Raw genomic sequence first — 132,263 nt, forward strand, 5'->3', positions numbered from 1 at the left:
ACGGTCCAAGAAAGCTGGCACACTACCTTTAAATAAAGGTTGCAGTTGAACGTCATGGATATAAAGATGATCAGGTAAAAAGAAATATTAAACGGTATCCCTCCACTTAAACAATAATGAGGCGCACCCAAATGAAGTACAGACACAATGTTTTGCGGCTCCCCACTCGGATGCCACCGCGGTCGTGTTATCTGTTTTGACATTAGCGGTCACGTGCGGCGCGGCTTATGTACGCGGCGGTGCGGCGCGCAGCGCAGCTGCCGCGCCACAATTTGTCATCCTTCATTATACGAGAGGTGGCGAGCTGCGTCGACGAATGTGACGCGGACATGTGTTATGCATTAGTGGGGGCACAGATCTGCGCCGAATTGGCCGCCAAGAGGGCGGTGGGGTGTAAGGGATGCGCCGCCGCGGGGAGCAATGTGGCACCGGACTGGAGACTGAAAATAGCTGCCAGGCTCAGAAGCAGTGCGAGATTACACGGTGCATTTTGAGTGCGAATCCTTGCGTGCTGGCTAAATTTACGGAATCCAATTTACCCTCATAGCAACAGCGAGGTCGCTGTTGGCTCAGAAATGTCAACGCCCCGCCCGGATGATAAGCTGCAAGTTGGGCCGCTTCCGTTAGGATGGGTCCGAATCGCCGTCGATATTTACGATCATTGGCCGACAAAGCAATGATGGGCTACACAAGGTCGGCCGATTTATTGCCATCCATGCAATACATTCTCAGTCTGTCGCTTAAGGCTTCGAACGATATTTTAAAGGATGATATCAATATGTGTGTCAAACAGACAAACGATATATCTGAAGGAAAACTTAATTCCAATGGGTTGTTGGAAGACCATGATTGAGATAGCTTATATAGAGTAAAGAGTGATCCAAATGCGAATATTTACCTCTGCAGTCTATTTTGCCTTCTAAGAATAACACATAAGGGATCGAACCAATGCAAGCTATACGACACGCACTGGGGAACGCATACATCATCAACACGCATCTCACATCCAGTCTGCACCGGCGGCCGATTTCCGTCCAAACATTCCGACTGCTTACAGAGCCAACATTCGTACGTCCACCCCTCCTCTCAGCGTCGTCCTCCCCTCCTCTGAGCACCGTCCACCCCTCTCCCTCCGTCGTGCTCGTGTTTGTGACCCACCCCATCTGTCCTCCGCAGACAACCCCGGCCATCTTGTCTGTTCAGTGTTCCTTGACCGCTGACGCGTGGTGACGTTCCAGTCCCCTGCGCGTCACACATCCGGCGCTGGTCGAAGAGCATACCTGACACTCAATCCCGGTACGTCAGCCCCCAGCTCAGCACCAGCAGCGGTCCCAGGTCCCGTTGGGTCGCCGATCCCCGTCTCACCCCGTCGTCGTCCCATCTGCAGCCGCCGCGCCGCCTCACGCATGCCGAGCACGCCTGGGCGGGCCCTCGGGGCTGGAGAGTCGAGCGTGGCCCTCCCGTCGGCTGCACGCACTCCTCCCTCCTCCCTCCTCCCTCCTCCCTCCTGCTGAATCACCGGTCATTAGCAGCCCGTACGGCTGACCTGCAGAGTCGCTGGTAGAGCCATTGTATGGACTGCAGAGTCGCTGGCCAAAGTCATGGGACGCCTCACTATGGGACACCAGCCAGCTGGTCAAGGCGCATTTCAGCTGCGGTTTGCAAGGGTAAATATGAGATGGGCGAATGATGACTTCATTTAAAAGGCATGTAGCCGTCGGTGATGTGCGATGATCAGCTGTTGTCTCAGGGTCCCTGTGGTTCCATGACCATGTCACTGCAGGACTGCGAGATATTCGATGAAACATGCTCTTGTCGGTTGTCTTACAACATTACATCCATAGGATGCCATTGTCATTCATCACCACCATTACCTATTTCTTTCACCGAGCCAGTTCTCAACAATGAGTCATTACCTGCAATCGTAATTCAGCGTTAGGTTCAGTAACTATATCTCAGCGATAGGTGCATGGTAGGTAGGTACATACGTTTTGCTGCGTGTCGACTTGAAAGCAGCCAGGCTGGTGTCACTTTGTAACTGCACTGACTCCGCATGCTGAGTCCTCCCACTATTCGTCCTACTCCAGTGGCGGCGGAAGCGGGGGGGCAGCGGGGGCACGGCGCCCCCCCATCTTCCAGGGTGGGGGTGCAAACATATCTTTTTGCCCCCCCAAATTGTTATCGACGAAGTACCACAATACTTCCATACTACGTCATGAACATATGCCAGTTTGGCTGAGTACCTTTTTAAGTTAATAGAGCGAGTGATTTGGAATGGATTGATATTGTTGTCAATGTCGTCGTACATATTTTGATCACATTGGCTAGCATTTTGCAGCGCGAGTGTTACCAACCAAAAAGGTTTGCAATAGCCAATAATTGGCTAACTTTAATGACGTCATTGGTTTAAAGGAAGCAAGTTGTTCAACGCGAACAACAGTCACGGTGACAGCCACAGCGTGCTACACGTATTTGAACTGGACTTGCCGCAGTGGCGCGGGAACCAGAGGGGCGGTTCCCGGGAACCGGCTGGAGGGGCTAGCGGGGGCTGAGCCCCTCCAACTTTTCGGCGGGGGGAGGGCTCGTAATGTAGGTATTTGAGACCCTCCAACCGGAGGAATCGAAATCGGAAATCTACCAACATAATTTCATAGATTTATTACCTTTTCGAAATGTTAACCAGAAACAACCTTCATTATGGAGCGTTCTAACGCAGAAGACTGTGACAACATGTAAGCACATATTCATTCTCTAAATATCATACATTTCCACCAAACGCCCTCCACACATAATGCTCAGAAATCAAGCAGCTATCTACGAGCTACCGGTAACCGGAAGAGTAGGACGGAACGCGAGTGGCCCGGCATGCGGACGTCACAGAAGCGCGTCTGAGCGTGCCACAGGCCTTTCCCCGCGACTCTGCCAGACGCCAGCCGGCATAGACTCGTGAGCCGGGGGGCAGCATGGGGGTAGCCTGCCCCCACAACTCTGGGGCCGTGGGGGGCGCAGGCGCTGCCCCCACAAAGTTTCATAGGGCCAGGAACCGTCGGGGCAGCTTGTCCTCCCTATATTAGCGGCCGTGGGCCTCAAAGAAAAGCTGAATGGAAGACAATACCTATTTAAGTAAAAAAATCCCCCTCTATACCTGATTTGACAGCTCATGTGTGAAAGCTTTAAACGTTTATTCCAAGTTACCAAAAAGGTAGTTCCTTGACTCAGATGAGACGGGATATCTCACTTTTTGCAAATGTTTTCGTTTCGATTTTTCGTTGTAAAGGCCAAGGGGTGAAAAATAAGTGGCCTAAAACCGGTGAGAAAACTAGATTTGGGGGTACCCTAGGTTCCGGGAAGGATCAGGTGTGCCCCCCATCCCAAAATACCTTCCGCCGCCTCTGTCCTACTCAGCTAACTCAGCCTCTATTAACTGCTGCTTTCAGCTCCAGCTGATATCGATAATGGTTTGTTAGTCGTTCCGCCCACAGCTGATATCAGGGAAGAACCCTGTATTACAGGGAAGAACTATCATCATTTTATCGCTGACCTCAAATCTTTGTCATTGAAAATAATTAGTTATACGAGTACGCCTATGGTGCTGTGGGAAGGCGTGGGTGATCAGTATCACCACTTACGAATATTATATATAGAACCTTCCACGGGGTTATTTCTCTCACATCAAGACCACATTCCACCTATCCTTTGTGGTGGAGTGTGGTCTTAGGACACTCCACCTATCCTTTGTGGAGTGAATTCTGGGATTCGAATTTTCTCTGGGATGAAATTTGTGGATTGGGAATAAGCTCAATTGTACCAAACAACCTAAATGTCTAACTTTTACTTTTTCGAGTATCGTCATCATGGATCGATCAATCCGAATAGGATGTGACAATGGGGTATAATGTATAGGCCCAAAAAGATTATTTAATGCTTGTTTCGCATCAGCTCAGCAGCGAAATCATATGAACTCCTTACTGAACTCAAATAAACTCAAATGGAATATGAGAATTCATTCATCAATGGTTCACACTTCTTACATATATAACGTTTATCGGAATTCAGACGCTTGATGAACAGTACGGGATAGATAAAAACGCAAAACCGCTAAGATCTATTTCCAAGTTATGATAATGACTAAACGAATATTTTACAATATTTTACAACGCATCGGCGCGTAAAGATTCGGGTATCGGCGTCTTCATAAGTAATTACAATATGCCTGCCTATTTATAAGGTAGCCGTGGACCATGGGGTCTCCGAGAAGCAAACAGATCGTGAAGCAGGCGACAGACAGACCGAGGCTAGTTTTTGCCGTATGTATGCGGAAATGTTCCCGTGCAGGTATTTCCTAAATCCTGTAGACAATGGGATCAGTTCTCTTACAAAAAGAAGACGAGCCTATAAAAACAGACATCGGTTCACTGAGGGGCACTCTGCCAGTAGGGACTCTGACAAGATTACGTCGTGAACAAAAACAGACCAGCAGTCGCATCACTGCGTGTAGGCTTTACGCTCCATCAGAAACGACAAATGTACCTGCCAAAAACTCCGCTTCCACTGAGTTGGTGTTAGACAACTTGGACAACCTGAGCTATATTGATTCCGCTCATACATAATTCCCTAACGCTGGTCTCCTTGGAGTTCCTAGACAATCGCGATGGCCTGGGCCCATCCCGCCGGCTGCGTCCCTACTGTCTCCGCGGCGAACGCACGCGGCACCGCTCCCACCGCGGCGCTGTGCCGCCGGCCGCGCCGCGCCGCCCGCCCCTAATTACCTACCAGGAGTGAGACCGGCCGAATTGGGGGCGACGCCGCCCGGCCCGCCACGCACGGCGCGTCCCTACACCGCTCAGCCAGCACGGCAGCGCGGGCGGGCCGGCAACAAAGGCTCGGTCAGCGATTTATGGTCGGGCAGGACGGCGGCGAGGACGCTGCGGCGGCGTACCGAGCGGCGCGCGGCGGTGTGCCGTGGTCCGGTATTGTATCCGACAGACGGTCTCGGGGGAGGCCCGGCGGCCGCCGGCGGGTCCGAGCTGATGGTGCCGTCAGATGAGGGCCGGCGAACGGAGCGAGAAGAGAGGGTTGAGGGGGAGCGACTGCAGAGAAATGCCAGCAGCACGCGGAACAATATCCAGCAGATGTGCACCACTCGCATCTGTGTGCACACCATATCAAACAAGCCACCACTGCACTCGGGCGTTGTTACACCCCATAGCACTTACTCCATCCCATCCCTCAGCGCCGCACACTAATGCGACGTGTTGCGACACCCGGGTACGCATGTTTGACTTTCCCTGCGCGTTGGCCCGCTCAGTGGCGCCCAAACGGCAGATTTACGCCGGTTTTCTAACGCCGGCAGCGGTAACAGCAACGGTCTCCTACCGAGAGAAACACCACGAGATGAGGCGACGCAAGAGGCCTCGGCAATGGTCTATCTACTCTCTCTCTCCCCCTCTCTCTCTCTCTCTCCCTCTCCCCCCCTCTCTCTCTCTCTCTCTCTCTCTCTCTCTCATTTGTTTTCCTTGTTTTCCTTGCGCCTTGCGTGCTATCATGTTGGCTTTAATTAAGACCCTGCACTCCCCCACTGTTTAATTCCGCGAATCTGTTCAACATCTACGATAAGTGCTCTCAAAGTCACGCATGTAACTCAATGTTTGCATGTATAGTCTTTGTAACACAGCTGATGTTTCGACATCTCTCTTTTGTGGTGTAGCCAAACGTTAAAGCTTAGCGTTATCTGCACCTGGTGGGGCGAGCGTCGTTTCCTGTTTTTGACCATATTACCGTTTCTCCGCGGCGCTAATCAGCCGCTATCAGCCCGGTATATCGGACGGCGTGCTGGGTCGACCAAATAGAGCCGGCTGACGCGCCTGCCGCGCCGGCCGGCCGTTCCCAGTCACGGGCAACCTCGCCGGCGGAGTCTGCAGGAGTCGCAGTCGGACAGTCTGAGGATAGACTGCAGTCAGAGAACAGTTTGCAGGCTAAAGACAGGCTGCAGCCTGATAAGTCTGTAGTTTGAGGCAGCCTACAGACTGAGGACAGTCTACAGTCAGAGATCAGTCTGCATTCTGAGGTGGCAGTCTGCAGTCTGACATTCTGAGGACAGTCTGTAGTGTGTCGGGATGCAGCGGACACACTTGTCGTGGACGACAGCAGACAGAGTTCCACCACGGAGCCGAAGAGGCGACAGGCTTTTCGGCGGAAAGCGGACATCAGACATGGACATTGGAAATTGCTGGCTAGTGTGACAATGCAATGCAGTTATACCTGCATACTTGTGCTGGCGCAGTAGGCACCATTATGCATGTATGGAGGCAGACAAGGAGCGTCACCACGCGGCTACCGCACTGCGGCAGCCGACATTACATAACAGCGTGTAATACCGTCTCTGCCTGGCTTTTGTCAGCCCCGGCGACTGTCAAGACAAGAGGCTGCAGCTCTCCTTTCCCCTTCTGGTCAGTGTCGACCGGATATGACCGATAATGGTTAGTCGATAGGACCAGCAGCTCTGGTCAGTGTCGACGGGATATGACCCGTGATGGCCAGTCGATGGGAGCAGCTGGTCGCTGCCGGTCGGCGCCGGGTGAAGTTTGGGCGATCCACCGAGAGGTGATCGAAGGAGTGGTGGTGTCTGGACGTTTCGTACCACAGGAGATGACCAAAACTTGCAGCACGTGGCCAGAAACTTGTCTGCGGTGCTCGGGCGCGGGGAGCGGCCGACTTATTAATTGGAAAAACGAGCCACTCTTCGGAGAACGGCGGCCTGCGAGGGAGAGCCGCGGAATGGATGTAACGCGCCGCGCCGTTCGGTCTTGTTAGTCAGAGCACGGGGAGCGAGCCTGCCACAGAAGATGATAGCAGTTTCGACTGCAAGGGCGGGCTGTCCTTTCATCTCTAGACGAGTGACCTTGACTGACGAGACCCAACTCCGTCTGACGTCTGACGTCTCACCACGTCACTGCATCAACTCAACACGCAACGTTACGTCTCTGCCCCTGGCCCGCAGAGCAGAGGTGGACCGTCTCGGCGCCCATGAGTCGCCTATGATACAGGCCACTGCCAGCCCTCGTGCCGCACTGCCAGCCCGTGCCAGCCACACAGAACCAGTTTAGATGACCGGGGTGACGGCTTTGCCCTCTCTATCCAGTTCTACCCGGTTCTACCATGACCGATTTTATCACGTCTCATGACCTCCCAGCTCGTGGAAAACGGCTGGACGAGCCATCCGTCATAGGTACTGAGTTGATGAGTGATGACAGACATCAGCCGTCAGTCTTTGCCTACTGAATATTCACTTTGCTTTGACAGATGAAAATAATGTATGTCATTAGACATTAGCAGCCCACTTGAAAATTTATTGAATGTGCAGTTACTGGATAGGATCAGGAGGCGCATTTCTGTCGCAAAAGTTACGAGTATAACAGCGAAATTTTCCTTTGCTGTTGGATGACATTCAACTAACTATGTAGATAAAAAGAGTACCGTACCTACTTAAAGAATCAAATAGATTTCCCAGAATCCAAACACAAAGGGAACATGCCGGGACAGCTCAACAAACCATTCGGATTCGTTGGCGCGCGACCTTGGTTGGGGTCGGACGCGCGGCGCGAGCTCCCGGCATGCGAGCCGAGTGAGCGCCAGCCAGTGTGCCCGGGTCGCCAGTAATCACAGACCAGTGACCACAGGTGAAATGCAGTGATTGCATGACGTGACTTTATAGTAAGAAGTGGCGTCAAGTGACGGACAGATTTTGATCGACGCGTATCGTGTTGACGAACCGGTGATGTCGTCGGACGAGAGTGGCGGCGAGTCGCCGTTCACTGACTGTGCGGCGTCCGGAGCAGAACTGCGCGTCGACACGCCGATCGGTCGCCAACGGCGACTATCGGTGCCTGAGATGGTGCGGCGAGCTGAGAACCGCAAATCGAAACGTCCGGCGCCGGACCGTGGTTCCAAATCGCCGCATGACCCCGCACTGCCCGCGGCTAAGCGTCCGCTCGCTGAGCCGGACGAGCCGCCGGGCGTGGAGCTCAGTGCGGGTGCACTCGCCGCGATCAGTAAACTGTTGGACGTCCGCACTGCAGCAGTGATCAATGCTTTTGAAGCCAAATTCGAGCGCATGGAAAGACGCCTGAGTGTGCTCGAATCCGAATCAATGGACAAAGAAATCGAGATTCAACGTCTCGGAGACGAGCTGGCGCACCAGATTCGTATCAACACTGATCTCCAAGCACAGGTGGAGAGCATAGATCTCAACAGGAGGCTGGCATCGCTCATCTTGACCTGTGTCGACTTCGGGAAGAGAGCGGTGAATGAGAATATCGAGCAGATAGTGGTGCGTATTCTCAACGAGAGGATTCCGGGTCTAGACCTTACCACCGCAGATATTCACGCCGCGCACAGACTTCAGCGAGACGACAAGGTAATCGTCAAGTTCGCGAAACGGAGCCTGAGAGACAAAATCTACGACGCGCGGTTCAGCCTGACGTCATATGGACTGAGGGCGGACGGATCCGGAGTCTGGCCCGGTGCTGGCGGCGGGCGCGGCGGCCGACGGAGGTCGCCGCTCTACATCTCCGAGTCACTTACAGCGTACAACCAGTCCCTCTACAATCAGCTGCTGCATGCTCGGAAGACGAGTGGCGGCTCCAAGATCGCATCGGTCTTCAGCCGGCGGGGACTGGTGTACTGCCGCACCGTCAGGGGCGGACCCAATATCCGCGTTCCGGACGAAGCCACTCTGCGTCGAATCATCGGTGGTGCCGGCGGGGGACCTCTTGAGGCGGGCGGCCCGTCGCCTGCCGGGCCCCGGGACCCACGGCGGCCCGGCGCCCCCCCGCCCCCGCCCGTCGGACCTGCGGGGTCTCGGGCGGCCGGCGGCGGCGGCGTGTCGGGCGCTCTGGATGATGGCCCCCGTGTTGCTGATTCGGCTGCGCCCCCGGAGGGCAGGACTTCAGACCCACCTGCTTCAACGACTGAGGGACTGCCGGATTCTGCCGAGACGTCGACAGCAGCCGAGACGGTGCTGCCCCCTCACCCGGCTGACCAACCTTCCGCGGCGGACGCTCGGCTGCCCGCGGTGGTGGCTGTTGGGGCGCCTTCTGCTGAGCCGCCACCCACGGCGGCCGCTGAGACGCCCCATGAGACTTCTGCTGGGCCGCTCCCTGTAGTGACCGCTGGAGCGCCCTCTGCCGCAGCGATCAAGCTGGCAGCTTTTGCGGCTCCCGGGTCACGGGGAAGCGCGGCCTAGCGCTGTCCCCGCGATCGTCGGAGGGGCGGCTCTCCTCACCCATGTGAGTGCCTTCGGATCGGTCGCGGCTTACGGCTCGCGTAAGTTATAAGCATCTCGTGAGAACAGTAGAACTGAACCTGCAAGTGTTTTCCTTTTTTTTTCTAGATATAAGGAAGGTGAAATTCGTTGATTGGCGACAGCACTTGATGTTAATGCACATGTCTAGTGAGATCCCATACAGTTATTTTACGAATATTGTTGAGATGTGTCTCAGTTTTTTTCGTTTGTCAAATGTCACGTGCCAGACCCGCGGTGGGGCCTGGGTTGCATGGCCGCCCATCGGCTTGGTGGTGGTGGACGGCTTGCCGTCGGCGCCTGACGGTATAGTGGGCGCGCCGGTGGACCCGGCCTACCTCGGCCGAGTGGCTCGTCCGGCGGCGGCGGCTCGGGCTCGGCGCAGGACAGTCCCACGATAGGTTTAGTCAGAGATAATGTTGTTGCTGAACTAGCAGTTAAGTTTCGCCTTGTACCTGCTGGCGACCCGGGTCAGTTCGCCCCCCAAATGGTCGCGAGTTCACTCTGGACAATAGCTGTGTATGCAAGTTGTGTAGCCAATCGGGATCGACACGAGCGACACAAACGCTCACTCGCACATGTACGCACACACGCACACGCACATATACACTTACGCACGCTTGCATATACACACAGTATCTGTCACGTCTCTCTGGAGCGGCGCGGGCCCTCCCTCTTGATCAGTCAGCTGTGTTTGACAACTATAGTGTTGAGTTCCCCCTTTCTGTTTAGAAGTACTCGGTACCTTTCATACTACTTAGCAAAATAGACACAATAACAATTATGTCCATGAACTGCCGAGGGCTTGGCGACACAAAAAAGCGAAGAGACGTGATGCACTACATTAGAAGTAAGCGTTTCAATATAGTATTTTTGCAAGATACACATTTAACAGCTAAGACAGCACCATACTTTGATACATTATGGCATGGAAAGGCGTACCATTCGTGGTCGTCCTCGCGAAGCCGAGGAACAAGTATTTTAATTAATAATAACATGTCATACACGTTAATATCAGAGCTTAAATCGGAGTGTGGAAACTTCCACATTTTAGAGTGCAAATTATATAATGAAACATATCTACTCGTCAATATCTATGGACCTAATCGAGATAACCCATCATTTTATAAGAACTTGGATAGTATCATTGAAACATTTGACGTAGAGCACACAATCATTGCCGGTGATTTGAATTTCGTCATGATACCAGATGCAGATTCACTGAATTACGTAGGAGAAAATAACGTTCGTGCAAAACAAACTTTTATAGAAATATCAAACAAATATAATTTAATAGACATCTGGCGACATTTACACCAGGAAGAACGGAAATATACGTGGTTACGGAAAACCCCGTTAAAAGCAGGACGCCTAGACATGTTTTTCGTCAGTGACGAACTTCTAAATTCCGTAATAAACGCTGAAATCGTATCAGGGTATCGCACTGACCACAACGCAATCACTTTGTCGATAAAAAGTAAGCAGCAAAGAGGTAACGGTTTGTGGAAATTTAACACCTCACATTTAAACGATGACGAATATGTAAACATAATCAAAACATGCATCATTGACACACTGAAACAATATGCCGTGCCCGTATATACTGATCGGGTGTACAATGAGATGAAGTACTACGAATATATACAGTTAACAATAAGTGACAGTCTATTTTACGAAACCTTGATAATGATGCTAAGAGGCGAAACAGTTAAATTTTCTAAGCGTAAGGCAAGAAACACACGGATGACTGAGTCTAATTTAGAAAAGGAAATTGCAAAAGCAGAAACGAAACTTGTAAGATCGGGCGAACAAAGTGATGCCAATCAATTAGATAGGTTAAAGAACGAGCTGGAAGAACTGAGACGGCCTATGATAGACGGGCTGATAGTTCGATCTCGAGTATCGTGGCACGAAAAAGGAGAACGAAACTCCAAATACTTTTTGTCCTTAGAAAAAAGGAACTCAGACAGGAAAAGTATCCAATACATTCAGGACGGCGACAACGTCGTTTTAAACAATAATGACATACTCCAAAACTTTTCAGCTTTATATCAGAACAAATATTGCGAAAACAGAAATATAGTGCCAGATCAACCATTCATATCAGCTTATATAACGAACAAACTCAGCGAACAAGAACGGCTTGAACTTGATGCGGACATTAATTTGCCTGAACTGACATGTGCGCTAAATTCCATGAAAAAAGGAAAAACCCCAGGATCCAATGGATTTTCTGTTGAATTTTTTCGTCGCTTTTGGCTAGACATAGGCCCTTTTCTTTACCGTGCAGCCAAAGAATCATTCCGGGAGGGCGATGGACTGCCCTCACATCGAGAAGGCATTATCACGCTAATTCCCAAGAAAGGGAAGTCCCCACATTCATATAAAGGTTGGAGGCCGATTACTTTACTAAACGCTGATTACAAGATTTTATCTACCGCTATTTCAAACAGATTAAAGAAAGTAATGAGTAAACTCATCGATCCCGCCCAGACTGCCTACACCTCTGGTCGCTACATCGGTGAAAATACTAGGCTTGTTTACGACCTTATACACTGGACTAAGAAAAACAAAAAAATGGGAATCATATTAGCAGCTGATTTTGAAGGAGCATTTGAATCAGTTGCCTGGAACTATTTAAGACTAGTCATTAAAGAATTCAAATTCGGTCCTAATATGAGGAATATGATCGACCATCTATATTTAAATAACAAAAACCACTCTCGGATTCTTTTAAATGGACATTTAGGCAAAAAAATTAATTTGGAGAGGGGAATCAGGCAAGGGGACCCGGCATCAGGGTATCTTTTCAATTTGGCAGTTTCAATTCTGACCGAACAAATCAACAAGTCAAGTAAACTGACTGGAATAAGAGTAAATAATGAAAACGAAATAAGAATAAGTCAGTATGCTGACGACACAATTATGTTTCTGGACGGCTCTAAAAGATCTGTTACAGGGGCGATCGAAGAACTTAGGAATTTTGGTATACGATCGGGTCTTAAAATAAACATTGAAAAAACATCCTGTATGGCAATAGGGAGTTCAATAGATGAGGAAATAAGAACAGAATTAAATATCAGTTTTGTAAGTCAACTTACTATTCTAGGAATTCAGATAGACCGGGATTTGACCAATATAACAGATAATAACATACAACTAAAAATACCCATGATAAAAAAGGAGCTCGCGCAATGGAACCGTCGCAGTCTTACACCCATCGGTAGAATAAGCGTCGTTAAAGCTCTGCTCCTTTCCAAACTTGTACATATATTTATGTCACTCCCAAACCCATCAGTTCCTTGCACGAAAGAGATCGAAAGACTCCTTTTCAGTTTCGTGTGGGGTAACAAAAATGATAAAGTTAAACGAACGAAACTTGTACAACGATACGGAAAAGACGGTTTAAATATGGTACAAGTAGACTCCTTCATTAAAAGTATGAAGCTGTCATGGTTAAAACGTATTTACACCTCTAACACAGTCTGGACTGAACTTACAGCACAAGAGCTTCCAGACACGTGGCGGATATTAACATACGGTGTGAAAAAGTTACGCATAGTAAAAAGCAAAACAACCAACGCATTTTATGTTGACGTCGTAGACGCTCTGACACAATTTAATCAAGAATACAAACCCTCCGATAGTGAAATACTCACAGAAAACATATGGTTTTCTGACTGGACTAAATACAGAACGACAATTGTTAAGAGTTGGGATGACAAGGGACTAAGGCATATATGCGACTTATACAATGCAGATACTGGGAAAATTTACACAAAGGAAGAACTGGAAACAGTCTACAGGATACAAATGACGTTTTTATGCTACGCAACCTTAGTACGCAGCATTCCGCAAAAACTGCAAAAACAGGTGGACAAGTCCCTCCTTAGTAAGCCAATTATCCCGTATAAGATTGAAATGGTACAAAGCCGTAAAAACTTTTCAAAAATCGCGTACAACACATTCGTTGAAAACAAAGCGGACACAAATAGTAGCTCAAATGCACGTCTTCAGACGAAATGGATAATCGATATTGGCGAATATACGAAGGGAACCGTTCAGAGAGTTAAAGAAGCAACAACATCCACGTTTCTTCTTTATCTCCATTTTCGGGTTATCAATAGAATTTATGCTACAAATAAATACTTGGCGAATATTCATGTACGTCAAAGCAGTACCTGTACCTTCTGTGAAAGTGCAACAGAAACGATCTTCCATCTGTTTTGGCAGTGTCCTACAACACAAATATTCATTAAGGAAATACTGTCACATATAAGAACACAATATCACATCATCATAAATATCAACTGTATAAATTGGTTCATGCTATCAGATCTCACTGACATAGAAGTGGTCATAGTAACGCTCAGTAAATCTTGTATACACAAAGCACGTCTTAAATCAGCTAAGCCCTCGGTGGAGGTAATGCTGCAAACACTTAAATTTGAAGCGATAAAAGAATACAATATTGCGAAGTCACATAGGAAAATTGATGCTTTTAAACGGAAATGGGGCGAGCTTGCAAAAATACTTGAGTAAATACTTGAAGACAATGGTGATATTTGTCACGGAGGGTGGTGGGTGGGCCTGCGCCGCTCCGGATGTCAGACCACGATACACACAGCCGCAAATAAGCCCTGCACATGGATGGAACTGCGCAATACATATATTCTTGGCAAGCAAGCACGCACACTCACACCCACACACCTACACACACACAGACACACACCCCACCCACACCCACATACACCCACATACACCTACACACACTCACACACACCCCCACACCTACTATCACACCCATACACATACTCTCACACGTTCACTCAATGAGAAACGCCTGTCTTGTATGGCGAGCCCGCCCGCCCCTAACCCAACCCGGCTAACCGGAGGCCGGCTCTATAAAGGGTCGGCCGGCCGGCCGGGCGCGCGGCTCGCCACCCTATCACGGTGACGGGTCGCGGGCCCGGCCGGCGGCCTGGGGCATCGCCCCATCGGCGTCGGATAGGCGTGTATTTCGCGGGGCGATGCGGGGCGGGACGGGATCCCTCGGTGCTCCCACCAGATGTTTGAACCTTTGTTGCGCTAGCACTGTACATGAGTGACAGGATGATACATGAATGAATTATGTGTGTGTAATGCGCAATGCCTACACTAGCACAGTACATGAGTGACAAGAAGACACATCTGTGAATTATGTGTATGTAATACGCATGCCTATTACATGAATGACAGGATGGTACATGAAAAAAAAAACCATTCGGATTCGTACTTTGTTTTTGTCGAGCACTCGTCTCGAGTTTCTCGTGTGCTTCGTCCCTTTCATTCGCCTTTCGTTTACAACGTGATGATCGATGACATGGCTATTGGCCAACTCTACTGTCTGTGGTGCTTCAATGGCCGGCGAGTCCGATGATGCGATGCTACAAATGGCTAATGCACGCCTCGTTTGGCAAATAGCGTCTATGGTCATTGGAAAAATCAATGGGCTTCCACGCTACGATAGGAGGCATTCGCTTAGTGCTCACGGTTTGAAATGCCAAGCTTCAGTGACTGCAATAAAATATTTGGCGTGTATCACATTGCGCCTTTTCAAATCCCAGCTAATCCGAATCAGGGGAAAGGTAAGCTATGTCAGATATGTGACAATCACTGTCTGTCATTGAGCAGAAGTAGTTTCTATAGCGGACGACCTCGTGCTCCCTCCCTCCCCTTCCCGAGCAAGGTCCCCGGGCTGCGGTTTATCGTCACACCTTCCTTCCGTTCATGACCGCCATTAGTTACCGTGTGTGACGGTTATTGGTCATTAGTCATCGGTCACGTCGCCCGTCTCCTCACGCGCTCCGTGACCCGCGGCTACGACCCGTAACGACGTCACCGCCCGCTGATTGGCCACCCGCCGGTGGGTGACGTCACTCCTAGTCTTTTCTAACCGCTGACTGGCTGTCGGCCGGTCGGTGACGTCAGCTGGCCAGCGCACGCGGCGGTCGTGGCGGCGGCGGCGGCGCGTCGGCCGCATTCGAGCGTGGTGCGTGTCCGGTGCCGGCAGCCGCAGCGCGAGGGCCGGCCGGACGAGCGAGCGGTGAGCGAGTGTAGTGATTGCGGCGATCGAACCACGACTGAGAGCGGTGACTGATTGTAAGGGAGGACCGAGATCGTTTCGTGTCGGGCGACGACGATTGCTAAGGAGCAGGATCCACTACCAACACAGAGGACCACTGGAAGCAGGTGGGTAACGGCTCGCACTGCCTCGGCGCGCGGTCGCTTCTCGCGTGCTCTCCCTCGCCGCTGCGGTGGGCCGGCCGGCGGTCACGACCGGCGTGACCTTGAGCGGTGACCTTGAGTAGCGCGCCCGGTAATCAACAGGGTCCGTCTGTTTTCGACTCCGCTGCTATCCCCGCCCGTTCGTCCGAGCGCACCGACCCGGCGATCAGATTTGGTCGGTCCGACGGCCGGTCCAGTCCCGTCACAGCCGACTGCCGTATCTCGCCCGTCTGTCGATGCTCTATTGTGGCTAGCCGGGGTCCGGCGGCACTACATTGGCCGACCGACCGGCAGGGCTAGGGCAGTGGGACCGTATCAGCCGCGATCGAGCTGACTCGTTAATTGGTGTTGTTCGCTTCATCGGCTCCTTTGAGCGCCCCTCAGCACCGACCGCCGGTCATCATTGGCCCTTTGTGCGCGGATTGGTGGGAGCAGCACCTCTCCAGCCATTGGCCATTATCCGCTCACCCCTTCACGCTCCACTCCCTCCCTCCCCTCCCCTGTTTCCCCTCCCGGTCCCATCTGCCGCTCACACTTCCCCGGTCCGGCCGCGGGGGACAGTGGAGGGACTGCGCTCCGGCCTGGATCCGGATCCGGACACACCGGACTCCGGGTACTGAGGGGACGCTCCGGGTCCGGGCGCTAATGACCCCTCGGCTGCTCCGGGACCCAAACCGGACCTGACGGGACGGAGGGACGGCTGGCAGCGCATGGAGAGGTAGCTTGTGATGTCTACTCAGTATCAGCAGACTCGCTGCTTCTATTCTGTGCCAGGTCTGAGCTGCATGAAGACCGCGCCAGTGTGAACTGCGCCGCTGGACGCCGCTCCTACTGCGAATAGTTCAGTAATGAGTGACGGCGCACGCCCGAGCCGTGAGCTCTATGCGGAGGGGGCTGCACGCCCGGCAGTGTGGCAGTGACCAGCAGAATCCCCCCCCCCGACCAGCAGTGTGGTCCTGCCTCCCGCCCCGCCCCGCCCCGCCGGTCCCGCCGGGTCATGTTCCGTTGCTGCAGCCCGGTGGGAGTGCCCCCTTCCCTCCCCTCCTTCCCCTCCCCTCAGGATCACATGCCAAGCGTCCTCGATCGTATCTGATACCGTGCAGCTGAAGCTCGTTAGATGTCCGATCGTGTCGAACCTGTCAGTCGGCCTGACATTGTCCTCCGGTAGACCTGTCGCAAGGCTGCGGTTTTACCGGAGCCCGACCTTCATTCCCCAGCTGCCGCCCGTCACGTCGCCACTCTTCCAGAAAAGGCGAATTCATGACGTCATTTTGATTTACGACGAATCGTTCGGTGAACCGAAGTGGTCCCTTGGCGACCATAAATCAGCCTATGCTACTGTCAGAATGTCGCTAAGTAGCAGCAACAGTAAAACTGAGCTCGGCAAAAGTGCCCAGTGAATGGCCGCTGCCCGCGTTTTGGGTGCCCCCTCCCTCTGATGGTCTAATTGTGCTAGCTCCGGGTCGGTGGCCTCATGTGTGAGGATGCCACGCCATTAATTTGAAAGTGGCGGCTGTCGTCCTTTCGCGGAATAATTGCGCTCGTTCTCGGCGTCACCGCAGGCGGTGTGCGCGTGATCGATGCTCATTGCTCAGTGACCGCGCCGGTTCTGCGGTGGCCACAATAGCTGGGTGGTCCTCGGCTGACTATAAGAGTGCTCGGAGTCTCCCCTGCTCTGGCGCTCACCTCTCTCACTCACCCTCTCACCGACAGAGAGCATCTGTCGGCGCTGTCGGCTCAGCGCCTCAAGTCACTGTCCACACACGGTCGGTGTACAGATTCAACATTGCCGGCCGGCCCGGCTCGGCCCCGGAGTAAACAGCCGTGACTCGAGTCCGAACCTGCGGAGTCACTGACTCAGCACTCCCTCCAGTCCATCGGGATGTCGCCGGGACTGGAAGTGGGTGTTTGGAGAAGGAGAGTCGAGAGTGACACGGCTGTTGTTGACGGTTCATCTCTCTTGCTGTCCTGTGTTCTGTTTAGAACTTTAGACATTTCTGTCCAAGGTCAAACTGTTCCGGTCCGAGGCTGTCCTGTCGATAGCTTGGCTCCGATTTTCCTTGTTCGTCTTGTTTGAGTTTTGCCTGATGTTCGGTTCATTGACCGCAGTGGTCGATATGCCGTGCGATCAGTGATCACCATGCTCGATCATCTGCCGGCTTTTCCAGTCGGTACCTACTACAGTACTGACTGCAGTACTGCAGTACCTATTGCACTACTGCAGTTTCCATCAGTAGGCAACACCGCTCTCCCATTTGCATCCCTATAGCACATCAGCACAACCACTTTTTCCTGTCCTCCTCGAGAAACATCCTACTTATCTCCTATCCCATCACTGCACATTTCTTCTGTTTCCCAGTGGCATATACCTTGCACACTGGTTTGACACTATTGCATGAAGCTTGCCTCTGACAAATCGGTTTGACTGAAGACATGCGGTGTTTCTGATTAATGGCAGCAGAACTACTAACATTGCTGATGACAGGCCGAGTAGTGACTGCTGAGGCTCTGGTCGCGCTGTGAGCTGATGCCTCCCTAAGCTTCGTTCCGCTCTATGGTTCATCCTGGTTCATCCTGGTACGCCCTGGTCCATCCTGGTCTAGCCCTGTCCAGTCCGGCCAGGTCGTCATGTGACGTGTCGTTAACTCGTGACTAGTCCCTCGGCCGCAGCACTCGGCCGGTATGTATGGTCACAGGACCGGTCCGGTCCGTACCGAACCGCTGTCGCCAGGGGGCGGCGACGAAAGGTGCGCCAGGTGTGTCCCTGCCGCGCCAGGTGTGCCACGGGACCGGGACGGACCAACGCCAGCGCCGAGCGAGCGGCGTGCACGGCCCGCGCTCAGCCTTCACAAGGGCAGCGTGACAGTGCTGGGCTTACAACTCAAAAGGCCGGTATGTGGGACGGAGAGGGGAGAGATATGTGACCAGCTGACCGCAGGATTCGCACGCTCGGATATTCTTTCAGATCGATGCTTTGCATTCAGAATTGTTAAGTTAGAATGTGCGAATTGACATATGTTAGGCTATAAGACCCAAATTGCGATTATTTTTATAACGGTGGGTTATTCTCGTAGGTCGTGAGGTCACTGTCCAGGCAGTGTCGTCGGCCCGGCCGGTGACCCAGTGATATCGCTCCCCAGCTGCTTGCAATGTCGTCCGGCATGCCTGCTGCCGCCTCCTCTCGGCTGTTTGTCACACACGGGCCACCTCACTGCCGCCATAAAACTGTCAAAACACGCCGCCGCGGCCTCTGCCGCCTGCCGACCGTTCCCGACCGCCGACCGTTCCCGACCGCTGCACGGCAGCCACCGACCGCCGACCGCGGACCCCAGCCGACCGGCTGACTGGGCCACCCGGCATACGGCAGACAGATGACAGCGTACCTACAACTGAGTGTCAGGTGACAGCGTACAACTGACGGGCAGATGATGGTAGACAGCTGTGAGTGTCCTCCGAACGGGGCAGGGCTCGCATGACGGACTGTGCGTCTGCTCGTCTGTTTTGATGCCCCCTTGTAAGTGTTTAGAGTCTGTCGACTGCTTGCTTGACGTTTATATTTGGGCAGTTATTTTGGAGTTTGGCGATTCATTTTACATTTTGAGATCAAATCGTCGGAATTGTCAGATGTTTGCCTGGTTACCTAATTGTTTGTGCAAGTCAGCTGTAATTTCCAATCTCTCTGTTCCTTTTTAAAGTTAGTGGTCCTAATAAACAATGGCAGAACCTTGGTCGTATACCTCTCGGTTTATAAACCCCCGTCTACGTGTGCTCTTTATCCGTCAATTTGTGTGCTTTGTTTGTCTGCATTGAAAGTAAATATAACCGCTCACTAAAATCCGTCACTTACCCCGTTTACATGAGTCAGCGAAAATGACGTTTAGAACGGATATTTCCGTTTAGCGAAAAGTGCGCAAGTTTCGACTCATGTAAACTGGTTTGGGCGCGCAAAAATGACGATTACGCGGAACGGAAATATCCGATGAATTAATGGGAAATATCCGTTTAGGACGTCAGGCCTAAACGGATTTTTTGCACATCTAGCAGAAAATGACATGAATATGCATGTTTTATAGATGATTTTTTTTTAGTTTACACATCAAAATACATATTTATCTTTAATGGTAGGTCTAATGACAATGAAATCCACTTTTTGCCCCTGATTTCGCGCCATTGTGGCAGATTCATAAAGCACCTACATAAGTGTTGAGAGGAACGTCCTATGCTTCAAAAGGGAAGCATTCTAGTTCAGGGGTAATTTCCTTATTTCTTAGATTCAACAATCAGGGTTCAATTCCAGGACAACCAACATAGCCTTCCCAGCCAGTCGCTCCCTATAGCCACTTGTAACAGCATGCTAGTGCCATTTAGTGCTTGGTACACTGGATATGATGCTTGATTTATTTTGCTTTAGTACCTACTCCTACATGCTCCCAAAAATTTTCTCTACCTTGGTACTTCAAACTTCCTAGCAGTGATTCAGATAACTTATGCTTCAGCGAACAGCCACCAGACGGCAGGGCACGCAGGCTGGTTGGGACAGTAACTTGGCTGCATGCCAAAATATACACAAGACACACAGCCAAATTTACTCAGTGACACTGCCATCTGCCCCCCCCCCCCCACCAATATTTAAATGTTCACCTTATTGTTCCAAAGAAGTAGATTCTTCAGTGGTGGGAAGGTCTCTGAAAGTTTGGTTAATTTCAGATGGTGGAAGCAGGCAACTGGCAGGTTTTGTGGAATTTGTAGAATCATACCTAACCTTACCTACCAACCTAACTTTCAACCTACCATCCTTCAAACACACCTACCTACATGCCTACAACCTATTATACCAAACTACTTCCTACCAATCTACAAGGTCAACCAACCTACCAAACCACATAGGTACCACTCGGATTTCATCTTCACATCTTACCTGGTGTGATTGAGAGTGGATTATTCTATGCATTTTGAAAATTGCACTGATAGTGTCTTAAAGTTTGGTGGTGAGTAGATGTAATTTATGTTATGACTAAAACACATGGAAATGATGGATACTGTGTTGCAACCGACAGTCAAGCAATGCACCCACAGGTCACATCTACTACACAATTCTCCTAGTACTGATCTGAACCCTGTCTTTGAAGAACTGAGCAGCTAAAAGCAAAAAATGAAAATAAAATGCTGGAATATTCAAGTGCTTCAAATCAAAATGTGTCAACCAAAAATGTATACACAATCCCGCACCACCCACTTTCATACCAATATTTTCTGAAGTGTGGCACCATCCTGCACATCCTGTCATGCATTTTTATTTTGTCAACTTACTGGAGGTCCATCATGATGAGCTATGACTATTATGAGCTGTCTTAGCCTTTTTCTGAAACCAAAAAGACTTTCAATATAGATGTGCTCTTCAATGTTGTCCAAGACCTCAATTGTTTTCTTGCTTTCTGACAGTTAATCACACTTCTTTTACAGCACACAAGTAAAATAATGGCTTGTGCCATGATTATTTCCAATTCTACATACAAAACTTTAAAGAATCAAGTAAATTAAGCCTAAAACAAGCACAAAAAATGCTTGATAGGAGCTGCGCCAGACATGTAAAAATGCGCAAAATATCCGTATTTTTCGGGCTGCCGGCGTAAAGGGAATTATCCGTTCCGGAACGGATTTTTCCGATAAGGCTCATGTAAACGGGGCCACCGAAACGCATTTTTCCGTTCCCTGGCTAATCGGATATTTCCGTTTAGGCTGAATGACTCATGTAAACGGGGTAACTGTTCAGTTCATGACCCTTCCGCCACTGAAACCAGCACACTCCAGCCACGATGAAACCCATCGCTGCTACCGCCACCCGTTCCCCTCACTGAAACCTACCGTAGCCCCCAGCCAGCCGACCCTTCCTTTACTGAAACCTGCTCCAACGGTCTCAGCTCGGCGTCGTGTTCGTAAAATACCCGCTGACATGCAATGGTCTCAGGGCTCAACTATCACTTCCACTGATCCATTTGGGCACGTTATTTTCCCCGAGCATGCAGCACTGGGAAACCGCAGGCTGAATATGTCGAGATGCAGGCTGAGGTTAATAAACCTGCACGGTGCACAATGCACATTGCACAGCTCAACTGCACACCCTCTAACTATAAGGTAACGCGTTGGCCTCGGGGCAGTGTTTCCGGAAATGGTGTGAGCAGCCCCAGTGATTTTGATGAGCACGGAGCACTGGACAGTGAACACTGCGCAGTGAGCAGCGCAGCCAGTGACTGTTCGAACCGAGCCGCAGCGTTGATTCTGCCTTGGTATCTGCTCAGCGCGGCAGGTCTGGGCCAATGCCGAGCTGCCGGGCGCCGCGCCTGTGAGGTCCGTGTCGTGCCGGGGCTCCATTACCGTCCATCGGACGAGCCGGGTGGCGGACGGCGGTGGACGGCGGTGGTGGGCAGCCTTCAGGTGCAGCTGGTCGGCTCGCCCAGGCTCGAAGGCACCTCACTGGGCACTCTTTCATGATCACTCGGCCTCAGAGACCTTGGCGCGCGCTGAATGTCGGCGTCTCTGATGTTTCTCTGATGGTGTGGTGGTCCGGTGAATGATGAATGAGCTCAATCCAGCCACCTGCAATGTTTGCCAACAGCGCAGTCCGCGCGACTCAACCCTTTGGGTTGATGATCAATTACGATGTGACCTTGTAATCTTATATCAACTTACTGATTCAAATTTACTGCATCAATGCCTCTTACTTAGTGTTCTCAGCAATCGTATGATACTCCTGGTTCTTCAAGCCCTGTTCCCAGACCTACCAGACGTCTTTCCCAGCTCAGCGATGCGGAAACCGTCTCGGCGGCGCTCTCTGCCAGTTTTTGTGCCGGTCTCGGGCCGCCGAGCGGGCCGGGTTACCTGACTGACAGACGATCGGCGGGCGGGGGCGGATCTTCGCTTCACCTGTTCCCCGCCCCGCGGGGCCGGGTAGCACCTGTCCCCGCCCCGTCAGGCGGGGTATAGCGCCGTCAGCGGTGATCTCATGGCGGTGTTGGCTCGCCTGCCAGACCGGCACGGTATGGACCGGGCGACCCTGCAGGAGGATCAACAAATCGACACCCGAGTCCAGTCAGCACTGCCTCCCGGCTACCGTCAGCACCCCTCGGCACCCAGCAGCACCCACGCCGCACCCACCGTTACCCATGGGCGGCACCCAGACCTGCCGAACGGGCACGTTCCAGTGGCCATCGGGGCGCGGCGCGTGCTGGAATGACGTCCACCGGCGCCGGCCGGAGCTGCCGGAACCTCCGCCACGCTCCGTTTGAGCTGTATGGACACGGCTGGAAAGCTGGCGAGGGCAGGCGCCACAGCGTGCACCACTCTACCCATGCCAAGATGGGCTATTGTTAGTTGTTGGAATCAGCGTCGCGGACGAGCGATCAGGCGGGTTCGGTGAAAAACATGTCGGCACGGATGCCGGTGCTGTAATTCCTGATCACGATTGTTACGATTGTATGTTTAACACTCAAAACTTTTTTACTACCTCCTGGAGGGTTCATTTTCATCAAACCAGCAAGATAAGAGTATATTGAAAGGGTAACTCTTTGCTACCATTATGTGCATAGTAACGGTACGTGGTTAATATGAACTTATTCGCCAGCGAAGAGTATTATTACCATGTAAATATCAATATTACTCTCGCGATCCAGAACATCACGAAAACTCTTTCCTTCTGGGTATCGTGACTCGTGTACAGATAGTCGTTTCATGCGTGGATCTTGTTTACCCTCGTGAAGATGATATTTGAAATGGAATCACTCAGCCAATCAGAAACGAGATCGGCCGTTTGCGGTTTGAAGGCCGCGCGCATCTGTCAGTTTTCGGCCGTTGGTCTCCGAGAGCGGATGTGAGCAGTGTCGGTGCCGCGCGGCGTGGCCGTTGGTGATTGTGCTTGCGTGTTGTTCATCGCCTATAGAGCCTCTGCATGGACATTTTATTGTAAGTACCGATGTGCTAGAGCATTGCATGCCGTTGAGTGGTGCTAATTTGACCTGGTTAACAGGACCCCGTGCACGGCCACGTGGCCTAGGTTGTGAGTACGTACATTAATTTTTGTTGTGATGCTACAAGCTTATGCATTTTGTTGGTGACTTCGAAAAAGCCTTGCACTGTAGTGATCCAGTCTCATTATCTCACGCAGACGGGCGACCACCCAGGAACGCCGTCGCTCTCTTCAAATATTGTGCGCTGTGCCTTATCCAATATGAGGGAGCTGAATGTCTTGTATTCACATTCAAAGTGCATTCAAGTTGTATCGTAGTGTTTATTTACCGCTTGTGCATTGCTGAACGCTTCGTATAAATTCGTATGCATAAGTGAAGAGTCTCACAATGTTCATGGCTGGTGTGCCCCTCGTATTGTTTTGTTTGTACGGAAGCCAAATATACATTGTTGCTCTTGAAGCATGTTTTTTTTTAGTTGGTGAGCTCCGGTTAACAGAAGCTTCGTGAAGCTTCTGAAGCAAGCGTCTGTGAGTCTGTTACCATCCTCTGGGGGGTTTACACTTAAGGAAAGAGTAAACATTACCATGTGACAAAGGGTAGGCCAGAAGATAATACTCTCTGTAGGAGGGTAAAGCACAGAGTAGATGATGCGTTACTCCCTAGAAAAGGGTCCCGTTTAAGATTTACCCTTTCAAAGAGTGTAACCCAAAAAATGTTACACTCTAGACAAGAGTAAATCAAAAGAGTTTACCATTCAGAAGATGGTAAAAAACGTCTGTGTGTCATGTTACCCCTCCCTGGCGAGTTTACTCTTCATGAAAGAGTAAAATTTACCATCTGGAAGGTGGTAAAAAACGTCTGTGTGTCAAGCTACCATGCTATGGCGGGTTTACCCTTCAGGAAATGGTAAAAAAGTTTTCAGTTGGTGGCTTCAACGTTCCGCGAAATTCGGTCATCGGTTGCGCCACTCAGACTGCTTGGGAGTGGCCGCGATTGGAATGTAGTGGGTAGGAGTGGCTGTCGGAATGACGTGGGTTGGAGTGGCCGATTGGGACTGAGTGGGTGGAAGTGGCTGCTGGGATTGAAATGAGGTGAGTGGGTGTCACCGTTTGGAATGGAGTGTGAGTGGCTGTTTATGATAATACAGTGGATAGTACCTAATGGTCGCTTGAAATGAGTGGGTAGGTATACGAGTGACGTTTGGTGAAGGATTACGTAGGGCTTGCCACTTGTAATAATGCAGGTTTAAAGGCTACTGATTTGATTAATCTCATGCCGACGCAACGACATTCTATTAAAAAAAAAAAAAATGCAGCACAAATAAACGGCTTTCAGGAACCGCTGCTGCCTGCTCATCATGAAACCTTTCATTGAATTAAATTTGTCAACATTTTAACTTGATTTGCCCGTGTTGGTTCGACCAGTCTCCTGTTCCTTCTCGTCCTTCGTTTGCAGTTGATGACGTCACTGGCGACCGATGCGTGTGTGTGCAGTGCGTCGCACACTGTTTGCTCGCGGCTGTGCCGGCCGCTGAGGGTGGGTGGGAACTAGGCAGGGTGATGGAGGTGCAAACAGAACCTCTGGACCGCTGCTCGGCCCCCTGGGAGCCACTGATCGCAGCGCGCCGTGGCGAGGGAAGGAGCGCCGTCACACCGCCGCGCCCCGTCAGCATATCGAGCTGACTCAGAACTACGCCGAAACCGCAGCACATGCCGCCGGATTGCGGATCTTTGCATTGCTTGCAACAATTAGATGCATGTAAAGGTTAATATGCATTCGTCATGCATATCTTCATGCAGCGACCTTGCTAGTTAGTCATTTTGTTTATTTAGTTTGACTACATTTATAAATCTGAGTTCCATTTTTATTCCCACTGGCTGGGCTGGCCGGAGGCCGGTCCCACTCGTGTCTTTGCGGGCTGTTCGGCGCCGGTCCCCGCCGGTAGACGCCCGTGTCGGCGGCGCGGCTGCAGCTGGGCCGCGGCACCAATCAGTACCGCCCCATTGAGCTCGTTGGGCGCTCGCCGCTCGGGCGGGCCGCTCCTCTCCCTTCCCGGCCCCGGTCCCGGCGACTCCCTGCAGAGACATAAAGGACAGCGATGAACGGAGCCGGTGACGCGTCCGCCGCCTCAATGGCACCACGCTGCGGCGCTGCCCGGCTGTGATTGTGCCCGCCCGACCCGCCCGACCCGCCCGCTGCGGGCGCCGCTTCCGACGGCCGCTGCTCGCTGTCGCTGCACTGCCCGCCCGCCCCGCCCGCCCGCTGCACTGCCCGCCCGCCCCGCCCGCCCGCTGCACTGCCCGCCCGCCCCGCCCGCCCGCTGCACTGCCCCCCCCCCCCCCCCCCCCCACTGACTGCCTGCTTCCCACGCCCGGAAGGGTCAGTATCCTGTCAACGGGACCTCCCCAATCCCCATCTGGTTTAAGACATCCGCCATGCTATCAATTCTTGCCAAGTTTAAACCACTGTTGATAGAGACTTTGAAGGGTTTTATAAAAACACACACGATGCTTTTATTGAAAGTTGCCACTTGGAATTCACTGGAGACTCAACCACCGGTAACTTTTCATTCCGCTTCTATGAATGAACTAAATGCACATTCGCTGAACCCATTTGCGTTCGGTAACTTTACGCTGCATTCATGCCAAAATAATCCGACCGCCGAATCAGATATGTTGCTGTTGAGGCATGACATTCGGGTCTCGCAAGTCATTTCGGTTTTACATTGTGCCCACCCATTGCTATGATTTACCGAGCCGAGATGCATTCGATTTTAATTGAAGCTCTTCGATGCCACATCCAGTTGGAAAATTGTATTTTCCATTAGATAAATATCGTGAACACGACCCTGGCGGCCTTGGAGCTCTTCTCATGCACATTCCTTTGTCATGACACGAAACCCGTCTTGATAATCCATAAACATTTAGTTTTCCGGCGAAGGATCATGGAACTCCTGAGCCAGGATTCATGCAATCTCCCAGGTAAACCCGATTTCCGCCACGTATGTGCATGCATTGTGAATCTTATCTACATGTATTCATATTCCAAAAACCCGTCTCTCTCTCTCTGTTCTCCGGTCCTCCCTGACCGGGCTGGTGGCACCGGCTGGGCCCGGCACCATCTGCTGGCGGCGCGCGGCTGGTCTCTGCTCCCGTTTTCCACGCCCCGGCGATCGGCGGCGGTCGGACGGCGTTCCTCCCGGCGCTGCGCGTCTCTCTCTCCTCTCACAGCGCCCGTGACAGGCCGACCATTGTTACCGCCCCTGCCTGCGGCGGTCGGCAGCAGCCGTCACAAAGGCACCGCCTCTGCCGCGACGTCAGGGCCTCGTCAGCGCGGTCTCGGGCAGCGCCGGGGGCGGCCGACCGACTCCGACCGGCGACCGTCCGCCCGACCGACCGACCCGCGTCCGGCATCCCGCTCCGCCTCCGGTCATGATATCCGAGCTATTCGAGTCGGCTGAGCCGCCCGATATCCGAGCTGGCCGACCGGCTGATATCCGAGCGATCCGGTGCATTTGACGCCGGTACGCGGCTGAGGCGGCCGGCAGCCCGCGCCGCGCGTGCAGGCGCGCGTGCAGTGCCAAGCGTCACAGGCTCCGCCCACACGCCACGGGTGGTTTAGCGTGGCTCCAGGTGTGCTCGACGGACGGGCATGGCCACGGTTGCGGCTTGATGTTAACTGCTTTGGTATTTTTATGTCGACACGGTGACCGGGTTCTCAAGGTTTATCCGCTCGTAATATTAGTTTACCTCTGCGAGATTGGTGTTTTTATTGTAAAAGGCAGGCTGTCTAGTGTCTTCATACGTTATCCGTTCCAGTAAAATACACACGACTCTAAAACGACTTCCGGGACTGCTGAATCACGAACCGCGCATACTGCCTCTAGATGAGTTTTCTTGACTTACCGTCTGAGCTCTTTTAACATGGTCTTAGCATCTATATGCATGAGCCTTGTCGGTGATAAATCACACTTGAGCCGGGCCTCAGTGGCATATTGCCGTCCGCCGTCACCAGACATTATGGGCCGGTGGACCGGACTAAGCCGATCCGCTCAGGACCGTGAACCGTCACGAACCGGGTCCCAGTCCTCCTGTCCCCACAGTGTCTCTGTGGGCTCCTCTGCCGGTGACAGCGGTCAATGATCAATGGTATCTACATATATAGTCCAAACGGGCGATTATACTAAGCGGCACCGTGTGGGTTAATTGTGTCTGCCTTGCCTGGGCTGGGGACCGACATACATAGGTACACTCCCCAAAGAACACTCATTTTGACAGCCACCTGAGTGTCAACCCTGTGTATTATCAAACGGACACCAATCTGTACTCTGACATATGTGGTACCATCACTCTACGTCACCGCTCAGGATTTACTCAGGCTCAGTATCTACATCTACAGATATCACTCACTCACTCAGAGTATCTAAATGTATCACTCAGTGACCCGCATCACTCCCAGGTCACTTACCGCCGCTCTGCATATGATCATCACAAGTTGCAACAACCTACCTCAGACAGTTGCAGGGTACATCGGATGTTTTCGATTATCTCTCGTTGTTTCGATTCAGTGATCACCCAATGTCAGTTACGAGGTCACACCAGTCCATTGCAGGAGACAGCAGAGCAGCTGTTACGAAAACGCATCCGTCTGGATGTGTCCGGCCTTGCATAACTGTGTAACAGTTGTGCGTGTTTCGTACGTGACTTGTATGCTGTGAGTGGAGTGGTGTGTTTTGCAGAGTTCTGTGTTATAACGGACAGCGCCGGCTGCGGACGTCCAGTATCCGAGTGTGGCTGCCGCCGTCTGGGGACGTGTAAAAACCCAGCTGGCCGCGCTGTTGGGGCGGCTCTAAACCTCGGGGCTCATCAGTGGCAGCCGGTCGGCCGACGAAACTGCCCGGACGACGAAACTGCTCGGACGACGGCAGCGGGCGGCGAACAGACGGAGCTGACATGACGGAGCTGGGACCACCGACGGAGACAACGGGAATCTTGACAAAGCGACTGACAGAACTACACACAAACCTACAGCCAGAGCCATTTATTTAGCTGCTGGTAAGATTTTTTTGTGACGGACAGAGCTGCAGGAGCAGCGGCTGGCGACACTGAGGCGACCATGCGGAGCTGCGACTACTGTGGGGCTGACCGTAGTGACGGTTGAGGCTGGGTAGAACGAGCTGAAGTGCCCGACAAAGCCTAGTTGAGCAGCATCGGCCGATAGGGTGCGAGTACTGGGGCGGAACCGGATGAAACATGAATTCGGGAAAAATGTTTCTTAGTTTCTACGCCGAGTGCAAGACACAATTTCATACCAAGGCGGCGGTGTGACCCCAGGAGTGCTAGGATGTGCCGTGGGTCTCAAAGGAGTGCCCACGGGACTCCATGGAGTGTCCACGGGACTCAGGCACGCGCCTGCGAGTCTCTGGGTAGTGCCCTCCGGCGGTGGGACCGGCACACGTGGTGCTGTTTGCCGCCGCCGATGGACGCTCTCCGGCGGTGGCCGGTCGTGTTTGTCGTCATATCCCGACCGGCAGCGTCCACGGACGGCGCCGGGGGCCGTGCTGACGGCTCCTGACGGCCCTGTCAGCCCGTTTGATGAGGATTTATGGAGGGGAGGGCGACGGAGGCGGCGGAGGTGGCCGGCGGTGCCGGACGGTGACCCCTTGTCGACCCCGCGGTCCGTTCTACGGTGGCTAACCGTAGATGACGGACGATGCGCTCATGATCACTGATCAGGAAACGGACACCGAGCTGCCATGCTTTCATAATCTCAGATGATACGCTGTTAAGTCTGATTGAATTTGCATAACAAATCATGCATTGAGCGTTTAATAATTCATAGTTCCGATGCATAATGCTAAGTTGCTAAATTGGAATAAATTGTACTGGGAATCAAAGCTGCACGGAGGCCGCATTGATGGTGAAATGATTCAATCCACGAATCAGTCTGTGATCCATTTCAGTGGGAACTGGGAGGTCGTATGTGTTCCTGCCGTTGAAACATCACTGCTACTGTGTCTCGGTCTCGACCGAATCACAAATCTCTGAGTAGTATCATTCCCTGCTGATTGAAGGCCATTGTGTGGCATGGCTGCTGGGATTGATCTAGATGTTTGGAGACCAACCATTCGTGGTCGCCCATGAACACGGAACGCGACTTTGATATGTGGTTTTGGAGATGAAACATCTGCAGTCACGCGAGCGCGATATTTGACAAATCTTGTTGATAAATGGTAATGCATTTTAAAGCGTTGCCTTCGCTAGCTGTGCCTTATTCTGGTCATTTCACGAATGCTTTCGGTTTTTGTTAGATTGCTAAATATGTCCGCGATTTTTGTTAGATTCCTTGATAACGTTAGGATAACCGGTCTCTCCCAAGCTGCTCTTCCAGGATCCACTGACGGTCTCTCCGCCGTTCCGGCCCCACTCCCGCTCGTTCGTCCCCTCCCTCTGCCCTGTCTGGCGCTCTGCCGCACGTCCCGCGCCCATCGGTCACCCCCGATTCGGTGTCGTCCCTTGTTAACCGCCCTCCGATGACGTGTGACTCCATTGTCCGTGTGGCTGACCTCGTTTTTACTGGGGACCTCTCTGAGCCTCTTTGTGACCGCTGGCCACGGCAGCAGGAAGCAGATTCGTGGCCCTCGTTTTTAGGACACGCGAGTGTTTTTTATGCCCGATGGTTAATGATAATCTGGAGCAGACGTGAAGCTAATGATACAGAGCGGGTGCTACATGCTACGGGCGTTCCATGCTGCCGACGGCTGATTGCTGATTGTGCCTCACAAGGTTTGCACAGGCGTGGCTGCCTGTAATTCATTTCACCGGAACCCATCAGTAAATCGAATCACCATTGAGATTCTGATCAGCCATATCCTGAACCCGAAGGTGTTGTGACTCATCAGTCATCATAGTAAATTATCTGCCAGCGGCAGTAGCCTCGCCAAAGGGCGGGGCTCGACTATTTTCGCCGCCGTACTCAGATTATCGAAGCCGACCGACTATTTTCATGTTTGCCAACTATTCGCCGCTGTGCTGGCCTCAAAGCCAATATAACCATGTCGTGATACAGCCCCTCAGTCGGGAGGGGAAGAGCTGGGGGGCGGTACTGGCACGGCAGCAGGAACAGCGGGCTGTGGCACGCCCTCCGCTGATTTAAACCACCGCTCCTCCTGGACACATGCATAGGGTATGAGCACCTGCTAGGGAATAGTTGGATTATTTTCCGACCAAATATGTGTGGTCATTTGTCATCACGCTGCATTAGACCTATGGTGGATGGCGACTGTCGGGATTTGCTTTTTGTTTATGACTTCTGTGTCGATCGAGAAGGGCTACGTATGATTTTTCTGTCGAAAGGAAAGACGTGATTTGAAAGCTGATCGCATTTCATGTTATATAAATGAAGATATGTAATCGCCATGCTGGAATATGATGCCGCCACTTCGACTGAGCATGATTACACTCGCTGGCTGCGAAAAGGACTGCAAAGCCGACGGTTAAGTGGAATGAGGGTTGGAGCTACTGGAGGCCTGCCGAACTGCTGTTGGGGCCTCGAGTGGCCGACCTGTGACCGGTTGCTGAGCAGCCGGACGGCCAGCGCTGCGTCTCCGTCGCGCCTCCGCTGATGGGACGACATGCCTGCGGCCATGAGTGCAGTAAAGCGCCTGCAGTAAAGCTGCAGACGGCCAGTTAACTTGCAGCCTGTCCCCTCTCGGCTGATGCCCGTGAATGGCCGCCACTCAGCGGAGGCTCTTGTGCCGGCGGTACGACCGCTCGGCCGCCATCTCCCGACATTGGACACCGTCCGGACCCGGCAGCCGCGCACAATGGACGCTCCGTGGTCCATTCCACCCAGCCGTAAATCTAATCCCCTTCATTTTCACCATTCACTGTTCCCGTCCCTTTCGAATGTCATTTCCGTTACTTCTGGCGCTGTTCTCTGACCATATCTACCCCAAACTCATTCCGCTCAGCACCGCTAAAATCAATACGGGCAGTTTCACGGCGCGCCCCGTTCGCCACCATTCGCCGTATCTGTCCCCAGCAGATGTGGCGATCCCCGCCACCCGACCGCTCCCCTTTGTTCTCCGGCTGTGGCGGACCGCGGCTCCGTCATCGCACGGCGTCATCGCTATTTCCATCACCCGGGGCCGCCTGGACTGTCAGCCGATCGTCGGTCCTTGGTCTGTCGCTTGGCCTGCCTCTCCCCTCATGGTGACAGACGCCTGGTCCGTCCCTTCCCGTGCGACACACCTAGCTCGATCTGTTCCCATCCTCGGCAAACAGACCACAGTCTGTTCTGCCCCTTCGACATGCCATGAGTCTACCTCTTGCCCTCGCCAACAAATCAGTTCCAAGTGAGCCATGAGCCACGTCTGCGTCACCACCACGGCACCGCTCCGCTCCCCTGACTGCGATCACGGGGCTTTGTGGGCCCAGAAACCGGCCTCGACCGCTCGTTTCTCATGGTTTGACTCTCGAAATACTCTGTGGTGGCGCATGGATGTGGGCAGCGCGCCGTGGTGAGTGGTGAGTGGTGGAGGTCGAACGGTGGGCTGTGGGCTGTGGACTGTCGGCGGTGGACGGTGGACGGTGGGCGGTTGGCGGTGAATGTTGAGCGGCGAGCGGTAGACGGTAGACGGTAGACGGTAGACGATGAGTGGTAGACGGTGAGCGGTGAGTTGTAGAATGTGGACGGTGGATGGTGACACGGGTTTAGTGAAGGCCAAGACGAATGTGAAGACGGAGTTGAAGGCTGAGGTTGACGTTTGGATTCAGATTCAATCCGGTCTATGGGGGATAGAACACCTTGCAAGGAAATTAATTCCGTTCCGGGGCCGAATCAAGACGACCCCAAAAATTTGGAGGAAATGAACCCCGCTATCGACTGCAACTGGAAACTGGCCAGTCTTTTAACTGGCCTCCCTGCCCGGCCGTTTCGGTCTCCGGGTACTGAACTCAGTTTCACTCAGTCAATCAGAAGACTGCAGACAGGCAGTGGAGCGGACTGTCCCCACCTTCTCTTAGTTCCGTCATACAATTAGCCTGACTGCGTCACGTCCCCGGCGGGCGGCGGCGAGCGGGTGCATCAGGCAGAGAATCTGATTGAACGGCTCTGCGAACCGTGCGCCGCTGGCAGATGGACGGGCTATCAGAATCAGATGTGTCTGACGGGAGTGACGCCCGCCGCTGGGCTGGACCGGGCTGACCTGGGAAAACATACGGGAGGGAGCGCGGGAACGACAGACGGCTCCGCGTTGGGTCCGAGCGCTGCCGCGGGCGCGGCGACCGCTTTGGTGACAGATTTGGCGGCTGATGTGATCAGGATGTGACAGGTGACATGGTACACATGTCTGTGGGCATGAGTGACGTGTCGCTGTCAGTTGTAAACATGGATGAAACATGTCACACATGCGTCGAGCGTCATGCATGCGTGCTTTTGCTCTGCAGATGATCTGTCGTTATGCTGTCGCATAGTGCAATGTTGATCGTGTTTTTATCGGGTTTTTCTTTTCATATTACAACGTTTTTGTTGGGAATTACGTTTATGGTCGAGGTGACCATGTTAACAATGAGCCGTTTGACTCGCCTCATTTGACATGTTTTATCTTCATCAAATTTGACAAGGCCTGGCAAACACGGTTTATCGGCGCATTGGGCTTTGCACTGTGCACATGAGCATGTTGACACCCAGTTGCGGTTCATTTCGCCTAGTGTCCATGTTGACGATCTTGTTACAGACATTGCAAGCTGCAACTTTGCAGCATGCCCGCCCGCCCGCACCAATACAGCCACTGCGCTGACGTGGCGATGCGGGGGTGTCGGTACCGCCGTGTCGTCGTCTGCTCGTGTCTGTCTGTGAGTGGAGACATGGTGTGACCCCGTCAGTGACGACTGTGTCCTCCCGCAGGCGTCTCCCGTGGGTCTGCTGAGTCTCCCGGATCTGAACGTACCCCGGTGGCGGAGGGCGGACTGCAGGGTTCAGGTGAGTCAGCAGTGACACGGTGGCTAGTCCTGCTTCCGCAGCGTCTTCAGTATTCAGGTCCTGGTTTACTGCAGTTGTGAGTTGTTGGCGAACGTCCGTTTATTTATTTGTGCTGTCACAACCGACTAACTACGTAGCGGGAGCCACTCATGGCTGAGTCACTGACTCGCTGCCACCCGGCCGGTCGGAGTCCCCCTCCCCGCCCTCGGTCCCTTCGTGAGCCCAGCAGCAGGTATCGTTGTAGGCTAACGGTTCGGTTTCGCTCGCACCTGAAGGCCGAGTTGTTGTCAGCGGCAAACGGACGGCCTTGGAGGCCGGCTCGCAGTTTGTCGTGAAGTACCGCCAGTCGGCCGATGCAGGGCCGGCAGTATTTTTCGCGTCACTTCCGCCACAGTGATTCGGCGTGGCCCGCCTTGCGCGGCACCTTGTGTTTGGGTGGGGTGGAGGGTTTGTTTACCGCTGCACGATTTGTGGGGAAATAAAGACCCGGCAAGGCGCATCGCCGTGCCGTAATATATTTCAGAACCGATGGGCGGTTCTGTATTACAATGGCGGGTTACACTTTGCGTATGGTTTGGAGTGCCAGTGAAGTATTCCGACTCGTCCAAGTAGCATTAAAAATTAAAGAAATTGGCGAAGTTAACTCAGTTTCCGAAGTGACTTTGAACATCCTAGAGGTGATAAAACGCCCCCACATTAGCTCGGCTCTTCTGCAATTAAGAGAAAAGTAGCACGACAAGCAACTTCTGTCAGCCGAGTGACAGTCAAATGAAATCTAATTAGACAGACAAATTCCGAAAGGAAATGTACAGAGCGGCTGTTTGTTTTGAACTATCAGCCAGGACACCGAAAGGGAGGCGTCCTTACCGAGGTGAAGGCACAAACGGCCCTGCAGAATTGCAAGGATTCAAATGTTTTCTAGGTATATTTGCTTCCAAAATTCAACCGCCGGGGTAACATGCCTATTAAACGCGGAAACTTCAAACGGATGCCACAGATCTTGTCCAAGCTGACTGTAAGTCTGCATCTCAGTCAAAAGGTGTTCAATGCTGACGATCACAATGTCCCCAAGTGTATGTCCGATGATGTCACATTATTCACTTCGGCACGGGCTGAGGTTTTCTTGCGATGCTATCAACCCCGTAATGTTCCTAGTCTGGTGAATTCACGTGCCGATGACCTCAGTCGGCCCCACATTGGGACTTGTCCAAGGTTCAGGCTCGTGACAATCATGAGTAGTTCGATGGGGCCACAGATACGCGTGCTGCTCCGTGGACGTTACTGGTGTGAAAAGACCGACATACGATGAGGGAGACCAATGGCTTCAATATAAATTCTCCAGATACAATTCCCACAGTGATGGTGTTTCAAGCAACCGTTTCACTTGAAAGATTTCGGTTCCGTCGGGCCTGTCTCCCGAAGGAAATGAAGCAGTAAACGTAGTTTTGAATTATTCATTCGGTCGGGTCCTGGGTGGTGGTGTTTGATGGTTGGCTCTGGGCGCGGCTGGTTGGACCTGGTGTCAGCCCTGGCAGCTAGCGGCCGGGAGAAAACGGGACGGCCAGGGTCTGCTTGACCTATGTATGCTGGATGTTGGGTCACCTGGGTCCGACTGGGAGTTTGACCGGAAGCGCAAGGTTTTTTTTACTATAGTGTTGGGCTTAGAAAACCTGCTTGAAACCTGCTTGTTCAGCCGTTTTAGTACGCAGACATGAGTTTTCCACTAAGCATGCCTGCACGCGCGTTTCATGAATATATAACGTAGAAAGTCAGCGAAGTCACGGCCCAATATGGATGTCAGCTTGGATGACACTTGACCAGTTTACCACGCTTTCAGCCATATGTCACGTTCGTTCTAGTCGACGATCCCACAATAGGGGATTTGATTGTCGGAGCAGCGTGCTCGTATCGCTCGTAACTATTTCTAACTTGAGTCGGTCAGTGGCCGCGGAGCACTTTGAATGCCATGAAGACGACGGAGAGCGCCACTCCGGCGCTCTCAGACCAATTGGACGACCTCGTCCGACATGCACGCGTTCTTTGTGAGACTCTCGACTGGAACACTAGCATCATGGAGAGTCGGGGCGGTATCTGACTCGCTGCTTATGCTAATTTCTGGACCAGACGGCTCAGCAACAGTGGCACGGACCAGAAATTCCGCACACAGGGGTCCATAGTCGAGCGGGCAACTACGACCACTGACGTCACTAAAAATTTAAAAGCGTCGTTTTACGCTCCTTGGCCGCCTAAATGTCAGTCAGAGTGACACTAGGGCAGCTGGGTTCATGACCGCCGCGGGGGTCCTCCGAACCGACCGCTGCATGGGGAAGTTTCTAGAGGCGCCTTTAGCCTCCTCAGGCAGTTTGTGAAGCATATCGGCGGCCTGCTGGCGGACACGCCTGACACACGACAGTCGTATCGGGGCTCCGGCGGCGGCGGACGCTTATCGGCGCCTCTGTCCTGACAGGAGTGTCAGTGGTTTCGTCAGTGTCACATGCACTTATATCGCCACCATCCATCCCCCATCGCGCAGCGCCCTCCCCGTACCGGCGCGGTGGCCCGACCACATCGGTATGCGTCGCACGCGCCGCGCGGTCCGGCAGCGGCCACCAGGAATGTCCCCTCACACCTGTAGGAGGCGGGGTGGTTTATTTCGGTGGCAGGTAGGTACGCCCATTCTGATCAGGTCGCGGTCGCTCTCTGGCGGCGGCGGTTTGGTTGATGCGGTTTGTGCATTAGCAGCCGGTACGGCGCGGTGAGGGGTGGAACGGTGACGGGTTCTGAACCGGTGCTGCCGAGCTGCTGCCCCTGTCTGACTCGTCTGTCGGGTTACCGGACGGCCGTGCCGAGGCCGCCGCGCCGCTCCTACCTGGCGCTAATGACGTCCGTCCGACCCCGGCCGCTCTGGAGGCCGCCGATCGCCGATTGAGTCGTGATGGGCGCGCCGCCGCCGGAGGCGCCCTGAACCGGTTGTGGGCTCCGGAGGACCGTGGCGGGCTGATGGAGTTGTGGGAGGGCCTTACGACGGCCGTCGATCCATCACTCGGAACGGGAAACATGGTGCTGGTGATGTGTATCGTCCACTTTTTCCTTGTCGCTTATGCAAACTCGGATAAACATATTCTCAAACAGGACCATCGCAGTCCCGCGCTGTGGAATATTTAATGAGGAAAATCCATCGATCAGTATATGTTGACATTAGGTAGAAGCCTACAGGCTACTACAGTTGTGGCTCGTTGCATGTCTCGGCTGTAACCTTCAGTTTGTTACCACCGTGGGAAGGGAAGGCAGCCCGAGCAGATGTGTTCAGAAGTGTTCAGTTCGAGCAGCTGGCCGACCGACTGCTCCTGGGGCAAGGCCGGCCCTGACGACACCGAGCCCGATATCGCACCCGCGTGTTGCAGGCGAGCTGCAGCTCGTTTTAGCAAGTCATGTCCATCTGATCAGGTATTCATGTATGCGATGATATCATGGGGGACACTCGGCTCCCCGCGGAGACCGCTAAAACAGCGGCATTATGGTGCGATTGTGGCTGTGCCGGCGGTGTGACCTCCTCGGGTCGATTCCATCCACCGAGCCCGTAGAAAGTTGTCCTTCTCTGCAGCCCCGCCCGGTATGTACAGTGGACTGGCCCTGGTGCTCACTCAGCCCGGGACCGGTAATGCCGAGTTACAGCCGGGCCGTACCCAGTTGCGGGCGGGCCCTCAGTCAGACCTGTCCGCCGCCCGGATAGCGGGCTACTCCACCCCTGCTGCCAAGGACTTGTCACGTGTCACATGACCGAGAGACCAGCGGCGTATTTAGAAAATCGCGAAGGGGGGGGCCAAGGGTTTGGAGGGCGCCACCTCACCCAAGGAGGGCGCCATACGGTCGCGAGATAAAAAATCGCTCAGTGGGGGTTGGGGGGTTGGGAGGCGTTTTTTACCATGCCACCAGTTTTTTTTTTGCGTAACCTCGTATAGGTCGTGCTGCATTGATTTTGCATCGTGTGTATTCATTATACTCCAGGTCACAAAAGGTCAAGTGTTCTTGAAATGCTGCGCCGAAGGCGCGCGAAATTTTTGAAAACAACCTTTTCCTCCGCTTTTTAGGCACGCCTTTTATACGATCACTGTTCAAAGCTCCTCTCGCTCTTTTACCAAATTTGAAGGTGTAAAAAATACCTAAGGTTTGGTCGGGCCGCTGCCACACAAACTGTACAGAAAGCTTGGCTCATGGGTGTCGATGTATAAAAGTTTATTGGCGGTGGCATATCTACGCACCAGATCACCGTATCGGATTGATACCGGAGCGCGAGATGCGTAAACATCATCCAAATTACCTCAGACCAGCCTTCATAGCCTTCTCACAGATGCATACAGTGTACCCACATAACCAGTTTCAATCACCGAAACTTCAGATGCCTGCTGTTGCGCCCGAACCTGTTGACAATACTTAATCGTAATCCATATAGATGCCATGATGCACGTAAAGTAGGATCAATCCGTTAAGACCAAAGACGTGTTTTATGCATCGTAGAGCGTAGATAGTTTTGGTAGGTATAGATACTTCATTCATTGTGCTGAATGCACGTTCATTTGTGGCAGTTTTCACAGGCAAGACATCAACTATGTGCAATAGAACGACTAAGTTGAAAAACATGCCAAAGGAGTAAATAAATGATAGGAGGGCAGCGATCAACGGATGTTGCCAATAGGTAGAAGGGCTGCGATCCACAGGAGGGCACTAATAGGTAGAAGAGCCCCGATCAACATCCCGAGTTTCGACAGTAGGGCACCGATAGGTAGGAAGTTGGCGAGCAGCAGGAGGGCGCCAATGGATAGAAGGGCAGCGATCAACAGGAGGGCACCAATAGGTAGGAGGGCGCCGATCAACAATCAACAGGAGGGCGCCACCAGGTAAGAGGGTGGCGAGGAACAGGAGAGCACCAATAGGAGGGTGGCGATCAACAAGAGGTCGCCAATAGGTGGGAGGGCGGTCATCAACTGGAAGTCGCCAATGAGCGGAAGGGTGACGATTAAAATGGGGGTGGCAATGGTGAGGAGGGCGCCTTTGCTCAAGAGGATGACACGAACAGGAGGGCGTCTGTGCGGAGGGCGCTGGTCAACAGGAAGGTGCCAGTGGATAGGAGGGCGGTGATCAACAGGAGGGTGCCAGTGGTTAGGAGGGCGGCGATCTACACGAGGGCGCCAATAGGAGAAGGGCCCCGATTAACATTCAACAGGAAGGACTAGGGAACCAATAGGTAGGAGGGCGGCACTGAACAAGAGGGTGCCAAAAGGGAGAAAGGCGGCCTTCAAAATTTCACATGAGGGCTCAATAGGTAGGAGAGCGCCAATAATTATGAGGACGCCGATCAGCAGAAGGGCGGCAATGTGTAGCAGGGTGGCGACCTACAGGAGGGCGCCTTCGGGTGAGAGGGCGCTTATTTACAGGACAGCGGCTTACATAGGCGACCACCGTTACGCTTAGAGAGCTACAGCCTACAAATGTGGTTGGAGGGCGCCCGAGGGAGCCCTCCAACCGTATTTGGAGGGCGTATTTGGAATGGGCGTCCTCCGAGGGCGCTCTCCATCCGTATTTTCCCTGTAAACACATTCGCGATTGGAGGGCGCCCTCCAGTCGCGATTGTTTTTCGATTCGATTATATCACAATTGCATTTGCGATTGGAGGGCGCCTTCGGCGCCCTCCAATCGCAAAGGGCGCCTTCGGCGCCCAAGGGGGGGGCCATGGCCCAGTGGCCCCCCCCCTGCCTACGCCCCTGCGAGAGACCGGTCTTCAGACGGGCCGCATGACTCTGTAATGGCGTCTTACCGGGCCTGTCACGTGACTGGTGGCGTGACGGGATGTCGGTGTAGGGTGTCGCTGCTGCAGTCCGGGACACGCCGTGCTCCGATGGCCCACCGTGTGACCCGGAGCCTCCTGCAGCTCACAATAGCCGGGGTCGCGTTTCTACGGCGTCAGGACGCGCCCCGGAGACCGTGCAGCGCTCAGCGGAACAGTACCGTATGAGCCCGCTGCATGGCGGCCGTCCCGTCCCCAGTACCAGCGCAGGCTCTGTGCCACTGTCTGACTGATGGCCGTCATGTAACCTGGCGTCGGTCGGTCCTGAAGCCACCGTCATCACCATCATCATCAGCATTTGCCGTCCGACTGGGCGACTGATGACTGATGCGGCCTCCGAGTGGAACACGTTTCCCGACTGGAACGATCGGTACGCGGCGTGACAGCGAGACGGGATATCTGTCAGAGTGTCGCCTCTGTTCAGCATAGGTCGTGCACTGATGCGCGGGCTCCGGCGGATTATTACTGCCGCCATTTGGTACGGCCCTTCCTCCGTGCGCTTCAATCTGTAATCCCTAACTACTATTTATTGCAATATTAACTGCGCGACATACTGCGTATTGTTGCTTTACACTTCACGTTACAGCGTGCACTTTACCTGGTGTGCGCTCTGAAAATGCATCAGGTCGCCGTGGGACCGAGCCGCCGCGCTGTGGCGACAGTTCTGAACTGCTGCAGCTCGATAGCCGAGCTGCGCCTGCACGATAGTGGGATAAAGTGCTCTCCCGCCGCGCCGCTCAGCCTGGAACGGCTAACGCAGCCCGGGAGGCCGCCCGACCGGTGATATATACCTGGGGTCACGGGGGCCGCCCCGGGACAGGGACAGGTCACAGGTCACCGGCTACTGGGTCCTAACGGGAACGGGTCTGTGGCACCCGCGGGACTGCTCTAATTGCAGCCGTTATGTGAGCTGAAAGGATGTTTGTTGAGAGGATTTATGGGATGGAGCGCCACATTGCATTTCAGTGGTCTTATTGTTGGGATTCCATTTGTCGTTTCTGGTTGATCCTTTTACTTGTTGTATCCGTAACGAGAGAACTTAATAAGCGACTGAGTACAACGTGAACGTCGATAAAACTGTCAATCTCTTAGCTCCTATAGTTTACCTTTCTTTGACTTAACCCTGAATGAAAGATGCAGCTTTCAACCATGCTTGCTTGACGCTCGTTGTATAGCATCATACTGAGTATTTCGCATTTGTATCTCACCTCACGTATGTATCTGTACGTTGCCTTCTAAACTTTCCGTCGTGCCTGTAGGTAGTTAGTAGGTATATTTGGTGTGTCGTGTGTGATACACTCCCTGTGTCGTGTCGGCAGTGCTCTCCGTGCGTGGTATTTGCGGCACTCACCCCGTTTGCAGCACCTTCCCGTCCTCCGGGACCGTGGCGTGCCCTCCACACCTGAATCATTGCCTGTCGCGGCCGACGGTCGGACGCAATTAGGTAAAAGCCGCCGGCGGCCGCCCGCCGGCCGGCTCGGCCGGTCGTCTGCCGCCAATTGGATGGTGACAGAGCGCGGCACCGGCTCAGGCAGAAAGGCCACCCCAGGGACCGTCGGCACCGACGGCACCGACGGGGATCGCAGCCGTACACAGTCCGGCTGGTGCAGGCACTGGGGACACTGCTGACAGGCGCGGCGGGTGGCGGGAGCTCCAGAGCAGAGCTGCAGGGTCTCCATGCTCTGGGGATATCCGGGACATATTATGGATTCTATTGTGATGAGCTCCGGCGACCGAGTGAATCGGATTTCTGTTTACCGCTGAGATGCGATCCATGATTGACTATCTGGAGATGGCATTGCCGGATATGGCAGTCCCTGTGACCACCCTTCCGAGATCGTCTTAGTTCGACTCACATGGCTAACAGCTACCAAACTTTATTCAGACAGGATTCCTACTCCAGTGTTTTATTTGTCGGCTACCCCTTTCCTCACAGCAAGCGCGCTGCCACCACAAGAGAGCAATAAATTTACTTTTAGCCTCGGCCTCCGGCGGGCTTGGTTCAAAAACAGAATCTCTTCAAAGCCATTAATTACCACAGCTTGTTTTGATGTTTCGGCCAGCCTTTTGGTCCAACAAAGCATCTGATACGTTAAACCTCACAGAAATTCCTTAACTTTTTTCTGTCCGGTCGTCCCCTTCACGCCCCTCGTCACCGTCTGCTTAGTATGCTTGTCACCTCTTTCTAGCTCCGCAAACTTACCTGTTTGTCTCTTCTCTGACTGCCACTTTTGCGCAGCCGCCGTCGCGCTGTTCAGATGTCACGGAGCTGTGCTGTCACCTGTCAACTGTCATCACCACAGTCTGAGAGCTGTGCTGTCAACTGCCATCTATCATCACTACAGTCACGGAGCTGTGTGTCAGCTGTCGACTGTCATCACCACAGTCCTGTAGGAGAGATTACCGGAGACGAAGTCTGCTCGTGCGACAACATAAGTTATTTGGAATACGCTGAACGACGAAACTTCTTCCTTTTATACGATTGTTTTCTCGTTTAATCAGTATTGAATTTAGCTCTGTGAGCCTGCTTCAGTTTTCCACTATCAGTGAGAAGAGAAAGCAAAAACGTTTTGATCCAATGAAACGTGAAGGCGAGTAAGGCGAGGGGAGAAGGTGAAAACACAAAGCAATTAAAACGAAAATTGCTTCCAAGTGAACCCAGTAAAGCGATAAATGCGACCAGGCGACTTCATAAACGAAGAAAAACGCGATAAAATTGAAATGATAAAGATGAGAAATGCCAACTCATCAGAATGACAGGGCGAAAGAGCTGAAGTCAAAACGATAAACTCGTGCCATTTAGGCAGAGCTGACGCCGTATTGGGTCGTGCTTTGCTGGCCCTCCGTCACCTTCAGGCTGCACACGAGCTGTAACATAATATGTTAAGTTTAGAACGCACGCCTTTAAGATAAGACCAGCGACAGTGAATTTAAGGGATGTCATTAACATATCCTTGAAAGTTGAAAGTATTCTTACTTCCAACTACCAGAAATAATTAGCACTGATTGACTATTTTTATTAATTCTACATAAAATTTTGGCATGCAATTGCTGCTTCATAATTTTTACGTTTTAAAGGAGTGTTATAAATTCATCATTGATGGTCCATTTTTAATATTCCAATATTCCATCATGATTTTATAGCCGTTTCGGGAATAGATATTGGGTTCCACGGCACATTTGCAAGTTGCAGGCCTGGCGACGTTTCCTGGTCGGCTGTCGATGTCCAGAGGAGGGAGGAGTCGACCGTCCGTAGTCGGCATCGACCGCCCGTCGTTCGCTCGTGCCACGTTCGGGACACATTCACCGAACTGGCCGCACTGGTTGTTGACGGGAAGTTCCAGGTGGTCGACAGTTGCAGCCGCCCCGCCCGCCATCGGCCGAAACGTGCGCCCACAGTGGGACGGCACTGAGCGACATTAGCTCGGCGGGCGCCGCGTGCAGCCGCGGCGGCCAGGTCAGGAAGTCCGGACTCCACGGGTTCATGTCGAATGGTGTGTCGTTCGAGCCATTCGGAATGAGCTCAATTTAGGTGCCGCCGCGCCCGGGCCGCCGTCGCCGACGCCTTAGACCGACACGGCCAATCGCGTGGCCGTTTGGAGCTTCGATCGACTTAGTTGTGACCGGTCGTTCAGGGCCGTCAGGCGAGGGAACAGCCTTTGACGGAATGATTGCCGGCTCGCATTTTGCCCGGGGCGCTGATTCTCGGAGCGGCGCCAGTGCTTTGTTCCTCCAGAATGTGGGGTGAACAGGTTGTGACCTTTGCCCGCCATCTGCCCCAGGGGGTCACCGGCCGCCGTGCGGGAGTGGATCCCACGGCCGCCTATTCCGGTCCGGCCTTGGTAACTCTGTCAATACATTCAGAGAATCTCCATAACCAAATCTCCACAGACAGCGACCGAACGCCTGGATGCGGTCTGATTCTGAGAAAAGATCAACATCATTCAGCCAAATGAATTTATAGCTACCACAGTTGGAACATAGTGATGTTTTATAAGTGTGTATGTGGGCAGCATAAAATTTTTATCAGGTGAGTTCCAGATAGCTTGATACCAGAATCCTGATTGCGATGGAAATACTGATCGAATGCTGCAATTGCTGAGTTATTATAAAGCGGGACCCGGTTTCAAGAGTGAGGGAGGCCATTTTCATGTGTCAAATGCGCTCATTGTTTCGGGTGTAACATGGTTAAGCTTGTGCCAAGACATCCTCTGTAGGTCTAGTGTAGTAAATACTCGTGACATTTTATGTGTCAGTGCAATTTTCGCGGAAAAGCAAAAATGTTACCAGACAACTAGTGCATATGATCATTTTGTTATACTGGATTTCACCGGACGTTTCCTCCTTCCGGTAGCACGGCGAGGCTCCCACCGGAGCAATATTGCATACACTGGCGACGGGTCGCCGGCAGCTAATTTCGACCGGCCAAAAAGGAACTGCACGGCCCAACACCCTAGACACGAGTTTCTACCTGACTGGAGCGGAATTTAATTAGATTCCCTCCCAGTAAAAGGATGAACTTGCGCGAAGTTTTCGTTTAATCACCGGCGTGGAGTAATGGGGCGGAGTGGCAACGGCAGAAATATGCAGATTCACGAGAAGGCCGGCGCGGCCGGTCGCCCTCGCCGTCCCGGGCCGCTGTCTGGCGGCCGCTGCTGGTACCGCCACCATCTCCGCCCGCGCCGCTGCCGATTGGATGTATATCGATACTATTGTAAGTTATTGTCCGACATCAGCAGCTCATCTATACGTGGGAGACAAATGTGTGTCATTTCTCTCCGGGCGAGGTGAACCATTGGCGCCCCGGCGGTCTCTGTGATGAAGGGGCGCTGGCCAGTGGCGCGTGTCGGGCGCCTCCTTTCCCAGACCGATCCCTCTGTCCCCCCCCCCCCCCTCCGTCTCCGTCCGGTCCCGTCTGGTCGACCGGCGCTGACGCCGGTCAGGAGACCGATCGGCCGACCACTACCGCCAATGACGGCCCATTGTTCCAGTAAACGAACAATTCCACCGCAACCATTGGTTTTGGACTCTAAATGGCTCTCCGGAGTAATGAACAGAGAATTCCGAATCCTGAAAGTGTTCCACTTATTCTTCGGACGTCAATGCCGCTTCTGTAACCCAGCGAAATTCGTTTGTGAACTGCAAATTGAGAATCGCAATTATAGATGATTGTTCTCAGTTAGTATTCTCATTGCTATACCTACCTTGGTTTGATTTTGTCCTTTCATTACCCAAAAGTCTCTCTTTGCCCCCTCTGCAGCCCCGTTCCATCGCCAGTCCGGCGCCACCGCCAGTCCAGCCTCAGGCCATCGCCGAGTCATGCGGCACAGTATGTGTTCAGGCGCAGACGCTGCTGCCATCTAGCGACAAGAATGTGATCTATCGAACATCGGCCCTGCTTTTGTAGGGTTTTCCCGTAAATCTAAGCTTTTGTGTGAGCTTTTTAAGTGTTGCTTAGGTAGGATTATTTAACGTTAATGGAGTGCAGTTAGCCATGTCGTTTTTGGGCCGTATGGAAGCCCATATATCAGTACATAGCTCATAAAGATGTAGAAAGAAGTTTACGAGCTACTTCTACTCACACTGTCCCCATTTTCATACACTAACGGGCAGTGTATCGCGTGCCCAATGTTTGTAGAGTGTTTCCCCACGACAGCCAGCCCCATTCCATAGTGGAGGTTTGTGCTTCGTACGGCCGCCGCACGGGCCGTAAGTACGTAGCTTACACGGTGCCGTCTGCAGGGTCTGTCACGGTAGCTGCGCTGTCCAGTAACACCGGTGGCGTGCCACAAGACAGACCGCTAAATATTTCAGCGCCATAATGAAGTGGACTGTACTCTTGAGTTGTTTGATGAAAATTGAACGACCGCTCGTTAATTGAGACACGTTTGTCGCTGACACGTGACACTCGTTACTCGGCGGACGGCATGGATAACGAAAATGTGACGTGACGTGACACATGTGACGGCTGTGGGGTGTCTCGACAGGGATTACTGTGGGTCGGGGCGCCGCCTCACCTGAATTGCTCGTCGGCTGACCGTCCCGGTAGTGGGCTGGTGGCAGCGCACTTGTTCTGATGAGGAGACTGAGGGCTGTTACTGTCAGACAGCGACTGTGAGGTGATTGCGTACGCACTTGGTCACGACAGACCTGGAGAGGCCCTCTGTAATCCAGTCCAGCTGTGTTTAATCCACATCCCTAATGACGCTAGGCATCCGAATAAATGGAAAAGACTGCCGGCTCGCTCCCGGAATATTAATAACGGTAATATTTTTAATTACATGTCTCGCCGATTGATAAATGGTGTTCCAGCTGGCCGACCAGACTCGCTCGCCGCGGGGAGTGCTCCCGGGTCGTTCCCCGGCCGTTATCAGACCCCCACCATACGCCACAGCGCACACACACAGGGCCTGTCGACGGGGAAAGCCGGTCTGTTCCCGTCAGCGGCGCTGCCCGAGCGAATCACCGGGCAGAGCAGAGCGGCCACGGCGCCTAACGAGATTAGAGCGACGGCCGGCGTTTGCATACGGCGGCGATTTTTCACGTTCGAGGGGCGTGCCTCTGCCACAGGACGAGAGGGTCTGATGGACTGGCGAGACGCTGGGCAGGCGGGCTGATTGAGAGGGGAGAGGGAGGGAGGCCAGGGGACCGGGTAAAAGGTGTGAAAGGGCGACCCTCTGGCATCTGACGGGTGCGAGGGAAGGATTTTAACCGAGCAATCTTCACAAGGAAAGCTCCCTCGTCCCTGGGGAAAGTCCGGAAGACGCGTTCAATTGGATTGGTGTGATGCGGTTGATTCACACGTTGACGACCACCGGTGGCGCGTATTTTAGAGGCAAATCAATGGCGATAAGTCATGCAGACTAGCCGAAAATAGACATGATAACCAGGCGATCAGCTGGGTGATCCCGGCGGACGGCCGTCATCACCGACCACGTCACCGATGTCGTCATGGCTCGTATCGCCGCCGGCGTCATCGCGGCGGCCGGGTCAGGAAGGAGGTCTTCCCCAGCGGCTGGCCTTCCCCTGTGTTCGGCTCGGTCTGCCCACCACAGCCGCCGGCGAAGCCCTGTTGTTGACGCGTTGTACGCGCGGACAGCACGTACTCGGGGCCGGACCGTGACGAATGAGAAACAGCACGCCGTGACTGTTTTGCTCGTGACGTGACGTATGAGAGACAGCAAACACGTGACGCTCTGCAGCGAGGTTAGCGGCTCGTGACGGTGTCACTCTGACGGTGCGTGATGGAGATGATTTGTCGTCTCGGCGCGATGTGACGACAGACGGAGACGATCGGTCGAGACGGTGACTGTAGTAGCGCATGACGTGACGTGTATCGGACTATCGTGACACGCCTGTGACGCACTGTGACTCGTCGTGACTCGCTGTGACTCACGCGCGACGCACTTGGGGTATCGCAGCCGACCTGCGTGGTCGACCCGCTTTCACCTACCGGTGTCTCGGGGCGCTGTCCAGCACCCAACTCGCGACGGCCGGTCGGCGAACCGTTTTAACACCGACCGATACCATCTCGGCTGCTGGGGCTGCTGACCGGGACTCTGTTGGGAGAGTAGGGTGCGTAGTGCGCACATCAGAGGCTGCCCGGCTATCTAAGAGTGCACAGGGCGGCGGCAGACACAAAGCTGCGGTGGCGTAGCTGCTGTGATTCAGTGAGTGTCGAGAGGAGGCTATCAGTTGGGACATTCCGCACAGTCTTGGCGGGTGGCCAGCAGCAGCGCAGTTGTCGCAACAATGACATGTTTGCGGTACAGTCACTGGGTCGTTATGTTTCTGTGTACGGCCGATATCATTTCGGAACCAGGTGACAAAGAAGGTGAACGCGAATGCTTCACAGGAAGTCGGTGACCAATTTACGGTCTGACAGTTATGTGGGGTTGTTTGCGAATCGAAAATACCAATCAGCAGGCGCCATCCTGTGACGATCGTCAGTGGAAGGTCTGCCGACAGACGTCGAGCCCTACACTTTACTTGTTTTTGTACTATACCAGATGCCCCTATTCGGCTAGCTACCACATTTGGAATCTCCTTTTCTGTTCCCGGTAAGAAGATGCCGATTCCCATTGTCCTGACGACTCTGTTCCGTCGCTCACCCCCCGACGTCGCAGTGCTGCGGGGACAGCCCCCAGACCGCCCTGCCGTCCGTCCAGGGGACCGTCGCGTCGGCCTGCGTCGGTCGGCCGTGCTATCGTCGGCCGGTGAGCAGACGTCGGTGCGCTATCAGGACCGATAGGGGCCCACCGCCGCGGCGCCGCACCGTGTGTGCGCGAGCCGCCAATGTTGATTCACCGTCCGCCGGCTGCCGGCCTCTGTTTGCGCCGCCGAGTCGGCGTGGATGCGGCGAACCCGGCGCGCGGAGCCGACCACGCGGCCGTCAGTGCTGGCTGGGACGCGGTGCTGCGAGCTGGGAGCTGCGGGGTGCTGAACGGGCCGCGTTGCTGAGAGGTGGGAGCTGCTGAGAGAAGCTGAGGGGTGCTGAACGGCCCGCGCTGCTGGGAGCTGAGAGCTGCTGAGCGTGACGCCGAGTGAGTGGACCGTTGAGCCCTGAGGGAGGCTGTGCACTGTGCAGGGATCGCAGTGTTTGTGTGAAAACTGAGGAGGTGGACTGCGGATTAGCAGAAGTGGACCGTGAGGACTAGCCGAGGTGGACCGTGTGGACGGACGGAGGTCCACCGGTATTGCACCGAACCCGGATCGGAAGTGGTCCGTTCGATTGCAGTCGAGTGGTCAGTCCGGTCGACCGCGTCTTCTGATAACAAACGGAGCAGCGACACCTGTCCCACCGAACAGGTGACTCGGTGTGCACGTGCAGGGAGAGGTGTAGTGAGAGTTGATTGTCGCAGCAAGATCTACAGCCAAACGCCAACTAACACAGACAGCAACAAAACGGGCCTCCTCTCGGCGTGTTGCACCGCTGCTTCATTCGCGGTGAGTTTATCTGTGGACGCATAAACGAGACCTATGATCGCATTGCGCATTACTGTGATGACATGTTTTGTCATGCATTCCAATAACCTCAATGTAGCTGACCACTGATCGTTCAGTCTCACGCGGGGACAAGGCCGCTGTGAGGTATTCCAGTCCGGCCCGTCTCGTATCGTCTCACGGAGTTTCCTCACTTTCGTCACGGCAGCGCTATAGCCCGACGAACGAGGAGTTACGCCACACGGAGAGAGAATGTCACCAACTGGAGCCAGTTGCGCTCGTTAAAAACGCTCCCCGACTGCAGAGGTGATGTAAGCAGTCGCACTAATAGAGCCTCCTTACCGCCACTGATTGACGGGAACGTGTGACGTGCGAAGGGGAATTTTTCTATCTGTCAGGTAGTGATCTTGCATTCGGTTCCTTCGATTCCTGCCATTTTCCTTGTCTGGTAGTGAATTGACGTCTCGGCCGAGAGCTGCCTTGCTCCTTGTCATGTTGCGGCTCTAACCGCAAGACACTACCGCAGTTAATCCTCAGTTTGTTCGTGTTAAAATTCCGCCTGATACAGGCTGTTCTGTGATTAGTGGAGCTTCGCGCCGCTGTGGTTTTTAATGTAGACGTGATGTAGAAAGGACGCTGTGTGGTTTGCTCCGACTTCTGAGAACGTTTCGCGGCCGAGGTGCAGTGTTCCAAGAAGCCTTGAAGGAGGTCTGTTTGCAATCGCCAACCTTCCCGTGCTAGATCACCTGCAGGAGACTGGAGAGTGGACAAATTACATCGCTTATAAAACACGAGTCACGGAAAAAGTTCCTACTTTCATTTTCTATACTACGGAATGAAATAAGAACCTAGGGATGATGTCACACCATTTCTCCACCTGTCTTCCTTCTCAATGTCCGATAGTTATCTATATTATTATTTTATTTAATGTGATTTACACGAGTGTTTCCCATTCAGTGCCGAGTGCGGTTGGCTGGCCGGCACCGCCCGCCTCTGCATAGATCACCCCGGGGGACTGGTGCCCTCGGTAACCTATCCAGGTGTCCGTTTTGACCCCGTAATTATCGGCCGGTGACGCAGCTGGTAACGACCTGAGCTCATGTCCGGACGGCACACCTGCCGGCCTGACCTGACCGGGGCAGTGGCGCCGACACTGGTCCACGCTATAGCCGCAGGCTCATTTATATGAATATTCATACGGTCACGTACAGTCGGAGCTGTCAATCAGAATGTGTTAATTTCTGGAACAAAGCGACAGTGCACCTGTAAGGCAGTTATATCGAGCCGGAGCGTTTCGTGCCGTGTGATAACAGCCTCAGTTTGTGAAGGAGCAGGTGTGTTATCTTTTGACATGTTGCATGTCAGCGGTAGAAAAATCAGCACCACATGCACTCCGTCCGGAAGCTATAATTTATTTGCGTGCTGACTGACGGCGATTTTATATCAAAGAAATGTTAATGCGGTGGCCAGCTCAGGCGTTGTTTATCATACTGACGTATGCATTCTCGGCGTTTTGCACAGGCGGTGTTGTGTTGACCTTTATTTAATCCAGTTGGGAGGTCATTTTTATGTCCACCTGTTTCTAGCGTTTTACAATCCTGTTAGAATTGGCTACCATTTCCTTGCTGTCGTAAGTGGATGGCCAATTGGCCAGATATGCGGCCCCGCTGCAGTAGTGTCCATTTTTGTCGGTTACGTCGACCCTAAGTCCTCGGTAGTCCGTAAGCTCACAGTGCCGAAACTTTGGACGTATGGATTACACAGGAACGGCCACTTAGGTACTTGCATGGATGGGCGACTATGTCATTTGAAGTGGAATGTGTTGCAGGGATTTGGTACCTTTTCCTGTCATGATGTTGGACATGATGACTACCTACTACACATATCATTGCCATTTCTGTTACGACGCTGTCAACCCTTCTTCAATTCTTGTATAGTCTGAATATCCAGCTGATTTATGTAATACGGCTTTTCGAAGTATGCCGCACGTGGGCACTACCTGCACAGGCCCCCATGGACAGTCGTCATGACCCGTGGGCAATCACACACCAGCATCGCCCCCGGTGGTGCAACGGGGAATCGCGTGGGCTAATTTACACCGTCTGTCGCCGGCGGTCCGCTAAGCTGATAAATATGCATTACCTGAGACGTGAGCAGCATCGGCCTGGTCGGTCGTGTAATGGGAATTCGTTTCGGAGTGGGTCCGGACCGGCTTTTTACGGAGGATCTTCAGCTGAAGTGTGGGTTGGTTGGATGGTTGGGTTCTTTCTTCCCACTCGCGCCTTGCTGCCGGGCGGGTGGGTATGGAGAATGACGGGAATTCGTCGCGGTGGGGATTGGGACTGCTGATTAGACACTCACTGGTCATGGTCTCTCCTCTCTCCTCTATCCGCCCGTGACACCAATCCGCGGCCCGCGGGATGCGCTCACTTAGCCCTTTGAATCGGCCATTCCCGTTCCCCAGCTACCCTTCACCCGACAAAAGCACTGAAAGAGCATTCCCATTGCCTTACGTGAAATGCTCCTCTTTCCGGAGCCTGGTAACTCCTTGGTGACACCACGACCTCTCAGTGTGCGGGATTCTCTCCTAACACCTCTCTGAACTCCGGAACTCTCTCCTGTCTCAGTGCCTCTGGTTCGGACTTTGGTATTGCTCCCCCTCTCATCGGTATTGCATCGGTATCTCGGTATTGCTCATCCCTCTCTCCAGTTTCAGCCTCCTTAGCCCGGTATTACGTCCGTTCCTTCCCCAGTTACGCAGCTAAATCTCTCGTCCGCTATTACGCCCCTGTCCCTCCCCAGTTACGCAGCCGCTCGTGCGTGGGACCTGCGCGCCCCCCGGGGGACACGGGCCGTCAGAGCAGGCGGCTTCTCAATCGGTCATATGGGCCAGGCAGCGGCAGCCGCGGCTGTCCCCAAGCCCCGGGAGGGCCGGCGAAAAGCTGCTCGCTGACACCAATCAGCACGGGAGGCGGCGTTGGACTGCGTGTGTCGGTCCCCCGCACTGTGCAGGGAAGTTAATTGAAGATGATGCATCCTGCGGGCGTGACTCCGGGGGCGACAGTGAAATCCTTGTGTGGGATGTTGCTATAAGTAGTTGGGATGTCTTGGGGTGAGGTCGAAACGCCCTGTACCTAAGGAGTAAGGACTGCTCCATTGTCTTTGCTTCGCGGATGAAGTCGGGATGTTCCCTGTCTGTGTTAGGGCACGACAGGGAGAGGACTTTTAAAGGATTCCGCTTGCCTTTTAAGGTATTCTGTCATCACACTTCCCTATTACTGTCCGCTGTACCGTTAATCACACCGGGCGATGAGCAGCGCCTAAAACCCGCCTCATCATGTCGTGCGGTGTTCTTGAGTGACGTCTCCGACTCCTGGGCTACAGTCGGCTGGCCTGGTGGACACCTGACCTCTCAGCTGCGCGGGAGGCGGCTGCAGCCGACACTGGGCAGCGCCCCGCCGAGCGCTCTGTTCAGACGGGTCACTGCGGATAGTGAGGGTCACTGAGGGTCACCAGAGGTCAGCGGTGACCCGGGGCGGTGTGCGCCGCACGTGCAGCGGTACTCTGCTAGGAGACAGTGGGGAGATCGACAGATAACTGACTGAACTGGGAGTGACAGTTCTGTATGGTAAACGATGAATGTAGAGAGCGCAGCCTGTCGACTTTTTAAAAATACGACGGACTTGCCATTATCAAATGCTAGAACAAAATTTATGCAGCAGCGGTGATGCATGATAGGTATTTGATAATCGTTATTGGGTTAATAATGAAGATAGTGCGGATCGTTTCAGCTGTCGGAGAGCTCTTATCTGGTCAAACATATCCATTACCCAGGTACTCAGCTACACACCGACCATTCTGTTAGGTCATGGGTACCTTTCCATCTCACGAGGCATCTGACTGTCATATAGCGTGTGTCATCCCTGTCCTCTGCCCCTGCCACCCAGGAGATGGACGCTCCTGGTGGCATCTATGTCAGATGAGATAGCGGCTGGGAACGAGCAGGCAGGCTCGGCGCTATCTTATCGCACCTCTCGCTCGCACACACACACACACCTATCCGCGTATATGTGCGTTCTAGCGCACGCGGGTGGGCGGGGGCGGAGGCGGAGGGTCCCTGTTATCGGCGGTCCCATGACCCGCGACGGCCGGCCGGCCGGTGGCGGCTCGCTGATGGATTGGGCTGGCGATGAGGGCTGCTGTGCGGGAGCCGTGTTTACCACCTGAACAGCGCCAGAAAACCGGATACCTACCTGCTGGTGCGGGTGGTGGTGGGAATGATGATTTGATCGGACGGGATGGAAATACCGCCGTGATAGTAACGATGATTCACTTGTTATTTGTTGTTCGGAGGGATGACGTTAATTTGTAGGTTACCTACACTTTGCACTCCCAACGGAATGGTGCCTTCTCTTGATTTAGAACATGCATTTCTGAAGAGAAATAACTATCGTTCGACTTTCGAAATGCTACTACTCAGGAAAAAGCTACGCTCGGGTCGCTGCCAAGTGCCAACCAGCGGTTACAATTCGTTCCGATTAAAAATGCTGACGGATACCTATTGAGTTCACTATCGGCTCATCAGCGCTCTCTGATTTTTCTCTGTCGTCAGCTCCACACTGCGCCAGTGTTCGGTCGCACTGCTCCATTTGAATTTCCTCCGCTCTCGGTCTGAGAACTAGCTTTTGATGTTCGCCAACTCACATTGGGCGGATGTTGTCGCTGTAATCGGGTACCTATGCATATTCAGCGGTATCGCCTCCCATCCGATTGCAGCGACCCGAGCAGTGTTGCAGCTAATTTGGTGATAAACGGCCCATTTCCAGTGTCATTAAGACTGCGCTGTGGCGATCTCTCTCACTTCATTAGCGGAAACGACTGCTCCGCTGTCCGACGGGTAACTTGGGTGGGCCCGCGGCCGGGATGGAGCCGTCGATAGTGTCCGTCTCGGCCCCGCCCTTTGCCGGCCGCCCCGCCTCTGGCCAACCCCCGCACACTGGTCGGAAACGCCCTCACGAGAGGCCACGGGCGATTCCGGAGTTTCGGATTATTTTTTATATAGATCGATTTGAAATTGATCAAATTATTATACTTAGGCCAAAAAAACTAATCCGGGTGACCAAAAATAACTGTAATCAGCCCCCGAAGATGGGGTATCCCAGAACTCGGAAACTAACGCAGAGCAAGAGGTTTCTTGAGCCGGATATTCAGAGTCCTATTGCTGATAGCCACCAAATTGAAATCCCACATATTATGCATCAAAATGTTCGTTATGAAGTTGCCGACTGGTCAGTGCAAAATTTTTGGCATACTTTTTCCCTAACTAAGATGTACTATAGCTTTTTTATGAAGGCCCTCCTACAGTGATTCTGGAATATAACTGCAAAGTTTAGGTAAGGAAACAACAGGTAGTCCCATCTAGTACCACTCTGATTTTTTGTGAGATGAAGTAGGATTTAAATTTACACCAGGGCAACATAAAAGCTAACTGCGCATATTTGCGCAAAATTTGCAGGAGCCGCTCTTCCTACCCAACTACCGCCCGCCCCGCCCCAGTTTCGGCTCGGCCGCCGCGCCCGGCTTACGCTGACCTGTGTGGCCTGCACGCATCCATGCGTAGTTGACTGGTCATTAAAAACAGATGCGCTTGAGTTTATGAATTTTGTGAAAAGCGCGTATTATGTATGCATTTATGTATGTATTGACATCAAAAGCCTTCCACATATTGCGTGGCGATTACGGCTTGCATTTAGAGAGCCTTGCTATTGACAATCATCACTCGGCTGAAGAAAGTGGAAATTGAAACCTTCGTGAATATAAGACGCTGCAAATATAGGACACTTGTCACTGACGTCGGGTTACCTTGGGCCGTCTTTTTACATTAGACCACAATTCCGGTATTTAACCCTGGCCGGACCGATTGGTTTTCTATATTGACCGGGGAGGGTTGGTACAAGTAACTCCCTCGCCGTTTCGCCTCTAATTGATCTAGAGCCTCGCGGAAAAAACAAGCTTGTGTGCATGGGTGTCGATTTGTATACCTTTGGGGGTGCTGCAGCACCCCCAATGCTCAAATGAGCACCCCCAATGGTTTACCGGGCACCCCCAAATGTTCCAGTTAGCACCCCCAATGATTTTGTCCCTCAATAACTCCCACTAACTCTGCTTGAGGAAAGTAATTGGTTCCGCAGTCTTTCACTATTAAAAAATAAAACAATTACACAAATTACAATGCATGAAATAAAGATGTAAAGAAAAGAAAAGTTAGTTTTGAGAAGAAGGGTGAAAAAACGTTAAGTTGCAAAGACAGTGGTGTGGGTCCGTCGTACACGGGTGTCGGACCATTAGAGCTGCCGGCACGTACCCTTTACAAGCCGGCAGGGGGCTCCAGAGACCGGCTACGGGCCCTCAGAGGCCGGCAAAGGGCCATCAGAGGCCGGTGGTACCTTCCAAGGCTATATAAACCAGGTAGAACGCTCCGGGAAAAAAGTTGGAAACAATAAATTAGTTGCGGCATTCCCTGATGACGCGAATGTGGGTCAGCGGCCGGCGGCCGGCCGCCGCTAACACTGTATGAGGAGGGATGCGCGGAACTTTTGCTTGTTGGTGATTGCGCTAGGCAGTTAAATGGTAATGTTAGGATATGTTTCGAAAGTAAATTGAACGACGCTTCGAACGCCGTCAATGAATTTGCGATACGACGACTATTTGTTTAGTTAGAGCCGGCGAACTTTTACCTTCCGACCGCGCGCGGAGGCGATATGGTGCAACACTGGCGGTTTTTACGATAGCTCAAAATTCTTTTGAGATAAAGAGATGAAATTTGACATGTCCTATCTTTTGATCAAGCTGGATCTTATGGTACAAGTCGCATATTTCACGTAGGTCAGGTTGTTGACCTATGTTGTCGCTCGTGAGTCTCTGCACAGTCCAAAAACAACGCAATTTCTGAACACTCAGTGCCAAGAAATCCTTCACAGAAAGATGACAGTTGGCAGAAAGAAGAGTTGTCGGTTTCTTACCGTTCGTATGTGTCGTGTTTTCACAAGAGTTTAGTAAGGTCAGGTCCTTCGAACGTGACCTCCCCTCATAACTCAATAGGTTTACTATCATAGAAGCGTTAATCAATCGCCGGAAATCTTAGACAATCCCACTGGACACTGGATCCATACCCACATGGGGCCCTCCTGACTGGCCACTCCCTCTGAAATCCACAATAACATTGGGCTGCGGCCACGGTTATGTATTAATGCTTTTCACTAACAGAAATACAACTTCAACCAGCACAGTGCACGCCGCCACAACAGTCCGACCCACGTCCCTGATATCGACTAGCTCCCGGCCGGATGCACATACGCGGAGCCAATCAGTCCGAATGTGACCTGCAGCTTACAATTGCTGTGTCGCATGGCGCATGGCACAGGACGATTCCTAGCAGCTGTCGGCTGGAGTGGAGAAACAGCACGTTGCGACACACCGCGCCGGCGACAGAGCTCAGCAGGGCTGGTTGGAGGCTGGAGCCGGAGGTAAGGGCGGACACAGGCACAGACATTGCAGGACAAATAACAGGATGTCAGTTAGGGATATAATTCAAGACGAATGATTCAAGACGGACTGAAATAATACACATTTTGCTCTATTGGATACCAACTTCAAACTTGACGTTTATGTATAGCACCATGGAAACAATGGGCACACAGGAAAGAAACAAAAGATGAGGGTTTTTTAACTCAAGGAAGTAAAACAGCCCGAAGTGCAGACAAGCACATACTTTTGGTAATAGCTTTCAGCTGTCCTACTCCTCTTCTCCCTTCATCAACTACTGGACACATTTGAAGCATCATATATAGCACCAATGTCTTATGTCCATAACCAAAGCTTGCAAGTAGTTTTAACTTCTATGAAGCCAAGGGAAATGTGCCTACATTATGCATGTAAACTCAAAATTACACATGCATGACAAAGGAAGCTTATGTAAAGAGAATATGTGACAAAAGCATCTCATGGTTAAAATTATTCAAAACTGCACACAGGGCAAACATAAAAAGCAGCAAGAGCTGTTCTGTTATGCTAAGTAATAGTCTAAAACAAAATACAATCTTTTCATGTTTGAACTGGTTGTTCTTCTATGCCCCTTCATCCATATCTTGATTACAGATGGGCTGTTACTGTAGGCTGATGAAGTGACACTTGATTGCCTTTGTGCGAGTTTCAGTTGCAGCCTCCTTGGTACTGCACTGGAAAGCAGATTGAATTGAATGCCTCTGAAAGATAGGAATACAGGCAAAGTTAGCTGTAGTAGTGTCAATGATAATAGACATGACATTTTTGTCCTTTGACATAGGTACATTTGTTGAACTTGAAGTACAAAAAGGTACAAAATAAATTGGTTTGTTTCAAGACACGCACACTGCACAAAGCCGCACAGACATTACACAGGCATATGAAATTGGTACACATAAAAATTGATGATTAAAAAGGTCAAAACTTGCAATAATAATTGAAGTAAAAGTTACAATCACAATCATTTGATTTAAAATGGCTTGACATAACTAACAAGACGCAACGCTCCTATTCTATTATGCTTTCATTATCCTCCACATATCAACCAGCTTGATACCAGGCTGTGCAATAGTGCGTACATAACTCCATGTTGCCATTTTATTAGAGCAAGGGGGGTTACAACAACAATGCTAATGTCAAACCCACATCTGCAACCCGTACTGCAGTTTCAATCACCTTACAAGCACACCTTCTGGCAGTTTGATAGGCAGAATGGTCATTACTACATTCCCCTCATATTCAACACATATTCCCTTTATACAGATACAGTTTAGACCTGGTTATGGCAAGCACTTTCGAGAAAAGATACGATTAAAGTCCAAGACAAAGGTCGAGAGAAACAACACCAACATAAAACACCGACTATGTAGCACTAATACTGTCAAATTCATTAAAATATATACATGAGTCGATCAGAAATTTACTGTAGATTTCGAAAATGGTGTCAAATGCCACTCAAATACCCCCATTCGCATGTACGAAGCAATAAAACACTGACCTTCAATTCCGCGTGCCATTCTCCATAGGCCACTGTGTATTAAATAACGCGTTCACTGATAGCAAAAAAAGAGACCCACATATGACGCGTTTGCTACCAGCCAATCAGCGCTCGAGTTACCGGGCGCTGATTGGTGGAGAGGGCCGTCGTTAGCAGCTAATTACACGTTGTTTTCCCTGAACATGTGCGTGAGCGCTGATGCTGCTCACGGGCTGTTGCCATTTTTCGTAATGCTGAAGGCACGGGAGCGATCCCCCCTGGTACCTTCAGAAACCCTGTGGGTTCGTCTTTAGAGACCGGCACGGACTCAGACGCCGATGGGGCCCTCAGAGTCGCCGGTGTGGGGCCTTTAAATGTCACCGGTGGGTGGCCGTCATGTACGCCTTAAGAGACACTAGTATGGGGCCTCTGCAGATATGGCAATATGGGGCCCTTGGAGGCGCCAGTGTAGGGGTTTCACAGTCGCCGGTGATGGCCCTGACAGGCGCCGTTGTGGGGGCTCTCAGAGACACTGGTTTAGGGCCATCACAGGCGCGCGTGGGGCCCTCAGAACTGCTGTTACGGGACGGACCCTTCATAGGCCGACAAGAAGATATTAAGAGGTCACCGGTGTCTTCAGGAGCCTTGTGGGGTTCTCAGAGACCGGCATGGTGCTCTCAGACGCCGCTAGGACCCTCCGAGTCACCTGTGTGGGGCCGTCAGGGTCGCTGGTAACTGACGAAGGCCCTCAGAACCGCCCATGTAGGGCTTTTATTTTAAAGGCGTTGGTGTAGGGCCTCAGAGTTAGGGGTGTGGGGCCCTCAGAGATGCAGGTATGGCGCTCAGGTGCGCCGGTGAGGGCCCTCACAGTCGCCGTTATAGGGGCCCTCAGATAAATGGGTGTGGGGCCATTACAGGCAGGTGTAGAGCTCCTAGAGCTGGCTCCCTATAACCCAGCCAGCAATTTGGTTCGGCGCAAGTCCGTTTTGTCTCGGCAACTCCGACATGCCAGACTTGGGCCAGTGTAAACGGAACGCTGTCAGAGCCGGGGTTTGGGTCGATATGGCTCTATTCCGGTTAGCCAGTCTTTGCCGTGGCGCTCCCGGGTTGGTATGGTTTCGGACCGACAAGTCTGGCTCAAATCCGGCTCCCTGCCACGGCTCAAGTCCGGCTCCCTACGACCAAGTCCGGCTGCCTCATAGCTGCTCTGGCTTACTGTGGCTGAAATACGGTGGAGGTATAGAGGTATACGGCACGGCTGATGCGGCATAAGTCCGGCTGTGGTGCGGGAGAGCTCCGGGATCGTGTGTCAGCTCCAGTATGTAGAGCCCCAGACCTTGCCCGTACTTTAGCCGGAGCAAATGCCGGAGCTAGCCAGAGTAAAACCAGCTACGGCCCATACCAAATTTGCTGGCTGGGAATAGGCCGGTTAGGACCCCCAGAGGCCGGCAAGTGGCCCTCAGAGGCCGGTAAGGGGCCCTCAGAGGCCACCAAGGGGCCCTCAGAGGCTGGCTAGGGGCCCTTGTGGAGATCTTAGTGTTGGTACTTGTGGGCCCATGAGGTGTTCTTACGAGCCCTGTGGGCCCTTCTGTGTCCAAATATGGCCAACGTGGACCCTCAGCGGCCAATTGGCGCCGCATGGCCCCTCAGGCCCGAATAACCCGAAGAGCCCATGAACCTGATGGGGGGGGGGGGGGGCATGTGCCTCACGGGCCCACCTGGCTACGCCACTGAGGAAAATCGTAAACCCGTAAATATCGAAATGCGTCATGCGATCACTTGTCATTTTTTTCAGCGATGTATTGTAATCGTCTGATTACCGCCAGAGCCTCGTAGCTACCGTTGCCTCCGCGCAATGTCCGCCCCTGCGGACCGCAAGGGCTGCTGCACCGGTGCTAATCGCCGTCATCGGTTTCTGTCACTTTAGTACAGAGGTGCCGGGGCTGCTGCCGAGCTGCCGGCAAATATACGACTTTTTTCGGAAAGATGTTTCTGTAATGAAGTAGCCAAGTACTAGGACGAACAGAATAATTTTCAAGAAGAACGTGCTACCCTTGGGAAATATTAGTGGAAATCCCGGGATTATCAGTACCTTATGGGGATACCCAACCCTGCCTTGTACGCTTGTGCCCCATGGCAAAGCTGCAATCTTTCACCCGGTGCAGCCGCGCAGGGGTTGAGCACCCCCAACCATTTTGAAAAATCGACACCCCTGCTTGTGTGCCGTTATAAGACGCAAAAATTAGGTACTACCCGATTTTAAGGTCTTAGGTCAGCCAGTGACCTCTTAGGTCAGGTAAGTGCCACAAGGCACGGGCTCGGTTTTAGGTTAATTACTTTTCCAAAAATGGTCGCACTGCCGCGATTTTGGCATCATCGTGTCTGTCTAGCTCAGGCGCGTTGAATGCTATACTTGGTGTTCGGGTGAAGTCAACTTAAGGTGTTAACCTCGGGTCAAGGTCAGGTCGGAGCCCCTCAGGTCACGAAAATGGTTGAAGGAGGTCATATCGCATATCATTCGATTCGGCAGGTCTTCCTGCGTCCAATGGTGGCTTTCCCGACTCTCTAGCTCCATCTGATCAGGAGTTATTGACGAAAAACTTATATGGCCTTAGTGACGTCATAAATGACGTCACGCAAAGTCAACAATGCTAAAGTCAAGCACTGGACCTTGCAAGGAGTGCATGAAACCATTCCCGGTGCCCGAATAGCAGCTCCCAATTTCCCTTGTTGACTTAAAGTGGTGCTAGATCCTGTATTATACTCAATTATGACGTCATAACTTAATAGATTCACGTCATATATTTTGTGCTTGACATCCAAATGATAGCTTACATATGACAGAGAAGGTATGCAAAGTTTTATGAAGTTTGCTTCACTAGTTGTGGAATAACAAGCAAAAAACTTTTGCGGAAAGGCCGCTGGCCTCTCGCTGGAGCGTTTCCGACCAGTGTGCCCCGTAATGACCGGCTCTGCCCGGCCGGCCCGACCCTTGTGAGACCCGGGAATGGACATTGGACTCGACTGGCTGCAGGGAGCGGCAGAACTCGTAATTCGTATCCCAGTCGGTATCACGGCGGCACGAGTCATGTCGACTGTCTTCTTGTCCTGTCCGCGTGTCAGATTGTCGTCACGGCCTCTCATGTTTGTTGGAGACTCTGTATGTGTCTCTGTGCCATCAGTTGGCAGTTACGGTAACCCGCCGATGTTCGTGGTCCTGTTTGTTGACGTGTTAGCTGACAGTCTCCCCTCTTTGTTTTCCCCAGATGTCGTGACGGGGCCGACGCGATGCCCCGCGGCCGGAGTAGTTTGCTGCTGCTGCCGCTAGCGGCGCTGATGTCGGCGGCGGCCGCCTTCTGCCCTCCGCGGTGTCGGTGTGACGACATCACGCTCACGGCCGACTGCACGGGCGCCCAGCTGGACAGCTTCCCGATCACGCTCAACCCGCGCCTGCGCCGCCTCATCCTGGTCGACAACGCCATCCGGCGACTCGACACCAGCATGGTCTCATCGTACACGCACCTCGAGTTCCTCGACATGCGCCGCAATGGCATGCTCAGCGTACAGGCCAACAGCTTTGAGCGCCAGCAGCGGCTGCTCGAGCTGCGCCTGGGTCAGAACCAGCTGGGACAGCTCGAGGAGGGCGTGTTCAACGGGCTGCGCCGTCTGCGCGTGCTCGACCTCAGCGCCAACCAGCTGCGGGAGGTGCCCGACGACGCGCTGCGGCCGCTACAGATGCTGACGGACCTGGACCTCTCAGAGAACCGGCTGGCGGCGCTGTCCCGGGACGCGCTGTCGGGCGCCGTCAGCCTGCGCCGGCTGAGTCTGGCCAGTAACCTGCTGACGGCTGTGCCGACGGAGGCGCTGCAGCAGCTCTCTCAGCTGGACGACCTCAGTCTGGCCGGGAACAGCATTGAGCGCCTGTCGGCCGGGGAGCTGGGCCGCGCCGCGCCGGCGCTCACACAGCTCAGTTTGGCCGGGAACCGGATCGCGCCGCTGCCGGATGGCGTGTTCGACGGTCTGGCCGGCCTGCGGCAGCTGAACGTGGCCGACATCGGGCTCGACTCGGCCGACGAGGAGACGTTCACCGGCCTGGACCGGCTGGAGGAGCTGCACCTCAGCGGGAACCCGCTCTCCCGGTTGGGCCCGGCGCCGCTGGAGCGGCTCCACCGGCTGACATTGCTCTCAGTGCGCGCCTGCCCCGGCCTCAACACCATCGAGCCGGACACGTTCAAACACAACCCGGCGCTGGCCACCCTGCGGCTCGAGGAGAACCCCAACCTGACCGAGCTGCCCGACAAGCTGCTGCTCTTCCTGCCGCTGCTGCGCTCGCTTAGCCTGCACGCCAACTCGCTGAGCTCTCTGACGGAGAGCACGGCCGACTGGCGGAACCTGGCGGCGGACCTGGGCGGTAACCCGTGGCGCTGCGACTGCGCGCTCCGCTGGCTGGCCGAGCTGCCGCCGGAGGTGAACATCAGTGGCGCCATCTGCGCGGCGCCGGACCGGCTGCGGGGCACCTCGGTGCGCGGCCTGTCCGCGGAGGACCTGGACTGCGGCGCGGCCGACTCCAGCTCAATGGGCCTGGTGATTGGTCTCAGTGTGGGCGCCGCCGTGTTGCTGCTAGCACTGGCCGTCGGCGCGTGCTACCGCTACCGGCGCCGGCTGCACAAAATGTTCAAAGTGCTGCCGTGGCGCGAGCGGGTCGGTCTGAAGCGGAAACAGGAGCCGTACCACCGCGGTCAGACTTATTACTGCCACGATATGTACGACCCGATCCACCCGCGCGACAAGCCCATCCCAGTGACCGAACTGTGATGACCGGCCGCCGCCAGTGGCCGGTGCTAGCTACCAAAGACGGCGCTCTGTGGCGCCCGGCCGCGGCGCCGGAGACAGTGGACGCACACACACAGTGACGCTCGCTCTCCTAGTCTGGGGTGGGACGGGCCGCGCGCGGCCGGCCGCGAAGCATATCATTCTCTGTGCGCTGACGGTGGCGTGGCGCGCAGCTCTGCTGCCGTGAGCTCGTGGCGCCGTGAGCCTGTGAGTGAGTGAGTTGGTGAGCCGGTGCAGCTGCCAGTTAGGGGCGGGCTACGCTCCGCGCGGGGCGGCAGCGATCCTAGTCTTCCCGGGTTGGGCGGCGGCCCGCGGGCCCGAGCCGGGAGTGGGGGCCTCCCGAACATGGCAGACGCTGTGATGTGCACTCATTTTATGTATGCTGTCTGTTGTGCATTCGGATCGTGTTTTTGTTCCATTAGATTTGTATAGCCGGTAAAGTTATCGAGATTCAAGGACAAGGTTCCCAGAAGTTTTTCGTAGCATAGTTTTACTTTGTCGCTGCCCGCCAGACTGTAAATTAAAACTTAGACTGTCGGGGCGGCAAAAACTGGCCAGCATAGGCACAGACGAGCCTTTTTTATCGATGCGTGCCGCACTTATCGGTGCCTCTGTGAGCGTCGTCGATATCTGATCGGCGCTGACCCCGCGTCCTCTGCCCCGCCCCCTCCGCTCCTCTTCTCCCCACTTTGAGCTCTCCCTCGGCCGCCGCTGAGACCCTCTCTAGTCCCCGCTCGGACCGGCTCGGTCGGAGCGGCCCCCGGTTCGGTGCAGCTCCTCGGCAGCTGGTCCCTGGTCTCCTCTCGACTGAGGACCGCCTGTTACCGGGCCGCCGCTGCCCCAAAGTTGGCAGTTAATGTCAGCGGTACGGACGGCCCACTCCAGGCGGGAGTTCGGTGGAGGGCTCTCAAATCTGTCGAGTACGTCAGACCTGTCCGCTCGCCCGACAAGCTGATACCTTTGTGTGTTGTTTACCCCTGTGGCGAGGACGCAGCTTTGCGCCCAAGGTTGTCGGCGGTCGTTTTGTGCTGTTACCTCTCAGATGCTCACTGCCCGCCGCGTGCGTGCGTGTGTTATGCTCAGTTCCTGTGTGGCTTGGAAGGTCGACCGGCTGCGACCGGCCCGTTTGTTTTTGTTATTCATGCATTCCAGTTTGGTGATAGGCGGCGCGCATCCGGTGTCTGACCGGTCACCGCCTATTGGGCCGCCCCCGCCTCCCCCCCCCTGCCTAGTCCAGCTCCCCCGTCATCGGTCGGCCAGGCTACAGTCACTCCATCTATGCAATGTATTCATAGCGTCTTACTGTGCAGCCGCGGCTCGTGAAGCTCACTGAGTTTGTGAGCTGAGCTGAGCCGGACTGAGCACTGTTGCCGTCTCTGTCCACTGAGGGAGGGAGGGACGGGCTGTGACCGACACAAGCCCCGTCAGACATTGATTGCTCTCTTATTCGTACGTCAGTGCCGAGTCGCTCGCTTCATCCGTTTTCGTATGTGCCAAGCCTGTAAATGCTGTACTCGAATATTACAGTCGATCACACGATGCCAGTGGTTGTTTGGTTGTTTTGGTGATTGGTGAATACCAGGCGTGTTTGCTATCCAAGCAGCCAGGGAGCAACGCAAACTGATAAAAAACGTTTACTAATTTCCTAGTTATCCGGCCACTTTTCACTAACAAAATGCGAGTAGAATTGAAGCCTACTCGCATTTTGTTAGTGAAAAGTGAAGTGTACTCGCATTTTGTCAGTAAAAAGTGGCCACATAACTATAGGAAATTTTTAACTTTACAGTGTAGATTTGGGCGGCGAAGCTCATCACTCAAAGCATGCTACCGTGTTAGGAACTCGTCTTGACGATTTTCGTAGTCAGTAAAGGCCAAACGATCTTGTCCTTGTGACACACGTTCTCAGTTGGCCCGATAAACAAACATTGATGGGAGGCCACACGCTGAATATTGCATGGCGTCTGCTTTGATACTCAACTTGTGGTGCTGCCGTAGTCCGTTTGTGTGCACAGTGCTGGTGCTTCGTCAGAACAAACAGCTTCAAGCTGGCTGTTCAAATTGTACGGTACGGCACCGGGCAGGGCGATTTCACCAATTGACAATCGCAATCCGTGGCACAACTTCCCCGAAGTCCTTAGTCGGGTGTACATATTTGTAATGTGATTGCAATGTCGCTCTTCATATCTGGTCTCTGAGTAAATCTCGTTTTGCAAAAAGGAACTACACGAGTTCAACATATTGCCTACATCATGCGAACCAATCACGGTTTGAACTACCCCCGAAAAGTCATAGCACTGAGAGATTGGAGACAGCGAATTGCTTCACTGTGCCAACTGCCAATAATATGCAGTCGCATTTTCGCGTAATACCACCTTCACCTAATAGGTACCCGTCCGAGTCCCTCTGCACAGTGCACACGAGCACGACATTCGCGCTCAGGCAGCGGGAAGTACCGAGGGTGGGTGCCGGACATCACGGCGGAGCGTGCAGCGGCGCTATAGGTGCGGTGGACGGATGAAGTTACCGTCTCATTAGCGGGGACTGGCATGGGGCGTTGTGTTATCGTTGTGCTTCCGTAACCGTGCTATTAGTGGCAGAGTAATATCGCCTGCTAGAAGGACTTGCTACTAGGGACAGGACTAAGGACACGTAACGTTACTGGTTTGTCAGTGGCGCTGTACCGGTTTATTGGCGGTCCTGTCGGTTTTGGAACGTCAATGGTTCATTGGCGACACTTCCGCCCATTAATTCGGCCGCGACCAAAAATATAGGTATAAGCGGTGCTCCCGGACTTAGCATTTTAGGGTATATATTCACTATATAACATATAGTAATATATAATAACATATATATATAAAGCAACTGAAACGGAGGCCCGGATTCGCGACAGTCTCAGTCTTGGACAGCCAGCACGGCGGTGGAATTCACATGGCACGTCTGGACCCGACGCAACGTCGCGGAAAATCCCGGGATAAATCACATGCTGCATGCAAATAATGTCGCAAGTGTGAATGAATGAATGAACGAATGAATGAATAAAATGCCGCTGTGTTGCTGTGCCGTTCATACCCGTGGTTCTTTCCTCCCTCTTCTCCATCTCCACATCGCTTACTGACGTCTCAAAACAATGAAATACCGGGCCAATGCCTCAACTCTAAACGCCAGTCGTTCGGCCGCGAAAGCTGGGTATAGGTAATCGAATCAGGATTGTGTTTGAATGGAGGGCAAATACTAAACAGGCATTACTTAGGCATCTACCTACATGTGTGATGTGGTACGTTACTAGCCAATAAATAACGGGCACAAGAGTGAGAGTGCGCAGGGGCCGACCAGAACTCGGCCGAGTGAACTGGACTCATTACGGTGCATATCAGCTCGTCGAGGTGCTTTGCATGATGATGAGGCAGCCTCTGGCGACAATATTAGATACCCGCTGGTTCATGGAGTTCTCCTCAAATTGACTTGTCCCCAGTGTTCTGCCAAACTTGTTTGCAATATCTCTAGAGTAGGTTGGATACCCATGAACTAATTCTTGGGAAAGCATGCGATAGGGAACACCTCTTCATCACCCTTCTAGGGACGTAGGTAAAGGTAGATATAGTGGGCAGAGATAATGCATTCGTAATTCGTATACTATTCGATAAGTACGTATACGACAATAGGCCATCGGCTGCCCGCCCGTTCCGTATCCGGTCACGGCTCGCGGCGCGGTGCGGAGGGCCGTCAGAGCTGCCGGTTTTCGGCCGCCGGCGGTGCTCCGGAGTCTGTTCCGGATGGCTCCGGGCCGGCCCTCCTCCGGGTTAATTACTACCGCTGCAGCTGATGGCACAAACCGACCGCTGCGCTACGGTATCAAATATCCGGCCCGCCCGCCCGCCGACCAGCGGCGCCGCCCCCCTCGCTCCGGCTCTCCCCACAGCAGTCTCCCCAACCTCTCTCTCTCTCTCTCTCTCTCTCTCTCTCTCTCTCTCTCTCTCTCTCTCTCTCTCTCTCTCTCTCTCTCTCTCTCTCTCTCTCTCTCTCTCTCTCTCTCTCTCTCTCTCTCTCTCTCTTCCTCTCCCTTTGTTTTGCGCTCACCTCTTCTTCACATCTCGACGCGTCACGTCTTCCCCGCTTTGCTCCTCGCTCCTCTATGGTGATAAGTGCCCCTACCCCACTCACCCAGCCCCGTTAGACGACCCAGCAATCCAGACTGAGCAGCCCATCAGAGCGCCTTCTAACTCGACCCACCGCCCCAGGCCCACACCAGCTGCCTGTACAGCGGACTTCAGAAGGATGCTCCACTTTTCATAGGCAATCAGTCGCCTGGAGTGATAGGCTGTGCCGCACTACACGGGCGGAAGACAATGCTGTGACCCAACGCTCATCATAAATACACTACATTGCGTCATAAGCGGCACAACTCAGCGTTCCAGTCAACTGGTAGCTTCTGGGGAGTGGAACATAATCCTTTAGTCAACTGTACATAACTACTCTAGGTCCAGTCAACAGGCTGGCGGCTGCCCTGGCGTTTGATCCCCGTCCTTCAAAACGCGGGCCACAGTCGAAGGTACCAACCCGGGAAGGCGCGACATCATCGCGCCAAAAAATAGCTCTCCAAACTCTAGACCTTTTTGGTAGTCGTCCATTTTTGGTAGTCGTCCACTCGTAACTCATTGTCGAGCAAAAACCTTTGATAAAAAAGTAAATTCAGGACTTACAAAGTGGCGGTTACTCAAAACCCTCGCACGGCATAGCATTCCACTGCACATGCGAAAACGGTTGAAGAGGGACTCCGTACCAGCGAAAAAGCAGCAAACATGCCTTCCCGTCCCTACCTCGATGAAGAATGAACAGAGACGGCGAGCGCTCAGCCTGGCACAGCTAAAATCACAAACTCAGTGAACTTCACGAGCCGCGGCGGCACGCCACGCTATGACTCCATTACATAGACGGAGTGACTAGCGGGCCAGTTTTGGCCGCCAAAAAGAGTCTGAGCAATAGCCTTGACCTGAGCTTTAACTTGCAGTCTAGCGGGCAGCGACAAAGTAAAACTAGGCTTCGAAAAAAGGGGATCTGGGTAATGTCCATATCCATGATAAGTCTACCAGCTATTTCATGCCAAAGGGAACAAAAGCAAAAGCAAAATTCACAACAGGCAGCCTTAAACGAGTGCGCAACACACCATGTGCCATGGCTGGGAGAGATCCCACTCCTGGACGGGACCCGCGACCCACCGCCCCACCCGGAAAGACTGGGAGATCGATGCCACCCCGCGCGAGGCGTAGCCCACCCCTCACTGGCAGCCGCACCGGCTCACCAACTCACACACTAGCACCGGCCCCCGTGCTCCGCCGTCCTCACCGCGCGGCCGTTACAGGCCCAGCTCGGCAGCCAGGAAGACGCGGAAGACGCTGTCCACTTCGTTGTACTCATGGTGCAGTGCAGGCGCGATCCGCTTGTGGAAGCGCTCCTTCAGTGACTGCCAGCTCCTGACCGACCGGCCGGACCTGTTCAGTGCCACGGACATATCCTGCCACAGCGCGCGGCCCGAGATGTTGACCACGCGCCCCGGTTCCTCCCGGAGGAACCGCAACACGGCCAGGTCCTCGGCGCGAGTGTAAGGCCGCGCCGGCGAATGAGGCTCATTTGGCGGTCGGCCGCCGCCGGGGCGCCCGGTCGGCCGGCGCAGCGCGCGGCACAGCTGGCGCCGCTGGCTCTCCGTCAGCTGGGAGTTGTTGCGAAGCCGCGGCGCCGTGCGGCGCCAGTGCTCCTTAAGCGACTGCCAGGAGCGGCCCGGCAGCACGCCACTGTCCTCTATCTTCTGCCAGACGCGGCGACCGCCCAGCAGGCCGCCGGCCGCGTGCTCGGCCAGCACACGGCGCACCAGCACGTCCTCCTCGGCCCTCGAGTACGCCTGCCATTGGCGGCGCGACGATCGTGACGTATCTGCGCTGGCGTCGCCGTCAGTGGAGCTGCTCGGTTCGAGACTCATCTGCGCCGGCTGGGCAGTGTCCGGCGCGCTGGCGCCGCTGTCAGCGGAGCTACTTTTCGGCGCCGGCCTCACGCCAGACGGACCGGGCTGGCTGCTCCGCTCGCCGGCCAGCAGTGGCGTCTTCCTGGGCGGTGATTGGAAGTTGTCTGAGCTCGACACCGAGCTTCGTGACAAGCTAGCCGAGCGCAGCCGCCGCCCGCGGCGTCCCGCAGAAATCGCCGCCGCCACTCCCTCCGGACTCACGGAGGCTGCGGCGGCTGGGTGGGTGCCGCCCGCGCCAGCCGGCGCCATACTGACATCGCTTGAGCCCATATCCAGTCCGGCACTTCCGGCGGCCGTCGTATTAGTGGCAGCAGCGGAACAGGCCACGAAGACCTTGTCAGCTGCAGCAGTAGTTGTACCAGCGGTGGGAGGAGCCGTAGGAACGATGTCCCGAGCTACAGGATCGTCAGGAGTGGCCGAAATATCAGAAGCGGCCGGACTGTGACCAGGAGCGGCCGGACTGAGACCAGGAGCGTCAGGACTGAGACCAGGAGCGACAGGAGCGTCCTCAGATCTTGCGGAATTATCAGCGGGGGCAACGGCGGAGGCGGCGCCGCGGCTCACCTTGTTCCCAGAGTCCGTGGCGCAGATCAGGTCCCCTGCTTCGGTGCAAGAGTCGCCAGCGAAGAAGGGCAGCTGCCGGCGCCTGCGCCACAAAACCTGCTGACACCGATATTCCACCTCCTGTTTGCGCTTAGCAAGTGCGCGCTGCTCATCTTCTGTGAGCGGTAGCCGGGTGCCCGTGAAAAGGGACGCCATCTTCAACAGGTGCAGCGGCACCGTTGACTTGAAGTCGGCCAGTCGTGGCCCTACCTGCGGGACGCCCCGTGACGCTGAGGTCAGAACGGCCACCGCGGCCACGCCAGCTTAAACACTTCCACACAGATTGGATAACACGAAAAGTGGTTAGATTAGAGCGAAACTCTTACAGAAGCGGCGGCCGGCCTCATCAAAGCATAACATCGAGTCCCTATATGCCACCAGCTCCAACAACTTGCCCTTGTCCATCCCTCTCTTACAGTGCTCCGTCTGTCCCCCTCCCAGTGTCCCAGCCCAAAATTTTCCCACTGTCCGTTCGCCCCCCCCCCTTTGTTTGCTGAAATGGATGTGCACTGCAGTCACCTGTTCGAAAAAGCGGTCGAAGAGCGACGGCGGTGAGTGGCCGGACAGCACCGCCGGCAGCTGAGACGCCATCCAGAACCAGAATAGTTTACCCGTCACTGGTGGGAAAATATGCCGGATGCCGTACTCGGCCACGAAGCGCACCAGCGCCTCGTCCTTCTCACGGGTGAAGCCCAGCCGGCCGCCGCCGAGGCTAAGCAGCACAATGTGCAGCTGGCCGACGAAGTAAGAGTAGGGGACCGCCGTCTCCACGCCCAGGTCGGACCAGGCGCACCAGCCGAGCAGCACGTCGTTCACCCACTCCGGGCGGTTGTACCGAGAGGTGGACTGCAGCCTGAATGGACACAGGTCCACCACCCGGCCCTTGCGCACACACTCGTCCACGAACCTGCCGGAACAGACAGAGGCTCAGTACAAAGGAATCGGAGCACACGACACAGAGAGGCTCGCCAACCGGCCTGTCGAAGGTCGTGTCAGTCCCTCTCCATCCCTTCTTTCACTCACTGACTGTTTAAGGTCCCCTTCTTTCACTCACTGACTGCCGAATGTCCCTCCCGTCCCTCCTTTCACTCACTGACTGCTGAAGGTCCCTCCCGTCCCTTCTTTCACTCACTGGCTGCTGAATGTTCCTCCCGTCCCTCCTTTCACTCACTGACTGCTGAAGGTCCCTCCCGTCCCTTCTTTCACTCACTGGCTGCTAAATGTTCCTCCCGTCCCTCCTTTCACTCACTGGCTGCTGAAGGTCCCTCCCGTCCCTTTCTTTCACTCACTTGATGCTGAAGGTGTCCCGCCGAACAGATGTGGCCTTGCGGAGCTGCGATCCCGGCACGCCAGCGCCCAGTGTCACTACATGCCGACGGCGCGCCGGGTTGGTCACCAGCGCGCCGCCGTGGCCCACCACCAGCGCCTGCAGCCGGCACCGCTCCGGGCGCGGCAGGCCCGCCTCCAGGTAAAACTCCATCGGCTTGCCATCACCCGTCCGCACAAACAGCTGTGAAGGCGGCACCATTGTTTTATATTGTTTTATATTATGACTTCATCCGTCATTGGGTGTGTGCCCGTGGATGATTGATTGAATAAACTAAAACTTAACTAAACTAAACCATGGCCACAGCACAGGGCCCAAGGCGCTGAGGAACACAGGGGTCAGTACCGGGGCCACAGGACTGAGGGAGAGGGACACAGGAGGGGGGAGGGGTAGCATGGGCCGCAGGGCTGAAGGACACTGGGGATCAATACTACACCTTTTTGCATTTGAATTCAACCATTCGCCATAATTGTTTGAGGAGCCATTTCGACAATCGGCATTGAGCACAACTATTCCAGCGTTGTGTGTTTCATGTCAGCCGTTCAGTAAAACAGATTGAACACTGAAATGAGCGACCCGGCGACACTTCAGTCCCACGTGGAGCTCCTCGAGAGGGAGATGCGGGCGGCGGCCCGCACCATCACCGGCTGCCCGCTGTCCACCCCGGCCCACGCTGTGATGGCGGAGGCCGGGCTGATGCCGGTGGCTGCTCGCCGGGACGTCCTGGCAGCGAAACTACTCGCCAAGGCGCACGCGCTCCCCGAGGGCGACCCCCTCAGGGCTGCTGCGGAGGGCGGGCCGCCCAGCCGGCTGAAGACTGTGACGGGCTGGCGCGGGGTGGGGCACGACACCTGGCGGGCTGCTGGGATCGTGCTGCCGATCGAGCCCCTGTTGCCCGCCCGCGCGCTGCCGTGGGAGGTGGCCGCCTGCCCACACGTCACATTCTCCCTGGACATCGGAGCGCTGCGGCGGGACGCCCCACCTGACGAACTGCACCAGGCGGCGCAGAGGCACCTAGCGTCCCTCCCCCAGCAAGCCATCTGGGTTTGGACGGATGGGTCGGCGGATGCGGGAGTCCGCAGCGGAGGAGCAGGAGCCTTTGTGGAGTGGCCGGACGGTGCGACCGACGAGCTACGCGTCCCGGCCGGTCAACTCTGCTCGAGCTTCAGGGCGGAGATGGTCGCACTCCGCGCGGCCCTGAACCACCTGCGCGACCACCCGCACCAGCCGAGCGCGCCGATCACCATCTGCTCGGACTCGCAGTCGGCCCTCGCGACGCTGAGAGAGGGCCCGGCGTCCCAGAAGACCCTGCTAGGAGCCGCCATCTGGACCGAACTAGCGGCCCTGGCCGGTCCGTCCCGCCGGATCCACCTACAGTGGGTGCCGTCCCATTGCGGCGTCGACGGAAACGAGCGCGCCGACCAGATCGCCAAGGAGGCGGCCGCGCTCCCCCAGGCGGCGGTCCCGGTGGACGTCGCTACCGCCCACCGCGCGGCCGCCAGACTGGCCCGCGACCGCACCGTCGCCGCCTGGCCAGAGGGCTGGTACCGGACGCTGATGGAGAACCGGCTGCCGCCGCCGGCCGCGACGGGGGACAGATCGTCGGCCGTCGACGTCCACCAGATCCGCGCGGGCCACTGGTCAGGATACCGCCAATACCTCCACCGGATTGGACGGAACCCTTCCGACGATCGCCGCCAGTGCCCTGACACCGACTGTGCGGCGGGCCGGTGCACCGTGTGCCGGGAGGAGGCCGACACGCCCCGGCACTTCTTCTTCCGGTGCCCGGCCCTCATGGGCTGGCGTCTCCGGAGGTACGGGACGATTTTCCCGAACCCGGAAGACGTCCGCAACGACGGAGAGGTGGCGGCCCTGGCGGCCGCCGTGAGGGACCTCCAGAGCCGCACGGCTACACCGCGGTGACGCGGCTGGAGGGAACACACAACAACAACAACAATCTGCAAAACAGTTTGACACTTCGCCAGACTTCGGCATTGAGCGAGCCAGCCCGGCATATGACGAACGGCTTTTACCATTGACGATTTGTTTTGCACAACGTTGAACCATTCGCTCAAGTTGTAGAGTTGTAGAGTTGTAGAGTAGGACCGCCGAATAGCTTTGCACAATGGTGATTCTTTGTGACCAACCGCCCTTTTGTAGCGCCACCTATATGGCGAGTGTGTACAAATGTTTTGTCTACAGTCTAATGGTCAAAAGCTAACACAAAAAGGTGTAGAACCAGGACCACAAAGTTGTGGGGTACAGGGGGTCAGAACAGCACCGAGGGATGGGGTGGGTGGGGGTGGGGGCAGTGGTATTTGAGGAAATACAGGGTGGGTTATTTCTACCATTTGTACACTCCAAACACTGGGGATATTCACAAAATCAAAAGAAGAAAGGAAAGGAGGCATCCATCTACGCTGAAAAAGTTTGACCACACATATTTGACACGTACATTTACTTTTTATACAGAACATTCTTAAATTAAGCCCAACCAACCATACAGTTTGGTGAGGTTAAATTATGCCAGGTAAGCTTAAGTAAGGCTAGATTAGTTTTATATATTTCTACATGTTGGGTACCTGCTTTTTAGGAGTAGGGAAGGATGGGGTAATTTGGCCGCTTCTTTAGGAAGCGCTGTAGCTCGAAATTGGTGACATATTTCTGCACTCTCAACGCTGGCACGTGTAACATTCATTTTACTTTCTTATACAGTAAACTGAAAATGATAGAGCAACTAATTATGCCTGAATCTGGACGTTACAAAGCGGCCAAATTGCCCCGCTAGCAGGGTTATTTGGCCGGTGAGGTGGGGCAATTTGGCCGGTGTTTATATAAGGCCTTGATTTTATTTTACAGGCGAGTAAACATCAGCGTCAGCAAAGACCTGTGTCTTAGACGCATTTTTAGGCTGACTCGGTGTCGCACTTATATTCGAATGATTTAGACTCAGGACTTATTTCAGCATTTTCCTGTACAACTGAAAATGCGCTTCCTTTACATACAATGCTGAAGCAAACATTTGCATTCTATTTGTGATAAAAATATTTTCACAATGAAACTTATAATAAGTGAATAGTGAGAGGGCGTTGTTTGGGGAAACACGTTAACTTTTTATTCTAGTAAAGAAATAATCGACTAATTTCAATCAATTTTTTTTTAGCAATCAATGACATAACTCAACTCGGTCTCAAATCCTCACATCTCGTAACCTTCCGATGTCTACAAAAAAGTTGTCGATAGTGTTTGCTAACTGGAGATGTGACTATCAGTTTGGTTTGAGCAGATCCTTAGCATCTTCGTCGTGTTGCCTTGCGCAGTGTCTTGTCTTGATGAGCCCCCAGGAGGCAGACTGTGCCGCAATGCCAACGCCAATGTCTATAAACCCAACCAGCTCGGCACGACGACCTTATCAAGTCGGCCGCCCCAGCATAGCGATCCTGAGAGCACCGTCAAAGCTGCTCCACTAGCACAGGCCACATTACCCTGCATTGCCATTCTGAAGTTGTCTATAGGGGAGATTTTTGAGAAAAAAATTCCATGGATAGGTTCCACCAATGATACATCAATAGAGGCTAGAATTATTTCATTCACTTTTGTCCGATATTGTAAAGGTGGGGGCGGCCAAATTATACTGCCGGTCAAATTACCCCATCCTCCCCTAAATGAATAAACATTTCTAAGATGATGTATGGTTTCTAACAATTATTTATATAGCATGGTTTTCTATTCAATTATCAGCCTTGGGTGCGAGGGGGGATTTCACCCAGGGCTGTCAACGAAAAACTGACATATTTATAAACAAGTTTGGGTCGGAGACATTGACGTACTCTTAGTGCTATCATTTGAGAATTCAAGGCGAGACGGAGGAACATAATCGTCAAGAGTGGCCAAATCATCAGGAGACTGAGTCCAGGAGTGGCCGGACTGTGACCAGGAGCGGCCGGACTGAGACCAGGAGCGTCAGGACTGAGACCAGGAGCGACAGGAGCGTCCTCAGATCTTGCGGAATTATCAGCGGGGCAACGGGGCGGCAGTGCCGCGGCCCACCTTGTTCCCCGAGGCCTTGGCGCCGATCAGGTCCTCTGATTCGGTGTCCGAGTTGCCTGGCTGCCGAACCGGCTGATACCGGTTTGTCTCCTCCTCACAGTACTTTTCCAGTGCGCGTTGCTCATCTTCCGTGAGCGGCAGCTTGGCGCCTGTGGTCGAGGCCGCACTCTCCACCATGTGCAGCGGCACCGTCGACTTGAAGTCGGCCAGTCGTGGATCCACCTGCAGGACGTCCCGAGGTCAGGGGTCAGAGCGACCACCGCGGCCGTACAGGTTTAGGGGTTGACCCTCGTACTTATAGGGGGGGGGGGGTCGATTGTCGAACGGATACCCCTCGTTTTTCACGAATAACTCGCGCAAAAAGCTGCCGATCGCGACGATACTTGCACTACCATCGACTATCGAGTTCATCAATTTTACACATACCCTGAAAATTTCATAACCACGACCCCAATAACCTTGAAATGTCACCTATTTCTCGTGAACTGTTTGGTCAGAATCGCGATTCAGCGTATGTCGGCCCACATTACCCGCGTGTTTGCAGTCTTTTTGTGGTTTTGACCGTTTAAACATCTGTAATGACGTTGGTCCGATTTACATACTGTGTGTTGTGTGCTGGGAACATTCCGGAGCGGTTACCCATCCCCAGTGCGCGGGTACCCGCCCAGTTTGGTCTGGCGTCTCGCTGTCTGTGTCTGGCTGTCTGGTGTCTCGTTTTGTGATTGGCTGACCGTTGATCGGTCAGTCACGTGATCGTATCGGACGGTCAGGGCCGCGTCGTGCTGGCCGGTCGGTCGGGGGGAGTCGGTCGGTCACCGCTGAGCCAGCCGTCGGTATGGTGCTGTTGCTAAAGTAAAATATACCGCACCCGGTTTAACAGAGTGTCTCAAGATACAACAGTGGCGACGAGGCAAGAACCCACGGCAAGATGAGTGATTCAGATGAGAGGAAGCCGGCAACAGGTATCGCAACAATGCACCAGCCCACGGTATGTCTCACGTCCGCCATTGGCGAATTTGATGAACGTCAAGGCACCTGGAGGGATTACATTGAACGATTTGAGTTCTTTTGCGAGGCTCAGGGCATTTCAGAGGATGATAGAAGGAGAGCACTTCTCTTGGCTGGTATTGGGCAAACTGCGTATCAAAGAGTCAAAACCATTCTGGCACCCACCCGACCCTCTGAGATGTCATATAGAGATATTGTCATGGCCGTGCAAGATCATGTGGATCCGAAGCAGTCTGTTATCGTTAGCCGTTTCCGGTTCCATCAAAAATGTCAAGGATCAGAACAGGGGATAAAGGAGTTTGTGGCTGACTTGAAAGTCATGGCCGATCCATGCGACTTTGGATCAAGTAGAGATGATATGTTACGCGACAGATTTGTATGTGGACTCGCTGATCAGGCGTTGCAGAAGCGGTTGTTGACCGAGGAAGATACTCTGACGTTCCAACAGGCGCAGCGGATCGCACTGGCAGCAGAGACGGCGACGAAGAGCGCAAGACAGCTGGCTGCCCAGTCATCCGATCCAGCGGCGCAGGACGTTCACCGAGTTGGATCTGCACGACAGGTGAAAGGGTCACCATCCAATCGGTACGTCAGATCGGAATGTTTCCGCTGCGGAGGCACTAATCATTCACCTCAAACATGCCGCTTTAAGACGTACAAGTGTCATTCATGTGGCGAGCAGGGTCACTTAAGTCGCAAATGTCGCAAAAATGATCAAGATCATGTGCGCGCCTCGCAAGCTAAATCTACACACTGTGTACTGACTGATGAGTCTGTCAGAGTATCAGAGCCTAGTCAGGCTGCTGAAGAGGATAATGTTTGCAGCGTGTACAGTTACACTGTGGGTGAAGCAAGGTCCCCTCCAATCACAGTTGATATCATAGTGTTTGGTGTGCCCGTTACCTTTGAGGTTGACACAGGATCGGCATCCACGCTGATGAATGCCCGCACCTTTGAGGTGGTGAAGACTACAGGCGGCGACGACAGCCTTGAACTTCGGCGATGCAGCGCCAGGCTTCGGACGTACACGGGTGAGCCCATCCCGGTCGAGGGGGAGTTCAGTGCCGTCATTCATTACGGTGAGCAGCACCTGGAGCTTCCCGTCGTCGTGGTCGACACTGCAGGACCCAATCTTCTGGGAAGGGACTGGATGAAGTTCCTTCAGCTCGACTGGCAAACCATCAAACAGGTCAGAGGTGATCCTGGGCGGGGACAGTCAATGGGTGCAGAGCTGCAGAAAAAGTACCGTGATGTGTTTTCTGCTGATCTAGGGTGCCTGAAAGACGTGGAGGTGAAGTTTGACGTCAATGAGGATGCAAAACCATGTTTCTATTCGTCCACGGAACATTCCCTATGCCTTCAGGAAACGCGTGGAGGAGCAGCTGGACGCAGAGGTCGAGGCTGGGGTCCTCGAGCCAGTGCGCACTGCGGACTGGGCGTGCCAAATCGTCCCGATAGTGAAGCCCGACGGTAAAATCCGCATATGCGGAAACTTCAAACAGACAGCTAACAAAGCCATTCGAGTAGACAGACACCCCCTGCCCAAGGTCCAGGACATGTTTGCCCAACTGGCTGGGGGAAAGGTGTTTGCCAAGCTAGACTTAAGCCGTGCATATCAACAGTTGAAAGTAGCAGAGGAGCACAGACACTTGCTGACAATCAACACTCACCGTGGACTGTATCGTTACCTGCGGCTACCGTACGGGATAAACTCAGCTGTGGGAATCTTTCAGCGTGAAATGGAAAAGCTGCTGGCTGGCGTGCCAGGAGTCTTCATCTTCCTCGACGACATCCTGGTCTCTGGACGGGCTGAAGACGAGCTCGTGTCCCGTCTGGAGCAAGTGCTGCAACGACTCCAGGACTCCGGACTTCGGGTGAGACCGGACAAGTGTCACTTCTTGGTCCCCCGCGTTGAGTATCTTGGTCATGTCGTCGACAAAGATGGCCTTAGTACCACGGAGGCCAAGGTTCGAGCCATAACCCAGTCACCTCCTCCCACAAATGTCTCTGAGCTGAAGTCGTTTCTCGGCATCGTCAATTATTATTCCCGGTTCATCCCCAGCAGAGCCCAAACGCTACACCCGCTCTTTGAGCTCCTCAAAAAGAGTACACCGTGGTCCTGGGAACAAGAGCATCAAAGGGCTTTCGAGGAATGCAAACGATTGCTCACGTCTAACCAACTCCTGGTTCATTTTGATCCTGACCTCCCACTAGTCCTCACCTGTGACGCCTCCGCTCGTGGGATCGGAGCTGTGCTCTCACATGCGTTTCCAGATGGGTCTGAGAGGCCGATAGGATATGCGTCTAGGACGCTACAGACAGCAGAAAAGCAGTACAGTCAAATCGAAAGAGAGTCCCTAGCTATCATATTTGGTGTCACCGCCTTCCGTGACTACTTATATGGGGCAAAATTTGAACTGGTCACAGATCACAAGCCTCTTATCAAGCTCTTTGGAGAGAACAGCGGCATGCCAGAGATGACAAGCGCCAGAATCAAACGCTGGGCGCTGAAGCTTTCCCAGTATACCTATACGATCAGATACAAGTCAACAAATGACATTGCTCACGCTGATGGTCTGAGCCGACTGACACAGTCAGTAGGGCAGAGTTACATCCCTCCTGAGGAAGAGGATGTCTTACTCATCAATTACCTTGAAGAGGCCAACATTTTGAGTGCCCCTAAAGTGGAAAGACTGACGAACAGGGATCCTGTTCTCAGCAAGGTCATCCATTCTATTCGAATGGGATGGTCACAGAACGTGAGCTCTGATCTGAAACCCTATGCAGATAGACAGACTGAGCTCTACATGATCGGAGGCTGTGTAATGTGGGGAACAAGAGTGGTCATACCTGAGGCGGCTCGAAAGTCTGTCCTGGAAGAACTCCACAGTTGTCACTTCGGGGTAGTCAAAATGAAAGCTTTGGCTAGAACAACAGTTTGGTGGCCTGGGATTGACCGAAATATCGAGGAGCTAGCCGCATCATGTTTTGTATGCAGATCCCAGAGTCCAGATCCTCCTAAAGAAGAGCTCCATCCGTGGCAATATCCAGTGAAGGCCTGGTCCAGACTGCACATTGACTTTGCCGGCCCGAGGAAGGGCAGGTATTACATGGTTGTCTGTGATGCCTTTTCAAAATGGATCGAGGTAGAGATCATGAGTTCCATTGATGCACGTACCACGATCAAGAAACTGACTTCAATATTCGCGCGTTTCGGTCTGCCCGACGTCATTGTCACAGACAATGCCCCAACATTCATTAGCTCAGAATTCCAAGAGTTTTTGAACAGGAACAGCATTCAGCATCGCACGATAGCCCCTTACTCGCCTGCTTCGAATGGCTTGGCTGAACGTGCTGTCCGAGAGCTCAAGGTACGGCTTGACAGATTGACTGACGTATGTGCTGAGGAGGCTGTGTCTAAATGGCTTTTCTTGTACAGGGCGACGCCGCACGCAACGACCGGGGAGTCTCCTGGCAAGCTGCTCATCGGATACAAGCCGGTCACCAGGTTCGATAAACTGAAGCCGGACCTTCAAGGTAACGTGATCAGGAAACAGGAGAACTTGGTAGAAAGTCACAAAAGAAGGCATACTCGAGTGAGGCCTGCGTTTGTTGTTGGTCAAACTGTGTGGGCTCGGAAATTCGGCAGAGAGAAGGCTGTGTGGTGCCCTGCTATTGTTGTCAAAAATCGTCATCCTCTGTACTGGGTCCGGATGTCCAATGGGCAGGTACACAAGCGTCACATCAATCAATTGTACTCACAGGCTGCATCGGCGCCCAGTCTGGAGACTGCTGAGGAGACTGCTGAGGAGCTGGAGCACGGTGGCGACATCTGCGGCGCCGATGTCCCCGATCGTCTGGCCGGCCGTTCCGCTACTGCTCCCGCTGCTGCTGCGGAGCCGGCTGAACCGCCTGCTGAGCGTCTGGAGTCGGCCATCGGCGGCGCCGGGTCGACCTCTCCTGCTCGGCCGTCGACACTGAGACGAGATGAGAGCGCCGGTCGCGTCTTCCCGGAGCGTCACGTGCCAGACGCTGCGCTACAGCGAGTGGAGCCCGGTGTCGTCTCCCCTCGATTCTCCCCGCCGCGATTCGACCGCGGCTCACTATTTGGTGAACCATCGCCGGAGCGTCCGTCCGTGAGCGCAAATGTCCCCAGGCAGATGGGCGTTGACGCTGACGCTCCACGACGATACCCGCTTAGAAATAGACGGCCTGTGGTGCGCTACTAGAGGTCATAATGTATCTGTCGAAGTTGATTTTGTTTAATTGCAAGGCTAACTCTTGATTTAAATGGGAGGGTGTTGTGTGCTGGGAACATTCCGGAGCGGTTACCCATCCCCAGTGCGCGGGTACCCGCCCAGTTTGGTCTGGCGTCTCGCTGTCTGTGTCTGGCTGTCTGGTGTCTCGTTTTGTGATTGGCTGACCGTTGATCGGTCAGTCACGTGATCGTATCGGACGGTCAGGGCCGCGTCGTGCTGGCCGGTCGGTCGGGGGGAGTCGGTCGGTCACCGCTGAGCCAGCCGTCGGTATGGTGCTGTTGCTAAAGTAAAATATACCGCACCCGGTTTAACAGAGTGTCTCAAGATACAACACTGTGGTCAGGTGGGTGTCCAGGTCCCATGAAGGTCAGGCCATTGACCTTTGATGACTTTGGTTCACTCTTCGAGTTTTGTATGTCTCCAGGGTAGTTAGCTGATTTCGAATTTAGCAACCATTTGAATGAACGAGGTAGTTTTGGGGCCTTCGTAACGTGTTGCGAGGCTGTCAGTAGTGGTTGACAGTTGACACCTACTATAAATACCCGGCAAGGCCCATATAGTTGACCTGACCTGACCCAGCCTGGTCTTAATGCATACTAGCGACATATCCGTGACCAGAACTAACATGAAATTCGTGACCACTGACCACTGCACCCCGAAAACTTCAAAACAACCTCACTACGTAGTTCTCACAGTTCCCGATGTTCCCGACTTTTGGGTCATTGACCTGACCTGGAAGGTCAACCAATGGCCTATCCTTAAAATTGGATATCATCGGCTGGCTTCCTCTCGCCACGGACGACATGCTCGCTTTTGCCGCGAAGCTCTAGCTCCTACAGGGGCCGAAAGGCGGGGATCCAGGCCCCCATGCGTGGCGGCTGGCAAAACACCTAAACAGGAAGAGTTAACAGCACCTCTACACACAGATTGGATAACACAGAAACTTGTTGGAGCGAAATTCTTACATAGGCGGCGGCTGGCCTCATCACGGCATGACATCAAATCCATCTATGTATGCCATCCGCTCCCGGCATGAATGGTCACTGTCCAATGTCCATCCAACTCTTACAGTGTTTCTACTGTCTGTCTGTCCCCTCCTAGTGTTCCAGCCCAAAATTTTCCCACTGTCCCTTCGTCCCCCTTTGTTTGCTGAAGTGGATGTGCACTGCAGTCACCTGTTTGAAATAGCGGTCGAAGAGCGACGGCGGTGAGTGGCCGGACAGCACCGCCGGCAGCCGGAACGCCATCCAGAACCAGAATTTGAGCGTCATCACCGATGGGTATTTCATGTCACCGTACTCGGCCACGAAGCGCACCAGCGCCTCATCCTTCTCACGGGTGAAGCCCAGCCGGCCGTCGCCCGCCTTGAGGGCAGCAGCCCGCAGTGCCAGCTCCTCGTCGGTGTCAGAGTCGGGGGGCGCCTTCCACACTGCCAGGTCAGACCAGGCGCACCAGCCGAGCAGCACGTCGTTCACCCACTCCGACCGGCTGTATCGAGAGGTGGACTGCAGCCTGAATGGACACAGGTCCACCACCCGGCCCTTGCGCACACACTCGTCCACGAACCTGCCGGAACAGACAGACGCTCAGTACAAAGGAATCGGAGCACAGACCGATACAGAGAGGCTCGCCAACCGGCCTGTCGAAGGTCGTGTCAGTCCCTCCCATCCCTCCTTTCACTCACTGACTGCTGAAGGTCCCCTCCTCCCATTCACTGACTGCTGAAGCTCCCATCCTCCTACTCACTGGCTGCTGAAGGTCCCTCCCGTCCCTCCTTTCACTCACTGACTGCTGAAGGTCCCCTCCTCCCATTCACTGACTGCTGAAGGTCCCCTCCTCTCCTTTCACTCACTGACTGCTGAATGTCCCTCCCGTCCCTCCTTTCACTCACTGGCTGCTGAAGGTCCCTCCCATCCCCTTCTCTCAATGACTGCCTGCTGAAGGTCCCTCCCGTCCCCTTCTTTCACTCACTTGATGCTGAAGGTGTCCTGCCGATCACAGACGTCCGGGCGCTGCTGCGATCCCGGCACGCCAGCGCCTAGAGTCACTGCATGCCGACGGCGCGCCGGGTTGGTCACCAGCGTGCCGCCGTGGCCCACCACCAGCGCCTGCAGCCGGCACCGCTCCGGGCGTGGCAGGCCCGCATCCAGGTAAAACTCCATCGGTTTGCCATCGCCCGTCCGCACAAACAGCTGTGAAGGCGGCACCATGGCCACAGCACAGGGCCCACAGGGCTGAGGGATACAGAAGAAGGTAAGTGCTGACTGCTGGGGCCAAGGCATTGAGGAACACAGGAGGCCACTGGTCAGGTCAGTAAATAGCCACAGGGCTAAACTTGAAAGACACAAGGGGTCAGTACAGCATTGACATGGATGAAGTATTCCTGGATAGGACACTCCCTATTCCCCAACACTAGCTCCGGCGACCAAGCGGACGCCCTGGTGGCAGAGCGCCGAAACATCGGTGGCGAGTGCGCCGGCGGGCGGCGTGCGTGCTGAAAACGCGGAGAGCGAAATTAGCGAGCTTTAGCTTGTAAGACACGATTTCAGACACTTTAAACATATTTTTAGTCTTTTTTTTAAATAATTATGATGGCTCCATTTAGTCACTATTACATACGGAACCATTAGACACTCTCTGTCCATAGCAGGCCTACCTTAAATGACGCCTACACCCTCGCCGTCGTGGACTCGTGGGTGGTCGGAAAATCGGCGGAGTGTCCCATCTAGGAATACCTAATCCATGGCATTGAGGAGGGGGGGGGGGGGGGTAGTGGTATTCAAGCAAATACAGGGTTGTTAAAAGAATGACACATTTTAAAACAACTTATGTCAAGATGCTGACATACCTATTACCTACTCTACTATCTGCTATGAGATGAGAGCTCATAGAGAGTAACTTGATTTGCACAGGAAGGAAATACACATTTATTTGAGATAGATCAGGTTAAATTTCTGCAACTTGCAGGTGACATTTACAACCATCAGTCATTCAGCCATTGCTTCAAAGAAACTGTCGCCAAAATTCATCCCATAATTGGCCGTCTGGCTGTCCTTGACTGTTAAGTGATACCTAACTGGCTCCCGCCTCCCAAGTCTTAGAGGTATATGTATATATGAAGGGGCCGTGCTATTAACTGGATTATTTGCCGGCTGACGCCATATGATGGTGCTAGCAGAGATTGTGGTCACAGAGATTGTTATATATCAATGCTAGATATAAAAGACTAAATATCGATCTAGTTATTTATCTTCTATTGCCATTTTACAAGTGTATGTCCATCTAGTACTATGCTTATATCTATATATTATTGGCTATAATACGGCCCCAGCTGGCCAACTAGCTGACTGAATCCAGTTGTTAACAAGGCCCAGATGAAGTAGGCATGGTTGGTAAGCTGGTAGGTTGTAGGGGTATAAGTAAGCCTGGCGTCCCAGGAAGATGCCAGATACCGTTGTAGGTGTAGGTTTGGGTATCGGTAACCCTGGCGTCACCGGTAGCGTTTTCGTTCAAAGTTAACGTTTCCTGTATTAGGCCGCCGTGCCAAGCCGAAGCATGCTGTGACGTCACTGGGTAAGAGAAGATAACTTACCACGCTATCAGTATCGACTGAGACTCAGATAGACTCAGACCGACTCAGGCAGACTCAAACTGACTCGACCGACTCAAACCGATTCAGATCGACTCAGTCCGACTCAGAACGACTCAAATTGACTCAGACCGACTCAACCGACTTAAATCGATTCCGATCGACTCAGACAGACTCAGAACGACTCAGACAGACTCAGGCCGACTCAGACCGATTCAGATCGACTCAGACCGACTCAGATAAACTCAGAACGACTCAAACTGACTTAGAACGACTCAACCGACTAAAATCGTTCCAATCGACCCAGACAGACTCAGAACGACTCAGAGAGTCTCAGGCAGACTCAAATCGACGCAGGCATACTCAGACCGATTCAGATCGACTCAGACCGACTCTAATAGACTCAGACCGACTCAAACTGACTCAGACCGACTCAACCGACTCAAATTGATTCTGATCGACTCAGACGGACTCAGGCAGACTCAGACAGACTCAGACAGACTCATGCAGACTCAAACCGACTCGGCACACTCAAACTGACTCGACCGACTCAAACCGATTCAGGTCTGATGATTCAGGTCACCACTGGGTCTGTCTGAGTCGGTCTAAATCGGTTTGAGTCGGTTGAGTCGGTTAGTCTGACTGAGTCTGTCTGAGTCTGATTCGTTCTGAGTCTGTCTGAGTCGATCGGAATCGATTTGAGTCGGTTGATTCGGTCTGAGTCAGGTTGAGTCGTTCTGAGTCTAGCTGAGTCGGGTTGAGTCGATATGAATCGGTTTGAGTCGGTCGATTCAGTTTGAGTGTGCCCGAGTCGGTTTGAGTCTCCCTGAGTCGTTTCGAGTCTGTCTGAGTCGATCGGAATTGATTGAGTCTATCTGAGTCGATCTGAATCGGTTTGAGTCGATCGAGTCAGTGAGAGTCTGCCTGAGTCGATTTGAGTCTATCTGAGTCTGTCTGAGTCGATCGGAATCGATTAGAGTTAGTTGAGTCGGTCTGAGTCATTTTGAGTCGTTCTGAGTCTATCTGAGTCTGTCTGAGTCGACCTGAATCAGTTTGAGTTGGTCGAGTCAGTATGAGTCTGCCTGAGTCGGTTTGAATAGTTCTGAGCAGGGCTGCGGAGTCGATGGATTTTCGGCGACTCCGACTCCGACTCCGGCTTTCAAAAACTAGCTCCGACTCCGACTCCGGGCAGAATTGTCGACTCCGACCGACTCCAACTCCCGACTCCGACTCCGCAGACCTAGCAGGGCTGCGGAGTCGACAGATTTTCGGTGACTCCGACTCCGGCTCAGGTTTCTAAAATCGACTCAGACTCCGACTCCGACTCCGGTCACAACTGTCGACTCGGACCGACTCCGACTCCGACTCCGCAGCCCTGGTTCTGAGTCTTACTGAGTCGATCGGAATCGATTTGAGTCGGTTGAGTCGGTCTGAGTCAGTTTGAGTCGTTCTGAGTCTATCTGAGTCGGTCTGAGAATCTATCTGAATCGGTCTGAGTCTCCCTGAGTCGGTCTGCGTCTGTCGGAGTCGATCGGAATCGATTTGAGTCGATCAGAATCGATTTGAGTTGGTTGAGTCGGTCTGAGTTAGTTGGAGTCGGTCTGAGTCGATCTGAATCAGTTTGAGTCGGTCGAGTCACCTTGAGTCTACCTGAGTCGATTAGAGTTTGCCTGAGTCGTTTTGAGTCTGTCGGAGTCGATCGGAATCGATTTAAGTCGGTTGAGTCGGTCTGAGTCAGTTTGAGTTGTTCTGAGTCGGTCGATACTGATAGCGTGGTACTTTATCATCTCTTACCCAGTGACGTCACAGCATGCTTCGGCTTGGCACGGCGGCCTAATACAGGAAACCTTAGCCTTGCACGAAAACACTAGGTACCGGTGACGCCAGGGTTACCGATACCTAGGTTTGTAGGTTTGTAGGGTAGGTAGGTTTGTAGGTTAGGTTGCAGGTTTGTAGGTTGTCGGTTTGTACGTTGCAGGTTGTAGGTAAGGTTAGGTGTGGTACCAAAAGTTATAGTATGAATACAATGTTTTTATTCAACTAAATTCGACTGATATGAGTGTGTTGTACCTACCAGCAAACTGACCTTTGCTGGTCACGTAGATGCCACGGTCGCCAAAGCGAAACGCATGGTCGGTCTGCTGATCAGAAGCATGCAGCGATCGGCCGTCCCGCGCCGCGCCAGGGTCAGTTTTAAGCCTTTACTGTCTGTGTTTTACGCTCATGTTCGCTCCATCATCGAATACGGCAGTGTGGTCTGGTCTGGTGCAGCTGTGACTCACCTCAAAAGACTCGAACGTATTCAGCACACATTTCTCATCTGGCTGGCCTGTTCTAGTAACACTTGCTCACAAAATCTTAGCTATGATCACCTACTTCAGCATTTTAACGTTCCCTCGATCAAATCACGTCTCATGCAACATGACCTGATGTTCCTTTACGGTGTGTTTCACGGCCACATTGACTGTCCTCAGCTGCTACATCAGTTTCAGCTGTCGACACCTGTCAGACGCAACAGGTCCCCAGCTCTTTGGCATGTGCCGTTTGCTCGAGTGGCAACGATCAAAAACAATACCTTCTGCCGTATCCCATCGAGGTGCAATGAGCTTTTAAGAGACAACACATCTCTAGACTTCTTTTATTCTCCGATATCAGTGTACAAGGCCTCTGTAAGGCTCCATGCTGCACGAGCTGGCTTTTATTGAGCTTTTGTCCGTCCGAAGGGTTGCGTGTATTCATATAGATTTATCTTATATTTATCCATGACTTCACGTGTAACCGGGTTTTATCTGTACCTGTTGGTGATGAGCAAATAAACATAAACAAACATAAACATAAACCTTGACCTGAGGACAAGACAGAAAACGAATATTAGTGAGAGCACCACATTCGACAGTAATGGATTCCATGACGGTTTTTCGTCCAGCAGATTTTCGTCGGACAATTTTTCGTCCGCAGATTTTCGTCCGACTTTTTTTCGTCTCGCATTTTTTCGTCTGTACATTTTTTCGTCTGTGCATTTTTTCGTCTGTACATTTTTTCGTCTGTACATTTTTTCGTCCGGACATTTTTTCGTTCGTATATTTTTTCGTCTGTGCGTTTTTTCGTCCGGACATTTTTTCGTCTACAATTTTAACGTAACGTAACCTAACCTAACCTAACCTAACCTAACCTAACCTTACCTAGCCTTACCTACTGATGTTTGCCTACCGGGGGATAAGGAAAAAGTTACTTGCATGAATAGATTGCAAGCAATGGTAAGTCAAATATTTTTAGGTTAAGTGGTTATGCATCAGGCTTCAGGCCTTCGGCCTGAAGCCAGATACACAACCACTTAACCTAAAAATATTTGACTTACCATTGCCTGTAATCTCTCCTAAGGCATTGCCTTCGGCACTGCACTGCTTCGCCCCGAGTATTATTATGACATCATTTGCCTCCACAGTTGAATAGCATTGTACTATGTTTTCACTCAACCTTGGGTGAACAGACGTAAAATTTATTGAACGAAAAAATGTCCGGACGAAAATATGTACCGACGAAAAAATATACGAACGAAAAAATGTCCGGACGAAAAAATGTACGGACGAAAAAATGTACAGACGAAAAAATGCACAGACGAAAAAATGTACAGACGAAAAAATGCGAGACGAAAAAAAGTCGGACGAAAATCTGCGGACGAAAAACTGTCCGACGAAAAAATGTCAGACGAAATTTTGTCCGGACACGACAGTAATGGGCGGTTTATCACATTAGGTCAAGTTTGTTTTGGTCTATATATCTCCGTCGTCCCAATCTGGCATCTTCCTGGGACGCCAGGCTTACTAATACCTAAAATACTAGGAAAAAACACTGAAACGGATTTACATACCTACGTAAGCGCCGCGCAAACGAGATGTTTCGATATTTGCGCGCAAACGTGGTCGTGCGGCGCAAACATATGAAGCGCGGCATAATTAGAACCTGTTTAGGGCTGCAAAAACGCAGCAGAATTTCATCCAACCATAATATTTATTTGTTGAAGCCCCTTAAAGGCTGAAACATTATATTTCCAAACCGAATCTTATTTACTGACCAAAAATAAACTGAACTACAATTTTCGAAACTTATTAACTACAGGTAAACACCTACAAATGGGAAGCCCACTGAGCTTCACTTTTGTCGAAATGTTGCTGCTTTTTAGTGCAATGTCAGCTCTTCTACGTAACCAAGGCTATGGAACTCCAGGTAAGGACACCAGCCGTTTGACCTTGAACGCCGCCGGCCGGCCGATGACGTCATTGGAGGCAAGCCGGCTCGGCGGACGCATCGAGCGAGCGTATAACGGAGGAGCGTTGGACGTTGCGGGAGTTGGGGAGAGATTTTAACGTTTGCATACCACCATTGTTATTTTGATTGATCTAGACTGCATACTTATAAAGCTCGACGCATCTTAGGCCTGGATGGTGCGTACATTCGTAGAACGGTCCGACGTCCGTGGTCGAAGCTGTCTACTCTACATGTACCAAAAGACGCTAAGACCGGTGCAATAACGGCGACCCGATCCCGTCCTTGGCGATTCTAGGACTCGTTAGGACCCAGGCCGAGTCTGACCCGTCTATTTTTAGGGAAACGGGGTGGGTGAATTGACAACCGAGTACCGATGGTTAGAATTGATCCCGTCGTCGAGCGATGGCTGATTGACAGACAACACATGTTGTAGTGGGCGGATAAGCATCAGGGATAATGCCTGAACGTAGGCAAGCATAATTGGTCGGCCACATTGTTTAGGAATATAAAATCGTAACGGAGGTCCTAGAGGATATTATCTCTACATTACGAGGATTCACCACCAGTGAAAATTACTACTGTTAAACCCTCGGTCCCGGGCAACTCCGGGGAGCTGCAGTATCCGGCGGCCACCTCGTCGACTCGCAGGTCCTTTGGGCTTCCGTGATGCTTCAGTGCTTCGCCCAGAGGCACGGGTAGAGCAGTAGGATGTGGGGTGAGGTGTCTGTACGCCTCTTCATTGTAGGTACGACGCATACAGCGCCCAGTCCCGTCGAAGCTCAATAATCGACCGTGACATATTCTTAATTGGCGGATCCAGGAAGCGGTCTTGAACACATCGGGGGGCATATACCCTAAAAAAGGTTTCTGTGAATTAAAAAACATCGGATTTCGATTCCTTGCGCACTACTGTGCACTTCGATCAATACAGTTTTCCTCATAAAAGTTGTGAAGTTTTCGTTTTATTCTCGAAAAACGATTTCGGACGCTGCCCCGGATGTGGGCCTACGTGGGGGATAACATTTGTCCCAAATGCCTTCCCTTGCATCCGCCAGCGGGTTGCCCCGCCCTGAGCTTAACTAAAAACGTCTTAAAATCCCACCGGAGAGCCGAATCCGATAACTCATCTCTGTCTGCCCGTCTAAATTACTACGCACCGTACGGCGCCCAGCCCCGTCGGAGCACTGAACCGACCGTGATATTTTTGGATTTCCCCCATCCCCAGCTCCATTAGAAACGTTCTCTCTCCCCATCCAATTGCTCATGATGTCATTTCAAATTCAATACCTACCTCATCTCTGTCTGCCCGCCCATTCATTGCACACCTTACGGTGCCCGGCCCCGCCAGAAGGATCCTAGCGCGCTGAGTGGTTGCCTCCAGCCGCGTCATCGCGAGGCCCCGCGGGGCCCGCAAATGAATACATTGCGTGAATAGCCGTGTCGCCCCCCTGTACGTAACGTACGGTACGGAACTTTGTACGGAACCAAGGTACGGAACTTGACGGGAGGGAACTTACGGAAGCGTATTTACAAATTGCAACCGAGCTCCGCCGTGGGGTAAGGTGGGCAGGGGTTTTCACACTACGGCTGCGGTTGAACTACCGTCTGTGGTAGAAACTTCAGGACGATGGCGCGTTTCATACGAAATCTGGCGCAATGCTTGTTTGCTTCTGTACTTGTGCTCTTATTTGCTGTGAATTCTTGAAGTGGGAGTGTTTCAATAACAATTTGTGGATTATTCGAGTTTCTTTATATAAACATAATACTGATATGATCAATGACTTAGTTTGGGAATTGATACACATTTTGTAGAGATTTGTCTGGCAAATGGTGTAACAATTACAAACCTCAAGCCTATCATGATCTGAAGCTGTTATAACAAATCAAAATTGCTTCAATGTTACCTTTACCTTGTTGGAAAGACTGGAGCATGGTTCAAGATGATGCGTAAAAATTCAAGATTTGTGCGAAAGCTTGTGACTGAAGAACGTAAACAGTTGGCGATATGATGGCTCAATCAAACGTGGAAATGGACGACAAAAGTAGAGTTTCAACATTCCAGCATGTGAGAAAAACTTCAGAAATTCATGGTTCTTGTAGTATTGCATTCTTCTTATGTACAGTTATAGGTTTTGTTAGGATATTTCAAATTCATTGTGTCAGTTAAGATATAGATGGATTGCGGATTTTTTTTTTTTTTAGAATCATTGTATGGTAGCTAGGTACTTGTTCGGTAAAAAGGTATGTGATGAATGCCATGAGAAGGTTTTTTATTATTTAATATATGGTCGTTGTTGTACCTACAAAAATGCAAGCTTACTAGCAACTAGTTTCTGAATCAAATCGAAAGTATTTGCCATGAATGTAAATATGTACCTGCAAAGTATGTCAATAAATTTGTGTGATGTTGACCAGAGAGTTTCATCATCTGGGCATTTATGTCGCTTCCTACATTAGGTGTTAAGCATAGTAATTACGGATGAACTTTGTGCCAATATCTTCAATGCACATTGCACAATGTATGTAGCATGTCTACAACCCTCACTGATCCTGCTATAGCTATAGGCATTTGGCACCAGCTTGACCAAGGGCATGCACTTCACAGTTGCACAACCTTTTGTTTTGTCATGTACCACCAGTCACTTTTTGTGCACCAGTCACTTTTTGTGCACATAGCAGTGCACACAACAATGTGCAGAGGGCCTACACAAAAACAACATGATTAGTGTGCACTATGCACAGCATTGTACCCTGATTATTTGAATATTTTGACCACTCAACAGTCAACAGTCAGGAGATAATTATTTAATATCACATTTATTATACATCACTTGTCAAACAATAGCATGACGACACACATTTTGACAAGCAATCATGGTAGTATTCCAATAAGTTGGACAGTCACCTCCCTGGGCGTCATTTTTCCGGGAAGGTACCTCTGCAGTGTTGTGGTAGGCTAGGTTGAATTAAGTTAAGTTAGGCGAAGTAAGGTGGTTAGAACCAGGTCAGACCGTAAGGCCTGGTCAGGTTGATTTTAATCTTTCATTCTAATTTGACATAGATACCTATTCCCTATGTTTTTGCTCCAGCCTGAATTTCATTAGGTAATGAGTTAATTTTGCTTTGTTTTTATCTGTCTTGTTTTGTGTTTTTGTCCCTGATATTTTGCCCCATAGGCAAGGGTGGAGCTTTTCCAGGAAAGGAGGTGGAGCATGATTGGAGGCGCTCAACCAGACGGCATAGGAGGGCACGATTTCTGAACGCGCACTGATGCCTGATTCAAGCCACGCTGTCTTCATGCGGGGCGGCGCGCTACTTAACCCTAGAACACCTGGGGGGGGGGGGTTGTATCAACCCCCCCCCCCCGAGGTTTTTCTTAGCTACACGCCGAACCGTTTCAGATAGCCTGCTCAAATTTTCAGTACCCTTTGGGGCATCCTTTGCGCAACTTTTGGTAATTTTTTTGTCAAGGTCATGTCAGGTCACGGAGTTATGACGTCATAAAGGGAACAACCTCCGGCCAGATTTACGCTAAATTGGAGATTGCTTAACATTGGTATAAATGCCGACTGACCTAACGCACTGATGGATTGTTTTATAGAATCACAACTGGCTGATTTGACATTGGCACAATGTCCGTTGACATTTTGAAGGTCACTAAAGGTCAAGGTAAGGTCATTGACCTCGGTTGACCTGTAATGACTTCTTGCACTTGTATGCCATTTCGGGGTATTTTGATGCCCTGAATTCGAATTTGCTATCCATTTCAGGCATCGTCGGTTGTTTCTTGTAGTTCATTTTGGGTCAGGGTCAGGTCAGTGACGTCACACGCCTGACGTGACCCAATGGACAAATGACCTTGCAGACTTCCGATGCTCCCAACGCATCATTTTATCAAGTTATGACATCGAAATACACACCAAACGATAGAGAATTGATCAAGGATCACGTTAGTGAAGGTTTCAAGTCGATATTTCTTACCGTTTTGCCGCAATCGGCGCGGAAATCTGAAAAAGTTAGATTTTTCCGAAAATTTGACCTTTGACCGGTCATAAGTAGGTCAAATGTTGACCTAGGACCAAAAAATATACCACCAATCGCGAGATCTCGTTGAGAGCAATCCGTTGGTTTTTTCCGCTAAGCTCTACGACCTTCCGTTTTGAAACGCCAGGGGGGGCGTAACAACCCCCCCCCCCTGGTCGTTCGTGTTATGAGAAATGGCCTGGTCGTGCGAGGGTTAAAAGTCCCTAAAAGAACGGGAAGTGATGCCGATAGAACCTTCAATCATTCTGGGCTAACGCTTATGACTTGGAAAAAGTCGCGATCCCAATTCAATCGAAAACCTGTGGGCTCTTGTTCAGCAGGAGGTGTATGAAGAGCCACCCGCCATAAGCACTGCTCAACCGCAGGCACAGGTTTAGACGGCGTTGGTCCGCATCAAAGCCAGTGTGCTGTAGAATTCATTGGCTGAAATGCTCCAGAACATTCACCACTGCGTTTTTATGAAAGGTGGCCACAAGCTCAGTTAAAAGAAAAAGTACCAGATTGTTTTGCTTTTTAATTACAGCGGGAAGAAAGGTGTCCGGATAATTTCGTTACACCCCCTGTAATGTTCAAATTGTTGCTAAATTCGAAATCAGCTCCAAAAACTAGCCTAGAAACATGTAAAACTCGAAAAAGGAACCGAGGTCATCAAAGGTCATTGAGCTGACCTGACCTTCAGGTGACCTTGACACCCACCCTAATGCATGGGACCAGCATCATATCACATGTTTCAACGCTTGAAACCACGTGAAGACTGCAACCGCGCGGCTAGTGCGATCCGACATACGCCGTATCGCGATTCGGGCCAAACATGGTCTCGAGAAATAGGTCACAGGTCAAAGGTCATTTAGGTCAGGGTCATGAAATTGTCAGGGTAGGTGTAAAATTGATAAAATCGGGGGCATTGAAATTTTCGTCGCGATCGGACGGTTTTTACGCGAGTTACTCACGAAAAAAACGATAAAGCGCACCCAAAAAGGCAGAAATATGCACATGCGATATCCTATACTGCGAAAAAAGTGCATCATTTTTTAACGTCGCCGACAAATTGTAATTACCCTAAGCTCAGGCAGATGTATGGTAGAAAATCCCCCAAGTGAAATACACTACGGCGGAAATAAAATACCCTACGGCGGAGCTCGGTTGCAATTTGTAAATACGCCTTACGGAATTGACGCATGGCAAGGTTGAGTTTTTTTGTTTTATCCTCGAGCCTCGAAGATAATTTGATTCGATTTCAATTTTGGGCGCTGCAGGGAGGGTTTAACAAAATTGTTGATATGAGCAGTCACAGAGACTTCTCTAATGGACTGTGCGCTGATCCGAGGAAATCAGCATTGCAATTGGAGGCTCAAAAATAGGTGCACTTTTAGGCATCTTTTTACAACGAAAAGGGTGCAGAATATTTACAAATTCGGATGTATGGTATCTCATACTTTTATCTACTGGTCGGATTTTTTTTTTGTTACATTCAAAATGAATAAATAAATGTATATAAATGAGGACATGTTTTCTCATTCAGTTAGTCATTTGTTCATGCTGGAGGTACCTATATACTTCACAAATGCAGCCGTACTTTGCACGCATTTTTTTGCTTTTGAGTGTTGGTTGCATTTGTTGGTTGTCATTGCTAATTTGTCGGATTGAGTCATTTGCGTTGGTTTAGAAAAAAGGTTTTGAGAAATAACTATACTTACCTACATAATATAGGGCCGCAAAGAAGCAGTAAAAAAATAAGTTAAAAATAGCTCAGAAAAAAACTGTCAAAAAAGGAAAGAAAATTATCGATCACTACCTCATCAAGACTGGACCGGAAAACGTGGTGCGAAGATGTCATTCTGGATATCAAGCCAGAGTCAGGACTAGAAAAATGTGAAACGAAAGATAATTACTAGCAAAAAGGCAACTTTTTAGCTTCCCGTTTAACTAAAAAGAAAAAAAATGTTCACAGACGAAACCATCAATCGAGATAAGAGATTACGCTGAGGACAATCGGATTTGCAAGTTTACTCTTGCAAACACTGACTCCTGTGAGACTCACATAGCAAGAAGAAAAACAGGATGTTATCGACGGCGCCAGTCTCAGCATACTTCCTATAATGCCTAGAGCCTTATTTTATTCTGAAGAAGAAAAAAACTCGCTGAAAGGAGCTACAAAGACTTAACTTGACCACATTAGCGTCGCCACGGGGGGGCAAGCGGGGCAGCTTGCCCCCCCAACCTCGGACCGGGCACCCCCTGAGATCGATACAGATCCGATGAGATTTTGGAGTCGGGGAAAAAATGGGGGTACCTTTCTGAGAATGCCTGTGAGGTCAGACTCTGTTGGAGCGTGCAGTTCAAACCAAAGTCAGAGTCGCAGTCACCAAAATCTTCAAGACTCCGACTCCAGACTCGGAAATGTCAATGCCATGATTCATGTCATGTTCCTAGTTGGTTCTGTATTACATTTTGTAGCTGATTTTCATAAATTTTGGAGTGCTGACACATAATTTTCGTTCAAAGCGTGACACGAAATCTTCGGGGCCTTTCTCAACTCTCGTCAAATGTCTGCGACAGGCACAAGTACCGTTCAAGTGCCGCAGGGCTCATGAGCCTGCTTTTCACACAGGCTCCTAAGGAGCTCCACTAAGCTCTAAGAAGCTTTCGGAGGGCCCAAACCGGCCTCTGAGAGTCCCACTGGTGTCCATGTTCTCTAGAGGGCCCATACAGGGATCTTTGAGGACATTATACATACATACGTAGACCTCTGAAGGGCCACACGAATCTTTGAGGATGTCTTCGAAAATTTCTGAAAACCTCAACTGGCCTATGATAGTTCAGCCGAACTTTTGAGGCGACAGACTTTACTAAACCCCAACCCGGCATCTGAGGGGTCACAACTCACGTGTCCCTCTGAGGGCCGCAACACATGTTTCTTATGTCCCTACCAACGTAGTGTCCTTAAGGATTCGACACAGACCCCGGCGGTTCACACTGTTATTCGAGGGCTCCAGGCTCACCCTGGGCCTAGTCTCTTAGCGCCCGCCGCCCACACTGGCTTTTGAAAGCTCGTGTGCCCTAAAGGGCTTTCCGGGCCCACCTTAGGCTCGGAAAGCCCTAAAGCACCACATACACGTAAATATTTGGGGTGACCCACGCCGATCTCCGGGATCCTAAGCAGGCTTCTGAGAGTCCACACTGACCCTCAGTGGCCTGAAATGGCCTGGAAGTCGCAATCCTATCTCTAAGAGATCCCTTGCCCCTATGCCGTGCGTAACTTTTGGTTCCGTTAAATATTTTTGGTCGCGTTTGCAGCGCTTCCCTTCACTCGAAAAACCAGAAACTTTTTGTTCACACTCGAGTGAACAAAACATTTCTTCTCACTGCAGCAAGGATGAATGATGTACTTCCGATTCACACTTCCGACATTCTCTCTCAGTCTCCGCCGAATGCCCAATTCTTAGCTACAATCGGCGGCTGGGATAAGCCCTATGCATTTCACGTAAAACCTGGGCATTCATGCGTGAATGGAGGTTTTAGCGAGGTGATCCGATTCAAATGGAGCGTTTTTCACCTTCTTCTGGGTAATGATCATGAGCGACAAGAGTCTGCACAGGGGCCCTCTGCAGTGCGTCGGCAATCGCAGCCACTGTAATTCTAACGGTCGTTTTTGTCCAGAAATTTCAAAATTTTGATTTTTTTGTAAAAAAAATACATGCTATAGCTAGAAGGAAAACTTTGTCACCATCGGATTCCTCGCACCATTGCGCGTCGAATGATATGTAAAACGAGTGAGTAACGGCTGGGGAAAGGCAAGATTTAACACAAAACTTGATTTTGCCCCCCCAACCGAAAATGTCTGGCGACGCCTATGCTTGACCAGCAGTTAATGTGAAAAGAACAACTCGGCATCGCAGTTCGCAGCTACGCCGCGCTAAATAATGTCATACCCATGGCAGTGATACACCACTACATCCAAAAGAAGTAAGCGTATTCAATCAAACAATAAGGTTTATCCAGTGTGTCGTATGGGGATGTAGTTCATTACGGTCGGGATCAAATAATCTCGGAAGAATGCTCGATGAAATGATGGAATTTGTACCCTTTGCATCAATGTTAAACGATGAAGGCTGCCGCTCGTTACCGCAAAACTTGCATCGGGAAGCTCAAGAATACGCGAGTCTGCCTGCGAAGTACGGACGAAAAAATAACGGTGGAGCAGAAACAAGATGCATAGGACCGATTTGAGTATAAGAACTGGGACAAACATCTGTGCCAGTGATGGCCTATTATTACAGGAACTTTTACTTTGGATATCTCAGGAAACTGGCAGGTCAACGTTTCTAGGCCAGCTGTGGACATATTTTGATGGAGAAGCCAGGAAACGGAGGAAACGTGCCAAGGGCGAAGAGCATACTGTAACTAACGAGCTACAGAGAATATGACGAAGGCGCCGGGGGCACTAATCGTTTGGCCGGACGGGGAAGAGCACTCGATCCGCGCCCCGGCAGCCGGCAGGTTACCTGTACTCCAGCTTCCGAGCTGAGATGGTCGCCCTCCGAGCTGCTGTCTCCTAACTGCTGGAGAACCCGCCGCACGCCGAAGACACCATCGTAACCTGTACCGACTCGCAGTCCGCTCTCGCCGCCACCCGAGGTGGATAGGCCGCCCAGCACTCCTCGCTCGGAGTGGACATCTGGAGAGCCCTCTGGGGACTGACAGCTGGAGGCCTGTTGGTCTACCTACAGTGGGTGCCCTCACAATGCAAGTTAGAGGGCAACGAGAGGGCCGACACCATCGCCAAGAAGGCAAACAGCCTCGACTAAAAAATCCTCATACAGACGTCCAGAACGCCCACTGGGCCGCCGCCAGAGTGGCGAGGGCTCGCACCATCCGGGCCTGGCCGGCCGGCTGGTTCCTTCAGCTGACGGGGCCGGGATCGACTCCCACCTGCCGTTGCCGGCGGCGACCGGCCAGCGGCGGTGGGCATCCACCAGCTCCGCGCTGGCCACTGGACGAGCTCCACCCAATGGCACCACAGAGTCGGTGTGGCGCCCTCCTGGTTGCGCCAGCCCTCCTGACTGGCGCAACCAGTGCGACGACCGACAATGCAGAGCCGCACTCTACCCGTCTGCTGAGAGGAGGCGGACAGCCCAAGAATGTCCTCCTGCGGTGCCCGGCTCTAATGGGCACCCGACATCGCCTGCTGGGGACCATCAACCCCAACATGGAGGAGGTGCAGAGCGGCGACAGCGTGGTGGCCCTGGGGGCCGCCCACAGGTCCCTTCAGAGCTGCTCGGCTACGTCTCCATGAGACGGAGGGACACAATAAAAGCAACAACAGCTACAGCATTACAACGTGATGGGAACGGCCGTCACAAGAGCTATCGCCTTATCATTCAGCAGCGAGTGGAGAATGAGCAGACGGAGGGATACGTTGCAATCGGTGATGTGCATGTGCGAATGTGTGAAAGTGCGACTATGTGTAGATGCGTGGTGCATAAAATTGGATAGCAGAGAAGAACAGTGAAGACGCCGTTGAAGGTTTCATATTACGGCTTCAGAAATTTGGGCCTCCAATGCTGATTTCCCAAATCAGCGCACAGTCCATATATAGAGAAGTCTGTGGATCAGTTAATGCTAAAAATAGGTTGAGGTACACTGCAAGCAGAAATAGCAAAACCTAGTCTAAACCTTGGTTTAAGCTGACCTAACCTTGCGTACATGTAGGTACCTTGACCCAGCCTTGACCTACCCTTGGTTTATATAGCCTTGGTACCTACCATAACATATGACCTTACCCCATGTCAGTGTGGTTCAATGCAACTTATTAAATTTTATGTAAAAGTATTTTTAGTATGGATGTGTGGTCTCAACTTTTCAGCATTGGAGGGTTATGCGCTTTCTTTTCCGTTTTTTTTTTTTAAATGTATATTCAAGTGTTATTGGGTTTGCATTTTTTCAGGACAGCTAGGTATATTCTCAGCTTTATGAACATTTCTCAACCTGAATCTTTTCTTTCAGGCTGTACTTTCCGCATTGTAGATCATGAGCGTGGCCTTCAGTGGAGATGACTCTGCCATCATTAATGAAAAACTGGATGTGGGACTGGTGGAATCCACTCCAGAAGCTGAACTGGAAGGGAAATATGACCTGCAGGGGTGCTCTTCCTGGCTAAAGGAACATAATTACAGAATAGTGAGTTTATCAAGTGCATGAAATAAAACCACTTTTACAAGTAGCTCTGCATACCAATCGGGTGGATAAACAATGCTGTTAATATGCAAAATATCTGACGTCACATCTTAATCTGTATGTATTCTCACTTTCTTGGACTAATGCAATGTCTTGTCAGTTTTTTCTCAAATGGACTCTTGACATCTCTTTTATGTACTAGTCTGACAATTACTTTTTCCAGGCCGCTCTTCAGTTTCCAGACAATCTTTTGGCAGATGCCACACCAATAGCCCTTTATCTGCAGGATAATACAGAATGCCAGATATATATTCTTGCAGACACGTCCTATGGCAGGTGGGAAATTTCATCATTGCGGTGGGAAGCTGTTGGCAGGAATGCACTCTAGTTTGAAAATATGATAACAGGTAGTCTTACTGGGAGCTGTTTTAGCATCTGGCATGCTTTTTACAGCAACAGTGGTGTGTTTGTTTGGATAAAAAAATGGAGCATATAACAGCTGTGATGCAGTGGAGACTGGAGAGTCGGGGGCCATTCATTGGTCCAATGGCACCATGCAGCATTCAGGTTCATCACCGGGTCCTGGACTGTTCCGCCCCTCCATCATGACTGGATGAACCCACGTGACAAGCTCTCCCACCACCAGCTGCTGCGTGGACGAGGTGGCCGCCGATCACGTGACCGCCGACTGTGTCATTCACTTCGGCCACGCCTGCCTGAGCGCCACCTCACGGCTACCGGTGTACTACGTGTTCGTCGACCTGCCGCTAGATGTCAGCAGTGCAGCGGACGTGCTGTGTCCCGCCCTGCCGGCGGACGGCACAGTGGTGGTTTTCGTGGACGTACGCTACCAGCACGCCCTCGGTGAGTGCCGTGCAGGGCGTCCAGCACCCTGGGGTGCACGTCTGTACGGTGCGGCAGCGCGGGCAACGACAAGCGCTTCCAGATATATGACGCTCTGATATATCTGGCGTTTTTACATTGGCCTGCGGTTTATGACTTCAAAATGTGTGCGTGTTATGCCCATTTTCGGTCAGTAAGTTTGCTGTCATTCAGAAACACAGCCGTTCAGCCGATCACTCGGTCGGTGGTCTGCGCCGCTGTAGGTATCTGGTCTGTTTGACGCTGTGTGCTCTGTGTTTTCAGCGGCGCTGTGTAGGGAGCTGTCCCTCCGTCTGGGGTCGCCGGTGGTAGCCGCCGAGCCGCCGCCGTCGGACCCGGCCTCCGCCGCTGACCTGACCGGCGGCGGAGAGGGCGCCACAGAGACGGTGCTGCTGAACCGGCGGGTCGCACTGTCCGAGCCGGCGCTGCAGGCGGCCACGGTCGTGTACGTGGGCGGCGAGGGCCGGCTGCTGACCTGCCTGGCCATGGCGCTGGGCGACACGCCACTGCTGGTCTGGGACCCGAGCGGCGGCCGGCCGCCGGCGCCGCCCGGCCCGGAGGCCAGCCGCGCAGTCCGCCGGCGCTACTACATGGTCGAGCGCACCAAGGATGCGGCACGCGTCGGCGTCCTGGTGGGTACCCTGGCCGTACACCGGTACCGAGAGGCCATCGAGCGGCTCAAACAGCTGCTGCGCGCCGCCGGAAAACGCTGCTACACCCTGCTTTGCGGCAAACTGAACGTGGCCAAGCTGGCCAACTTCCCCGAGCTGGACGTGCTCGTGCTGGTCTCGTGCCCGGAGAGCGCGCTGCTCGACAGCAAGGAGTTCCTGCAGCCGGTGGTGACGCCGTACGAGGCCGAGCTGGCCTGTAACCCGGCGCGCCAGTGGAGCGGCCGCTACGTGGCCGAGTTCGGCCGGCTGCTGCCCGGCGGCGCCGCGCACGTGCCGCTGCCTGAGGTCGGAGACGTGGTGACGGACGTCTCGCTGGTGACTGGCCGGCTCCGCAGCTGCGGGCTGGAGGCGGCCGGGACACCGGAGAGCGGCGCAGACTCCAGCCTGGTGGCCAGGGATAATCTGTCTGTGGCGGTCCACGGCGGCGGCGCCGGGCAGGCGCTCTCGGAGCGCAGCTGGCGCGGCCTGGAGCAGCGGCTCGGGGACACACCGGTCACGGCAGCGGTACAAGGTCAGCGCGGGGTGGCCGCCGGCTACGACCAGGAGGGGACGGCGGTCGAAGACTCCGGGAGCAAGCCGGACTCGGCGACCGCCAACTCCGAGAGCAAGGACTCGGCGCCCACCAATTCCGAAAGCATCTCTTAACCAATGAGGAGTCCTAGGTCACAGGCTTACGGGTGTTACGGGATTCAGGGTGAATGATGAGTATTTTGAAACGCTTTTTGATACCAATATATATTTGTGATGTAGCATCCCATGTGACAGCGTGCATCTAGTTTTGACAGGTTTATTCTGATATACAAAACGCTCACTAGAACTGAACATCAGCGCGGCAAAGCGTTACGATACGATACGATACGTGAGCTCCGGTTCTGCGGTATGCCGGCGCGACAGCACGCGGCCCCTCTCGGTAGGCATACGACGGGCGGTGGCCATCCAGCGTATTGCTCTGTGTAGAAAAACACGGAACAAATAGTGCATGGACGCGTTTCGATTATTAAATCTTCATCAGCATGACATAATCACAGAGAAAACAAGATATGTGATTATGTCATGCTGATGAAGATTTAATAATCGAAACGCGTCCATGCACTATTTGTTCCGTGTTTTTCTACTTGTCTCTATCAATATGCTCTGTGTAGGTTGTCGTACGGTCGCTGAGCACGGTTTGGCCCGGGACTATTGGTCAGACTTGTGCGACAGGCCAGAACACGCCCGGTGTCGGTCCACAGCTATCCCACCACGCGGCCAGTGCCAAACACACACTACTCGCCTTTGGCAAGCCCAGAGTTACAACAGCTGGGAGGAAGTTAGGAACGACTGCGGAGACTGTTTGCGCGTTGGTCCAATCAGAATACTCGGCCATGCCAGTGCATTCAACCCCCCGAACGCGGCGCGGATTATGAGACCACAACATACCTGGGCAAAGGGAACGAAATCGTGCAAACTTGATCACACAATAAGGAAAGCAAAATGACGTCATTTTGTGTCGCTTCTTACGGTGTACAGAGCTGGGTAAACAAAATGGTATTAAATAATAGTACCACCGACATTCAGCGGTCGCTCGTGCGTAGAAACGTCTCAAAACGCCGCGGGAAGAGCCTGTCTCGGAGTCTCTCTATGGAGCTGGTCCGAGCCATCGTCAGAAGAGGCGGCGGCGGCGGCGGCACAAGCCACCAACAATACAACAATGCCCCAGCAGAGATGCCCGTTAGACTGCCCAGCGCGCCGCGACCCCTGCTCACAGACAGATCATGCCAGGCCCAGTCGATTCGCCTCGCTCGGCTGCGTCACAGAGGGTCAGCACACACGCAACACACACGCACACGCGAGCGCTCGACGTCAAGGCGTCACCCATTCTCTCCATGTAGAGCTTACACTGCTGTCGTCCATGTGTCAGCGGTGGTAGCGGTCGCCGCCAGGGTCTCCGCATCAAATCAGAACAGCTGACACAACCGGGCGCCGCTCCACTCCCTCGCTCTGACTGTGAACGGGTCAACACGCAACAAGGGCCAAGAGAACGGCCAGCTACCGGGAAGCACGCTGCGCTCGAATCCCCTACCGAAGCAGACCGATCGCGCTGCTATACCGAGTGTCGAGTCTCTCGGTAACACGCTCCATTGACGGAGTGTCGCGGGGTCCGCCAGACCTCTCCACTTCCCGTTCCTCCACTACGCCGGGCGGTCGGCTCGGTCCGTCGGCGCCCCTCGCCGCCAGGCGGCTCCCGGGGCGGTGCCAGCGGACCGTTAAAGCGCCCGCCAGCACTCTGGTAACTCTCGCGGCACCCATCTCACACACCGATAGGCTCAGGCTCACTACAGCACACGCTAACACCCACTCGGACGCACAGTTCACGCGGCGGACGGCGCGCCAAAGTTTCGACGCAACCTCAGATATGTCCGTCACTCACTCCGACCTGAACTCGCGCGCGTTCTGACACTCAGGCTCCCGCGATAGCAGCTGATCGGAGATTCCGCCCGCCCCGCGCGGAGGCGGGTCGTCCGCAAAGAGGTGCGGCGCGGACGGCCAGACGGCAGCGCGGCCGGGCGCGGAAAGACTTTCGGCTGGCCGGCCTCTCGTTAGTGGTTAGTTAGTCCGGATATGCGTCGCGGAGACAGGGGCCCGCCGGCCGACTAGCACTGAGTATTGGTGGCGCCGCGCGCTCCCTCTGCCCTGCCGGCCCACCGAGGGGCGGGGCGCCGGCAGACGGGCAGACAGAGCGCACACGAAGTCACGCGAGGCTCCACCGCCCTGAAAACGCGCCGGCCGGCCGTCGGCGACGGGCGGCCTCGTCAGTCCCGGCCGTCCGCTGAGAGACGGAGACAGCCTGATCGGCCGCCTCCTGTGCGTGGAAGAGACCCCGCCGACCGCCGCAACTCGGCGAGGGGAGGTAGCCGGGAGACAGCTGAAGGAAGCGCCCAGTGCCCGCCGCGGCTCAGCAGAGGTGGCCGGGTCGGCGGTACGGCCGCGGCGGCGCGGGGCGCGGGGGGCGCGGTGGATGAGGCGGCTACATGACGACACACTTGCGCTGGTGCCTCCGGAGCGGCTCCGGTCGCAGGACGGCCCGCACCGCCTCGTCAAACACCTGGCCGGACACGGACAGCGAGCGTCAGCTCACCGCGTCAGGTCAAAGGGCGGAGGGCAAGGGTTTTCGCCGTCACGAAGATGCAGGGCGAGGGTCGGTAAATGGAACTGCATGGGGTTTTACTCATCCTTTCACAAGCCTACTGTACCCCAATCCCAGATGATTATTGACTAAATTAACGCACAGCTTTAACTCATGCCATCCTGATGATCACAAAACCATACCAGAAAAAGTTATAAGACTTGCAATTAACTACATATAGTGGGCCGTTTCAGGAATTGGCAATATGACAAGCGGTTAATCGCACGTTGCACTGAGCTAACACATGACGTCAGAATTCTACGGCCACACTCCACATTGTGCAGTGTGCACGGGAAAGTTGGCGGAATGTCGGGTAATTGTTTTCTCAGTACACAACAAACCACCACTCAGGGTGTCTCTGCCGAGCCTGTGCCGGAACGGCGACGAACGATGCGACTTTACGGCGGAATATGACATCACCCCGAGGTACTCATAATAGACACGAGACATGTCATGAATCACAAATGTCAGGACATTAGCAGTTTCACGTCTAAACCCGTGCCCCCGAACACCCAAATATTTACAAACAGCCCACTGACCTCTATCACACTCAAATCTAGCCACCGCCGAGAAAAGCTACACTGCTCGACATGTAGAACATTCTTGTGTCCACTAACCACTATGAATGTACTCGCCACTGCACCGCAACAGCCACAATCTCTCTGCCTTTTGCACCCACTCACCTGTTTGAGCCCTCGCTGCGTCAATGCCGAGCACTCCATGTATTTGACGGCGCGAATCTTATTGGCCAGCTTCTGTCCGTGCTCGCGTTTCACGGGCGACATGCCCGTCTCTGAGAGCTGCTGCAGTGTCTCCTTGTCTTCGCGCAGATCCGTCTTGGTGCCTGCGGACGTGGAGGAGGGGTTAGTTATAACATAAGACGCACGGTCAGTTGGGGGAGGGGAGGACTACACAAATAAACGATAAAGACGACGCCTGTCAGACGACCGAATGTACTTTTATGGTCTGATGCGCGACGAACACGAGCAAAAAATGTAAACAATGACCTACGAGGTGACGTAAAACAAAAACGCTAGTGACAATAACATTCTCAGCACGTCACGACCTCCAGTATTCACGGTGTCATGAGTCAGATCACTGTTTTGCAGCGTGGCTAACTGGACCAACTCGTTTCACACTGTTGTTCCAGGATATGCAGCGTTAAATTCCATCATGCAAACCGGCTGGCCGGGACGGCGGCGGCACCCGCCCATGTCCCTGAATCAGCTGCAGCCGTCTGCAGCCTAACCCGCTACCTCCGTCTAGGGAGAACATCTGCCAAACAAACTCAGCCCGCTCCCGAGCTGGGAACATCAAACAAACACGGAACACCGTACCGTCATTGGGAACCGCCCCCGGGGGTGAGAACTGACCGACAAGCAGGACGGGCGCCTCGGGGCAGTGGTGCTTGATCTCGGGACACCACTTGATGGTGACGTTGTCGAACGAGGCCGGACTCACCACCGAGAAGCAGATCAGGAAGACGTCCGTCTGCAATCGGTGATCACAGTCAGGGGGAGGGAAATAAATCGTACAGTCCACAGGTCACAGTCAGAGGCAGGGAACAAACAGCCAGCGGTCACCGTCAGACTAGTGAAAGGGGAAAACAACATTTCCACTGGCGGGCTGGCCACTTCCTGGTCACGACCTTACAAAGTTAGCATGGTGTCATATGAGCACAGAGGCAGGGGCCAGCTGTGAGCTGCTGTGTGCACCACCGCCCATACTGCCAATGTGACAAGATGTTACGTACGTACATTTATTTTCGGAGCGCGATGCACGCAACTAACAATACCGGAAATCAATGCTGGATCAATGCAATTGAAGCAAGTTTAAAACAGCGTTTCAGCTGTACTATCTCAGTAGCAGACAGGTAAATTCAGTAGCAATCAGAGGGCCGGCCAATTATATGCTGTCCGACCGTTTAAATTACACATGTCCGGCCCATTTACAGCGCGCTACAATATGCGGTCTGTCGGTCTGAGGCACGGTCGGTGGTGTCCCCGGTCGGCATTATCACCTGAGGGTAGGAGAGCGGCCGGAGCCGGTCGTAGTCCTCCTGGCCGGCCGTGTCCCACAGGCCCAGGCTGACCGGGATGCCGTCACAGACCATCGGCGCCGAGTAGTTGTCGAAGCTGCCGAAAGGGCGGCGCCACCGTCAGCGGTGACTCACGGCCCCGGCGCCGACCACACGCCGGGCGGGGTGGGGGACATGGGAGGGGAGGGGAGGGACCCACGCTGCGAACCCGCGCCTGCACCGGACTGCTGTCTGAGTCAGAGGGGGTCGCCGACGGCGGCACGGCCGCCAGCGACGGCACCTCGCCGGCGGCGACGGTAACAACGGAAGTAACGACGCAACATCCGTGCGTGCTCGTGCATAAAAACCTAACACCGGTTTGATACCTGACGCTAAATGAATGAACAGCAGCGCGATATTACCCACTCCCTACCACTCTGGAGCCAGAGATCGCGTGTTTCGTTGACCCCGCCCTGCGTCGCCCCGCCTCCATACGTACACGGTGGGCACATATTCTCCGGGGAAGCTGTCGGTGGTGTAGGAGATCAGCATGCACGTCTTTCCGACGGTGCCGTCCCCGACCACGACACACTTGATGGGCCGACCCGACGACATGGCGGTCCGTCACTCCGTCCGGCGCCGCGCTGTGGACACAGCAGGGGACATGTGGGGTCACTGTGGACAGTCGTGGGGTCACTGTGGACACAGCGGGGACACGTGGGGTCACTGTGGGCACGTGAGGTCGCTGTGGGCACACCCGTGTCACTGTGGACACAGCGGGGACACGTCACTGACAGTGAGTCCACACCACTCACCATCAGCCGCACATCACAGTCTACTGGGCTATATTACTGGTCATCAGACAAATCAGTGACCATCAGCCCACATCACTGACTGGATACCACCATACACTGTCACTCATCAGCCAATATCATTCACCACCAGCACACATTACTAGCAGCCAACAAGCATCAATTGACTGCCATCCTACTGTATATCTGACCACCAATGCATACTGACCACCATGACTGCACATCACTGGCCATCATAACATGCCAGAGCTGCAGGTGTAGCACACAGAAAGGAAGAGCATACTGCTGCTAGGCTAGGCACCCACTCTTTTACTACAATGTGCTCCACCAAACAAATTAAACCATTTATGGTAAATCTGCTGACAGAGACCAATAACAGGCTAAGAGGGAGTATATATCATCAATAACCAAATGAAAACTAAGCTCAGGGGTTGAAATTTGAAGAATCAATGCAGAAGCTTGAAGTGAAGTAGCTAGATACTCTGTTTTCTAAGAGGTCTAATAAATTGCCATTTGTGAATTGTACTGTAATTTGTCATTTCAGCTTAAATAATAAATACAATGAAACATCATAGAATAGGTAAGAGAAGCTTGATTGAGCATGTATGTAACAGTAGCACAGTGTTCACACAAAACATTAATAATGCATCTTCAATTAGGGTGCAATAATTCTGAATCACAACAAATTGGACCACAAATGGTTCATAACAAATGGGACTGTCATAAAACACACAACAAATACATTTAAAAACAGATTAATTGACAAGATGCAAAGAGGAAAGACTACCATAGGTATTCAAAAGCAAAGGAATGAACTGGACTTAAACACATCAATTTTTCAATGCCAATTTTAAGCCTCATCTATCAGAAAATAGTTACTATTTTTTCATCAATAGAAGACAAAAGGCTGCTGGTTGGACTTTGGTTATCAATACAATTCACTGAAATTACAAAAAAGTATGTGATGGCTGAGTTAGCTAACCAGCAGAATGAGACCAATGGCCATGCCCAAAGTTATTTCATTAAACTAAAAAAACAAAAACAGATGTGATGTTCTGGCTTAGCATCATACTTAATGCTATATGAATGATTAAAAGTGAATGTCATGCTACCAAATCCTTGCTACACACTTAGACAATACTGACTAATAAGCAGTGAAGTGAGAAACAGCTATTTAATCTCCAACAATAATAATTGTTATATAAGGGCTGATGATCATAATACATCCAGCCAGAGCAATATCCAGTTCTTACTTTACAGTAAGGTGGAAATTTTAAATATAACACAATGCATTTATCACAAACTATTTTTGTGATTTCATTACTATAGCAATGCAATCACCAATGAGAAACATCAAATAATCTGACATAAAAAGTTAATGTGACATCTTATCTCAATCACCAATGACAAGTAATGTAATATATTACTTCCTTTTATTCAATAAAAACATTAAATTAAGTTTGATCCATAGGTAGGTAGGCATAAAAGACTTGGCAGGCCTGACTGCAAAGCATGGCAATCTTGATTCTTGACAAGATCTCCTCAGTGCAGGCTGCAAGGGCACTTAGCTGGTGCACAGTGCATGTTAATTGAGTGCACTGTGCTAAGCTACTGTGCTGGCACAGCATTGTCTGAAAAATGATACACAGGGACACCACAGGGCTGGCCAGAGAAAAATTGACCTTTCACCCCAGTTTCATCTGATCATAAGTGTAGACTTACAACTTCTGCAGCAAAAATTCTAGCTTCATTTCGGTGCAGAATGGAGTACAGGTTTGCAGCCTGGTTGGTCTGGGCTGGTGTTGATTCACATTTCACTACCTTAGCTAGTGTGTCTCGTCAAAACCATGCTTTGCGGACCATTCAGCAGGTTGAGGGTAGGCAATAAATCAAGTGCTCAGAAAATCTTCTAATGTAACGAATCCATGCCTCTAAATACAAGTTAAAAATAATACTTTTATCGTTTTAACTTAAAGAAATTTACTGTGAAAATGAAAGCATTATCATCACCTAGGTACCTACCTTTGCTAGACAGTGATCGTCCTTACAATGCCAATTTCCTAGTTATTAGTATTCCTTGTTGATACTCTATGAACTGTCCGTGGAATACCAAACAAATACGATATGATATGAAAACCATCCACAGTATACCTACAATCTTATACCCACTTGAATTATTTCAATTTAATTCGTATTCCAATAAAATATCTGGAAAGGGTTGTACCAAGGTTGTGCCAAAAGCCTCTAGTCACGGGTTTTCCCAATATTCAGTGAGAGCTCAAATGACGTAATAGAATTAATCTCTGTTAAAAATGTGTACTGTTTCTCAGCAGTTTTTGATTTTTCAAGTGTCAATTTTCTTTCATCTGGTGTTTTATACAGTCTAGGTTTGTTTTAAAGGTGAAAACCCTCTTTTTTTTGTCAAAACAGAAAGATCAAGTCAAGTTAGATTATACTAATGATGTCATAGCAACGAATCGGCAGAAACAACCTCAGCACCTAGCGGCTTTGTCTTCATAACAAAAACAACTGAAGAGAAGTGACGCACACCGTTTTCGCATTTATTCTTTCTTTCCATTCTTTAAAATAGTATTTACCGGTTTTGGAAAAATAAATCTTAAGTTAAAAATGCATTTTTTTTTTGATTTTTTAGACCAGAATTATATACAAATATTTTAAAATGTGATAGTCTAATTGAGACGAGGCAGTGATGGCGCACTCGTTACTTTTGTAGCGGAAAACCTTCATGCCCTCTTTCTTTTTTGGTGTATGGTCGAAGCATAATTTTATTATTTTTATGTGGTGCTGTATAATTTGCATAATGTGGTGCGGTACTTCTTTCTGTTGTATGATATTTATGCGCTTTATTTTCTGTTTGCTGCGCAAGCGTTTTATTGTACTGTATCTCAAAGTCAAGGCAATTTATCTGGAAATGCTGGATCTGGAACATGTAGCATTTATTATGACCTTCATGTAACCTTGATTATATTTGAGCTGCGTATTTACAAATTGCAACCGAGCTCCGCCGTAGGGTATTTTATTTCCGCCGTAGTGTATTTCACTTGGGGGATTTTCTACCATACATCTGCCTGAGCTTAGGGTAATTACAATTTGTCGGCGACGTTAAAAAATGATGCACTTTTTTCGCAGTATAGGATATCGCATGTGCATATTTCTGCCTTTTTGGGTGCGCTTTATCGTTTTTTCGTGAGTAACTCGCGTAAAAACCGTCCGATCGCGACGAAAATTTCAATGCCCCCGATTTTATCAATTTTACACCTACCCTGACAATTTCATGACCCTGACCTAAATGACCTTTGACCTGTGACCTATTTCTCGAGACCATGTTTGGCCCGAATCGCGATACGGCGTATGTCGGATCGCACTAGCCGCGCGGTTGCAGTCTTCACGTGGTTTCAAGCGTTGAAACATGTGATATGATGCTGGTCCCATGCATTAGGGTGGGTGTCAAGGTCACCTGAAGGTCAGGTCAGCTCAATGACCTTTGATGACCTCGGTTCCTTTTTCGAGTTTTACATGTTTCTAGGCTAGTTTTTGGAGCTGATTTCGAATTTAGCAACAATTTGAACATTACAGGGGGTGTAACGAAATTATCCGGACACCTTTCTTCCCGCTGTAATTAAAAAGCAAAACAATCTGGTACTTTTTCTTTTAACTGAGCTTGTGGCCACCTTTCATAAAAACGCAGTGGTGAATGTTCTGGAGCATTTCAGCCAATGAATTCTACAGCACACTGGCTTTGATGCGGACCAACGCCGTCTAAACCTGTGCCTGCGGTTGAGCAGTGCTTATGGCGGGTGGCTCTTCATACACCTCCTGCTGAACAAGAGCCCACAGGTTTTCGATTGAATTGGGATCGCGACTTTTTCCAAGTCATAAGCGTTAGCCCAGAATGATTGAAGGTTCTATCGGCATCACTTCCCGTTCTTTTAGGGACTTTTAACCCTCGCACGACCAGGCCATTTCTCATAACACGAACGACCAGGGGGGGGGGGGTTGTTACGCCCCCCCTGGCGTTTCAAAACGGAAGGTCGTAGAGCTTAGCGGAAAAAACCAACGGATTGCTCTCAACGAGATCTCGCGATTGGTGGTATATTTTTTGGTCCTAGGTCAACATTTGACCTACTTATGACCGGTCAAAGGTCAAATTTTCGGAAAAATCTAACTTTTTCAGATTTCCGCGCCGATTGCGGCAAAACGGTAAGAAATATCGACTTGAAACCTTCACTAACGTGATCCTTGATCAATTCTCTATCGTTTGGTGTGTATTTCGATGTCATAACTTGATAAAATGATGCGTTGGGAGCATCGGAAGTCTGCAAGGTCATTTGTCCATTGGGTCACGTCAGGCGTGTGACGTCACTGACCTGACCCTGACCCAAAATGAACTACAAGAAACAACCGACGATGCCTGAAATGGATAGCAAATTCGAATTCAGGGCATCAAAATACCCCGAAATGGCATACAAGTGCAAGAAGTCATTACAGGTCAACCGAGGTCAATGACCTTACCTTGACCTTTAGTGACCTTCAAAATGTCAACGGACATTGTGCCAATGTCAAATCAGCCAGTTGTGATTCTATAAAACAATCCATCAGTGCGTTAGGTCAGTCGGCATTTATACCAATGTTAAGCAATCTCCAATTTAGCGTAAATCTGGCCGGAGGTTGTTCCCTTTATGACGTCATAACTCCGTGACCTGACATGACCTTGACAAAAAAATTACCAAAAGTTGCGCAAAGGATGCCCCAAAGGGTACTGAAAATTTGAGCAGGCTATCTGAAACGGTTCGGCGTGTAGCTAAGAAAAACCTCGGGGGGGGGGGGGGTTGATACAACCCCCCCCCCCCAGGTGTTCTAGGGTTAAGTAGCGCGCCGCCCCGCATGAAGACAGCGTGGCTTGAATCAGGCATCAGTGCGCGTTCAGAAATCGTGCCCTCCTATGCCGTCTGGTTGAGCGCCTCCAATCATGCTCCACCTCCTTTCCTGGAAAAGCTCCACCCTTGCCTATGGGGCAAAATATCAGGGACAAAAACACAAAACAAGACAGATAAAAACAAAGCAAAATTAACTCATTACCTAATGAAATTCAGGCTGGAGCAAAAACATAGGGAATAGGTATCTATGTCAAATTAGAATGAAAGATTAAAATCAACCTGACCAGGCCTTACGGTCTGACCTGGTTCTAACCACCTTACTTCGCCTAACTTAACTTAATTCAACCTAGCCTACCACAACACTGCAGAGGTACCTTCCCGGAAAAATGACGCCCAGGGAGGTGACTGTCCAACTTATTGGAATACTACCATGATTGCTTGTCAAAATGTGTGTCGTCATGCTATTGTTTGACAAGTGATGTATAATAAATGTGATATTAAATAATTATCTCCTGACTGTTGACTGTTGAGTGGTCAAAATATTCAAATAATCAGGGTACAATGCTGTGCATAGTGCACACTAATCATGTTGTTTTTGTGTAGGCCCTCTGCACATTGTTGTGTGCACTGCTATGTGCACAAAAAGTGACTGGTGCACAAAAAGTGACTGGTGGTACATGACAAAACAAAAGGTTGTGCAACTGTGAAGTGCATGCCCTTGGTCAAGCTGGTGCCAAATGCCTATAGCTATAGCAGGATCAGTGAGGGTTGTAGACATGCTACATACATTGTGCAATGTGCATTGAAGATATTGGCACAAAGTTCATCCGTAATTACTATGCTTAACACCTAATGTAGGAAGCGACATAAATGCCCAGATGATGAAACTCTCTGGTCAACATCACACAAATTTATTGACATACTTTGCAGGTACATATTTACATTCATGGCAAATACTTTCGATTTGATTCAGAAACTAGTTGCTAGTAAGCTTGCATTTTTGTAGGTACAACAACGACCATATATTAAATAATAAAAAACCTTCTCATGGCATTCATCACATACCTTTTTACCGAACAAGTACCTAGCTACCATACAATGATTCTAAAAAAAAAAAAAATCCGCAATCCATCTATATCTTAACTGACACAATGAATTTGAAATATCCTAACAAAACCTATAACTGTACATAAGAAGAATGCAATACTACAAGAACCATGAATTTCTGAAGTTTTTCTCACATGCTGGAATGTTGAAACTCTACTTTTGTCGTCCATTTCCACGTTTGATTGAGCCATCATATCGCCAACTGTTTACGTTCTTCAGTCACAAGCTTTCGCACAAATCTTGAATTTTTACGCATCATCTTGAACCATGCTCCAGTCTTTCCAACAAGGTAAAGGTAACATTGAAGCAATTTTGATTTGTTATAACAGCTTCAGATCATGATAGGCTTGAGGTTTGTAATTGTTACACCATTTGCCAGACAAATCTCTACAAAATGTGTATCAATTCCCAAACTAAGTCATTGATCATATCAGTATTATGTTTATATAAAGAAACTCGAATAATCCACAAATTGTTATTGAAACACTCCCACTTCAAGAATTCACAGCAAATAAGAGCACAAGTACAGAAGCAAACAAGCATTGCGCCAGATTTCGTATGAAACGCGCCATCGTCCTGAAGTTTCTACCACAGACGGTAGTTCAACCGCAGCCGTAGTGTGAAAACCCCTGCCCACCTTACCCCACGGCGGAGCTCGGTTGCAATTTGTAAATACGCATTTGAGCTTGAGGGTGCTTCGGCTTTGTTCTTTTTGGTATATTTTATAGCATTTCTGCCACCCATTCTCGCCAGATAATGATCTACCCCTTTCATAACATGGGTAAAATGCTGAGCTGGGGTGGTTGCTCAGTAGGTAGCATAGTAAAGTTCAAGACAGACTGTTAAAGTCTAAGTGACCTCTGCAGTGTTAAACGGCTTTGGTTATTGGGCCAGCTTTAGCTAACAGCTGGCTTGAGAGGACCTTGATTCACCCAGAACTTAACACTTCTGGGCCAGAAGTGTTTTTGATGATGTCTTCAGACAATTTGAATAACATTTAGGCAAAGGCTTCAAATCGTTAATCATGCCTGTGAATCTGGAGCATCAAGCAGGCAAGGGAAGGCAGTGTTACATGGCTCTTATCACATTGCATTGTGTTGGGTGGTTGGGTGCCAGACTGGAAATAACACACGTTATGCCGAATATGTCCGGCTTAGTGGCAGGATTGCGCCAAAAATTTCGGCGCACGTCCGACGTAACTTCGCATGCACCAAATTCAGCGCATGGCGGCGGACGAATTTTTCGGCGCAGGGCGGTCGCATAACTTTTTTGCCGAAAGATGGTCACCGAATTTATGTGGCACACTGGTCAATCTAGCAGCAGATTCGCCCCGCGGGCGGCTCTGGAGAGGTTTCGGGACGAGACCTCCCCGCCCCGGTTGTCACGTGCTCGAACTGGTGAGCCGCTCGAACTCAGCGGAGAAGCGGCTGCCCAGGTGAGGCCTCAATCCTCGGCGTGGAGATAGGCATGGAAGACCTTGTTGAACATCGCCAAGCATTGTTATGCAATACTGCAGTGGGTTCCTGCCCACTGCGGTATCGAGCGGAATGAGAGTGCGGACGACCTGGCAAAACAGGCGGCCGCCCTGCCCTCAAACGCCGACTCGCTGACCAGGGCGGTTCACTGTGCGGCCTCGCATCAATGGCGCGACAACTGCTCAGAATCACTATTCGAGCCACTCCTCGGGAGCACGTCGCCGCTCCCTATCCCCGGAGCGGACCGAGAGGATGCCGTTTCGGTGCACCAGATGAGGGCGGGCCACTGGGGCCGCTCGCTCCAATACGGCACCGAATCGGCTGTCTCCACTCCGTGGCATGCCAGCAGTGCCCAGACAAGCGGTGCCCCGCGGGCCGCGGCGCTCTGCGCTGTGTGCCGAGAAGAGGGTGATGTGCCGGAGCACATGCTGCTCCGCTGCCCGGCCCTCGCTGACTCCCGCCAGCCTCGAACACACTGCTCCGCCGATATTAACATCGGCACAAATTTGTGGCCCCGGAATTCACGGCTCCAGCTTTGTTTCACGGCATGAAGCTAGAGTGCGCTAAGACTATTGAGGTATTGGGTTTCTGTGGAAATGAAAAACTCATTCGGACGCTCAAACATGGGAGAGCGTACAAGGCCCCAGAACACTCTGTCTGGTTCATATAGCCTTCATTGGTAGATGTGCACATGTGCTTTATATACAAAGGGCTTGATTTTCGCACCAATAGGCATCTTATTTTTGGCGCAAATCACACAGAAATTTCAGCGCAAAATCGCTTGCGCCGAATTTCGGCGCAAGAGGGTCTCACGGGCGTCCGCCAGTGTATGGATGTTTTCCAGTCTGGGTTGGGTGCTGTGTCCCTGGTGTGTTACAGAACAGGTGTACCAGATATAAGATTACAAGGTGGAGTGCATACTGCGGGAAGTAGTAACATGGTGTTTGCATGTTACATACCTGCTATGAGTCTGTTTCCATGTTTCAGATTTTAAAGTGCTGAAATGGCAGCAAAGAAGCAAGAAACAAGTATACCAAACTATGTAAAATTCATATTTGGTGGCTCAGCTGGGTGAGTAAATGTACTTTGTTGTTTGTCTAGGCACAGTACACCTGAACTGTAATTTATGAAGTAAAGTTTTTTTGGGAAGCATCAGGTTTTGCAGGGATGTAACAAGCTGAAGGGTTACAGGGTTTGTAGCTATGTGTTTGTGAAAGGGCAGAACATCATTCTTGTTTAAAGACACTCATGAAGGCCGCCCAAAAGCTGCTGTTTTCCACCTGTCAATTCTGGTGTGTCGATTCTGACCCCTCCTCTGTGCGCAGAATGGCGGCCACCATGTTCGTCCAGCCGCTGGACCTGCTCAAGAACAGGATGCAGATGAGCGGCATGGGCGGCGCGGCGCGAGAGCACAAGACCAGCTTCCACTTTGCGCGCGCCATCGTGATGAAGGAGGGCGTGCGTGGCATGTACTCGGGTCTGTCGGCCGGTCTGCTGCGCCAGGCCACCTACACCACCACGCGGCTCGGCATCTACACCGAGCTCTTCGAGCGCGCCAGCAAGTGAGTGGGCCGATCCGCTCATACTCGCACGGGATGGACTCTTACCGCCCGAGTGACGTAAACGCAGCCGGAATCGGGACTTTCCGCTATTGACGACGATTTCGGTCCACTGCTTTAAATTTGGAAAACATAGGTGTATATTTAGGTATAGATTATTAAGTGAACATTTCATGGTAGTAAAACGGAAAGTTTGCGTCTTTCCAACTTTCTTTCCTGTCTTCTCATTCGGCGCATGGTCGAAAATAACACCCGCTGTCACCAAGAGGTGCGGGCCGGTTACCGGCTGATGTAAGCTGGCAGCGTGTCAAATGGCCTTCGGGTGGTCGGAAGGCGGCGGAGCGGGCGGAAAATGACACCGTTCTCACTCACTACGCGAGACTCAGCACATCGCTCACCGTGCTGACTGAATGTGGGAGTAGATAACTCAACTCTGGTGCATACAGGGCACGCTACATTTAGCGCGTGCTTCTCTGTTTGTACGGGTCGTCTTTTACGTATACCGTCGTAAAATGGAGTTAACTAATAATAGGGTCTTAATTCTGAACCCTATATAGGTGTCGCCATGCCACTGTTCTCTTATTTGCTGGTGATTTATGCTTTATCGCGACAGCCCACTAGTTTCGTGGCTGTTTCTCCCGGCCATTGAATCGATCAGTGTCGATGACGGATGCTCAAGTACACACCTGGGACGTCCCTGTAACTGCTTCGATTACACACAGCTGCCCCCGTATTAGCGTAGTGTGAGTGGCACCAGGTGTGTGGTACCGGTAAATGTCGGTCATGCGGACTGACAGACCGATCTCTCCGGCATTTATCATCCGCGGACTAAAAGGTCTTATTGAATAAGGCCTTGTTTCTTCGATTGTTGTTTTGTTGGGTTAGTCTCTTTCGGTCTTTTAGGATAAGCCCTCGAGTAAAACCATCGGCTATCAGCTATTCAAGACCTGTTTTTCCTGTACGTTTACCTCCTATCTATGTACCAACTACCAACCGATGTCTCTCACATGGGTACCTGTCAGTAGAATATCCAAGACAGTTCAAGTTAGGATAAATGATAACAATAACACGTCAAACGTATATTTAAACTCACAAAGCTTTCGGTATGAAAATACCTTGATCATTGTGTTAACAGAAATGAGGACCTGTCCTCATTTCTGTTAACACAATGATCAAGGTATTTTCATACCGAAAGCTTTGTGTGTTTAAATATACGTTTGACGTGTTATTGTTATCATTTATCGTACCTGTCAGTCTTCCTGCCCGACCACCCTACTGTTGTTTCTATTTACTCCATGCCACCCTGGTTTGCTGACACCCGCCCTTCCATCGGCCGGCAGGGACGGGAAGCCGCCCCCTTTCTTCACCAAAGCCGCCATCGCTATGGTGGCCGGCCTGGTCGGCTCGTTCATCGGAACCCCGGCTGAGGTAGGTGGCGCCACCGGGCCTCTGGCTGCTTGCCCGAGCGATACAGCTCGGGCAAATCGGCATTTAACGATTTCATGCCAGAAATGATCTTCCTTCAAACGTATTGCTAAAGCTGTACATCGACGCATGCGTTTTAAACTGGTTTACTTTCATTATCATTATCATTCATCGTTATTTTTATAGGCATTTGCGTCTGGCTCGTCTGTTTATTTGCCTCTCTATCATCAGCAGCACAGCTTCGGTATTCCTCGTTTTGAGCTGACTTGAACGTCCTACATTGTCTCAGTCCCCCTCTAAGTGACTCTCTAAACGCCTTTCATTCTGAGCCCATCTGTACGCCATATCGCAGCTCTCCATTCCCATCTTCAGCCCGTCTCTGACCCCGCTCTCCTCCTTCAGCTGTGTCTGATCCGGATGACCTCCGACGGCCGGCTGCCCGAGGCCGAGCGCAGGAACTACAAGCACGCGTTCGACGCTCTGTTCCGCGTGGCACGCGAGGAGGGTGTGACTGCGCTGTGGCGCGGAGCCGTGCCCACCATGGGCCGCGCCGTGGTGGTCAACGCCGCCCAGCTGGTCTCCTACTCGCAGGCCAAACAGTCGCTCATGAGCACAGGTGAGAGACTAGGGAGCTGTTCTCACCGGCCAAACAGTCGCTCATGAGCACAGGTGAGGGAGCAGCTCTCACAGGCTGAACAGGAGCACTGCTTGCAGGCCAAACAGTCGCTCATGAGCACAGGTGAGGGAGCAGCTCTCACAGGCCAAACAGTCGTTGATCAGGACATGTGAGTCCGAGAGAGCACTGACTACTCAGAGGCCAAATAGAAGTACTGCTCGTAGGCCAAACTGTCGCTGATAAGCACAGGTAATACTGAGAGAGTACTGACAGCAGAGTGCAGGCCAATCAGTCACCGATGAGCACATGTGAGACTGTATAACTGTCCACAGGTTAAACAGCATCCCATGGGCACAGGTGATACTGGGGTAGGCTGCCCCATGACCGATGTTTTTCGATGCCACAGGCCAAATATGAGCGCTACGGCTCATTTTCTGAATAGTATCTGAGCATCAGCACAAACGCAAGTTAAAGGATCCCCCCAAAAGTCTATCACTATTGCTATATTAGTTTACATGTTTTTTGCACAAACACTGCCAGCTGCTCTGTACCGCCATCTCTGACAACCGTCTATGCCTCCGCAGGTTACTTCAGCGACAACATCTTCTTGCACTTCTGCAGTTCGATGATCTCCGGTCTGGTGACTACGGCTGCCTCAATGCCGGTGGATATTGCCAAAACCAGGTGAGTGCGCCCGCCCTCCGCGGCGCGAGGGGAAACTTTGTGAGGAGGAGGGTGCAGGCCGGCCGCAGCCTTTGGGCGTGGGGAGGCCGGCGGGTGCAGACCTCGGAACGCCCTGCGCCTCACGTGGGTGCTGGGCTTTCGGGCTGTGAATTGTTATCGTTTAAATATTGTAGATAACGACAGTTGCACAGGCGGGGAGCTGCTTTGACCAAGCTTTAGCGGATGGGAAAATGGGAACTACGAAGTGCAGACGTCAGAGGTCTTGAAGGAAGGCCATTCGTGAAATAATTTGCGGTCCCTCAGCCGTCACTGATCTTGGTATATGACATGGCTTACGTTCCTGGCCGCTCAGTGTTCCAAAATTATATTTCGGCTTGGGTGTCGGAGGGGAATATTCGTCACTATAAAGAGGGTTGAGAGTGGAAAAATGCCAGTCAGAAATGCAAAAAAAAAAGAGCGGAACATGCAGGGATCAACAATGTTTTTGTGAATGTTGAAGGATGTGGGAGCTGCTTTATAAGATAGTTGAATCGAAAATGGAGCGAGGTAAAAGGTACCCGCAGATGCTCTTTATTGGTAAAATAGGGAGTGAAAAATTGCTCTGGAAAGTTGGAGGTGAGAGTGGAAAATTATTTTGATTTGGATGTCATTTCCCACCCAAACTGGCAAACTTTGGGACACTGTCAGGCCGCTTCATTCTTTTTTTATGAAATAACCCTGAAATCTCGTAGCTTACGCATACAAATCTCATAAGCATCTATTATATGGCTCATACCATTGTATTACAAATTACGCTGACGTCCTTTCTGTCTTAAATTTTCTACATCTGTCTTAAAATCTCCAAGGTCTAACCATTGTCGTAGAAAATGGGCAGGTACATATTCACACGTTGTTTACGTTCATGTTTTTACGCGTCAGCAGCCATTTTAAAGAACTGCATTAATTCTTCTTTCTCGATGTCGTAGGTATGAATAAAGCAGCTGGCGTAAAATAATCAACTCGACAATCATCCCATGCAATGTTACCGCCTTGTGTCACTGAGTTTTTTTTTTAAGACACGAAGCTGGCTCTGCAGAAACCATCTGTGGAGATGCAATCGCGAAACATACGTGTCCACTGTCCGGGGCCACTTGTGCATTTTCATTCCTCGGATTATAATTTTAGGCATCGTTCGTACTTTCAGATAACACATACGCGAATTATGACGTTGGTTTCAAAGTGAGCAAGTTTGCAGTCACCATCAGATATAATCGGCCAAACCACTTGGTACCGCTATACAGCCTCGCGGTGGCTCCCCGCTCCCTCGCAGTGATCTCCGCTCCGCTGTCACCGCTGTGACGTCACGGCCCCGCTGCCAGCCGCTCTGGCACGGCCCCAGGGCCACGCCGCCGGCCTCGGGCGACAGTCGGGGCCGCTTACATGAGCGAACAGAGACGTAACCGACTCCTCGTTACATAAGGGATGGGAATTGATGGTGCTATGGGCCGATGACGTGCTTTGGAGCTCCGCTATTCCACTGAAATTCGCAGATCATCAATGCCATTGTTAAGCCTTAACTGGATAATTTTAATGGGCTCAATCCGAACGTCCTCGCATTCAGTGAGTGGGAGTCGAGATCTCTGCATACCTGTTATGTAATTACATGCGAATACAGAATAGACGGATGTGTCATAGATTGTCAAGATAGATTATGGAAGGATAAAGGGAATTGTACAATACTTTTTATCCTCTGGTACGCCAACATCCGTCTGTAATGACTAATGCAGAATGTACTCAAAATGCCATGCGAGTGCATTTTGGTCAGCATTTAAGTGAGCTCGCTTGCGTGTGCGTTGGGGATATGTGAGGATATAACGTCTCTCGACTTTGCATTTGCTCAAAATATGCTTGGTCAGAATGAACATACATATCATTTTCGACACATATATAATTAAAACTTTTGGCCACGAGTTACATAGGCGTTATAATATTACGAATACCTGTAGACATCTTTTCTTTCTTAGTCTATTGATAACGAGGAGTAGTTTTGGCGTTTCACCGAATTACTAAGTTTTACGTTCATTTTCATCAAAATTGTGGTTTCAATTATAGTATTTACAGATTCCGCAAGTCTGATAGTAGCCCGAATCCGTCGGGTTGATGTTTGCTGCAAACTTTTTCCCGGCATATTATCTCAAACGAGTTTTTATGTGGTCGACCTTGAGCCGAACCGTAGTGAGACTCTGCTGGCTGAAACCACGAGAGGATGGAGTGGCCTTGGACGGGGGATTTCATTGAAGAGGCCCTCGTTTGGGATCTTTAGTTTTAACTGATTTATCATCGTGTTGAAATTGTGGAAGCCCTGTGCTTCGATTGGGTGTCAATTCCAGTCAAATAGCTTTTGTGATAATATAGAAGCTTGACTGACCTGTGCTAATCACGGTCGGGAGAGCCTTGTGCGCTTTCAGGGAGGCACAAAAAGACCGCGCCCGTAAACCCCAATGAACGAACGAAAAAAAGACGATTTATCCTCGGTTTCGAAAACTAATCACCGCCGTTCAGTACCGTCTGTCGTCACCGCGATGTTTTTTATGTCCTCTCTAGAGTCCAGTCTCCTCCGTAAAAAAATTCGTCTCGCCAGATGCCGATGTTTTGGTGGAGTGCGTCTAGCGACGCCGGTTACCTCATCCGTCCGCTCCTGGGGCGCCTAGTTCCATTGTATATTGCCTAGTTCTGCTGCGACTACATATTGGCTCATTACGAACCGGGATGGTGACGTCACAGAAGGTATCGCACCGTAGGCTGGATACTCTGTCGGGATACATCGGCTGGTGACGTCTCCAAATCGCATCAGCTGTTTGCGAGTCGCAATTATGAGTGAAAAATCAATCATTGCGCTTGGAAATTGATCCGAAACAATTACTCCGATCAATGATGGACTCTGGGATGGAAATTCGTTGAAATCGAATCAAACCATGGGCATTCCGACTAATTTTGGAAAGTTTGGTGTTTGTTAAAAAGTTTGTTGATGTTTGTAGCATGTGGCTATGGGTCTCATAATCTTGCTACAAGTGTCACTATTTTATGTGTATCGTCCAACGCATACCAGATGCTTTTCCTAGCTTTACAGCAGGATTACAATGCCTATGACAATTAAAACAGCTCAAGATGTAAATTATGATATTTAAGAACGAATTTGCTGGTATTCTTTCAAAAGATTCAGATAGTTTCAATTTTTTTACGGTCTACCTACCACTGCATATAAGACAAACAACATTTTCAAAATTTGTGGGAATGCCCTTGTAAACATGGAAATTCATCTTTGAAAGATCATGAATCGGAAATCATCTCCATCGAAAAGTAGTAAATGGTATCCGGTTTGACCTGCGTTCAGCCGACTGACCGCCTGTGACGCCTCCGCTGACAGGATTCAGAACATGAAGGTGGTGAACGGCGTGCCAGAGTACAGGGGCGGCCTGGACGTGCTCGCCAAGGTGGTACGCAACGAGGGTGTGTTCGCGCTGTGGAAGGGCTTCACGCCCTACTACGCGCGCATCGGGCCGCACACCGTGCTCACTTTCATCTTCCTGGAGCAGATGAACAAGGCCTACAAGAAGTTCGTCCTGCACGACACCTCCTCGGGCGGCGGCGGGCTCTAGCGGACAGACGGGGTGATAGCAGTGGATGTATCTGCCTATAGATGTCGCGTCGGTCGCGGTGGCGTTGGCCAGTCTTCCGAACGGCGCAGCGGCTGGATGCGGCTCTCAGGCTTCTGTCGGTGCTATTGTACTTGGTGCATGTTTTCAGTGGGGACTGCTAGGAAACTTGTTGACCGATCGTGAGATCGGCTTAAGGATAATTACCAATGATGATTTTCAATAGGCAGTGTGTATTGGCACGAATGGTTTGTATGTATGTGGTGCGCAACTTTTCGCGTGTATCTGACCCACATGCATTGCCTAATTTTGGCATACCTATTTTACCGAACCCATTAGAGACCACTCTGTGCGCCTGCTGAGTATTTTCGGGTCCCATCTCGTCGAGCGAGCCGCGCTGGTGCGCCGCTACCCCGCCTCTCTGCTGCACCGTCACGGGTCACGTCACGGCCGCCAGCGGGTGTGACGGGGGCACCGTGTCACGGCCACCGTCACGGGGCCGTGCCGACCCAGCCGGTCGGAGAAAACACGCACAGTCCGCGACTCGCGGCGAATACACGTGTTCCGAGGCAGGGTGTCAAACCGCGGGGAGAGAGCAGGGGCGAGGGTAGAGGCGAGACTGAGAGAGATGAAGAGTCCGTGCGATGTGCTGGTGCAATACACTACTCTCCAGGTTTATGGAGAAAGAGCAACTGCGGGGTGTCAATAACACTGTTCGGTCTTCGACTGAAGCATAAGGTAAATTGGCCATTGTGATACCCTTGTAACTTAGCTGGATACTAAAGCTGGGACTGAGGCGGTGACATTTTCTTTCCACAGAATCCCTAAGGCAGAAGTTTTTGACAACCTTATCAAAGTGATGTTTGTAACTCGCGTAACTGAACACACGAGCAAAATTATTAATATAATTATATACAAGGCCGCATTGAGGCGCAAGGCTGCTTGCTGCCACGGAACTTGCGTTCCTGGGAGAAAGCAACGACGGTGTCGAATGGATTGAGTAAGTTGGACCAACACGCGTGATATTTGTAAGCCAGCGTCAGCTACACAAGAGTCTTCCACCGCCAGTACGGCATGGCCCCACTTACCCGTGTCAGGCCCGAGTCGTAAGCCTGGCGTAGGTAAGTCTCCTCCCGCTATGTAAATTGACTATGGGACTACACTCGGCTCATCTCCGTATGGGATACCTACTGGATTTTTTTTTAGAGACAAAGACGTTTATTCGAGTTCTGCGAGGTCGTTTCGTCGTCTAGGGTCCATCCCCGCGACCCAAGGCTCGGGAAGTTTGGTAGGGATGTGCTCTCAATCTCCTCTAAACTTCTCTACTTCGCTCCGTCTCCTTCGCTTTCTCTCTTTTTTACTCTATCTTCGACATAACTATCGAACTGAAATTCCAGTCAAGGGCGTTAGTTTCTTTCGTTGTCGGTTCTATTTTCGTCCAAAATAAGGTATTTTTCAGGCGCTGTTATCAAAGCAAAACTTCCATTTTGAGACATAAGTATTTAAAGGGACCCTCCTACCTTCAAAAAAGTTAATGAATTGGCATGAAAGTGATGTCGCTCGGTTCAGAAAGAGCAAAAATGAATATCTACCAAATTTCATCGAAAAATATTCACCGGTTTTCAAGATATTAGACTTTTACTTTTGTTTACTTTTTGGGATCTCCGCTGTTCCTAGCGACTTTATTTGAAAGTGCGGCATTTGTTGCGCGCAAAGCAGCATATACCACCGCGCGCTGCCAAACGTTTTAGTAAAAGATTTAAAAATTGTTAGATCTCCGCTGACGTCACAAATTCTAAGGGGGCATAGGATGCATTAGCCCCTTAGAATCCGAAAACTGCAAGTTTGAAATTCCATATCTCCGAATTAAAGCATTTTTCGATGTTGTGAATGCCCAAACCGGTATTTTCAGGCCATGGCCACCAATTTGGCTATCTCAACTCAAAACTAATGTTAAGGTGGGAGGGTCCCTTTAACCTTGAGGTTTAGTTGGTAAGGGTGACGGGTCAGGCGGGGTAGCACAGAACAAGTGTTTGGGAGAGCCAAGGATGGGGATGATCCGAGGATGGTCATTTACAAGCGCTTTATGAAGAGGACGACCCGAGCCGAGACGGCTCAGGGGCCGGGCCCAACCATACCGGTCTGAGATGACGCGTGGTAATACAGGGGGAGAGAGGCTACCAGAAATTAGGACTGAGAGGCCAGTGGTTGATACTCAGTGCTAGTCGGAAATTGGGCGGGATATTTGAATGCACTCTGAATTAGTACCAGGGATTCTCCCGAAGACGAGGAACAGGGGACCGGTTGAGGTAACTCGGTGTGGGTCGCTGAAGGACATTGCTTTAAACAATAGCTAATGGCGCCATTACTTTATTGGTAGGTAGGTAGGTAGGTAGGTAGGTGTTTGTTGTTTGGAAAAGTGCTGACTGTCAGTTTGTGACAGATAATTGGGTTTGCGTCATTCGCTTCGAAGTTGGATAATACTGATTTAATGAGTTTTGATGAAAAGAAGGAAAAACCCCGACAATATTTAAATCTGTCTTGCAAGAATATTTTATCAATATGCTTTATTACGTGCAGTTGTCTAGATAAGAGATCCTCGGTAAAGGTTACATATCCGGGTACGGGGTAAGTACTGTTGTTATCTAATGCATCCTGCTCCGCACCTTAGCTCCCCCGTCATTCAGCATCCTGCTAGTGGGAAGTGGTGGATTTATGGACGCCTGAATTAACGACGCAATATGTGATGGACGGGTACCATATCCTCCTGTTCATGATAATCGATTCTCAATGATCCCATTTTTTCGATGCTTCTTTTATCGCGACTCCCTTTGGAAACAATGTTGAATTGAATATAGTAGCCCCAATATGTGTCCGATGAATGAGGTAAAAAAACGTTCAGCTGACATTTTCTCAGCCTGTTACAGAGCAGGTTACATAATTCAGTCAGTTACGATACCTGCTGGCTAGTTTCACACGGGCGTAACTTTCTCTAGCTCATGCTTAGACGGCTGTATCCGATCTTCTTCCATGGGACTCGGATAGAAGTCTGGATAGGTATCTCTGTTGACAAAGAATATCCTTGTTGACAAGGATATGGAACAAAGCATCTTTTCACAAAACGAGAATTGGAGCAGCAATCTACTGTGAAAAGTGGAATTAGCAAGAAAACATTTTGAAAGCAAGAAGCTTTGTGGTCAACATTGCTCATAAAAATCAGGACGAGCTGGCTCCTTATTTCTGCCACATTGCTCTCTGCCGTCTGGCAGCCGGCGTTTCCCCCGTGTCTTGTTTTGACAGCGCTCTCGGTGGACATCTGAGGGGGCCGTTCCAGTCAGAGGTCGCCGTCAAGGTCGCCACGCACTCGGGGCTGTGTGCACAAATACTCTGAATCCGCTCTGCAGCGGCGACTGTAAACAAACCGTCCGTACGCCGGCGGACGGTAAAACACCGGGCAGTGGAGGTGCGCACTGCGCAGCCAAACAGGCTGGGATTGAAATGCAGCGGCGCGCCCGACCCGACGCCGCAGACAGTGACGTATGGGCGGAATACGTGGTAGCGCGTGGGGCGAGGCCCAGAGAACGTGGTGAACGACACGGCTCTTTGGGAATAGGGCTCCTTAGGCCGGGTGGATGGGTATTCACAGCTGGTAGTGACACTTTCACGGACTACCGGACACTTTGTCTTTACCTATCCATGGGACTTGGAACTAAGGCTGGTCTGGCTTCCTTTGGGCTACTAGAGATGGGCTACCCACGGGACTGGAGCTGATCTTCTCCGAGGGTTGTTCTCAGAACGGAATTGTGACTGCTCAAACCACTGTAGTTTACATATCCACGGAAATGGAATGAAAACCTTACGGATTACTGGAGACTGCAGGCACCCACTGAATCAGGTTTGCACTCTCTTGGGTCCTGGACCACGATATTCGAGAACCCACGCACCCGCTTACGAATGGCCTGACAGTTTATGTCACACTTAACAACCACTAAAATTGGACTTAACCTTCGGTTGCCGTTGGCAACTACTCGAATATTCACAAGTCAGCATGCCGTTCCACACTATTCACGTATGTGCCTTGTGATTGGTCGAGGCTGACCTCCCGTGACGTCACAGGCTCATGCAGATGATGTAGATGACTATCCACAGGTCAGGTCTTTGATGCTTATCATATCCAGACCCATTTTAGAAACCTAGATTTCTTTTTATGACAGACTGACAGACGTCGTCGTAAAATGGACATTGGACAGATTTGACCTTTTTTGCCTTTATGTGACGTCATAGGCAAAGAATAAAGGTCAATTAACCATATTTTGTGCATCTCGATAAGATCCTTCGAATGCTGTTTGAATTTTTATGATCCGATCATTGGTCCCGGAGATGCGACGGGGTGGCGTCCCCCCCCCCCCCCTAGCAGAGCCTGGAGACTTCCAGACACCAACGGAGCGCGGTTTAATAATATCTGTCCTAGTTTTAGTAATGTTTTGCTGGATACCGGGGTTGTCCCGGTATGTTGCTGCGCGGCGGCGGCAGCACTCAGGGAGCACACCCACGGCCTGTGTATCTATCTAAATCTGCCACCAAAGCTCCTGTGTCGAAACTCGCGTAACCACTTCATTTTCACAGGCGACTTATAGTGCTATTTAGGCTACTGCGTAGTTTTTTCACAGCTCCTCAAAATATCGCGGAACAGGTGTCGCCTTGTGGTGCTAGCCCCGTGTCTGCCATCGCAGTCTCCCCACTCGTGGTGTTAGTGCCCTGTGGTACACTGCAGTTTCCAGGCGCTAAGTCTGCTATTACATAAGTTGTTGCAGTCCCTGGCCTGAACTACATAAAACCGATTTCTACAGGCGCTCGATGCGGCATGGAACCTTTTGGATCAAGGCAGCTGGTGTCGTGTGTGTCCGTCTTACACTTCTCCGTATTGAGTTCATAGGCCCACCGGTTATTATTTGGGTTACAATGACGTGTAACAGATGGATCAGATTGGATCAGATTAAGGCGGCCGTGACGCATCGCATTGAGGTAAAAAGAGCTGCTTAACTAGGTATGAAGCAAGCCGCTTTGCAGGGAACAGCTCACCTCCCCCCATTTACACGTACAGCCCTCTGCAAACTGCGTGGTAGGTATTCTTTTTTCGACAAAAATGAGAATAACGCGAATACTCTGCTGTCGGTCATTCGGAAATCGTAACAGCAAGACACGCTAGACCCCACCCCTTAGACTGGCATCATCACCGTATTCATTTTTCATCTAGTTCGGCAACTAAACCCAAAAGTTTATATTTGCCCCCAAAACAAACTTTGGCATTTTGTTGCCACACAAGGCGTATATTTTGTTTATTGATAGACCTAATCAAAGGAGTGGAGCATGGCGCATCTATTTGCAGTGAGTTCCGACCGACTGATAACATAGCCTTTGAGTTATTATCGGTTTTGTCGAAAAAAGAATACCTACCACGCAGTCTGCAGAGGGCTGTACCTACATTCATCAGTGTGAAAAAAGAAGAATATAACATTCAAAATTTCTGAAGAAGAGCTACATAATTGAATCTTTTTAAGCCTATCTTTTTGGATTGTCTGGAAGAAAGGATTTCATAAATAATATGAATCTGGATTAAAAATCATGCATCATTTTGAATTAGCCATCAATGTCCATTATAAGTTTTCTCTTACCTTTGTTAACCCCGCCAAATGTGACCGATATTTCTATCTGTACAAACTAAAAATGTTTTTTTTTTGCAAAGTTATAATTGACGTAGTTTTAGAGAAGGTTCAGAAAGATTCACATCATGACAATGAATTTGACTTTTTCTCTTCTTGAGCTTGCTACGTAATCAAATTTGAAACTATGTCCAATGCTATTATGGAAAATAAGCTGAAGTCAATAATATTATTGAAAAACCATCAAAGACCTTGCTGACACTCGTCGGCAAAATGAGTCACCAGAGGAGAGTTTAAGCAAGTTTCAACCGCTGGTTACTGATTCATGTGAAACACAATAGTTGCATAGTTGCAATAGTGATAGTTGCATCACAATTGTTCGTTCTTTATCGAAGAGTGGCTCAGGATTTAACTACTTTTTGATTAAAAGTACTTTTGAATCTGAACACCGTCTGCCGCTTCCTGCAGCATGCCCCGGAGTCGAATCGAGTCATACGAGTATGGGGCATACACGCTCATCCGTGGAAAACGGATGCTCCCAGTTTGCTCCCAGCTGAAAAAGATTTGCTCCCAGTGGCAAATTTTTACGGTTGCCAAATTGCACGATGGGCCTCAATATTTTTTTTTTTTTCAGTCACACTGAAATGCTGGCATAAACAATAAAAAATTGTTGTAGGGAGCCCCAGTTATATGTAGGTAGACTTATTGCGAAATAGCTTAATGACCATTGGGCACATGTTATTACCTCAGCGACCACAAAAACTGCTGGAACTTAACATTATGAACGCAATGGCCATGAAGACGATTAAACTCTTGACATTTTAAAGCACAAAGAATAAGGGATTACTTTCATCCGCTTGTGCTGCTTAAAGTCTAATGAACGTGAGACTGTATTAGGTAAGCACGGTATTGACGGGGATGACTGAGACTGAGAGGGAGTGAGTCGGCTCTGCTGGCATGTGAATCTCCCTGTTACGTAATAACCTGGTTACTTAGATACATGAACAATGAACATCTCACTGCAGTGACCGGTGAGCAGATTACGGCACCGACTTAGCGAATCCGCTACCATCAACCACATACCAGTTGAACCTTACCCGCAGCTCTGTACTTACCACAATGTCTCTTATGTATGATGCTTACATAATTCTTACATAGCAGTTGGGTTGGTGATGTGTTGTGTTACTGATCGCGAGTTTGTACACCCATTATCTCATTCAGTTCATATATTTTTTAGCAGCGCTTTTGTTTGATGAAGTGGCTTGAAATTGAACAGGAATGATTCTCCTCATCCGTTTTTTCCTGTTGCGATCTCACTACCGTATTTCTTTTTAGTGATTTTGTTCAAACTGGCCTTGATGTTATCGCCCTAACCGGATCTGCTTTATGCAGCAGATGATGGTTTTAATGCTGCAGACACAAGGTGCGTCACGGGGGATAAGCTCCGAGTCGGCAGATGTCACGGCTGTGGCGGCCGCAGGTTTAGTGACGTTCGTCACTGGCGTAGACACAGCGCACAATGGCCTGCGCGTGTAGCGGGGGTAGGATTTGTGATCTGCGGAATCTCTGCGACCTTAAGACGTCTTTTGGATGCACTCTGTCGTCTCTCTTCCGTCTCCGTTTTACTCCGCCGGCTTTTGGACTTGACTGACAGACTGACCTTTCTGTTCTGCCCTGGTCCAGTTGATCCCGGCGCTGATTCGGTCGATCCCGACCCCAGATCCCGGTCCACCTGATCCCGGTTCCCTAATCCACCCGATCCGGGCTCTGGTCCAACATAACCCGGCTCTGATCCAGACCCAGTTGATCCCGATTGGCTAGTCAAGTCAATCTCGACTCTCCGTTCCATTCCGCTGTGGTTTCCCGGTCCAGCCTATACCGGCTCTGCTCCAGTCGATCTCGGCTCCCCGTTCAGTCCGTCCCGGTTCCCCGGTCCAGCCTATACCGGCTCTGCTCCAGTCGATCTCGGCTGCCCGTTCAGTTCGTCCCGGTTCGCCTCGGTCCCAGCCAGCCGGCTCTGACCACCGCTAAACGGGCCGGCGACAAAAAGTCGAAATGGGCCGAGGACGGCACGCGCACTGTCCGGAAGCGGCCTTCAGCCTTTGATACCGTGCGCGTGCGGCACTGGACGGCAGCTGTGGACGGGGCGACAGCAGCCCTTCCCCGGACCGCTGGATTGGCGCTGTGACACTGTGAATGAAGTTGTAGTCATGTGGCAGCCGACTGGCTGTTCGGGTTCACCTTTGTTGTTATAAAAAGATCAGTTCATATTTTAATAGGGTCGTTTTGTAACGGATACAATATGACAGCATTGGTACAATATTCTGCCTGATTCTGCCATTGTTAAAGAGAAACCTTGTATAAACACCACGGAACTGTTGACCGAAAAACATAACAATTGCCAAAAAATGTAATTCTAGAGTTTTTATTAGTTAATTGGTATGGGAACAAAGGCTAGTTTTGGACCAAATGAGTTTTAAATGAGTAAGCCAGCACTGAAGAAAAACATGTAAGACCGCCTGAGTGTCGTCATCTCGAGGGACTCGGTGCTCACCGCCGCGCCGGGTCGGTACGCCATCGGCGCTGGGCGAGAGGAGCGAGAGGAGAGTGGGTAGTCTGCCCTCAGGGACGCGGGGACGGGACTCAGGTCTTTGCGCCGCTGGGACTGAAAGAGAGGGGAGGGAAATGAAAGAGAAGAGGTCGAGGAGAGGGGCTGAGTCGGGAGCTCCAGGCGGTGGGAAACAGACCACCACCCCGGGGCTGGAGTCCGGGACTCACGGTTCGATGGCCGGGCCGCCCTTGAAAAAGGTCGCCGTCGCCGTGTTTACCAGTCATCGTGAGTGGCGAGTTTGCCGTCACAATTACTCAGCATTTTTGGCTCTGGGCTGGACACCCTTCCGAAAGTCACGGACAAATTTTGGCCCCGCGCTTGTCGCCGAATAGCGTGGTACAAATTTCTACCACTTGAAGTAAACGTCCGAATTCCGAGTTAACAGGATTCGTAAATAAAAATTTGCCATTGTGGGTCTAGCTTACAACTACCAGTACACTGCCGAAGTTCGGTTCACTACCTAATTTGCGCGAGATATGCAAGTCATCCTAGGTCACGGATTAGTTCGGGATAATTTATCACTGCCCTGGGCCTCTCTCGTACCAACATGCCGTGGTTGACCGCCGTGGTTTCCGGCCTGGTTTTTATTATAGGTGGTAAAATCAAAAGGACATAAGTGCATGAAGTAACCTACATCAAAGTGCATGAGTGATATTCTACATGTTTTCAATTGTTGACCTGCGGCGAAGACAATTAATTGGGAACGAGCTTGCCGTTCAAAGAACTCACGATGTTCTTACTGTAAAGTGGAACTCTAAGCCGAAGTTCGGGATATTCGGTGCGATAAAATTCAGCTGATTAGGAGCCTGTTTTTGTCAGAGTTGGGGCCGGTCAACCTCATATTACCGTGAAATCCCGTTTCCACATTCTCTGGCCGTTTCTGTCACTCGCTCCGCTCCTGGACAAGCTGGTTTTCTAGGAAAGGCAGGCGCTGATTGACTGAACCCACGACTTATAAACGAAGTAGTGTTTTGTGAAGTAATGCTGCTCAAGTTTCTGTTGGTCACGTGCATGAAATACATACAGAGAAAGCTAACTGCCGTTATGAGAAGTAGCTGGTGTCAAGGAACTGATGAAAATGAAACGCACTTTCAAGAACTGCGGATTTATATTTGATCCGCCTTTCCCTGTTTGCGAACTAGCCACTGGGCACTACTGCTGCTGTTACGAAACAAAGTTCGTTCCTGAATGAATTTTTATTAGAAATACATGTGTGCAGTGACAAATAATTCATGATATTGCACAGTTGAAACCACACGCCAGTCCAGTTCCTCCTTTCTCTGGTGTCTCGCTTTGTTAGCTCATCCGGGCACTCATAGGCACCAGTTGTTAGTCGCCCACCTGCTTATATGTAGAGGCTAGAGCTTGATCTGAACAGTCCGAGTCTGCATACATTCATACCCACCAGTATAACGCCTTTTGCGGCGACTAACGGAGCGAGCGAGAGGGTGGGCCTTGCACGTGCGAAATTGCGAGGGGGTACCTCCAACTGACTTGTGCACGGCACCCTACTAACCGGTCTCTAGCGACGTGCCAAATTTGGGCACAATCGGCCCAGCCGTTCTCGAGATCTGGAAGCGGCACCCTGCACGTGCGCACGTGCAAAATGGGTCCCAACTGACTTGTGCACGGCACCCTACTAACCGGTCCCTAACTGTGCACCAAATTTGAGCGCAATCGGTCGAGCCGTTCTCGAGATCTGGAAACGACCCCTGCACGTGCGCACGTGCAGCAGCACCCCAACTCTGGCACATGTATATGCAGTGCCTAGTGGGTGCCTACCTACATGCCAACTTTCAGCGCAATCGGCCAAGTAGTTACCGAGATATTGCAACAATTACAAAACGGACACCTCTTCGTTTTGCACGTGGCACGTGCATAAGGGATCACCCACATGCATCGGGAATAGTCCAATACTTGGTAGAAGGAATGAAGCTACCCTACAAAAATTACCGCATGTAAATCGGTCAAGTGGTTGCTGAGATATAAGCCTCGCAAAAGCGTGACCACGGCCGGCCGGCCGGCCGGCCGGCCGCTCATACTCAGAAATTTCCGTTAATCTAAGGAAAGACTACGCTCGCTTCGCTCGCTCCGTAACAAGAAGCAAACTCTGGGAACAATGATAGCGAATTCCTTACACGAAACTAGCCGGGTGGGGTGCGCTAAGCTCATTGTTACCAGAAAGCTCAGGATGAGCTCGGTTCGCGGAGTTTTCACAACACTGGGTTGTTTCCTGGTTCAAAGCATCTTAGTTTTGTTTCGCAGTTCCCTGTTGTTTACTCTCCGTTTATGATGATCTTGCGATAATACCCTCGAATTATGCGGCACACGTTTGCTGCGTAAGCCTCGTGGCCTTACATAATAGCATGATTCATTTCTTAAACAGGCAACAGGCAAGCATAAAAAGGGATTATGTAAACGTAGGGTGATATTTTATTGTCATTTTGTGAAGTCGTGCTTGGTGTTGATGTTTTTTTTTAATGTTCTGCTGTATTTTGTTGGATCAACGTTCTGCCGTAGCATGCATTAAGCAGAAGCAAAAAAGGCATGACAGCGTTGATTACCTACATAGCGAAATAGTCGCCCTTAACACCCGTTTTTTTATTAGGATGTAAATCATTATTTGTAGTGAAGTGAAAATGCATCAACAAACATTTCATTGCGCCTTCGTTGTGGATTGGCGCAGTGGTTTGCTTTCTGGCTTCCTACGAACCATGCATTTTAACCCAGATACTCGTAATGCTTCCATGGAGTTCTGGCTCTCTCGAAATGTATTTTCTACCTGTCCAGCAGACTTTTCTGCGTCGCAGAGACGTTGGGAGACGTAGTTTGTGACGGAATATTGAAAAGGCACCTGTTGTTCGCAGATAGTGAGTGTATCTGTAGACTTACATACAGCGCACGCACACCCTACGAGTGTTGCAATGTAATTTGTTTGATTTTTTAGACGTCAACTGTGACAAGCTGCGGCAAGGAGATTTTGTTTCTACACCTTCTTCCTTCAGTTTGAAAGAAATCGAGCTCAATTTGAAAAAGATACACTTATATTTAAAAAAAGATCTAATTTAAATTAAGTGACATCTTTTTCAAATTTAAGCTTATTTTCTTCAAATTGAACTCTAGCTTTTCTAGTCTGAAGGAAAAAAGGTGTTGATAAGCTTCGAGAAAACGGTCTGTAGCTGTTTATTGTACATTAGCTGAAGAACTAAAATTTAGGTAGGGCTGCTAAATGCTCACACCAACATGTGAGCTTATGAGAAATATGAGCGTGCAAGCTGGCATCAGCAGATAAATTATTAGAGGATGTTGAGCAATATGGTAAAATTTAATGAACTAATAAGGCTATATTTAGGACCGTAACGGCTGATCCGATGTGCTTGACCGGTCGGCTAGGCCTCTGTAATTCCCTCGCAGGGAGAGGCTTCTCAGAACTCAGCCACTCTACACCGTCTTATAGAGGCTCTCTTTGTATGGGCTGGGGGCTCGGCAATTATTATCAGCTGGGTTCAAAAATCGTGTTAGG

At 51.6% G+C, this 132,263-nt stretch overlaps 6 protein-coding genes across 22 annotated transcripts; 4 read left to right on the forward strand and 2 right to left on the reverse strand.

Annotated features, from left to right (window-relative positions):
• Positions 1-15,277: 15,277 nt before the first annotated feature.
• LOC122377932 (insulin-like growth factor-binding protein complex acid labile subunit) lies at positions 15,278-63,721 on the forward strand. Of its 2 annotated transcripts, XM_043358548.1 has the most exons (3): positions 15,278-15,532; positions 33,442-33,516; positions 60,611-63,721. In XM_043358548.1, the coding sequence occupies exon 3, from the start codon at positions 60,633-60,635 to the stop codon at positions 62,157-62,159; it is 1,527 nt and encodes a 508-aa protein (XP_043214483.1). In that variant the 5' UTR covers positions 15,278-15,532; positions 33,442-33,516; positions 60,611-60,632; the 3' UTR covers positions 62,160-63,721. The 2 variants fall into 2 exon arrangements, with proteins under 2 accessions (XP_043214483.1, XP_043214484.1); XM_043358549.1 differs by lacking the exons at positions 15,278-15,532; positions 33,442-33,516 and adding an exon at positions 47,659-48,307.
• Positions 63,722-66,844: 3,123 nt separating this feature from the next.
• On the reverse strand, positions 66,845-86,968 carry LOC122377931. 2 transcript variants are annotated; one of them, XM_043358546.1, is made up of 7 exons: positions 86,901-86,968; positions 81,412-81,674; positions 80,616-81,006; positions 74,174-74,395; positions 70,086-70,306; positions 69,316-69,703; positions 66,845-69,006 (listed from the first exon to the last, which is right to left on the reverse strand). In XM_043358546.1, the coding sequence occupies exons 2-7, from the start codon at positions 81,648-81,650 to the stop codon at positions 67,531-67,533; spliced, it is 2,937 nt and encodes a 978-aa protein (XP_043214481.1). In that variant the 5' UTR covers positions 81,651-81,674; positions 86,901-86,968; the 3' UTR covers positions 66,845-67,530. The 2 variants fall into 2 exon arrangements, with proteins under 2 accessions (XP_043214481.1, XP_043214482.1); XM_043358547.1 differs by lacking the exon at positions 86,901-86,968 and adding an exon at positions 85,876-85,915.
• Positions 76,066-79,751, forward strand: LOC122377934. Of its 2 annotated transcripts, XM_043358550.1 has the most exons (5): positions 76,066-76,370; positions 76,545-76,651; positions 76,915-77,055; positions 78,621-78,718; positions 78,946-79,751. In XM_043358550.1, exons 1-5 carry the CDS (start codon positions 76,119-76,121, stop codon positions 78,975-78,977), a joined length of 630 nt encoding a protein of 209 aa, XP_043214485.1. In that variant the 5' UTR covers positions 76,066-76,118; the 3' UTR covers positions 78,978-79,751. The 2 variants fall into 2 exon arrangements, 1 of the variants encoding a protein (XP_043214485.1); XR_006255938.1 differs by lacking the exon at positions 78,946-79,751 and having other exon boundaries at positions 76,069-76,212; positions 78,621-78,939.
• Positions 86,969-88,725: 1,757 nt separating the features above from the next.
• On the forward strand, positions 88,726-99,886 carry LOC122377935 (2-(3-amino-3-carboxypropyl)histidine synthase subunit 2-like). 6 transcript variants are annotated; one of them, XM_043358553.1, is made up of 5 exons: positions 88,726-88,787; positions 97,349-97,522; positions 97,743-97,855; positions 98,166-98,383; positions 98,666-99,886. In XM_043358553.1, the coding sequence occupies exons 2-5, from the start codon at positions 97,373-97,375 to the stop codon at positions 99,715-99,717; spliced, it is 1,533 nt and encodes a 510-aa protein (XP_043214488.1). In that variant the 5' UTR covers positions 88,726-88,787; positions 97,349-97,372; the 3' UTR covers positions 99,718-99,886. The 6 variants fall into 6 exon arrangements, with proteins under 6 accessions (XP_043214488.1, XP_043214486.1, XP_043214492.1 ...); XM_043358551.1 differs by lacking the exon at positions 88,726-88,787 and adding an exon at positions 92,497-92,528; XM_043358557.1 differs by lacking the exon at positions 88,726-88,787 and adding an exon at positions 92,571-92,603.
• Positions 99,887-100,584: 698 nt separating this feature from the next.
• LOC122377938 (ras-related C3 botulinum toxin substrate 1-like) lies at positions 100,585-111,229 on the reverse strand. 3 transcript variants are annotated; one of them, XM_043358566.1, is made up of 6 exons: positions 111,207-111,229; positions 104,755-104,899; positions 104,259-104,373; positions 103,612-103,729; positions 102,922-103,082; positions 100,585-102,157 (listed from the first exon to the last, which is right to left on the reverse strand). In XM_043358566.1, the coding sequence occupies exons 2-6, from the start codon at positions 104,868-104,870 to the stop codon at positions 102,080-102,082; spliced, it is 588 nt and encodes a 195-aa protein (XP_043214501.1). In that variant the 5' UTR covers positions 104,871-104,899; positions 111,207-111,229; the 3' UTR covers positions 100,585-102,079. The 3 variants fall into 3 exon arrangements, with proteins under 3 accessions (XP_043214501.1, XP_043214500.1, XP_043214503.1); XM_043358565.1 differs by lacking the exon at positions 111,207-111,229 and adding an exon at positions 107,090-107,571; XM_043358568.1 differs by lacking the exon at positions 111,207-111,229 and adding an exon at positions 107,237-107,439.
• LOC122377936 (mitochondrial 2-oxoglutarate/malate carrier protein-like) lies at positions 107,578-121,158 on the forward strand. 7 transcript variants are annotated; one of them, XM_043358564.1, is made up of 7 exons: positions 107,578-107,606; positions 113,535-113,618; positions 113,873-114,109; positions 115,447-115,534; positions 115,934-116,147; positions 116,732-116,831; positions 120,238-121,158. In XM_043358564.1, the coding sequence occupies exons 2-7, from the start codon at positions 113,551-113,553 to the stop codon at positions 120,467-120,469; spliced, it is 939 nt and encodes a 312-aa protein (XP_043214499.1). In that variant the 5' UTR covers positions 107,578-107,606; positions 113,535-113,550; the 3' UTR covers positions 120,470-121,158. The 7 variants fall into 7 exon arrangements, with proteins under 7 accessions (XP_043214499.1, XP_043214493.1, XP_043214496.1 ...); XM_043358558.1 differs by lacking the exon at positions 107,578-107,606 and adding an exon at positions 107,779-107,834; XM_043358561.1 differs by lacking the exon at positions 107,578-107,606 and adding an exon at positions 107,822-107,893.
• Positions 121,159-132,263: the final 11,105 nt, after the last annotated feature.

The sequence above is a fragment of the Amphibalanus amphitrite genome, unplaced genomic scaffold, assembly GCF_019059575.1.
Source record: "Amphibalanus amphitrite isolate SeventyFive unplaced genomic scaffold, NRLGWU_Aamphi_draft 000053F_arrow, whole genome shotgun sequence".
Taxonomy (NCBI): domain Eukaryota; kingdom Metazoa; phylum Arthropoda; class Thecostraca; order Balanomorpha; family Balanidae; genus Amphibalanus; species Amphibalanus amphitrite.

Excerpts from the sequence above, each read along its gene's own strand:
- LOC122377932 (XM_043358548.1), top strand. The coding sequence starts at position 60,633 with ATGCCCCGCGGCCGGAGTAGTTTGCTGCTGCTGCCGCTAGCGGCGCTG.
- LOC122377934 (XM_043358550.1), top strand. The coding sequence starts at position 76,119 with ATGAATGCCCGCACCTTTGAGGTGGTGAAGACTACAGGCGGCGACGAC. Across the intron at positions 76,371-76,544 it reads ACTGGCAAACCATCAAACAG|GAAACGCGTGGAGGAGCAGC; the intron begins GTCAGAGGTGAT and ends CTATGCCTTCAG. Across the intron at positions 78,719-78,945 it reads ACTGAAGCCGGACCTTCAAG|GCTGCATCGGCGCCCAGTCT; the intron begins GTAACGTGATCA and ends TTGTACTCACAG.
- LOC122377931 (XM_043358546.1), bottom strand. The coding sequence starts at position 81,650 with ATGGTGCCGCCTTCACAGCTGTTTGTGCGGACGGGCGATGGCAAACCG. Across the intron at positions 81,007-81,411 it reads CAGGACACCTTCAGCATCAA|GTTCGTGGACGAGTGTGTGC; the intron begins GTGAGTGAAAGA and ends CTGTTCCGGCAG. Across the intron at positions 69,704-70,085 it reads CGGGACACCTTCAGCATCAA|GTTCGTGGACGAGTGTGTGC; the intron begins GTGAGTGAAAGA and ends CTGTTCCGGCAG.
- LOC122377935 (XM_043358553.1), top strand. The coding sequence starts at position 97,373 with ATGAGCGTGGCCTTCAGTGGAGATGACTCTGCCATCATTAATGAAAAA. Across the intron at positions 97,523-97,742 it reads AGGAACATAATTACAGAATA|GCCGCTCTTCAGTTTCCAGA; the intron begins GTGAGTTTATCA and ends TACTTTTTCCAG. Across the intron at positions 98,384-98,665 it reads ACGCTACCAGCACGCCCTCG|CGGCGCTGTGTAGGGAGCTG; the intron begins GTGAGTGCCGTG and ends CTGTGTTTTCAG.
- LOC122377938 (XM_043358566.1), bottom strand. The coding sequence starts at position 104,870 with ATGTCGTCGGGTCGGCCCATCAAGTGTGTCGTGGTCGGGGACGGCACC. Across the intron at positions 104,374-104,754 it reads GGAGAATATGTGCCCACCGT|CTTCGACAACTACTCGGCGC; the intron begins GTACGTATGGAG and ends CCCTTTCGGCAG. Across the intron at positions 103,083-103,611 it reads GGCGCCCGTCCTGCTTGTCG|GCACCAAGACGGATCTGCGC; the intron begins GTCAGTTCTCAC and ends CCACGTCCGCAG.
- LOC122377936 (XM_043358564.1), top strand. The coding sequence starts at position 113,551 with ATGGCAGCAAAGAAGCAAGAAACAAGTATACCAAACTATGTAAAATTC. Across the intron at positions 115,535-115,933 it reads TCATCGGAACCCCGGCTGAG|CTGTGTCTGATCCGGATGAC; the intron begins GTAGGTGGCGCC and ends CTCCTCCTTCAG. Across the intron at positions 116,148-116,731 it reads ACAGTCGCTCATGAGCACAG|GTTACTTCAGCGACAACATC; the intron begins GTGAGAGACTAG and ends ATGCCTCCGCAG.